Genomic DNA, 112,467 nt, shown 5'->3' with positions numbered 1-112,467 from the left:
CTTTGCAACAGAGCCACATGAGAGCGTCATCCTATCAAAAAAATACTACACCACACGCATGCACGTATACTTGTGCACAGGCTGTGTGTACCCGCACAGTCCTACACATACTGGATATCTGCCCGCCTTACTCACATTGATACAATGTACATAATCCTGTTTGTTTGAATCACCGTGCCATTTAAATATAACTAATCCACATAACAAAGTCAAATACAGCTTCATTATCTTTGTATTTGGGATACAGTATATGTACATCTTTCTTTCATAATATTATTACAGTATAGGGAAAAATGATGAATTAAAAAAGTGTATGTTATACCCAGGAAAAATGGAACATTCACTTCTCCTTTAAGAGTTTGTAAGGATTTTAAAATAGAGCTGGTGTTTGGCTTTGACTTTTTGAGAAATCTCAGTTGAAAAAATAAACATCAAATGGAAAAAAACCCAACAGAAAAATGTAGAGAGAGGGTCTGGAGTTAAGGTTTCTGTGTAAAACAAAGTCAAGAATGAACTGTCATGCTCAACAAATACAGGTACATGTCTGGTGTTTCAGTAACTCACATGTGACAATATTTATAGTATGAATAAATTAGGGTAATCCAAAACCAGTTCATAAAGCAAAAATCTTTAAAGGTTAAATATTAGGGCAGGAATTTGAAGGCCCAAACAAAAGTTTTATGACTGAAATCAGGGATAGCCAAACTATTATATATATATAATAAAATATAATATATATTATATTAAAGTATTTTGTAGCTTGAATTTCACCATTTTCAAAAAAAAGGGGGAAAAAAACATTTATTCAGAATTGTTTCTTTATCTGTAGAGAAGCTTTTGAAACCTGTCATATCAGCAGTGAGTAGCACAATAGGTCAAAACCAGGCAAACATCAGACCAACCCTGCAGAGAAAATGTTCACTTTTGAATAAAACAGTCTTTTATCTTTGTAATGTTGCACTGACAGAGGCTGTTGGCTCTCCTGTCAGTGTCCTCTGCGTTTTCTGTCTGTCAAGGAGGACGATGGCAGTAGGGGTTGTTTTGTTGACACATAGAGGACCTGGTTTCTGGAATGTTCTCGGCTGAATGTTTGGATCTTTGGGTCTTCTACGCAAGGCTTGGGGGGGGGGGGGGGGGGGGTTGGTTGTGAGCTGGAGGCACCACACTGTGCCTCTGAACTTCACTCAACCCCTTAAATTCCTCTTCCTGGGCAGGAAATTGAAATATTGTGCAGTATTGGCATGCTGATGGTCATCTATCACAGGGGCCTGCGAGGGGACGGGGGTAAGAGGAGACCCTCTGTAGATCAGAGATGGGCTGCTGGGCCTGGGTTCAAAGGTAAAAAAAAAAAAAGAAGGAGAGACCTGGGTGAGGAGAGAGGCTAGCGCTCTTGGCAGGAGTTGACTCTCTGACCCACTCCCATCACCCATCTCGCAGATCACCTCGGTGCGCCTATCCCAGCTCCTCATCAGACAAGAGCAATCAGTCTCCTCCAGGCACCCAGAATAGAAGTATGTGTGCCCTCATTATGACTCCTCTGAGTTATACTGAATGTGTGTCAAAGGACATTAAAGCAATGAGGGGCTTGAAGCCTATATACAACAGTGAGTAATGAAGCCCAAAATAGGCCGTGAGCTCGTTTTAAACCGAGTAAGAGCTGGGAATCAGAATTTAGCCAAATTAATCTTTTTTGATATTATTTTCATTTGACATCAACAGGTGTCCCAGGACTTCGTGATAAACTATAGCTGTCAGAGTGCTGTATGTGCGTTCTCATACTCTCATCGGTTGTAATGCATTGTATTTGTCAAAACCGCCAAAGTGACGATGCTGCCTTCATCGTTGCATAATCGTGGCCGTAAATGCGCACAGCGTACCAGGAAATGAAACTCGCCGGCGCATCACAGGGGGGTAGGATGATGTGGATGTGAGTGGTTATGTAAAAGTATAGGGCACAGTTGGAATGAGCCAGATGGGGGATGATGGTTGTCATTTTTTAAGACGAACGTGCTTCTCGTCCGCGTCTGGGAATTACGCTCCTGCATGACCTTGTGAACTTGCCTGCCGCGTGACCTCGAAAATTCCCTCTAACGGTTCCCCGAACACCCCTCCACATCCCTGGGCTCATTTGTACAGGCTATTACCCAGGCAGGAAGTGACATCAACGGGTCCAAACTAAAAATATGTCGCAGGACGGGCTGTCTAGGATGTCCAGGACCGGTGTTTGTAAAGGAGGATGCCTCGCACCGGCTCCACAAAAGTGATGCTCATTGAAGGATGCAGGAGAGCGCCACACAGGCGAGACAGACAGACGCACTGGAGGCTGAGTGAGTCGCCTGCTGACTGAGTCCTTTAATGCCGTCACTTTCATTCATGCAAGTTCAGATATGGTGCCATACTTTGCCCCTTTCTGAAGCCGGTGACGCAGCGCATAGCAGAGGCGATAAGACTTATTGTGTGAAGCAACGAATTGTGTCGGTGTCGCTCTTGTGAGACCGGGGCGAGAAGAGCGGTGCGATGGAACAGAAAACACCTCTGTTTTGGCTTGAATGGCAAGTGCAGGAGGGAGGAGAGAAATCCGTGCGGGCTTGGTCAGTGCGCTCTTGCGCATTTTGACAATAAACTGAGCAGATTGTTTGAAGACTGATTTTGTGATGATACCACCAATAAAAAAAAACAAAAAAACAAAAACAAGCAGTTGTGATGAAGTTTACCAAGTTGGATACGCTTGCTGTAGCTTTGTAAGCGTCCTCTCAACACATGAATGGCGTCTATTTTTATCCGTCCAGTGCGTGTGTGTGTCGTCCTCACCAGGGAGGCTCTGACAAACCCTGCCGTGCGTCCAGACGGAAAGTGCTGCAGTCACGTGGTGTCTGCTATTATCCACACTCACGTCAGGTATAGCCTGCTGTTATTTACAGGCAGTGTGAGGGAGGGTCTTCCTCAATTAAACATGAGATTTATGTAGTACTACTATAGAAATCTGTGATTAGAGTGAGTTTGTTAACGAAAAGTAAGAGGGAATAAAATATTTTTAAAAATCTAATAATAGGCAATTGATGAATTTGTATTTATTTAAATTTTGGGGGTAAACGTTAAATATTTTTGCCTATAATACTATCCCTGAATATCCAACTACGCTGCAGAAAAAGAAATGCTTTTATTGATAAGTGTACAGCATTGCACCACATTGCACAACCCAACATGTTACACTGCCTCTTGATAAAATAATTCCAGCTTAGGTGTCTCATCACAGGACAGCTGCCCGTCAAAGAGAGATGGACAGATGGACATAATTTTTTTGAAGATGATGAACGTGTTTGCATCACCTCACCACCTGCTGTCCTGACTGCCAGTGCTTAGCCTTGACGTGATATAGAGAGGTCATAGTTTGCCTCACAGACAATAATTATTTATGATATTACACAGACACAGCTTCAACTGTACTTAGGAATCAGTTCCTGTCAAATCATTATCATTGCTGCTTCTGGCCAATTGCAAGATGGCAGATGTTGCTTTTTTCTCCACATTTTCAAATCATTAGCTGAAATTTGAACTGTACTGAAACGTATTAATAGATGTTTCCATAGATACATTACTACTACTACCACTATGATAACTTTGCTACATTTCACTGACTGCACATTATTCCTGTCTGAATCTATAGTGGCAATTAAATATCTGTTTGTGCAGGCTGTGAGTGTGCAGTACTGTTACTTGGTTTCCCAACACGCTTGTGTGAAATTAGTGTGTAGTAGGGGCCACATGACACCTGGGCCTCTTGGCTTTTCACGCCAATGAATTGTCCTATTGTAAAGTAATAGTAAAGCTAAGTTGAAGATCTCATTCTGAAAGTCTGGACCAGTGAAGATCTTTAATTGGCTGTGAGTGAGTCCTCTGCTTTGTGGAATAATGTATGAGCTGTACAGTACTGCTACTACTGTATACGTTTGGCACGTGTGTGCAGCAGCCTATGGGATTACTGGTGTATACTATATAACTCACACTGCTGTTGCCTGCCTGTCTGGAGTGATAGCTTCATTATTCATGGTTGCGTGTAGACAGCAGTGCTTAATCTCTGGGTTGAATGGGGCAGCCTGTGACTCTGGAAGTAAATGCTTGTGCTCGGTCAGCCTTATCTGGCCCTCGCTGAGGAATGGAGGGGCACCAGGGAAGAGGGAGGACTGCTGCGCTGGGCCTCAGGGTGGCAACAGCAGCTAAATGCCCTGTCCTGTTGTGGCGTTTGAGGCCAGTTTGAGGCCAGGGGTAATTAGCCAGGCTGAACCGGGGACCAGGGTCATATATTCTTTGTGGTGAAAGGGTCTGGGCAGGGGGTCTATTGGCGCTCGACAGGTGCAGCAGGAGGAAGGCGTCAGGAGTTTAGGGAATCGAAACCAGAGATGAGGCCAAACGACAGTGTCTCTGGCCTCTGGGGTCAGATGCTCTCTTTCACCCCTGGAGGCTCTAAAGCACAGTGAGAGCCTCTTCCTGCCCTGACACTGTATCTTGTGTATGTATGTGCATTTGTGCATGTGCACATGGTTATCTTTGTGCATGCTCTGGCATGTGTGCTCAAGTGAATGTGTGTGCATATGAGGCGGTTACTGGTGTGTGACACCGGGGTGAGAGGAGCAGGGGGGCATGTTTTGAATTGTGGTAATGTCCTGTCTTACTTTATCTAGCTCACGCTCATACAAAGAACATTAGGAACATTTTTTGTTTAAACACCATGTGTCCACTAGTATTACACAACACTCTTTGAGGAGCTTTGATCACTCAGCTGTAACAGCAGTGGTTAAAAAAAAATAAAAAATTAAACTCTACCATCATGTGTTGTGACATGTTTTTAGTGCCAGGAGTTGTAGCATTGATTATGTTGTGTAATTAAGTTGCATAATAATCTGAAATATTATACACTGTATAGGGGACACACATTAGTCATTGTACTGGCCGTTAGAGGGAGGAAAAGCAGTGTTGCCGACCATGTCAAGTTTTTTTTCTTGCTTCCTGGCTGTTCTGCTTGAACTCAATAATCCTGGTTACAGCCATTACAAATCCTGCTGTCTTGACTTGAGACCCCAGACAGGAGACAGGCTCTGCAACTTGGTTTCATTTAGCATTCCTCTGGGCTTTACGGGCAGGTGTTTAACATTACTGGCAGGATATTTATTGGCAACTTTAAAGGCAACTTTTTTGCTTACCTCTCAATTAGGCACACACACATACAATGTGTGTACTGTAGATGCAAGCACACACTCGTGCACACACATACACACGCATAAAAACACATACAAGGACATTCCGCGCATGCGACAATCTAAGACTGACAGTATGGATGCTTAGCGGAGCATATTCTCACTTCTTTCTCCAACTCTGTCACACACTTAATGCTTTTTGAGGCGCAGATCCACATCCCTAGAATCCACCCTTGACCCGTGACCATCTTTATCTCTCTGTATGCACCACCCCTTCCCCTCCACCCATTATGCCAGGTCAGTGTATGATGTGGGGTAGAAATAGGGTTGGAGGCAGGATGGGATGTGTGGCCTGTAATTACCGAAGCTTAGCGGGGCCAGTGGCTGTGATGTGCAATTCTCAAATCAAGGTGCAGCCTGAAGACTCAGCCGGCCTGGCTGCTGCCCTCTGCTACTTGATTGCTGGCAGCTGGGTGAGCCATGTCAAGTGGCAGGCTGGGAAATGTGAAATCCCAGATAAAGCACAGAGCCCTAAAAAGCCATGAAGCTCCAGTAATGAGGAAAGTGATGGAGTTTAGGGTTTGGGCATGCTTAGCAGGCAGCAACAGCCAATGGTAACTCTTTCTACCTCTCCCTCTTCTTGGTGTATCTGTATGTGAGAAAGAGAGGGGAGGTGAAGGTGTTTGTATATTTGACTTTTCTAATCCTGGATTTATAAGGATCCACCAAACTCAACAATGCAGAAGCGGTAGGGAGGTCGGCACAGCTCTAGATATACCCAACCTAAATCCTCCTGGGTCACCCTCAGACATAAATCATAAACCTGCAGTACATCCTGCCTATGCTTCTCGTGTTTTCCCAGGACCAGCTCCTTTGAAAACCATGTTAAAACTGCTGCTCAAGAGCAGCTGAATAATTCCCAATATTAATGGCGGCAGTCCGATTTAGAATGATTCCGGAGCCGTTGTAGCAGTTAAACGCATTCCTAGTTTTGTGGAGGCCATTATTCCTGCTTCTTAATCACCCCCTCAGCTTTTATAACCTTCCCAAGCCTTAGTGTGTGGCTGGAGGGAACCACATGTGGGCAGAGACCAGGAAATAATGGCACTGCCAGGCCCTCCCCTTATCTAAACTAACCACCACTAACAACGCACAGGACACCAGTGCATATATAACGTGTTTGTAAGTATTTTAAGTGGATAATATTTTTGTCTCATGTTGAATATACATTTTCAAGGATGTTTTTTATATTCCATTATCATAGACATGTATGATTGTAGTAAACCTAAATGCTCAGTAAAAACAAATGCACTGCTCTTTTCAAGAAACGATACTCAAACAGGAGGAAATTGTACTTTTGTTGAGATCTTTTTTCAGCCAGAATTAATACACATTTGGTGCACTAATAAGTATTGACAGCTGCACAATGGTGTGTGAGTGCAATATACTACAGTGCACATATTAGGTGTAACAACAAAACATGTTACCCAGTGCCCATTGATGTGTCTTTATTAATTTTTGCACAACAATGGACGCCTAATGGCACAGATGCTGTATCTGGATTTGGCATCGCGGACAATATTTGTTGGTAGAATCAATTCTTTGTTGGTTTTGGTCTTTTTATAAGATTTGTTGACAATAAGAAAAGCATAGAATATCTTATCTTTTGATTCCTTTGATTTTTGCGAGATTTTACTTTGAATTGGACTTTTACATTTGTAGCAGCATGCTTCTGCTTTACTGAACAGCTCCCATAAATAAAAAAGTCAGCTACTCCTGATAAGACAGTAAAATATTGGTCTGTGAGCACTGAGATGAGAGTAAGGCCCCATGCATTAGAGAACAGGAGTGGGAAACAGGACCCAAAATGGGAAGATGGAGCAAAGTAGACCTCACTGTTTCCCTGCTTTCATCCATCACTCTCTCCTCACCTGCTCCCACACGTGTAGAGCTACAGAGAAGATGGATGATTAAGCTGCACAGATTTTTTTGGGGTGACAGGGTGGTTGTTCTGTGTGGATCCTCTGCTCAGCTCTTAGCTAACCACCTTTTTAAGGCAGTTAGCCATTAGCCTCTAGCTTGTTGACAGTATGTGTGAAGTGGCCTGTCTGGTTGATGGTTTAGTTACAGCTAACTGAAACACCTGGGTGCTCAGACACCAAACAGACCCACTGCACTGTGCTGGGTGACACGCTGTCACACCAGGCTTGATGGCATAATTTACCCAGGTCACAGCCATGCATACCGTTTAGCGGGGTGGGAATGGGCGGTGCATAGAGAGTCGCTGCTTGTTTACCCTGCGCCTGATGGCCCCCTGCCAGCAGCTACAGCAATTATCACCTTGGAGGAATGTGGGACTCTCGTGTTAAATTCCCTTTGACCCCCCTGTTGGAGGAGGTCGAGAGGTGGGCGCTCTCCCTAGGGGGGCCATGCAGTCAGTGGGTGTAGGGTTTAGTATTGTGTGTGTTTATATGTGTGTGTGTGGTGGTCCAGGGAGATTCTCCAGATCTCCATCCTTAGTCTTGTAACCAACCCACCATGCCTGCAGACCCCCAACATGACAAACAAGATTTGCATGGTGTGTTTACAATGTAAATTGGTTTCTAAAGGACTTCATTTCACTTAGAGAAGCACCAAAGGTGGTCTGGGATCATACATGACACACAGGTTTTATGTATGATAGAGGATTCTAGAAAAAAAAAAAAACTTATATAACTCTCAGATTTGCAAGTTCATTATGTGAAAAAACATTGTTTTGTACACAAGCTTTTAACAACTAGTTTTTGTATCACTATCACATTTAGGATGCCTCAATAAATTAGCCCAACCGCTGGCACACTTTGAAGACCTCAGCATTTGTGACTTTAATGTGTTTGTTTGTCTCAAGCTGTTTTTAGTACACAAGTGTAAATCACAACTTTACAAGTCAGTGTAGCGCACCATAAAGGGTGGCTGTTAATGTGCATGTGTGTGAGTAAGAAAGAATAAGAAAGAGAGAGAGAGAGAGGTTTCGACATAAGATGTGTATAATGTCTGATGTTCTTCACTGTTAGAAAGGAATTAAATGTGAACATACTGTATGACATGTTTGGGCACAGGCATGTACCCAGACACGCATCTTTTTTTCTCCTCCATCTTCCTGTGCCCCATATCAAATGTCTTCGTGACTGTGAAGAAAGTAGTTGGGAAAAAATAGTATCATATGTGCTGTAGGGAGCAAAGATACCATGGAAATCGATTGCCTATGGAATCACTATTTTCTGACCATGATTGATGCTCCGAGCTTATGCATTTTTATCTTCTCTTTTACAGGCTCTCTATCATGGCTGTCTGTAGAATGTGGTGCTGTCTGCTATCCAGTTATGGCTGAGGTAAGATACCAAAATCATGAGCTTGTCTGCTGCTTTAGATGACAGCGTTGACATAATATATTGGCACAGTTTATTGTGTAATATATTGCTGAAGGTACATTTTCTGCGTTGTAATAGCTTCAAAGTCAGTGAGGGGAAGTAAGAGTCTTCCTGAAATGTCTTGCTGATTTCAACCTCAGTTACCCCGGGACCAGCAACTGTGCTCTGTCCTGAGTTGTCTGCGTTAAGCTGTGCATTGATTAACTCCTACTTGAGGGCAGCCACCCTTGAAATGCGAGGGCCTTTACACGTTGTGACAAACCAAAGTATCCCCGCAGTGTCATCAGATCACCTCGCCACTTCCAATTAGCGGTCATCTTGGAACCCCTTTTTCACCTTGCTGAGCGGGACAGAAGAGCTGCAGCGGGCCAGATTAGCAGCCCTAGCCGTCTCCCAAAGGTCCAACGCTCTCATCATTTATTTATCCATGCACAAGCAGACAAAACAACACACACCCATCCCGTACCAGGACCAACAGCTGCCAGCTAGAAGAGGGTGTAGTAGTAGGAGTAAGGGTGGGGTTAGGTGCTAAAGAGAGGGACCACCTGAACCGACATGAGGTGCAACCAGCACATCATCCGCACCTTCTTGTCTGGAGTTGAACTTCTTCTGTGTTGTCATAGCAACATAATTTACTCTGCCAGAGGGGCTGTTCTTCTCTGTTTCAAATTGCACTGTAATGGTGGTGGTTGAAGGGAATGGGGGGTGGGGAGGGAGCGGGGGGCAGGGTGCACTTGACTGTACTCTGATAAGGGATTCTTTGAGGAGAAGGCTATGATGTACTGAACTTGAGAAAGCCTTTTGATCTCAGTTTGTATGCTAATGAATCTGGTCTTATGTATGCATTGTAAAGCTCTTTGCCTTTGTTTATTTAGATGGTTTTTATGTAGAGCCTTTATCCTTCAGACATTATTGTGTCATTTGCATTACCCTCATTCCAAAGATAATTGCAGCGGTTGCGAGGTTTCTTTTCATTTGCCTGTGTTGTGTGTGCTGGGGCAGACACAGCCAAACCTCCCTAACTGTGGCTTCTTGTCTTGTTTGATAGCCTGACTGTAAGTAAGCCCATCTCGCCTCGCAGACTTCTGTCTCCCTCAGCACACTTGCTGCCGCAGCACTCATCCACAGGCAACACACTCAGTTGCACGCGCTCTCGCATGACTACACAAATGCACAAACAGGACCTCAGCCTCAACTGGCTCACGCACACAAAACACACTCGCTTACTCACTCAGGAATTATCGTGGTAGTAAAACTACAGAGGAAGAGCGAGGGAGACAACAAGAGAGAAAGAGGGACTGAGATGGGGGGGGGGGCGATTGCCCCAACAGAAGTACTTTATCCCCAAGCGGTTTTTAAACACTGCCATGTCCGTGACCCAGTCGTGAGGACAAGCTATTGTTCTCCCCTGTAGCTGCTGTAGCAAGGCCAATGTGAGAAAATTAAAGTTGCAGTAGTTGCTTATTTAAAGTGAAAACTTTTTACTTTTTTACATGTCTATTGTACACATAAATTTTATATTAATAAGAAAAAAGTGTTGCAGGTGTGCTACTTCATTGTCTTTAGTTTTTGGGACTGGTTAAAGGCTGCACAGCTCAGCATCATGTCCTTTGAAGGATATGTTCTGGAGTGTGTTTTTCTGCTGCTCTCACTTTTTTCTCTCTCTGTCAGTACTTCCCCTACTCTTGCTGTGTGTTTGTGAGTGAATGTGTGTGTGTGTGCTCTCTCTGGTCCGCTGCTTTGGCACAAAAAGGAAGACCAGGCCGCCCCATTCTTTGTTTTGCTTCTTGTAGGAAACTAGCAGCAAATTGTGGCTCAATGAGGCGTTGCTGTTTTGTATGGTCTGATAAAGTGCAAACGAAACCGTCTGGGCTGCACTGGCCTGCTGCAGTGTTTTCCATTGTAGCTCGGCCTATGAATGTAGGTCTGTGTGATGCTTGGTTAGTGTTGAACATTAGGTGATGGGAGGAGGGGGGAGGATGTCTGAGGGTAGGGGCCATTCATACAGTTTTAAGATGTCACCCAGTGTTTTGAGCTCCTGTCCACTGTGTTTAATTGTGGCGGGGGATGATTAGAGCTCTGGTTTAAGACCAGAGGAGAGTTTTCTGTCTCGCTCGCTTTCAAGAGGTTTCAAAATCCCAATATTGTAGAGTTCTCAGATTGCGCCAACATGACACACTTGTCAAAGTGATCAGAGCAGGGCATATGTGTGTGGGTGTATTGATGTGCATGCGGGAAATATCCCAGTTTTTACTTCAATGCATTCATCCAACACCTGCAGTAACTACTTATGTTGGAAATGAAAGGAGTGACTCACAGAATATGCAATAATTTCATGAAGATTTTGTACTCCAAGAATTTTAGCAAGCCGAGCTGGAAGCAAACAAACTATGGTAACATGATCTTAAGAGTTTATTTGATCAACGGTTGAAACATTTCCAAGCACTGAAGTATGGAAATGTTGTTAAATAATGTGTACTTTTCAAGAAAAGAGTTGTGGATTGGATTATACACTCATGCTTACTTGCGCTTAACTTGTACTTGACTATTCTGTTATGATACTTACTTTTGTAAAAAAAGTGAATTTCTGAATAAAATAAATGTAAAAGTACATAGTTTTCCTGGAGCTGAAAGCACAGATGGGTCGCCATACCACAAATATAGAAAAGCTCATAATTTTTACGGGGGGTGGCTTCTGTGACTTGATTTAGTATATTTCAACACCACTGGGATGCACAGCGAACAAATTGCTGTGAAGGTTTTAAGATCAAGTTCATTGAGTCAAGCAAAACAAACACATGGCTTGGGAGATAGACAAAGAAGGAGGGTCTTGGGTGTGCCATGGCCCTTGTCTAAAGCGGTTATGAGGCCCACATGGGCGTTCTGCTCTCCAGAGGGTGTTGGGGTAATTATCTGCCAGGGTGCACGTGTGGGAGTGTGTGTGAGTGAGTGTGTTTCCGCGTTCATGTCAGCTAGGTGCACATGGGATTGAAGCGCTGGATGTTTCTGAGCATCCTGTCCTGCGTCCTGGTGCTGTGGCCCCAAACAGGATGAAATGCATATCCACTCAACCCTATATACTTCTTCACGCTTGTGTGATCTATATGTACCCTCCTAAACATACATTGACATATACAGTACACACACATCCATCTTTTCCTCACACCCCAGAGTTGAGAAAGAGAATCTGGGAGTCTCGGAGGAGGAGCGTGGCTGGGGTACGAGGCTGAGAAGCCATCTTTGACATGGGGCATGGGACCTGACGGCACAAAGCCCCATTCCCTGCTCTTCCATGTGGAAAATGGAAGGAGAGCAAGAGGAGGAGGGGAAGAGGGTTAAAAAAAAGAGGAGGAGGGAGCGACAATTAGTGGGATCTGCTAATCACCAGGGCAACACTCATTTAATTGACATGTGAAATTTGAATTCATCTAACAAGTCGATGGGCAGTACGACAATGGACCAGTCGTCTGAGGTCTGCTGGTGGAAGCCAAGGAGGGGAAGCGACAGCTGAGGGCTGAGGCCAAGGTCTTTGTTAGAAGTAGCAGTGTTGCTGTGAGTAGGAAGGTTGCCCATGAGGACATTATTATGGCTATTATGGCTTTGACTCTTTTGGATAAATAACTCCACAACTGCCCTTAGACATACACACACAACACACACATAACATAGCAAGGGTTGTTTATACATGTTCTCGTTTTTCTTTTCAGCAGAAGGCAGTGAGTAAACAACTATTTTTTTTATAGCACAATAAACCTGACCCTGATAATTCGAATAGCTTGGAAGAGAAAAAAAAACACAAAAGGAGGTGGGAAGGGAAAAAACTGCAGTCTGTCCATTCCTGCTTTTACAGAAATCAATAAGCTATTTAAGGTCATCAGAAAGCAGCCTCACTGTCATCCAGCTGCTGCAGGAAGTAAAAGTGTTCTCTTACTCCTTAGCTCTACTTTGTATTTAAGGCTAATAAGCAGTATGCACAACAAACAACAACATGTTGACCTTGTCAGTGCGTGTATGTTGCCATGCTGACATGTAGACATGTAGACAAGCACTAGTGTGCCTCAGCTACAGCCATTCCCATTTCAATATGTAGTCAGAACTACAGGAGGAATAAAAATGTTTTTGATCAGAAGTATTTTTTGAACACCTCACAAAAAATGTACTGACCCTTTAAGCTAGGCCCCTCCCACTTCAGGAAATGCTAACTAACAAATCTTTAAGCATATGAACTAAAGTGATATGTTTATCTCTAAATAGATAAATAATCATGGAGTGTAGGAGTGCAGTGTAGAATAGCAGTGTAGAATAGCATTTTCTCAAAATACATCCAACCTCCCCTCCACCTGTACCACATTTGGTACATTCCCCTAGGAACACCTCTATTAAAGGAGCCCCAGTAGGCTGGCCCTGGTTTGGTACTTCCTGGGTCTAAAACCGCATGGTCAAGTGTAGCATAGAGCACAGGTAAGAAAATCAAACACAAAGCTTTAGTGTTGAAATATCTCAAATCTGTGTGATTTGTCCTAAAAAAAAAAAACAATATATATTTATACAACAATACACAACAAATATGACTAATGTTGCTCTCAGAAGACCTCAAACAGCAGCCATTACCAAACAAAACAGCCACTTTAATGCATGTGCAAGTGGCTGTGGTGGCCAGGTGCAATCTCTTTTACTCGGATTAAAGGGGAAAGTGGACTTTCTTACAACCTGAGTCTTATTTTTTTGTTGCTTTGGCCATTTCTTCTCTCAGCGAAAATAGCATTGCACCCACCAAAGGTATTGTTGAGATCCTCGAGTATGGCAACATTGTAAAAAAGAAGTTGGAAACAGACCGAACAGTGAACAGACCACCCTCCATTTTAGGCACCCATGGTTTTCCTGTGCAATTATTAGTGCCATTTTGGGAGTTCTCTTTTTCAGTTTTACCTCCAAATAAAGTGGTTTAGTTAATCTGGCTGAACTGTTGGCTTGCATACAACTTGTCTGATCATCTGACCACTTCGCTGTGTTTCCAAATCCTAGCCATTACTTTGGTGAATACAGTGTTATCGTAACTGATAAATGTGATGGCCAAAACTCTAAAAGAAATTATCCCCAAGTTGTAGGAAAGCAAAACAGAATTTACCTTTTAGCAGAAACTAATGTTTCTTTTGTCCTAACAGACAGTGATTGCCTTCCCAGTGACCTCCCTGGTCTGAATGGAACAGACTGACACCTGCAGTCATGGATAGCATCAAACCAGCCGTCCATACCACTGGTGAGTCCACTTCAGACACTGTAACAGAGCGCACATCACAGAGCAATGATTCCAGTTTCCCCATTCCCTGTGGATTCATGCTTAGTCAACCCACCAAGCACTGCTAATCTGCCCGTTCTGTAAAATATCTTTGATTTGGGACATTTTGAATGACCTCCACATCAGTAGTGTACTTTCCAAATGTACTTTTGATCTATCACTCTGCTAACAGACAGTTCTATTGTCAGAGGTGACTTTGTAGAAGTGGCAGAGAGTCAGAGGAGACTCAGAATACTTCCAAGTCTTTCAGCCAGAGTGTAATCCTCTTCCTTTATCTCTCTGGCTGATCTGGGCCAAAGCGCTGTGTGTGAGAATGATTCAATGACTGCCTGCTTTTCTGTAGCTCTCGGTCACGTTTTCTCGTCTTCACTCCCTGTCTCGCTCTTGTTCTCCAATTCTCACCTGTACATCAGTCTGTTGCTCTGTCACTCTCTTGCAGAGTGACCTGCGCTCTTTCAGCGTCCGCCTCTTCTGTTTTGTGTGTGGGCAACAATGATCGCTGATAATGATGCTGCTCTCTTTTTATGATAGAAGATCATCTCTTTCACACACTCACACACAAACACACACACACACCAAACAGGCAACTTGGATTATGTCCAAGAATCACAGCTGGATTGGTGTGTGTGTCTGTGTGTCTGTGTGCATATGTGTGTGTTTCCAGGGGGGGTTGGGAAGTGGGCTTCATGTGGGGCATCTGATTGGCCCGCTGGCACAGGAGCCAGGCAAGATGCTGATTGGATAGATGTATGGAGGCTAGCGTGCAGGTTTCTGTGTGTGCCATGTAGCTTTGCCTCCCAGAGTGCTGGCCAATAGCTCCACATATTGGATGCATTGCAGATTAGAACCGGTGCAACTGTGTGCACATAAATGTGTGAGCGTCTGTGTGTGAGTTTGTGTGTCTATACAGCTCATCTGTGCAAGAGCATTTTTATCCCCTATGAACAAATCGGCACTGTCTCCACTCACTGAAGTGATCACGAAATGCATTTGCCTCTCCCAGACTAATCATTAATTATTAACGGCAGATTGGACTTGGCATCTCAGATCGATGCAGCGGCTACCCGCCATGAGACAGTTAAGACTGCTCTTAAATACATTTTCAAACAATCAAAATGTGAGAATTTATTTAAAATTGCTTATGATAAGGGCAGACAATTACTGCTCATCTACCTCAAAGCGAGCCGCCCAACCACCCATGCACAAATGGTACAAAAAGGTACAAACAGAAAAATAAGGATGTGGCAATAACTCAACAAAAATCTTGACAGGAGCAAAATGGACTTTTTACTAAAAGAATCCAGGTTTGGTGCAATCAGGTGTTAGCTCTTCACTTCTGTTCTCAATTTCCATTACCTTTTTACCCTGACAACAGAGAGGGGGAGAAATGAGGAAGAGAAGGCTGAGAGTGGAAAAAAGATGAGAGGGAAAGAATGCTGCACAGAACATAGAGAGGAAAGGAGACGTGGTGAAATCAGTAGCTTATACTCCTCTCTGTGACTGAGTTTGGCCTATTAGAGGCCCTGACTTGTCAACACCATCCATTGTAATTGATCTAAGTACAGGGCTAAACCACCAAGGCTGTCATACATGAAACACCACATGCGTAAAAAAAAAATAAACAAAATGTGACCATACACGCACACATACTGCCCATATGGACACGCAGAAACAGAATAACAGACACACATGCATATTCACACACACACACACACACACACACACACACACACACACACACACACACACACACACACACTAAAAACCATCCCACCATCAGCACGGCTGCACATGCCATGCGGTAGGACACACACACACATACGTGGCACTGCTCATTGAAAACATGGCAGCGCTGTCAACCCCCAGACGGCTCTCCTCTGCCCACCTGTCAAAAAAAATCGAGAGGAAAATTCACCTGGCTGGTATCTCAATCTTCTTCAGCGCTTAGCTTAGCTTAGACCAACCATCTGGCTCAGCAGCTCTGATTCCCTCTCTCCCTCTTTACCAACTCTCACTCTCTCTTAGTCTTTTTAAAGCACGTCAGCAGTTACCCGGCACAGCGGTCTTAGTAAGGCTGCTAACGTGGCTAAGTGTCCCTGGGCCTCTTAGTTAGTGGGTGCCGTGTTTCTTTATATATATATATATGTGTGTGTGTGCGCGTTCGTGTGTGTGCGCGTGTGCTTCACAGATGGCAACAGGAGGGGAGGGAGAGTTGGAGGGGGTGATGGAGAGAGCTGTCTGAGGCTCCAGCAGCTCTCATGTCTCTCAGGCAAGGCGGTCTGTCTGCGGGCATCTGCACTGGCAGCCCCCATCCCTCCCCTCCATGTGCCCCCCTCCCCTCTTTTCCGTCCACCGTCAACACGGCCACCTCACCATCCAGCGCCACGGCTTGGCAGCAATCCGCGGTGCAGAGCATTCCTTGAAAGATGATTCCCCTTGACCTCAGATGTGTCACTTCACCGCCAACCTTCTCTGTTTGCCTCAGCGGATGATTATGTTGATAAATGATAGGGGTAAATTATACATTGTGGGAGAGGAATAGGTTGTGGGGAGAGCGTGGCTAAAAGTTGCCCAGGGAGGGAGCACCCGTGTGAGAGCACATGCCTGCGTGCACATCTGCATATATGTGTGCACACATGGCCTCTTGTCTGTTGGGTTGTGTCTGCCTGGTTGTCAGAGAGTGATAGTCTTCGATTCAGAGCTGGTCTCAGGGTTTGTGTTGGCCTGTGAAACTTTGAAGATGATTAGATGAGTTGTGTTTGTAGTATGCCCTGCAAGATTGCTTCGGTCTTTCTGCTGCTAGCTTATTGATCACAGCGCAGCGAGTGGCAGCATTATATTTAACGACATGGCTCCTCAATAGGCAGATAGGTCAAGATACTCCTTTCGTCTGACATTTTTCTTTGAACTTGTAGTTTTAAGTATCTCTCACATTTTCTTACCCATTTGTACTTTTAGTCAGACAGAAAAGAAATTGCTTGATGTGGGGATTTCTACAGGAATCTAATGTAATATTTAGTGTTTTTTTTGTAGTTTGAATTCATGTTACGCCAGTGCACACAGTATATTTCTTTATGAAATTTTGTGAAAGTGTGACCTCTTTGTCTGCAGGTGGCACCTGCACAAAGACAAGAAAGGACTTGAATCCATTGCAGAATTTATCTGCTTTGCTATCTGCACAAAAAACACGAGTTATTCTTTTTTTTGTTTCAGCTGAGAGAGGAGGGGAGTAACTTTTGGTTCTGACAGGATTTCTGAATATATTAAAACATACTGTACACTGCTAAGCACAAATGCATTCACACAAGCAATAATTTATGCAGACATTCTCTTTGAGTAACACTGCTCTGATTGGCTTAGGCACTGCAGCGGCACAGCATGTACGGGCCGGCACAGTTGACACATCTGTTCCTGAGATTCATGGAGGTTTGGGCGCTGGAGGTGTTGGTATGCACTGATTAGCGCGAGGCTGTCTTTATCCAAACCGCCGGGTTTCCTACTGGGCTTCCATAAACTGTTTACTAAGGAGTCTGTTGCCATGGTTTTCAGCCATGTTCCAATCAGTCTCTCTCTCTTTTTTTGACCACTCAGCTTTATTTATTCCTCAAAAAAGCCCATGCCTTCTGCATCAACCAACTGTTGTGCCCCTCAGACCAATTGTTCTGCATCATGTATATACTGAATTTCATTCATCTGCAGGATAGGGGGCTTGGATGATGATTTAAGCCTGATTGGATGAGCTCTGGAGAGAGAGTCTTTACAAGCTGACACCTTTGGCTCATGGGTGGTTTTGAAACGGAGGCTTTGATGAAAGAAAGAGATCACTATCATAATAACCCAATAACTCTGTGTTCTATATGTGTGCAGTGGTTCTAGTTAGAAACACATGCTAGCCATAGTTTTTGATCTCTCTTGAAAACGACATTTTCAGAAAAACTTACCTTAATGACACCCCTGGGCAAGATACGATAAAAGTGAGATAAGATAACACCGTTTTTTAACAACATAAAATTACCTCTACTCTGATCCTGCATGTCCTTTCTCTCAGTCTTTCATCCTTTCAATTTCCCCCCTCTCTGTCTCTCTTCCTATTTTCCTCAGCTTTAATAACGAGAGAAAAACTCTTTCATAGATCTGACAAAACTAAAAGCAGCACAGACACGAAGCCGCTCCCGGAGGTCAGGTAACACCTGAAGAGTGGACTGATGCTTGGAGTTGTTGGTAGGGTCATGAGGTTTGTCTTGCTATAGGTTTCTAGGCTGCATCTTTAGTGTTTAATAGTCTTGTAAGCTGTTTATTTCGACCCTTTGCACTTCTCTTAACAGGAAGCCATATCCCTCAATTGGATTACAGCTAATTAAATACGACACACGTGTAGAGTCAACAGACAGAGGTGTTGAACACCCCCGTCCCCCTGCCTTTGTCTTGCCACTCCTCCTCCTCCTCCTCCTTTGAGTTGTTCTTTTAACTTAAACATTCTGCTGAAGTGTTATGAATTTTTAAACATTTACCCCACTTTTACTTATTCTCTCTGATGAGGAGGCTATATCATTTCTCTCTCCCTTTTTCTCTCTCTATTTCTGTGAAGACAGAACAGTTTGATTATTATTGATTATTTATGAACAAAATGAAAAATGTTGGTGGTGGATTGTGGATTTCAGATGATAAATGACTTGTCTTTTTTGCCATATAGAAATTAAATTAGACATAATATTGTTTCCTGATCTTACGGTGTGGTAGGGAAATGCACCAATACAAGATAATCCCAGCAACCTCACAATGCTGATCGTCAAGAAATAAGATGACCAACCTTCCTGTAAAACCATAACTTCTGACATTTTATTTACTGATTAAACCAATAAGATACAACATGTTTATTGGCAAGATTTAGAACTGTTTGTAAGATATTGTACTAGAGTCCATAGTTGATGTACAAATGTGAGAGTGGAATTGACCTTCTCACGTAACTCTCAACAAGAAAGCACAAAATGTTGAATTATTCCTTTAACCTAAATTTATATAATGATGCTGTATAAGAATTTTGCTTTTTGAAAACAGGCGTTTTACTTTTACATTACATCCATTCTACATTTTTAATTCCTCCTCTTAGATTAAATTATCTATTTTCAATCATTGGGGTCTTAGGTTTATTTTATTGACCGACTAAAACTGAATATCTTTTTTTCAGTAACCCCCCCCCCCCACCCTCCAAACCAGTCTTTCAATGGCCAGTTTGCGGTGACACAAGGTGACGTGTGACTGTTTGTGAAGTGTAAAGATAATCATTGGGCAATTAATGGATGCCAAAAGGGAACCATTAGTGACGTGTAAACTTGCGATACCTGCTCATGTGATGTGGGGGGCTCGGGAGGAGGAGAGCTTGGAAGAAAAACAAACCTGGAATTTAAATTGCACCATGCAAATGCAATGAATTGAGACATAAAGTTCATTGGTCCCTGAGGCATCTTTATGTTGATGACTGTATTTATCTGCTGGATGAGAGCAGCTGAAGACGTTGTCTTGTGTAAACTGTGATGCCAGCTGTTGCACTAACCTACTGTTTGTCTTGCATTTGGGTCTTCAAAATTTGCAAGGTCAAATGCATTATGCCTAAGGATAAAATACTGAGTTTATTTATAAGTGCAAGTTGTGCTAACATTGTTTTCCTGTGGAAGCCTTGCCTCTCCACCAACTTTCTTGCAGCTCACTTTCTCTATATTGCTTTCTAATAACATTCATGTCTCATTATTCAGTCAGTCACTCAGTCAGCCAACTCATGTGTTTACTGTTTTAACTCCTACGTCTCCCATCTTGCAAAAGGAGAGGAGAAAAAACTGACAGGAAAGAGGTGAAATGATGGACTTCAACAATCTGTTTTCCCTGGTAACAGGCAGCTGCCACTCCTTACTCTTTACCCTCCTGTGTGATAACACAGTTGTTGTGGTGGTTGTTGTTATTGCAGTTTGAATGTTCTAGATTTTTTTTTTTTTTTTTTGCCTGAATAGATGGAGGAAGTGAATGAGAGTGTGATCCAGCGATCACTAAGGGAAACCACAGGAACTTCAAGGATGCTGAAAGCTTAAAGTGTCTTATCATCCTTCCAAACCTCTCCATTGGGTTGGCTAGAAAACTATATGCGCACATGCACGAAAGCAGTCATGTGATTTCACAAACCTTCTCACGCATGCATACAAATAGAAACACACTCTCACAGACAAAGCCTTTGAAAGTCTCAAGAGAGTTGTTTTCTTTTTTTAAGTCTATAAATCTTTTTATTTCCATTGCTGTTTCACTGTGCTGCTTGTGTGTGTGTGTGTGTGTGTGTGTGTGTGTGTGTGTGTGTGTGTGTGTGTGTGTGTGTGTATGTGTGTATGTACACGTGCCTGTGTGCACATGCATGTATGTGTATTCCTCTATAATCAAAGGCATCTATTTTATGTTACTACTGCCCTACATATCAGTGCTGAGGTAGAGACCCATCAAGGGGAATGTTCTAATTAACAATGCTGCAATTCTCGCTGACATCTCTATCTCTGGCAATATCTCTTCAACTTCCAGCATCCTCACCTCAAAAGCATCCATTCAACAGGGAATGCACAAAAAACACACACACAGGCTTGTGTGTATTCTTTGCTGTGAGGAAAATACTAAACACTGATCTAGACAGGAGTCATTTTTGCTGCAAATAGGACACTAAGAGGGGGAGAGAAATGCAGGCAGGCAGGTTGCCACGAAGGGGAAATACACACAGATGGCCTTGACAGACTGACAGACAGAGGATGAGAAAAAAGTAGACTAACGAAGAGGCAGACACAAAGACACATACGCACAGGATGTATTTACATGTAGATACCTGCACAGCTGTGTGTTGTGACAAATCCTCACAGGATTTTGCTTCCACATGTATATGTACTTGAGGATTAGACCTGTTGGACCACTATTGGATTTTTATTCGATCTCTGCCAGTCACCATAATCCAGTTCTGATATGATGCCCTGGTTATCATGTTAATAATCTGCAACTGTATATTCTTTTGATTTCTATGAATTTTTAAATTATAGCCTCGCAATCAATTTTTGTCAGTTATAGAGCAAAATTCCCAAACATTTGCTGGTGGCAGCCTCTCAAATGTGTGAACTTGTTACTTTTTTGTGTTTTATGTCATTGTGAATTGAATGTTTTTTGCATTTTGAACTGTTGGAGAGACAAAACAAGCAATATGAGAAGAAACAGGAAATTCTGGAAAGTTTTTAAAAGCATTTTATTAACTAAACTAATCAGTCTCAGTCAGACTAATAATTGGTAGATTAATCAATAATGAAAATAGTCCTTATTCTTCATTTAAGAGTAAAAATCTATCTAGGACTGAAAATGTATATACTACTAATTTGTAATAACAAATACATTGTTAAAGAAATATAATGTGGCCCAAATTATTATTTTTTTTTTCAAATTGACATAATGAGAAAACATGAGCATGTTGGCCAAGTTGCAAATCTGTGTATCCACGAAATGTTCAGTGTCAGAGTATTTAATCTCTTTTCCCTACAATATCTGCTCGTAAGTAAGACATGATTAATATTTTTTATTGCTGTGTTTAGGAAGTCGAGGCATAAGGTTGGTAAAAGAATTGGTTTCATGTTAAATAAGTTAACAGTGACTTGAAGTACGGGACAGGACTTGTTGACATTATTGTAACTGGTGACTTAAAATATAGTCTTTGCGTAACCTTGAGCAAAGTGCCCTCCTTGCCTAAACTGAACCTATACACTGGACTCTTGATGTGAATGTTGGTCTTCAGTGTCAAGAATATTGGTGCTTATTTCACTGAGTCATCTTGCTATAAAACTCATAAGCCAAAGATAATTTCTTTGTCAAGTTTTAAATTTAGTCTTTTTTTCTGCCATAATGATCTAAATGCTGTTAAGGGTGTTGACTAGACCATTCCTAAAGGAGACGCCTTCAGATTGTCTGGCATAGATGTATATTTATTATTGGCACAAACCAGCGGCCTCCAGTAGCTTCAATGGAAAAGCACTGGTTTTACTTTCATCTATGATAACTAGCAGCACATAGATGCTGGTTGGTGGCAGCAGGCAGGCCCCTGCTTGTGGTGGCTGATGTTCTGTCAGGGTTGGGGGGATGCTGGGCTGGATCCTGCTGGGTCTTTTGTCACTCCTGCTAATTGAGTGATCCTGGTGACCCTGTCGTCGCTGCCTGGTAACACGTCAACAGGAGCTGGTGCTGCTGCCCTCCACTTAAAGTCATAACTAGGCGTCTAGCTCTATGATGGGTGGTGGTTGTATATTGATGGATGAAATGATGGAAGGATAGATGCTAGATAAAGGGATGATGTACTGGCTATAGCATAGTCAGGAAGCAAGGTTAAGTGCAGTTCAGTGGCTCAGCATTGATGCCGTTACCATTTCTGCTTTGTTTCCTTGCAGGGCTGACAGAGCTAGAATTGATTGAAATCACAGGCACTTTAAAGCACATTGAATAAAAGCCTGCGGCTATAAGAAAGTGTGGGTGGATGCATACAACAAGTCAAGGAAAAAATACTGTTTATTGTCCTTTTGAAGAATGTTTGCAGGTTTGCAGGCACAATGACGAGGATGAAGGGATGCCTAAACTGAACCTATACAGTTTAGGCATCCCTAAAGGGACTGTTAGACCATTTTGAAATTAGTATGCTACAAACATATGAGAATAACACTTGACAGATGCTCACAGGGTGATATCATGCCCCATCTTATGATTTTTCATTAAGTATGCTATAACAGCTGCACTTGTACATCTCACTCAGTGGCGACAGTCATAGCATGCCAAGTCTTTAAAAAAAAAAAAATCACTCATATTTCAATGCATGCCTTTGGAATCTCTTTTAGTGAACATGTGACACTTTTCAGATAAGTGTTTTTGTGTTAACAAAATGGAAATCTTAATTTTGCTAAGCTAATTATAGCTTGTAGCCCGTTGCTAAGCAACCTAATGACAGGAGACAGCAGGGAGTCAAGAATCTAACCTTTGGCTGGATAGAGCCAAGAGGTGACATTTGGATTTCCTTCATATCACCCTCTATTGATGCACTGCGTCCTGACTCTGGCTGTATTGCACTTTACACTTCAAATGGTATAAAGTGTGCTTTAAAGTAAATGTATTTTTTTTTTATAATAAGGAAGGAAAAACAGTTTAAACTCCAGTGAGAAAATCTAAAGCTTTCAATCAGTGTCAGGGAGCTTTAACACGGTGCTATTACGAAAATGACAGTTCTTATATATGGATGAGTCATTCTGCATTATTGAAATGTGCATTTATGTCATCACTGGCTTTACATTTCTCCTTCCAGGCCGTAAAACATGTGGTGTGTCAGAGAAATATATGCATCATAATTATTCCCATAATGCAAAATGGAAGATGACTATTGGGCAGAGTTATGAGCGTGAGGATCTTCTGTTGTTGCCTTATGGCATGGTCACATTATTGGATTAAATTCTGGAGCATTTCCATGCAGCAGTAACCACTGTGCAAGATTCTTTACCCTGAGTCTGTGTTGGATTATTACCACAATATTTAGAAACTGTCTCTTTTGTAGGGCTGGAGCATCAGTGCATATGTAAAGTATGTAAATAGAGAACTGTTACAGCTTAATTTACAGTCATGAGTGGATTGCTGTCTGACTTCAGTTAAAAAATACATGCACCGTATATGCATCACAGATCAACCAAAGACAAGGTCTGTATGCTCTGAAAATTTCTTTGTGGGTATCTGATTTTTTTCTTCCTAACAAGGGGGAGTATTTTGGGGGGGGGGGGATCCATGGCTCAGCGCCAAAATAGTTTTGAAGTATCTGTGAAAAGACTCCTCTTAATCCGTTTTATTTGCTCTGCTACCTCTGAACCATTTGTCCACGCAGAGCTCCCAAACCCTCCACTCCACCCAGCCATCTCAGGGATTTAGTGTGGTAGAGCAGAGGTGCAAGAGCCCACAGACAGTTAAAAAAAAAAAAAAAAAAGCCATCTGGCCAGGGGGGTGGGGGGGTTGTAGTGAGGTGGGGGTGTTGGGAGGTTTGGGGCAGAGGAGTCGTGCTGGGCAATCAAAATGACGGACAGCAGTGAGAAGTGTTTTGTGGGCTCCCACGTACATGCAAAGTAGACCGACTTGTGAGCTTTCACAGCTCCCTCTGGTCTTCAGGTAAACACTGACCAGCCTAAGGTATGCGTGGCCTTTCCCCACCTCCGTGTTTGTGTGTGTATTTTTGTTTGTGTATGGTAATAATGTGTTTGTTGGCCTGCTTGTGAGAGGAAAGAGTGGACTTTCTTGTGTTTACGTCCATGTCAGTGGCTCGTGTACTTGTGTGTTCTACAACAAATTCTGCCAGGTTTATTTCTGTAGTTTTTCTTCTTTTTTTGCCAAGGATAGTGTTTGCTGGTAGAAGATATTTGACCAGAGAAGTCAGGGTTAGCAGGTGAAATAAACAGCATCCATATTTCATGAACCATCAAAAAGACCCTTCTTGGATTCGACACAGACTCAGTTCTAAGGACACTGTGAAATGGGCGCACAATTGTTCCTCTTCGCTCTGAGCAAATATTATAATCCTATTCTCTTATGCTTTCCATCTTGCCCTCTCTCCCTAATGTTCACCCCAATGGCGGCCCCTTTCCCTGAGTGAAAACCCCTCCGAATGTGTGGAGGCTTCATTTTTCACTCTCCCTTTGGGGCTCTGTTGTCAGAGAGCAGCCCTTAGGAAGTCTTTATTTCTGCCAGGCAGGGCCTCTTGCGTTCCTCCACCCTCTCCCTCCGTTCTCATGGCTGTCCCCCCCACCTGCTGGGATCCTGATCCCAGCCGGGGCAGAGCTTCAGCGGGGGACAATTACCGCTGCTCCCCAGCTTTGATCATCTGACCACATGGAAGCATAACAGCTGACCACATGTTTCAACAGACAAGAAGAAGAAGTAAAGAGAGAAAAGAGGAAGAGTTAGAATAGGGTGAGAAGAAGAAAAGAAATCCCCTTTTCATTTAAGTTGAGCCCAAAGTTCCATTCCACTTTGGAAGCTTTACGGAGAGTTAGCCAGAATGGTCAGATCTGCGTTTCAGACAGTTTCCTTTGATGGTGATTATTTATTTGGATCAGGGCAACCATACTTATTACGGACTATGTCTGGCTACAGCCTCCAATAAAGTTCGGTTTCAATTTGCCACTCTCTCTTTTGTGAGTGCCGCGGAGAGAGAAAGAGAGAAGCAATTTGAGGCAGCCCTTGTAAAAAGTGAGTGCTAAGTCTGCTGGTATTGTCGGCCAAATTGTCACGAGGCCAACTGGGCTCTGCTGTCGTGTTCTGGGCACTGACTGGCTTTTTCTCAACCTAGGCCTCTGTTTCATTCAGACAGCTTCTCCCACAAAGTCAGAAGCTTTTCATGTGGCCTCGCAGGGGTTACCGTGGTAAACTGGCTCAGTCACAAAGTCACTGTCACATCCAGATCACAGATAATAAATAACACAGGTGAAATAGTTATTAAAATATTGAGGGCAGCTGTAGAAATATGTTGTTAATCAGCGAATAATTGAATCAGCTGCACTCAGAATATTAGTTACTGAAAAACTACAGTCAAAGTACTTGTTATTCTGAAAGTGTGTACACATATGGGTACATAAATGGGGTAGTGTTAGATACATACAGATAAAGAAGAGTGCTGGTCTAATGATTTATTTTGACAAAATCATTCTTATTTGGATGTCTAAGTCCCCTGTGCTGGGGGACATCTACCCACAGGATCTGGGCCAAGGGGGTTAGATGGAAACTGACAAGGCTGAGGGAGAGGGGAGGGTTTGCTTGCTTAGCTCGGGTTGTCAGGGATGGCCTCTTGGAGTGTCCCAATTGTGGAGGAGATCACTTTACCACATTAAGGGTGCCTCAAAAGAACCTCTTCAACAGCACTTTGGCCCAGCCTGGAAGAACAGGGCTTGTTTTGACTGGTCTGCCACCTTTTATTGTCACCGCTCTGCCGACCAACAGCTTGCTCCTGCCTCAGCTATATACTGCCACTGTGGCTCTATGAGAGACGCTCACACAACATATGCACGCACGCATGCGTGTGCCGAAAGCAGAGATGCAAATGTGTACGTACACACTCCAACATGCACTTGCGCGCGCACACACACTAACACAGACACACACGAAAACCCCAGGGCATACTGAAGAGGCTGAAAAGATTGGAATCGGCTTTGATGATAGCACCGGTCAAATAAAGCATATGAGCTCTATGTATGTAGTGGAGGGTGTGTGAGAGAGGGAGACCCACTTGTTACCTCTATCTGTGTCATGAACAAAAGAATCAAGAGTTCATGTATTATCAAATTTCTTGTGTCCTAAAATTTTCCCTCTGATGTGTTTGATAAATACATCCTACCACTGCAGAGCATTTGACATAATGTCCCTCAGCAGTGAGATCTGTCAACAAAACTAAATATTTGAAATACTGTCAGTGTGCACAAATCTGTAGCATTTAACTGTCTGTTAGTGAGCAGTAGCTATGACAAATTGTAGCTGTTAATGCATATTTGTATTTTTGATTAAGTGAAAATCGTCAGTTAAGTTTTTTGACTTGTGATGACAACTATTTGTAAAAAAAATTCTTTTGATCAGTGCATTTATGCAAGAAAAAAAATGAGTAGCATGAAAACTGCTCTGGCAGAGGCTGACACACACACACACACACACACACACACACACACACAAATCCACTGATATTTCTCAGACGCACTCTGTACTTCTGAATGAGAGAATCACTTAATTAAATGGCTGTTTATTAAATTGAAAAGACAGTTGTGATGAATGATTTCATTTACAGCTGTAATTAATATAGCTTGTCAGAATAAATCTACTCAATGCATTTTTTATTGCCTTTCAGTATACCATTATGAATTTTATTTTAGATTTGTTTTTTATTTATGTGAATTTTTTTTTTCATAGACACAAGCTTAAAAAATCAGGTACATGTTCTTGAATTTGTTTTACATCTTTCTAATCAAACAGAAAACATCATGTCTCCTCAGTTAATATTAGTTTGTAATGTTATTTAATTGCTTTAATTATATTAGATAAAATTCATTTTTAAAGTAGATATGATAGTTTGTTGTTCTGCTCGATGTATGTTTACATTTCCCCTTTTAAAATTAAAGTTAGTTTTTCTCCTAAGACAGGGTCACTTTATGATGTGGCCTCAACCATTTGTGTATCCTGCCTTACTTCATAATCATTTTTATCCGGCAGTTAAAAATAATTAACAAGTCATGCTCTTTTGTCGTCCACCATTTTAGGTCCTTGCTCTGGCAATGAAAGGCCTCTCCATCAACATGGTCACGTAATAGTGTCAGGATGCATTTTAAAGTGCAGTAATTCAGTGGTTTACACGGCCTCATAAAATACCGACATGCCCCGATAATGAGAAGCATGAATGGAAACTTGGAGTTCCCTGTGGCCCCTGTGTGTGTGTTTGAGTGAGTGGGGAAATGCATATAGTGGAAAGAAAGGAAGCAAGAAAGAAAGAAAGAACAAGAGCAAGAAAGAAAAGCCAAGAAGAAAGCAATATTTTTTTTCAAACCGCACAGCTGCTGTCTAGTATCCTGCTTCATAGAGGGGAAAAAAAGGATGACTTAAGAACTATACTCCTTAGATAGACACATGTGCTCCCAGAATGCACATAGCCTTGAGACTGGTATGTAAGTTCAGAGTGGCAGGATTGAGACTGAGGCGTCCCACGGTTTCCTCCTCTCTGAGTGATATCATATGGACAAGCAGCAAAGGTCACGGACAGCTCAAGCACATAACTCTTCATCTTCCAGCCTGCTCTGACACTCTTTATGGTGTCTTGACCTACTGACAGGCAGACTGTGTGTGTGTGTGTATGTGTGTGTGCGTGCTGGTGTCCACATATATGCAATGTACACAAATAGATGTAACTAAATCTCAATACGTGCGCGCAATGGGTGCAGAGGCTGTGTGTGTTCTTAAACACTTGTCTACATGTTTTTCTTCACCAGGTGATCAGTGTCAGGCATCTCGCGGAACGCGTCTTAATCTTACAGCCCCAACGTCTTGCTGTCACAGAATAAATCATGATGCTGCGTGGAGGTGGTGGCAGGCAGCGTGAGTCAGAGAAGCAGTCTGCTTGACTTCACACTCGCTGGGGATCTGGTAACTCAGCAGGTAGTCCGAGTACAGATTGAAACTAACTCTGCCTTTCTGTGCTCAACACATCCCGAGAGCTCTATTCAAGAGCATGACTGTTCCTTTATTGTAGAATAAATTGCAGGAGTCCTTTTTTATTGTGTACAGATGGGATAGGTTCAGGGTTGCTCAGCTCCCAGTCATTTTCTAACAAGGTGCGTGTGTGTCAAAGACTTGATGCAATTCAGATTTTACTGGAATAACCTGTGGGACTGTCGAGAAGGAGAACCAGGCACTGGTTATGCCAGTGATTTGTTAGTCTCAGATGGTAACCGGGCATTAGTAAGTTAAATCCTGGAATCAGCCTGCGACCTCTCAGTGAGGTTACCACCACAAGGGCTGTTTTTCATCTCCCTTGTGTTTTTTTTTTTAGCACTAACAAGATTGACTTACAGCAAATTTGCACTACTGTGTATGTCCTAGCCAGTGACTTACTAGCAGTTATTCATTCGCCAATAGTACCGGCACGAATGGGGATGTCTGATTTATATTAACAGCTCAGCAGTCACATCTGTGTTTATCAGGCAACAGCTTTGAACATGACTCAGCCAATCACAACTATCTGTTTTCTAATATCTTCTATTGCTGAGGTAGTGTGTAAATCAGTATTTCTGTTCTGCAGGCAGTTGCTGGGGCCACTGCCAATGAGTGTGTGAATTACACCCATGCATAAAGCTGTCCTTGTGTCCCGCTGGCCAAGAGCTACAGGGAAGCTGGAAATGATCGTAAATTAAGCAGCACTTGACTGAGGAAATCATACAAAATCTGGGATTGAAAGGAACATTTGGAATGATTACCGCAGACCACGTGAGAAGTTTCCCATAAAGCAAGGAGGGTTGACAGAGGTGGAGCACGGGGATGGTACTATATCAGAGCGCTAGACGACATAACAGACTGGTGAAGAGACGGAGGAGAGGTCAGATTTGGGATACGTCTGTCGTAGGAACAGTAGTCATGGTAAACATTTGTCCCAGCTGATGCCTGCCACAAGAGATGAATTATTCACTCACTTGTCAAATCAATAATGACCCGGTCTTTAGTGGCCTACTCTCCCCATGCCCTACTTATTGGTTTTGGGGGGAGAGGACACATCATTTTGACAAAAGCTTGTTATGTGCAGAAAAGATATTTTAGCGGTTTGCATTCATTGTAGTGGACATGTGGCCCCTCGCTGAGGTAAATTGGCTGTTATTTGTTGTCATTTTAAGAATTGTTTCTGGAAAATTGGAACTTTGGACAGAGTATTACAAAAAAAAGAAAGAAAGAAAGAAATCTGACTGAAGCTGGATTGAAGTGAGTACACATGATTAATATGGCAGTTTTGTTGAAATGGAATGTGGCAAATGGAGGTGGGGAGGGATGGTGGAGGTGGTGGGGGTTGAAGGGGATCCGGGGTGAGGGTGGGGGTGGGGAGTCTGGCAGGATGGGGGGCAGGGGGGGTGGGGGAGTGTTGCCATGGCTTTAAGGGCATGGGCATGTTTGGATGGCACGGCCCACCCCCTGCCCCTCCGTCTCTGTTCATGTGTCACTCACTGTCTCCCAGCCTGTAATTTTCCATCTACTGTAACAGTCTGGGCACATCGCCACCCAGGGAACTTTTAAAATAAATAAAGAATTCATTAAATAATTAGTATCTCCACAACAATCTCTTTTGTTCTGTCAATCTAAGAGCGCTCAAAAGTCACCCTGAGAGATGGCGAGAGAAAGAGGGTGAGGAAGTGAGAGGAAGGGAGGGAGAGGGGATGGGGGGAGGAGGGAGAGAAATTAGTGGAAAAATCAATTATAAAAAATTAAAAGCATTGAATTTTTTGAAATGCTTTTTACTTATCTGCCATTGATTACATCTAATTGGACCTCATTTCCTGAAAATGTAGAGTATGTGTTTATGTGCACGTGCGTGTCCCTGCAAGCATGTGTGTATGTGTGCGTGTTCGCCAGCTTGTGTGTTTGTGACATTTCCTAATGGCTGGGTGCATAGATGATAACCACTTGGCTTGGAGACAGACAGATATGAAAGGCTGTCACTCTGAGCAGAGACAGCTATAATGGCCCCATGGGTCTCTGTCTGTGCATCCGTATGCATCCGTGTGTGTGTGTGTGTGTGTGTGTGTGTGTGTGTGTGTGTGTGTGTATATGCGTATGTGTGTGTATTCATGAAAGGGTGATCATAGGGGCCCATACTTGGGGCCCAGCCATGCTTCCTAATCAAAACCCATCCACTCTCTGGGTGCTCGTACATCAGTGTGCTGGCTGTATGGTGTTTACATTGGGAGAGATGGAGCAGAACCACCTCTTTGTCCCCTCGGAGATTTGACATTGCCATCACCCCCTCTCCTCATCCCACCCTGCTGTATGTGAGGTTAGCAGCCTGGAACATCCTTGCATTTATTGACAGCTTGCACAGAGACTATACAGAATAATACAAACCTGTCATAAAAAGGACTTGTGCTTACAGGAAGTAACTTAATCACAAAGACTCCTTCAAGTTGGGTCATAACAGGTTGATTTTCAGATGATTTATCACATTAGCATCATGCCATCTGCGAAATAACAAGTCTGGCCATTAGGACTTTAATATTTAAGACTTCAAAGCTTTGAATCATCTGTGCACATACTGCAGGTTAATTGGTTACAGAATCCGGGGGCCAGTCACCAAAATCATACACAGACAAACTACACTAACAGAAAACTACAGGTTGAGGGTAACCAGCAGATTAGTTTCAGTAAACATATCAGATACAAGAGTTTCAGTGGTAAATACTGGCCATCTGCAAGCAGCTGAATGTGGTCCACCATTATGTTTGTCTTTGTCAGTTAATCCCAAGTTAAACACCCTTTCATGAAGTGTTTACATTATTTTGTTTACCCTCTGAAACACTGGATGCGTGTGGGTGCACGTGTGAATAGAAATGTACATGTCAAACCAAGCATGATTGGTCTGATAACTGAGGTGTCATCCTTTTCCAAACTTTAAAACTGTTGCGTTGACAGACTACACATGATAACCTCTGATGTATCAACCCCACATAGACACTACCTCTTCTTAAATGTTTCTATAACAAGTACCTTCAATGACTTTTAAAAAAAATCAGTTTGAAGAGCATTGTTACAAAACCAAAAAAAGGAATACACTAAAACCCCAGAACATATCAGCTTTTATGAAACATTGTGTATTTTCTGTAGTCTATTTATAATGAATGTTAAACATCACATCTTCCCACCCCAACAGATATGCAGTTTTGGAATGTCGCCCTTCAACACTTTTTGGGCACTTGTCGCTCCTGTCTTTTTTAATTTTGTGTATGGCACTACATGGAGTAGATGTTCCGTTTTTTTTTTTTTTCTGAAATTAATGGGGAATTAATGATTCCGTTATTCCCCCGCTGTGCGAGGAAGGAGGGGGTGGGGGGGTGGGTTTGGGATTCTTTTTTTAATCGCCCAACCTCTAGAAACTGATTGGAGCAGAAAAAATACGCCCAGTCCCCTTCTGCCAGGCCTCACAATGGAGGCGCTGATTTTTTTGATAGGGTTCTATGCTGTCAGGGGGCCAGCTGGAATTAGAAGTGGATTAATAATTTTAAACAAGGCTAAACCGCTTGGACTGTCTGTCTGTCTGCTCTTTCCAATGCTTAGCCAATGGTCCGTCTGCTCCCTGACCACATCAAAACAATCTAAAAACACTATATCTTCCTAATGAAGAGGGTTGGGTTTAGTTTATGGGCTTGAGAGTACATGAAAACATGCTTATTTAGACAGATTTCATGAAGTTGTGTGTCTGAGAATAAGCCAGGATTATCAATCATCACAACATTTTTACATCACCAGAACAACATCCTTTAAAAAAGCATTACTTGGACTTTACTATGAGTGTGTTTATGAGTAGGTGCTGTGTTTACCCAGTAGTTGATAAACTTTTTATTAATTTTCCACTGCTGTTCTCCTTTTCTGGTCTTGATTAATCTTGGACTGGCTTTTAGCATTTATTGTTGTTTTACTTAGTTTGCAGTGAACTATGTGGTAAATCCTAACACTAATCTACCTGGTCGCTGCATTTCCAAAACCTATTGGCACTGCTCCACCCTGCCTTGTTAATACATGTATTTATTTATTTTTTAAATTTGTGTTCTCCTTGTGTCAGTCGTGTGTGTTGATGTGGGGCAGGCATGTGGACTGAGCTGGTCCAGTGGCTGAAAAGTTAAGTTAAGACCACCAGAATGGTGACCCCAGTCAGAGGAAAGATTAGGTTTAGCACCAGTGGGAGTGGTAAATGGTGAGTCGCAGGGATTTGGGGGGCTATTTGGAATGATCTGAAAGCAGACGTTTTAGCAGCCGAATTTGGGTATAGTAAAGCCTGACAAATCAGGACCTGCTGGTAACATCTCTCACTGAACAGAACCATGTCTCGATAATCCCCATGTAATTTATGTGTGTGTTGGAGTACAAGTGTGTGTGTGTGTGTGTGTGTGTGTGTGTGTGTGTTACAAGGATGGACAGGGTTTGGGAGTGTGCGAATGTGCATGTGTGTGCCCTCACTGTGGACATGTATGTGGCACTGAGTGTCTTTGGAGGTATGATAGAGCAGAAAGAACACTCAGTAATAATATTTTTTCCAACTGGTCCCTCTCTGACTTAGCAGGCTGAGGGAGGAGGGTCCTAAAGGGCCCAAATGAGAGCCAGGAAAGACCAGACTTCACTGCACTGCACATTTTATGCCCATTTTACAAACTGCATTTTGGATCTAAATCCGTTGACACTGCTTTATCCAAACAGGACAAATACACCTACAAAAAGATAAAGTGCAGATCAAGACAGCAATAAAGTGGGGAAGAAAGAGGCTATAACATAAATCTATACTTTTTTTCCCTTTTAATTCAGTCATTATAAAAATGTTCTGTGAATGTAGCAGGGACATTAGCCCCCTTCTGAGCTATTATCCTAGCTGTCTGGTGTTGCAATTTCACACTCCACTGATTCCGACAAGCAGTGGAGAGTCTGCATGCCCCAGATTTCACCTTATTTAGGTAATACAGAAGAATCATTCCCAAGACAAGGTAAATTAAACTGGGTACTGGACTGGCACACTATTCAACAGAATATCAGAAAGAAAACACAGTGAGGGGAGAGCTGGGAGTATTTTTTTTTCCTCCCACCACATAAAGTTGACTGTAAAACGCTGGAAATGAAACTGAGCTCCACACAGATTTTACTCCACTTCATAAACCTGTAGAATATGACTTATTTTACCTACTGGAGATATGAAATATTCTGTTCTAAAATCAGCTCTCTCAACAAACTGCCAAGTAAGTTTGTTCCCTTATTTGTTCATATTCTGTTTTCTTTTTTGTTTATTTTTTTTAAAGGCCAAGTTCTTTATCTCGTCTCAAGGTGTGAACTTGGTCGTTGAAGGTTGAGCCAGTTCCCAATGTCACGTCTTATGATATCACCTTTTACAACAGCTTCCACCACCTTCATTTCTAATGCATGAACGACGGCATATTAAATGTAACTGACAGACAGGAGAAGTTATACATTATTTATGCTCCGCAGGAATGAAAACAAACTGCCTGCGTGGTAACGTTTCTCAGTATTAAACTGTATCCTGACCTGCACACAGCTTCAGTTACAACCTCCCACCCTTTTGTTTTATTCAGAAGAGAAATCCATCTAAATTGCATTATCTTTATTTGATTCTTTTTGCAGTTAGAGAATAAAAGCATCGTGTTTTAACGATCAAAACACTAAAGAGCACTCCTACATTATAACAGTTCATAGTAGACTAAATTATAAAACGCTGATATTTTTTGTCCCCCCAAAAAAGTCGAGTTAATTTCGTTTTTTGCTGACGCAGCTCGGTGATTATTTCACCCTTTGTGAACGTTTACTTTTAACAAAAAGGTTTTCCTCACTGTTGCACCGGTACTTTAAGAGTCCCCCCCTCCATAGAAATTGGTCCTGTTTTGATTGAACTCGGTTTCTTTGACTTCACTGCGCCCAAACCTTTCAAGGACAAGACAAGTGGGTCGTTAATAATTAGAAAGTGCGCACATTTTTTTTCTGTTATTTTGAGTTTTGCAAGACGGAGAGATGAAGGTTATTGAAGCTGGGAAAAATAGGCCTTGTAAGTTTCTCTATATGTCCTACAATTCTAATGTCCTAATTCTTTAAATGTGCTACAGCAAAACGCTAAATTAACAAGCATAAAAAATAAAGTCAACAGGATTTTATAAATCCTCTGATATAATAATAGTAAATTAATAATAATAATAATAATGATAAAATTAAAACTAATCCATTTCTGTCAACTTAATAATAGCAGTGTTAATTCTGCCAATGTTGTATTTTTAGTGTAATTAGTAAATATAGGAGAATTTTAATTGATAAATGTATTTACCATAGAAGTGAGGCAGAGAGGCACTGAAAAAATGAAGGGGAAATAGCTTATTTAGGGAGGGAAATAAAAGAAACAAAAGTTTTTGAAATGACTATTATTGTTATTAGAGCAACAAGTCAAACTTTCCCTTGACTTGGGACTTTATTGCGAGGACCGTGGGGAGAGGTTTTAGGTTTCACCGGCCCGCTGAGCTTCACTCCCTCCATCAGGAGAGAGAAATATGTCATCGGTCATCATAGCAGAGGATTTGGATAGAGTGTCTCAGAGATGCATATGAAAATATTTGGCTATGTAACTTTTTAACAATCAGGAGATTGGTTACAATCTCCAGAGGTCTTCTGAAGGAAAATGTGCAGTATATTAAGGAGAGATCTGCCAATCACATGCGGCCTTGCACAAACTGAAAGCTCACTCTCAGTCTTGCTGGATGTGTCTTCATGGTGTTATTTTAAAAACCAAAATTAAAACCCACTCTTTGGTGTTTTACATGACATACTCAGATAAATTGTAGCCCTGTTTAGAACTATATAGTGACTAAGAACTGCTTCAAATAGAATACACCACGCAGTTTTTGCAATGGTTGTGAGAAACAAAGTCCCTTCTCTTTTGTTACTGTCCCTCAGACCAGAATTGAAACAGGAAAAGCAATTATTGGTGAGATTGTCCCACAGGCATTGAAAAGCTATCAGCATGAGGGTTGGGATTGGCTTGGGGGACACCTATGGCCCCACGCATTATCCTGGCATGAGGTCGCTTTGGCAATCGCCTGCCAATTTCCACCAGCACCTGGCTTTCCCATCCCCCACTACCCCCTTCACCAGGCCCTCCTACCTGGTTCCTTGTTCTCCTCTTGCACCACCCCACCCTCCCTGCTCGCCTGTTATTGTCCCAGGATGGTGACCATTAAGAGAAAGGAAAAAAAAAATCTGTACTGTCCAGTGAGTATGGCAGAAGTTGAAGGTGTGCAATCACACTGTATTGTTTCTCATCATGATGGGATTGATTATTGTTGCTTCTAGGGGAGAAAATGCCTTAGACTCAGTACTGTTGCTGTAGTTGGAGACGGAGCCGTGAAAATACCCAAAGACCAAAAACCACAGAATAATAGTATGTCTAATGCTGTGAAAATATGAGCCGGCGGTGTATGGTTTGGACCAAAAGGCACAGTGGGAGAGTCGAGTCTAGATTAGTGGAAAAGTGGGAAGAAAATAACTGGTGCTATGTCTAACACTTTTTATTATGGCTGTTGAAAACCTGTATAACACAGCTGTTGAATATCACTCTCCTTTAGCAGCAGAACCCCCGCCACCCATGCACAAACCTGGTCCTTTCCTGCAAGGCCCAGTTGCCCAAACACATGTTATTACAGCAAGTTCACCTCTTGAGGCTGGGCTTACAAGAGCACAACAGAGGCCTGAGTGTTGCATATGGAAAATCCAGGCTGTGTTGTTGTTGTTGTTGTTGTGATGGATTTAGGCTTCTGTTTGCTATTATGTGTCATGCTTCCTCTCTTTGCTCATAGTCATCCTTGCAACAGTGCCTGTGGTTATGTAGCGCAGATGTTAACACACACACAAATATTTCTTAAGTGGTTCCAAGCCTTGGTTACCCCCCTGAAAGATGCTGCAAATGCACAAAGGAACACTTCTTGATTGCTTAATACGAAATTATTCTTTAGGATATTTTTTGTAATTCTTCGAATCATAAAAGAAAAGGGAAATTTTTGTGTTAAAAAATTAAAATTTCACATGTTCTTTCTTATTATTACATTTCACTGATGCTTGACATTAATTTTTAAGGTCAAAGTGACAAAACAGCTTCACCACCACTGATGTCCTCTGTAAAGCACATGTATAGACAAGTATTTGTTTTCCCCATATATATTATAAAGTGAAGATGCACAGGGAATAATTTTACTAAAATCCCCCTTGATTTTTACATTTATTTTACAATCTGATGAGCACCTGTTTTGCCAGAAGCCAGTCTGCAGCAGTGTTTTGCACAAGGCAGCACTTGGGAAAGTTTATCATGCATGCCTGGTGAAGAATATTTAGTTTCACAGAAGGTGCCAATATAGCACCATGTTAGTCTGAATCATAACAGGTCTGTTCATCTTTCAGAACTGTTAATCTTTCAGGAGATAATGACTCCAGTGAGAGGGAGGTTATCAACAGCCGGTAATGGTGAATCTGTCTACTGATTACATCTGAAGCGAGCATTAATACTAGGAAATGGAGGCAGTGGTGTGGAGGTAAATCAAAAGGTGGGTAAAGAATGACAGAGAATAATCATAAAACAAGCCAATCTATAGAAAGATCTATATTTGCAATAAAATATTTATGGCCTCTTGATTGAAAGGCACGCCATTGTTATCAGTGTGACACTATTTACCGTGATGTCTTCCATATATTTACCTCACAAAGATAATTGTCACTCTGTGAAGGTGAGTGAACTCTACTCCTAAAAGTAAAAAATAAAAATGAAAGAATAACAGCTGGTCAGCCCCCCGCCACCTGCCTGAATGGGGAGTCATAGAAATATAAAAACAACTCTAAGAGTAATTATCCATCATTGTTTCTTCCTCTCTGTTTCTGTGATGCCAGGAATCGCGCACGCACGTGCTGAGGCTGTGGTAGGATCAAGCGGATTGTTATTCATGGTGCTATCCCTGCCTCATGCATATCCATAACGGATTAAAGATTGCGCAAACATTATGCAACCAGAGCTCGCCTTTTTTGCGCGTTGAGTGGCATTTCTGGGACACAAATCGGAATTGTGCAAGAGATATAGGGCACTTTTGATTCTCGTTGTATTGTAGTAATGACATAGTTTTATTTTTGTGAAGGAGCGAATACTAAAGACGGTATATTTATTTACTGCTGTTCATTCATGCTATCTATCTATCTATCTATCTATCTGATAACGATATTAAAACACATATGCGTCTCTTACATTCCCTGGTGTTGCAGTAACTTTGCAGAGCTGGGAGCATTGCGCAAGCGCAAAAAGAGATACCGTGAATGAAGTCTTTAAATAATAGAAAGGCACTCTCCAATTCAAATTCATTTTCTCGAGAAAAAAGGGGACATTAACGAGCATTGTCCTCTTCATTTTGAAAGGGCGATGAATATGTGAGCGCTGCTTGTCCGTCCCCTCAGGGGAGAACCCGTCCTGCGAGGCGGAGGCTGTACCGTGACGAAGCAGCTCTCAGGTGAAAAGTTTGTTCAAAGTGCTGAATTAACGCCATTCACGCCTTCTGAAACAAATGCAGCTTTTTTGTTGACTTGGCAGGTGATATAAAAGCCAAACACACATTTGTGCTATGAGGGTTTAATTAAAGATTTAATTGCAGATGGTGATAGTTTAGGATACACATTGTTTAACAATTTAAACCTCAGCATTACACCCTGTCCAATAACCTGCAGTTCAGTGATTCATAAAACTAGTCTTCATCCGTCTGGAGGGTGGGGGCTTCTTGTTATTGCCCCGGTTTTGACGGGGGGGATCACTACCGCAGCGCTCAGGGCAGAGCAACGGGCCAATAAAAGGATGTCAATTGCTCATTTACCACCTTTCAAAAGTGTTGAAAATATATCTGTCAAAAGACAAACGCAAAGCACAATTGCCGAACATCTGCTTTGCTGAATGAGCGTTTGCCGGAGCCCTCACTCCGGGGACCTATTAGCGTTGATTCCTGCGCCTGCTCTGATAAGGAATTCATCAAGTTTCTGACACCCCGCCAGATGTTGGGGAATTAGCGCTGTCTCCTGTTGGACATCCCACTAATAGTTTGTCTTTGAGCCCATAGCATAATAGAAATATTATTTGAGAGGTGGGTGTTTTGTGTGTGTTGGGGGCTGTAACTGATGGCGAAAGGATGGCACCATTAACCATAAATCTAATGTTGTAGGCCCTTTGGTATTTTTTATTTATCATGCGCATTTGGCTGCTATCTGTGGCAGGAGCAGAGCAGGGACAGTGTGTTTAACAGATCTGTTAATCTATCAGACATTTAATCAGGCTTATGTAGAACTGCCTGAGCTGTAGTCACTGAATAACTTGGTGTCATTTTGTAATGTCTCAGAATTGGCAGGCCCACCACTTTCACTCACTTCCTCATCAGCAGAAATGCCTGCGGGCTACAGTATACAGTATGATTTGGTATGTAAATGTCTGTTAGGAGTCAATTGAAGAATAATTGAACTCAAAGACAAAGCCATTGTGTTAATCAGTTTGCATCACAAGAGCCATGAAACACGTTAAGGTATAAAGACACACCGTGGATTAAGGTACTTTGTCAATGCATATTCAAACACCCTGCTGGAGGTGAAATAAGCCTCGATAATTGGCGAGCATATTAACTTCCGCGCAAATGGAAGCCCTCGGTTAGGCAATTATCAGATGTATGTTAGCTCTTATGCAATGATTTGTTTATCAAGCCATGCCGCCCCCCCTCTCTTATGATGTTACAAATCCATCTCACTCCAATCTAATTGTCATGGTGACAAAATATTCCAGTTACCCGTACAGGCTTAATGTCTTGATTAAAGGAGCGACTGCCCTACATATCTCCAGTAATCCACTGTGTTAACTTGTTCCGTTGCTATATGTGGAAAGATAAAGCCTGCATTTCACACACATCGTCAGATGACTGGATTAATTCATGATGATTCAGTTTTGGTGGCTTCTTTGTCTATTGAAAAGGAGTGATGTGTTATGTGTGTGTGTGTGGGTGTGGGTGGAGGGGGGGTGAACACCCTGGTGTGTTGCAGACACAAGTTTTAGTCTTGTGCTGATGTGCAGGGGCTGTCCCTTTTTATCCAGAATGTCTCGAGCTTAGATCAAGGGCCACGTGCCCTTCTAAAGTGCCCTTGAGCAAGACTCTGCACCCTGCACAGCTTTAAACAGTGCCAAAAAAAAGCCTCAAACAGGCAGTCTTGCATGTGCAGATATAGCTTTTTTCACTCCTGCTTTTTAATTCACAGAGATATAGTCTGTGCATATGACGTCTAATAATTACTAAATTATTGATGGGTGATAAATTAGCCGCCGGGTTTTTTTTAAAAGATCATAGCCGTTGCGTGACAAAAGGCGTTGGGGACCTGCCTTGTGTCGGTTTATCCTCTTAGAGCGCACTCTCCCGCTTAGCCAGCAAATACTCTGTGCGACTGAGGAGACGGGGGAAGGTGAAGGGGTTGGGGTTGACCAATCAATCCGATATCAAACTTCAGCGGGCAGACACGAGCTAGGAGTACAACCCAACCCTGCTTTTTTTCCCCCTCATGCAGCCTCCGCTCCCTTCCTCCTCCTGATACTAGTTCAAGTAAGACCCCATAGGCAGAGAGAGAGAGATTATAGGCTACTGCACGCTGCCAGCAGTCAGCTGCCATCCTCCTGGTCCACACACCGCAGCTCAGTATAGCCCTCCATAAGATAACTGGAGATGAATGAACGCTAACGTCATTCAGAGCCAGTTGTAGCGTGCTGCAGATGGGGTATTGTTATGATACAGCCGCTAGTCTTTACACAACTGCATCCACGTGACCGTCACTGCTTTCTAATCCATTGAGAATCCACCAGAAAAGGAGGCTTTCAAGTTTTTTTTTTCTTCTTCTACTGGATTAAATCGCCTGCGCTGCTTTCTCATATAGGGCAAACTGATGACTTGTATTGGGCGTCAGCATTAAAGCGCATGCACGGGCAATAACATCGGGCTATTCCCGGTGGAGGATAAACATCCCTAAAAGTCAGAAAACCTATTGGCAGAGTTACACTTGACTCGCCCGGTTTAAGATGACAGTCATGACCTAAATCCACAGCAATCTGATGTAATAAGGGAAAACAGATGTGATCCATAAAGACGCCATTAAAAAAATAATTATCATATTTTGCCTTTTATTCCCTAAAGATGATCAGCGCGCTGCAGGTCAGAGCACTTTTCTGTGAAGCACATCCCAGACGCTTGCGTAAAAATGCAGCCTCCATGTGTGTGATGAGAGCCCGCCGTGTTTCGGAGAAAGCCGGGTCTCGGTTATTTGACGTCACGGTGTCTGAGAGGAGGAACTTGAAATGTGCGACTAGACGAGCCGAGGAGGAGGAGGAGGAGGATGGGGAGAAAAGGAGGGGGAGAGGAGAGGGGGTGAAAAGAAATGAAATCAAACGGAATGCAAGGGGTGCGCTTGCGCAAGAGTAAAAAAAAAAAAAAAAAAAAAAAAAACAGAATTTGAATCAATATTCCTGAAACTGTTTGTAGTTGAAGAATATTGGGGAGGGGAGGTTGGGGTGGAGAGTTTGAGAGCACCTTGTGGGGGGTGGCTGTAAAAACACTCCTCTGGTTTAGACTTGAATGGGAAGTAAAGCAGTAAAGTCTTCATTTTACAGCAGCCTTTCAAATAACACACTGTGCTCTTCTGTTGTTTTCCCTGCGTTTAACCAAATATCGTTTCCTAAAACTGGATAAATGTTGCTGTATAATATTAGAGATTTCAGGCCTGTGCATGAGCCCTTGTTGTGATTCAGGCTGATTTTTTTCGCCGTTTAAATGCTTATTATGGCGTCCATTGATGTGTGGTAACTCCTTTGGTTGTTTTTATGAAGCGGTTCCTTGTTAATCGGGTAGTGGGAGACGCTGAGGCAGCGCCACTTTTGGCAACGTATCCGACTCTGCTTTCACGGTCACACAGTGTCCTCAGTTGCCCGTCTTCCAGTCTGCACGTCAGGATTATTATTTGTAAGCGCTCAGTTTAGAAAAAACCGAAACAAAAAAAACTTTGCATGTGCAACTTTTTAGCCATGGACTGATGACCCACCTCCCCATCTAACCCCCCACCCCACCCACTCTGTGCCAAGAAGTGGTCCACTAACTTGCCCTCCCCACCCACCCTCCTCTTCAGTATTCACATTCACACGCGCACACACATACACACACACACACACACACACACACACACACACACACACACACACAGCCAAGATACTAAGATGGCGCCTTAATCAGTGTCAAGTTCAAGTGACTCCTACTAGTCTGATACAAACAGCATGGCAAACAGTGTCGACTATATGTGATAAGGATGCAGGGAGCAGGACAACACTGGTAAATAATAACAATCAACGTCGCAGTCTGGAAGTCGCTTTTCATAATGTTTTTTTTAATTTCAGTCAAAATTTCCGTTCACATTTCTTCATAAATAGTTGGTAAAACAAATAAACCAACATACAGTAGCCTAAAAAGTACAAGGAACCTTTGCCTCTGGTAGCTAAATAGGCTAACGCATAGGCCTGCTGTTGTAACATGGTTTGCCTCAATGTGGCACAGTGACACAGTTCATCAGTAAAACATTTTTGCTCTTCAGGAATAACTTGGAGTGTGACCCATTTCTCCCAGAAAGTGTTACAACATCACATTCTAGCTGTGTTTATACATCAGATATTTTTTTCTCTGACCTCTGGACATGGGGCAGAAAGGTGGTGGGAATAAGAAAAAGTATTTCTTTTAAATTAAGGTATAGAAAATAGCATATAAAACATATATTCCTTAAATTATTTAAATAAACTTATTTCATATATCACTGTCACGAGGTACCGTTTTTTACATTTTATTTTAAAAGTAGTGCTGGTGGTCTGAAATTGTTCTCATATGAGTACAATATACTTTGTGTATGCATAATATTTAATTCTTGAGAATAGGTTACAATGCAATGCTGTAACTCTTTTTTTTAACCACTGAACGTATTCTCCCCCCAAAAAACCCCACATAGACCTAGAATTCCTTCCACTAAATTTTGTTAAACACAAAAAATGTCATCTTGACAAGTTATTCACACAAAACAAGCAAATGTGTAATCAAACTGCTCTATATGCAACACCACAACAAATAACACGCTTAGTTTCACAGAAGAATTACATTTAAAACAATGCAAGCTGACAGACAAAAAACTTTTTTTATTTTTGAAGATACTGTGTTGTGACAGTTCCATTGTTGCCGATGCACACATTTAAACATACTTGCACAAAGACATTGCTGGAACTATAAAGACTGCCATACTGGCGCATATATTTTGGGTGCTTGACCCGAATTGGAAATACTCAAAATAACTGTCACCTTGATTTGGAAATCATGAACTTCGCACACTTCGTCTAAGACCTGTATAGGAGTGCAATAGGCTGATGGGTTCATTCCTCTTTTTTCCCCCCCAATACTGAGTTTATGCTACGAATTGACATCTATTTCTGATTCTATCAAAGTAAAATACACAAAAAGTTTAAATTTAACCGAAAATAAAGATATCAACAGAACCGTTTTATAGCTTCTCAGCTCAACTGAACTCAGTTCTACAAAGTCAAGGATTTACATGTCAATGGTCTCATAAACAAAAATAAAAGTGACGGAAATATCTGCATTATATATAGACAAATCCATAATATTCATATAGATGATTTCTTCGATCCAAATAAGACACATGTAGGCCTATTGGTTAAAAAGAAAAAAACAGAAGGATACAATCGCGATGTTGGAGCTTTAGAGTTTATCATTTGTTCAATGTTAAGCTGGTTATGACCAAAACTGTACAGTTCTTGTTAGAAAACATTTTCCATAAATATCATTTAAGTCTCAGAACTTATACCCATAATTAAATTACAAATTGATAAATATGGCATCATGGATATGTATTTACAACGGTATTAACAAAAGGCAACGTTATATTCAACGGTAACAATCGTAACCTAATACCACATTTCTCCACCTGAAAACGGACGTTGACAACAGATTCGACCCCATCAAACAAGGAAATACATTCACGAGTATAATATTTATTTATGATTTTTTTTTTCTGTGTTCAAGTTCATGACAAAGACTTTGGCACGTTTCTTAAGACTGTTTGAAGTTCCAACAATCAATTGAAGAGGCGACAATAGCGCGTCACCGTCATATAAAACAGCATGAAATAATCTTTCCTTTTTATTCTTTTTTTTAAATAAAAATTTGAGAAAATACATAAAATGAAAAATAAAACAATTTTTTTCTGAAATCTGTAAACTAAAAGATAAAAAAGAACATTTATTTATACTGAGAAAGTATTACGTTTATTTATTCGTGATTTTTTTTTATTTTTTATTTTTATTTGATTTCCTCAAAACTGCGGAATCAAAGTCAGATTTTCGTGATCCTGAGAACGGACGTGGCCTGCGTGGTGCTGGCTTTTGCTCTCATCTCCTCTTGTTGTTGTTGTTGTTGTTGTTGTCCCAATCCCATTTGTGTGTGTGTGTGTGTGTGTGTGTGTGTGTGTCTGACAGTGTGGGTGTGTGTGTGAGTGAAAGAGAGAGATTGAGTGTGTGTACGTGTGTGTGTGTGTGTGTGTGTGTGTGAAAAGTGAGCAGGAATAGTTTTTAAGGTTTTTATCCTCAACCCCGTGGTCCACATTGTTGAGAGGGTTTGTTCCTCTGACTTCAAACGTACCATTCATTAAAGTTGGGTGCCAGTCCTTCGCTGTGGCCGGACGTGTTTTGTACGGCTGACGGCGGTGTTTTTGTCGGGTCTTCGGTGCTGGCTGAGACCAGCACTGGCGGTGTGGACGACTCATATCCAGAGCTCGCTGCTGGAGACGATTCAGATCCTTGAGACTCATGTACCTGCAAAAAAAGGAGAATATGAGCAGTGAGTTATTGATACTGACGTATAATATTCATTCATGTCCTGATGGTGCATTTAAGGTAGCTTGACAGAAGGGAGATGAACTTAAATGCGGATTAACTCCGGATTTTATAGGGCAACTATAAGGTAACAGTAAACAAAAACACACAGCAAACTTGAAAACAGACACGCTAACTTCTATAACCTGAAAAAAACATGTCTGAAAATGTAGTTTCTCTTAAAGTAAATGATTTTAAAATATATCAATAGACAGAGATAATTGCAACGCTTCAGGCTACTTTTATCAAACAACGCTGTAAATCTAGCATCAAAGAAATTACAGACAAGTGAAATACTCACAACTCATCACTCCTGTATTTCAATTGTTTAATTAAACCAAGAGTGTAAGTGTCACTCGTGGACTAAACATCTTAAATGGTGTTTTTACGCAGTATGACAGTGCTATAACATCTTAAGAAATGCCTGAAGTTGTGATAGTCACTGTCTGTGGCAGAGGAGGAGGGGGTGGGGTGGAGTGAAGTGGAGTGTGTGTGTGTGTGTGTGTGTGTGTGTTAATGTGTTTAAGGAGTAATGAAGACGTTAATTACCTTCATGTGTTTCCTGAGAGAGCTGGGGTGTGTGTATGACTTGTCGCACACTTTGCAGATGTATGGCTTGTCTGATGTGTGCACATGCATGTGCTTTTTCCTGTCGCTGCTGTTGGCGAAGCGTCTGTCACAGCCATCAAATTCACACTTAAACGGCTTCTCACCTGCAGGATTAAATACACACCGTGAATCGCCCGCACAAAACACACACACACACACACACAGAGAACTCCCTATCGTAACACCACATGGTAAACTCAGAAGCCCGGAGATGTAAATTGTCTGCAGCCTATTATATAACACCGTAACCTACATTTTCGGGGCGACATGGATACAGCTCCACTACTACACACACTGCTCTGTCAGGCTTTATTTATTCAAGAGGCCTGCTCCTTCATGCTACTACTGGCCTGCTCCGTGCGTCTGCTCTTATATAGTAAACACTGAATCAACAGGGCATTTCTGCACTATGCAATAGCTGAGCAAGGGTGAGAATTAGTAACTCAACCACAAACTGAATAGCTGTAATTGTATATGACGTCCATGAAGCACAAGAGTCCCAAGTCTGCCTAAATATCCTCACGCTGCTAATGCACTTAAACTCTGACAAGTGAGGAAAGTATCTATCTTTGTGAATCACACACAACTTCTTAGCACAAAGGCAACAAGAATGAAAATGAGGTTCAACAACACACCAAAGTTGCTCAACAGGAGCACATCATATTTTCAGCATTATTGAGTCAACACTATTTTGTCACTGTGTTTCTATATAATACAGAAAACAGCACAAACAATTTGGTAACATACTTTGGGAACTGTTCAACATGCTAAATATGGGGCCAAGTTCTCAAATAGTTCTTATAAACAACAAAAACATGCACACAATGTCTAACACAGATCATGTGTTTTCGGGAGAGCCCCACTTTTTAAAAAAATGTTATTTCATGAACGCTCGTGCCGTGAGATTGTTGGTGCCTTACCTGTATGTGTTCTTTTGTGGATTTTCAAATTTTCCGATCTGGCGAATATTTTCCCACATCCGGGGAACGGGCATGGGAACGGTTTCTCGCCCGTGTGCACACGGATGTGGTTGACGAGTTTGTACTTGGCCTTAAAAGATTTCCCTTCTCTCGGGCAGTCCTCCCAGTAACAGACGTGGTTGCTCTGTTCGGGGCCGCCGACGTGCTCCATGGACACATGGGTGACCATCTCGTGCATGGTGCTGAAAGTCCTGTCGCAAGTCTTTTTGGGTCTGTTCATCTGGTTCTCATCTATCCATTTGCAGGATAATTCTTGTTTAATGGGTTGCCTCATGTATCTAAAGAAGGCCCCTGGACCGTGGTGTGTCGGCACATTCATCCCCATGTTCATGTTGATGGGGTGGTTGTAGTTGTGGAGCTGAGCCCCGTAGGGGTCCGTCCGAGGGCTTGCGACCGGACGGTAAGGATCAGGTCTTCCGAAAATGTCCCCGCGTAAGCCAAGATGCATTTGGCTGTTAACTACATGTCCGCTCGGTGAGGAGTGGCTCACCCCCTGGTCGTGAAGTCCTGGAAACAACAGATGTCCGGGGTTATCGGTGATCCCGGGCGGCCCGTGGAGGCTCCCCGCCGAAGCTGCAAAGATCCCATGCTGGGCGCTCGGCGCTGTGGACTCGCCAACACTCCGGTTCCGGAAGAGAAAGTCCCGTGTTGAATTGAACGCTCCCCCACCGTACGAGCCCACCTGCCCGCCGTGCGAGTGTCCCAGGGCAGCTGCATATCCACTGGCCTGCGGGGTGAAAGCTGATGTCTGGCTGGAGGCGATGTCGTGAGCCACGGGGCTGATTTTGAAAGCTGCGGAGTGGGAGGAATCGGTGAAGGGATTCAGTCCCAGACTCGGGTCTCTGTTCCCGATATCGTGGTGCCGCGGTGTCCCGAAACCCCCCACTCCTAACGATGCAAACTGCGGACCGCTGTCAAGAAGCATAGTCATGAGCTTGGAGCAAAACTTAGGAGACGGGAAGAAAACAGAAAACAAAATTAAAATCCAGTTTAGCGGAGCGCGCAAGCTGCAGACACCGCGCCGAGATTTACCACGTTTAGCGAGAAAATCCTAAAATAAAAAAACACAAACCAAGCCAAGCGGAGAAAAAATCCTATGCGTAAAAGAGTTGGGAGAAAAAAAACTCCCGTTGACTGCGATCCGTGAGAAAGAGGATCAAACTTCCCCCCCTTTCCAGGCGGATGATGTCCTTGGACTGATAAAGTCAATCACTCACTCCCAGAACATAAATGAACTCGGGAGGCAGTGCCACGGCAGCCAATCGGCGCTCGGCTACCCCTCCGACACGTGACCGTGAAGGAGGGTGTTAATTGGCTAGATTTCTGGTGATTGGCACCGTTTGGTATTGAAGATGGCAGGTCGTCTCAATTGGTTTCATTTGATTGGCTCTTACAGGCATTATTTTGCAGGTATAACCGAGCACTCTAGCGCAGATCCTGTACGTGTTGTATGTGGTGTGCCTTATGCAGCCGTACCTGATTTATGCACCTCAAGAAACTCCCAAACAGTTTTATAAATCAAAAAATATATAATCTGTGCAGGCTATAATACTTACTACATGTTTTTAACCAGATTCAAACTTAGTGGAGCACTTATGATGTTTTACAGAAACAGTATGAATGAAGTTATCCCGCATTATATCTATCAGTCTCCTACTTTATATATAGGTGACTTATCTGTGTTATCTGTCTCTTTTATGTGACTAGTTTGGCTCTTATTAACTGAAAAACTTGAATGTACTTGGCACAGTTCCAAAATGTGGCTTTCTTGAAGCCGCTTGAAAGGGGGAAGGGGGGGGGGGGGGGGGGGGGTATTTTTTCTTCGCAAAAGCTCTATAGGGTGTAAGACGGAGGAATAAAAGACAGAAAGAAAGATGGCAGTAATTGTAATATCCTGAGATTTTTTCGCTCAGCCAAAAATTCGTGCCATTGAGCAAGTTTCACAGGGGCTGCCGCTGACTCGCTGCAGGACACATAAAATCTGATCAAGTTCAGAGACGCGCTGAGTGCTTCAAGCGGCGCTTTTTAACTCCAAGCCTTTCACATCCTTTTCCCCCTCAATCTGTCCCAGGAAGGAGCTCACATTCTTTATTTTAGGGGATCTGGACTAAAAAAAAAAGAAAAGAAAAAAGAAAAAAAGAAAGGAAAAAAAAAAAAGAAAGAAAAAAAATTTCTTCAAATCAGTCCTTCATTCTGCTTTCGCCCTCATCCTCCCGCATTCACTCCCAGAACATTTCCTCGAGAAAGAGTTATAGATTGAAAAAGGTGAGTTTTCTGACTTATCCGTCGTCTTTCTGTGTTGGTAAGAAAGGGGCATGAGGTAGGCCTGTGTGTGAACTGCATGCTGTGGAAGTGTGTAAATCTACACTTTATTGCATTTAGCCCGTGGAGGTTGCATGGGATTTGGTTTTCTTGAAGTTAACATAGCCTGCTCAGTGCTTAGGCCTGTTACTCATATGGTAATTTAATTGTTGTAAGGACCTGTATACCTCTGTTTTTTATGGCTGTCGTGCACATTAGTACAACACTTGTGCTTTTTGTACATAACCTCAACACCTTATCTTGAAGCGAAAACGACGAATGAGATTCACTTCATCTCTTTTTCCTCTGGTGAGCTGCACCCCCCTCCTCCTCCTCTCTCTGTTTCTCTCTCTCTCTCTCTCTCTCTCTCTCCCCCCTATCCCTCTCTCCCTCTCTCTCACCACGAAGGCATAGCCTCTCACAGTTTACTCCCCCCTTCACTCTCACACACTCGTCTTCTCACACGGCACACAGCATGCGCGTGCACACACACACACACACACACACACAGTGTAGCATGAGCACACACACGCACACGTAGTTAACAAAGTTTGCCTTTGCAGTTTGCAATATGAGATTTATGGCGACCTTTGTGAACTTTCACAAGTGACAAGCAGCCTGTTAAGTTTCCTATATTCCCTCCATATTTTATTGGCTTGTTGAAACGTGAAGGCTCTTTACGCCACTTAGGGTTATGTGCCGTGTATTTGCAGCCATATTATCACTATGAAATAATTAAGTAACATGGTTTAGATGAGTCACAAATGTTTGCGAGCGACAGAGCAAGCAGCGTAGGCACTGAGCTCTTGCTGGGAAAAAGGGGAGCTGTCAACAACTAGGCCTAATGTAAAGCAACTGTTGCTTGAGAGTTAAATTTAAAACTACTGCAGGCCTCCTCTGGTATACTGGTATTTATTAAATGCTTTATTCAGTATATTTTTGCAAATGTAGAATTTAGCCATTGGGGGCTTCATTTTCTAATTATACGTCTTTCATCAGTATCAAAACAAATAAAAGTCAGGAATTGCAATAATAGGCTATTAGGTGATTTATTTTATTATTATTTTTTTTTCCTTTAAAAAAATTAATCCACGTGTTCTGGCCTGAAAGCAAGACTGCCTAGGCGCTTTAATAGTGTTTTTACTGGACAATAGAAAATGGGGAAACTTTAAAAGAGGGGGAAAGGCAGCTTTATGGACCTCTTATAGAGCTGCACTTTTGTTAAGCGTTTGTCTCATTCACAGCAGCCATTTTTTACCCAAATATTTTACACCGCTTCTCGAGCACGCCGCCCTCCGCTCGTTGACATTTTCACCTCTATTTTTTTGACATCTCAATTTAATTCAATTTTGGTACATTTTGGGCAGTTATACTTTGTAGTTTTGCACTCAGGAGATTTTATATATTTGTTTAAATTTTTATAGATGTTCATTTTAATTGCATAAAATCATTAGATGGATATCCATTTACTTAGGCCTGAATATTCTTGAATTCAAATGCCCGACACAGTTAAAATCTTTAATGATAATTTACACGTGGGCGTAATGGAAGGTGATAGATTATCGCAGGTTATTCTGCAGGACTGCAGTATGCATAATTTGATTATTTAGTTATCTCTGCCGGGATTACCTCATTGGGCGTTGGGATAGCCCATTGGTTATAATATAACCTTCCTCTGACTGAGCATGCGCGTTACCTTAAAATATCACAATATTGTAGTGTGCATACCTCTGTGACAGTAAGCCCATGCTGTTGGAAAAGAGCAGAACATAACCATCAGCCTAAATGGTAAACAACCCACATTTATACATTTATTCTAACTAGAGGTGTTAGTCAGCAGCTATAAAGGTTATTTCTGTACATAATTTGATAAATGACCTAGATGCATGATAATTATTTTTCTTATATAAACAAATTGGCCTATGGCAGGCCAATCATCTGTATTTTTTCTTACAGCAAAGTTTGGTAATTTCTTTTTTTTAGTCCATGTTGTCTGGCCTTTAGCCTATACTATGCTTGGCTGGCTCAGGCCGCTAGTGCTATAGACAAGTTTGTGGACTGGAAGTTAACTCAATAGTGACCAGACAAAAGTGAAATCTTCATCTCCCTAAGCCAATGGCAAAACCACAGCCCAGCATTACTTCCATTTATCAAATACCACTGTAAACGAATGCGTTTTGCGTATTTACATTTTAAACAGACAGAAAATGGTCAATGTATCCCAGCGGCACAGTTAAATGAAGGGTACAGTGATTCACTGTTTTCACCTAAATGACCATTGTGTTGAATGAACTTGCAGGTTTTTGCTGTGGTTTAATGTGGCATATCCCAACTCGCAGACCATGTCTGTGCCTTGATTAAATGAGAGAATGAATTGTTGTTTTCTGTGTGCTGCATGGGACGCATTCTCCATGACACCTTTCTCAGTTCTCTCACATTCTGCGTAGCCCACATCATAGTGTAAAGGCTCAAATTCTGGGTTGCATTCATACAATAACCCAGTAGATTTCATATAAATAAAACGATAACATAAAATATCATTTTGGCTCACACTTTTTTCAGTGAGAATACTGTTTATGCATGCAACATTTGCATCTACTTATTTCCAGAACGCTTTGTGTTTTCACAAGACAAATATTTACATTTTGCGCTATATTTTGAAATTCTTGCAGCCATATCAGATTAGATGTTAGTTTTCATTTCTCTGTAAGTGGAGCAGCTGATGATGACTAGGATTTTGTCACCATAGATACCAGAGTTTTATATGATGAATGACAATTTAACTGAATTGTAATTTGAAGTTTCACAGTGTGATGCTTGACTGTATATTGCATCGCTGTTGGGTATTTTTGTGCTGTGTGTTTTTGTTTTTTGTCTGTAATGGGAGAAACATGGTCCCAGAAATGTTTTGTCATTTCTTACTTGCTTCACTCAACTCAGGTTTATATTTGCATATAGTACAACAATAACTCCACAGATTGTTGTCTATATTTCATAAATTATATGGTCAGTTGGATCTTGAGTGACTGCTACAGTACTTGAAGTTTGCCTTCATATGGCTGATGGAGAGGGCTAATTGACTTCTTGCTGTGATTTACTGGAGCATCTGTCTGCAAATGGACTCATCCCAAACCTGTTAATTCATCTAAATTTCATAAAGTCATGGCAAGACTGCACTGCCATCCCTCATCAATTATAAAATCTCATCACACTCCATACTAATGCATGCAGTTGTTTAAACATACACACACATAAAATCACACATGGACATTCCTGTTTGTGCCACATATATGAACACACACTAACTTTGTGTCTCTCTCTCTCTCTCTCTCTCTCTCTCTCTCACACACACACACACACACACATATGCACAGACAGATTTGGATACCTGATGTAACAATTCTGTGCTCTCTATCCTTCTCTCCTCATTCTTTTTATTAACGTGTATTTATAAATCCTTGTGTAAATGTTTATGGCCTTTGTGCGAAAGATTATTTTAAAAAGAATTCTTCTAATTGCAGTCCCACATTAAAAAAATAAAATCTGATGAAGTTTCAGTCCAGCATACACCATGGCGTTACTCTGTATCTCTGCTCTTCTGACTGGCATTTGTGTTCTGTTTCATTTCATCTCTGCATAGCGCCTTTGTCATTAGTTCCATATTCACTGTACTGGGAAAGACTTGGACCTTATGGATGTAAAGCGTATTCCCTGACATGAATGTTTTGATTGTTGGGAGTGATATTTTGTGTGCAACAGTCACTAGGATTTTGTCTGGCCTGTCAAGCAACCAAAATAAATGACCGGACTGATAAAGCTGGAGGGTTGAGAGGGATTGCAGGATGTCAAAATGCTAAATTTTGCTACAGTATAGATATTGAGGCTGAAGTTGTATAAGCACTCCTGTAGCTTCCTAATTTAAAATGCTACATTGTTGATTATTTGGCATATTTAATCAAATTTAACAAAAAATACTGTAAGACATTATAGTAAGACGACAAAGTCCTCAGCTAAGTAAAAAAATACTCAAAGTGCATATTTACATGTCTTTGCCATTACTTTTATAATTTTACAGTTTTTCGCTGAAGCTAATCTTACCACTCCAACATTAATCCTTACAATTTTATTAAACTTATTTGGCAAATTTTAAACCCATAAATTTACTAATTAAATACTTACAGTCATTTAGCTCATTGTGTTATTACTTGACTTACATAGTGTATTGCAGAGAAATGAATAGAATTGTAATTTATGGAAAACTACTTATTAGACTAAAGTCTCATTAAGTTATGACCACATTAAGAGCCTATTGAACATATTAACAAATTTGGTTGTTATGAGCAATTAAATGATCTAAGTTCTTTAACAGTAGATTACAAAATATTAGCTGCAGTTGATAACTGTAGTTATCAAATAGGCCTATAGCGCAAACCTCACTTGCTATGACTCCATATATTGAAAATATGAGGCTAAACAAGCCTCATAGAATCAACGTGTTATATTAAATCATAAAAGTGCAGTTCTTCTAGATGGTCCTCTCTCTTGTTTTGCCTTTTTTTGCTGCAAATAAGAACCTGGAATCATTTGGGGGCGCAGGTCTGTCAGTGCTTTATGCTTTCTGAATGACAGATTGGAAACTTTCGCTTTATTGGCCTTCAGCCCTCAATCATTTTCGGAAATGCATCGGGTTAAAGGTTGACAAACATGAGCGTCCATTACAATCATGACAGAATTAGGCCGGTTCTGGGCCTGTCTACTATTTTGCGGCACTTAATGTCAAGTGGGCCCCCATGCTTTGTCTCTGCCTAGGATCCACTGCAGGTGACGTCAGCATAACAATGTGGAAAAGGATTTTTCCCCCTTTTTTTTTTTTTTTTTTTTTTTTAAATAAAAGTAGAAAATTCCGCCAGCTCTGGTCTTTGGAAATAAGGGGGGTTTCACCTTAAACCTATAAGCTGCAGTTCGGGGCCAGTGCCACGTTTTGTAGATTTAAATAAAAGCAACAGATAAAAGAATCTGGCTGAAGTGGTCCTGCTAGAGGAAAGTGCGCTGATAGAATCAGAGCCACGTCAAAGGCGAGAGAGACGTGCAGAAATATGTGCTGCACTTAAAGGAGCGTGGAGGGCTTGGAGCTGCTGTCCTCACAGCACCCCAAAGTAAGAAAGTTTATCTGAGTTTCCCTTTAACAGTGGAGCCCAACCACTGCTGTTTGTCACGTTTCACAATTTCCATTTTACATAACCAATTTTACGTCTGTGCTATCCTGAAAGACGCATGGTGCACTTTTGATGATTACTAATTTATTTAAGCTTAATGAGAGAGGATTCATGTATAGAATTGGTTAACATTGGGCTCAAAGGTAAAGTAGTACATCTTGTTCTGTAGTACTCCCCAGTGACGCTGCTGGGAAATCTGAAATAACTTTTTCCAATAAGATGATAATGAAATGTTGGTGTTCCGCTGCATTGTGTAGAACAAGGCTACTTGTTGCTATATCAAACTTTAGTTTTTCGTAGTACAAGAGAGCAACAGGTAATTTTGTACCTTCATGAAAATACATATATTTCAAGTGTAACGCGGCACTCTGATGGGGGCAGAGTAACCTTACGTAAAAAAGTACAGCCTTATACTTTGTGATCATGCGGGATAATGACACAAATGCATTACTAGTAGTTTTAAATAATTTCAAATAAGTGGTTTAATCGTTAGAGTTAGTTTTCTGTGACTTTCACTGTTTTCAAATGTGGCACTCCATTCTAAATGCAGGTCTTGACAATAATTGGCCTGGACACGCACTGGCCAGTCTCTGTATTATTCTTGCAGAGCAGGAGTGTGGGACATTTGCTTTGGCAAGAATTCCAGTGAAATAAAAGACGGTAGATAGGCTGTGATTGTCTTGTGTTTTGCTCATGTCTCGCGTTTAATCACTTGACTTTTGTCGGGTGATTAGTATTACACATTAACCTGTACATTTTCTCATACGCGCAGATTCAGATAAGGGAACTTGTAAGAAGGCGCCTGAAGTTAAAGAGGCAGCAATATTTGGGAGTATCGCGGCACATTTCAAAGCATTTTCTGTGCGATATTTGAAAACGGAGTCGTGCAGTGAACGCCTGCGTGTCCCTTTTAAAACAAGCCCAGCGCCTGTCAATCACAGCGCATTCCAACCAATCCCAAAGCTCCCTTTTTAAAAGCAGGTTTGCCTGCTGTGCTTTTATATTGCACCATGGCCTGTTTCGAAGCATTTTTACTACCACGGTTATTGCCACAAATCAAGAGGGCAAAGTGAACGGCATGGGACTCACACCAACTTTAACGAAATTGAGTCTGGTTCCTACTTCTGGGAAGTTCACGGCCAAGAATTTCACATGCAGATGATATACAACAAGGAAAATGGAAACAGAATTTCTAGGTGTATCCTGAGTGCTGAATTGGTTGATTTTGCAAACTCATAGCCAAACTCGTCACAACAAAACATGACAAGCCTTTCGAGGTTTAGTGGCTGCCCTCTCTCTTGCGTCAACCCCGGGGAGAGCAATACTGAACCCAGCGTGGTGCTGCCACCTTTGGCAGGAGAGCACATGGGACACCCCACTGGCAGTTCCTTAAAACTCTGCCCCTCGCACAATTTGCGAGACTACCCCGAGACGAGGTCCAGTGCATATGTTGACCATTCGGTTCCCAATTTTTCAGACTCTGGATACCCCAGCCACCGGTTAGAGCACAGCCCTAGGGGCATTATCATTGGAGCCAATCTTTCTGGAGCCGGCATGCCACCCGTCACTGATCAACTGGCATCAAGAGCTAACCAACATGGCGGGATTGGAAGGTATCGTGACTTTCCTGGCTGCAGAGACAACAGAAGTCATGCTTTTTTCACAAGTTATCAGGAGCAGGCCCACGCCTCCACCGACGCGTCCCGAGACCTCGGCAGCCAGATGATGCTGGGTTTACCTGGCGACCTCCTCACCCGGACTCACCCTTATGGCCAAGCCATCAGCCCCAAGGGAAACAGCCAGCAACTTGTCACACAATTCCTGGGTCTGTACAAACCCCTGAACATGGCAATTCAGCGTGGAGGAGGCGACGCTTTCCTCAGGTGCTCTAAACAAACAGTGAAGCACGAGCTGGTGTGCAAGTGGAGTGACGGCCAAGAGGGGGCTGGGAAGCTGCCCTGCTCCAGAGCCTTCGGGACCATGTATGAACTTGTCACCCATGTGACAGTGGAGCATGTCGGAGGACCAGAGCACTCTGAATATGTGTGTCACTGGGAGAATTGTGCGAGGGACAGGAAGCCTTTCAAAGCCAAATACAAGCTGGTCAACCACGTCAGAGTCCACACAGGGGAAAAGCCCTTTCCATGCCCCTTTCACGGCTGTGAGAAAGTCTTTGCAAGATCAGAAAATCTAAAGATCCACAAGAGGACTCACACAGGTTAGTTAATAACCAGAATGCAACATAGAATTAAATAACAACTGCAACAACAATAATAATAACAATGATAATAACAATTATAATAATAATACGTTCTGATTCTGAGGTTTAATTTTAATAAAATGTGGTCAGTATTTTCAACTTCACAAACTCCTTCATTAATATTGAGCAGTTTGCAGTGTTTATCCGTGTGAACGTATTTTTTTAATTTTCTCTTTCATTACTTAATTCATTGTGGAATTTTATAAACATAAACAAATTGTATAAACTTATTATTATTATTATTATTATTATTATTATTATTATTATTATTATTATTATTATTATTATATTTTTATTTTTTCAGGGTGCTGGTTCTATTCAGGCCTACATGATTAAAATGATAAATATTATGCAAAGCTTCTCGTGCTGCTTCTCACCGTCTCTCTGTGATTGCCTGGTTTTACAGGAGGGGGAAGAAAAAAAAAAAACATTTGTAGGCTCAATGCAGGAACCACAGATGAGTAGTAGCCTAGTAGTGAGCCTGTTACAAACGAGTACAGTCTGCAGGCCTAGTGGTTTGGGTGCCTCTCCCACTTCATTCAGTGAAATTATTAAATAAATGCCGGGACACCGGAGAGTTGTGACGTAGCCGTTACGCTGTCTCTGCCTCCCAGGGACTCATCTCCTGTGCTCAGAAACAGTAGCAGAGCACATCACACTCTGATGTGGTAGGAAATAAAAAAGGGTGAGTAAACGGTTGACCTCACTCAGCAAAAGGAAATAATTATTAGTGTAAAGAAAATGAATCACATTTCATACAGATAATTTATTTATGGCCTTATCCTCACTTTTGATAGGCCTTTTACTTGTCAGTGAAATGATGTCATATGTCATAAAATGGAGACTTTCCCTCTGCACGCCCTTGATATGAGCAGAGTAATATCCTCTCTAAAAAGGATTTCCTATACAATCTTCTTTTATACTTCTTTTCACACACATCAAGGGTTTGTAGTAGAAACGTGATCTCACAAGGTGTAATTATACTGAAATGTAGTTTTTAAATTGAAAATATAATTATCAAATGAAGAGTGGCCCTCAGAAAAAATGGCTTGCTGAATAAAATATTATTTATTAGGCTCCAGCCTTTTACTTGTGGTGTAAATTGTTTTACTAATGAAAGCAAAGAGTATAGAGACAGAGAAAGGGACGCTTAATGACATTTATTTCACAACTGCACATGCGTAGTGCGTTAATTAGACATAATTTATGACATTATTTTTTTATTTTTTATTTTTTTTGAAATTCCGAAAGACTGGTATTCATTAACATGCAGGCCTGTAAATGATAACAGAAACTATTTAAGTTTTATTTATGAGTCCAGCTCTTACTGATTTGCTCGCTACTACATCTCTGTGTGTGTGTGTGTGTGTTAATGTGTGTGCAGAAGGGACAGAAGCGCCGCAGCTGTAGGCAATTTTGTGCCAGAATATCAATTAGCATCTTGATAGCCATAATTCATGCTATGCATGATAACTCAATTTAAACAAATCTTTGCATTTGCTCTGGCAGGTTCATCAGAATCTAATGCATGTTTAACTGCAGCCTTGTTGATTCAGTCCGCAGATAAGCTGCCTCTCACTTGTTGCGATCAGGACTGCAGCAAAGTTTCAGCAACTAGTTTGAACTCTGTGTTTGAGTGACTTTTGCACATTAGAAATTATTTACTGTACAAATGCGACTTTTAAAAAACATTTATAGTCCAGGCTGATTTGGCCTGATAAGCGGCTCTGTGTTTGCAGAGTCACAGATTGGAAGCTGGAGATCAGACACTTTACAGTGTGGAGTGAAGCCTGGATGTGCATTTTGGGGTTTTAGGCTCACTTTTCAGATATCATTGTTAGGTATAAGGAGTGTACTTTTTGGACGTAGGCTACATTAGTAGCATTTTTGGCCAGGGAGAGCATGCACGGGCCTGTGAGCATATTCGTAACTCGCCGTCATTTCTCTTTTTGCACGTTTAGGTGAAAAACCTTTTAAATGTGAGTTCGAGGGCTGCAACCGGAGGTTTGCGAACAGCAGCGACAGAAAGAAGCACTCTCACGTGCACTCCAGCGATAAACCCTACATGTGCAAGGTCAGGGGCTGCGACAAGTGTTACACCCACCCAAGCTCCTTGCGAAAGCATATGAAGCTCCACTGCAGCAAGGCCCACGTCGCCAAAAGCGGCGACTCGCGTCCCGGCGACGGGGGTCACGCCGCCGCCGAGGCCAGGTCAACCAGAGTCCCGGATGGAACCCAGATCAGCCCCTCTCACCCCCCCACCTCGACTCACGACGTCCCCCTGTCCCCCTCAGAGAGTCGAGACCAGTCGACCCCGAGGTCACGTTTCCATCACACGTTTGACAGCAGTTTGGACTACTCCACACACAGGTCACAGCCCCTCCTGGACCCTTTGTTGCTGCAGAGAGGCAGCTACAGGTCCCAGTCCTCCCAGTATCCCTGCGGCCAGACAGGTCACACTTTTGCCCAGAGCTCAAGGACTTTCCCCTCCACTTCTCCCTTTCAGAAGAGTATTGTCAATGGATGGTACACATGCCACAGCGGCGTGGACTCCTTCCCACCAAAGCAATGTAATAACATCCCCTCCCTCTGAGTTCCTGTTGGGGACATATGTGGTCGACTTACACTTTTTTGGACCTATTTTTTCCATGTTATAACCTAAAAAGTTACAGCTGTATCTCTATTACTCTCTGTATTTTTGTGAATGTTGTATCAAATATTTTGTGACACGCCGAGTCATCCTATCGAAATCTTACATAGCGAAATGTGCCGAGCTTTATTTGTTGTTGTGAGGCCTTGTTTGGTTGGGTTTGGCTTGTAGCCTTGTAGCTACATCTCCCCTCAGTGGGATATAGGAACTTTTACAAAGTGTGTCTGCCTAATTGTTCGCTGTGTTGCATAAGTATTAAAGATATCTATCTCAAGTGAGACAAAAAATGACAAAGGGTTTTATGGAAATCTGCCTCTTGAGTCTTCTGAGTTTATAGGCTATTACTGGAAAGTAAAAGGAAAAGTCTTGCTGAATGTAACCCTAAGTGTAGGGGTCTTTGTTGAATGTAAACTAGCTGTAACGTATGTCGGGAAGTATAGAAACATTATTCATGTCTATGTATGTCGTAAGATGGAATAAATATCTGAAAGATCTTTCCTCACGTTGAATTAGACCCAATAAGCCTGCGTGATGGGCCTGAAGCATGATTTGTCTGTAATTATAATACTGCGAGGCTCAGTAGGTTTTTTCCTCCCCTTGATGAAGTTCTACTTTTTGCCCTCTTTCATTACACATTCGTATTCTTGTTTGTATTATATGTATATTTCACATTTCTGTGCAAAGTAAGACCAGTGTGTGAGCATAAACCACAGTGTTCGTGATACTATTAAAAACGTTTAATTAGCATACAGTTCTACTGTACATAAGCCTACTGTATAATTAATTATGTATTCTATATTTTATTAAAGTGTCTATATTCTCTTTGATCAGGCATGTGTGGTTAATCCCAATCGATGCATTTTCATATGTGAACTCAAAGTTCCCCCCCCCCCCCCTATTTTTTAATCTTAGAATTTCTAGTAGCCCACGCTATTTTTGCAGATTTGCAATTTTGCGCACACTAACGCACCGCCTGTAAACCTTTGGTGTTCTCTCATACAGGAGCAGTGTCCTGTGTTTTCAGTTGTCAGGGACTGACCCGGACCCGTATTTGTTTCAGTTGATTTGCTTGAGTTGAATCTCCTGTGGTCAGTCTACACAGCAAACAGCAAACGCTCCTCTCAGATTTGAGGTTTATTAACTGCGCCATGACTGCGCGTGTTTTTTGGGATACAGGTGTATTTGTCACAAGGTCACGCGCATTCTTTCTTTCAGTGAGGCACGTTCTCATATTTCTTTTTGTTTCCTCTTTCTGTCATTTTTGCTGATCTTATCTTATTAATTTGTATATTTTCACTCGATTTCAATCTCTGTTGTCTGTCTGCCACTCACTCACACGCACATACACACAGGTACGCGCGCGCGCACACACACCCTCAAAAGTCTTACCTTGAAGGTAAGCAAGCTGCAAACACCCCTATGACCACATTATCCTAAAAATATTATATTGTCCCAAAACTAATAACTAAACAGTATTATCCCTACCATGCTACAGACTGAACACTGTCATTTACCCTATAAAGGATTTACTTTTTCTAATTTTGAGCTCCTCACTTTGAGTCTTATTTAATAGATTTGCTTGATTTCACTGTTAAAAAATCGCAGTCCTCCTTGGAGATGACAGATACATGAGACGTTCTGTTTCACCTGGCCATTGATAAATGTTGAAAAAGTTGTTAGTTTTCCTTTTTAGGATGCATACACTGCTAACATTAAAATGTTTGCTTCATTTACCCAAGTTACAGTTTTGCTGACATACCATATTTGTCCATGTTTGCTTGGTTTTTGTATTTTGGAATGTAAATTTCAACAAACACCTCATTATTTTAGAGAAATGAACTGAGGAAATTTCTTTTTGAAGCCCGAGAGCTTGAATTCAGCTTCAGTACTAATACTGGTGCAGAGGCTAAACTCATCTGTAGTAAGTTATTATTGTCATACAGCTCATTCTTAGTTTAGACTCCCTGTTTCCTGTGTCAAAAATTTACACCTCTCCCTAACAATATTTCCTGCTTAAAAGGGAAAGTGATTGGAAACCATATGAAGTACAGTTAACAGGGCATTCAATGGTGCATGGCTAAAGATGACATACAAAGTGAGTATGTGTCCTCATCCTGCTCAGGAAAGTATATACTGCAGCAGCTCGGGTTATTGTGGCAGTCAGATGGGTCAGAATTATGATGAATAAGGTAATGAAAAAAACCCTCTGCTCCACTGCCTCTAGCAAAGCTTTATACTTTGTACCTGTACATATAGATGTCAGCATTTTATACCATTAAACATGCGAATGATGTCTGCCATTATATATACCAATTTACTTCACCTTATATCAAAAGGAATTCAGGTCAAAAGTGCACTAATTTTACATTTCTTTGAAATATATGCTTACAGTGACCTGACATTTGGCTAGCTGTAATAAGGATGTTCTTTATTCCAGAGAAAGGGGGTTGATGGAGGGGCAGTTGCCTGGATGGCCACAAAAATACATGGGGTGAAAGCTCCAAGACTGTTTTTCTGCCATTGTCAACCATATTAATACAGTTTAGGTTCCTTTAAAAGTTCAGAGGGCTTTGGTTGTGGTGCTGTTATTTGGATGTTACTTAAAAGACAAAATAGAAGCGGGATAGGCCTACTAAGCCGCTTATATTATTTTTGTTGCAGCATTTGTCCTCCTGCATTTATTAAATACAAAAACTGTTTTAATTCTCTGTCATATTTCTAAATGAAACATTCCAAGTAAGCATCTACATTTCATGTGCTTACAGTCTAATTGTTCTCGAGATGGTGCAAAGCTGTGATAAACTTGTTTACGAACACCCTGTGCTGGTTTAAAGTGTACATTGCACATGATACTCATGGGGATACATCTTTAGGGAGAGCTAGATATTTTGGATGATGTATTTTGCGAATCTCTCTTGAGTTTGACTGCAGTTAATTTACCTTTTTTAAAAATCTTTTCATTAGGCATCTTTCTGAAAATCGGCGACAAATTTCAGTATCTGGATTTCAATTTTAACGACAACCAATTTGAACATTTTTTTTCCAATTAGAAGTGTACCTGAAAAAGGTATCAGTGTCTTTCAGTTTGTGAAATACAATAATTTTCATGAAGTTGAATATTTTATGTAAGTGCTATGATATGGTCTATGATAGATCATTTAAAGTGGTTGATGTCAAATGTTTCAGTTGTGAAGTGCTTCTTTCTACAATTAAATTGAGGTGAACTGGGTTGGCTTTGATCAGTGCACTTTAATGATGAGATGACTGAAATTCATGAGATCAGTTTTTCTTGTGCTCGCAACCTTATCAATAGCTTGCTTTTGGTCTTCCTGTAGTAATCTCTAAACATTCTGTATTTCTTCCTCAGAGCTCATCTAAATCTCATCTAACCCCCAACTGTTGTGTGCTCTGCCACATTTTGCCCTTTTCTCCTCTATTTCTAAAAATAGTAAATCTCTCTCTCTAAAACACAACTGAGGTGATCAAACATAATTTTATGCTCAAAGAAGACTCAGTGTTTGTATATGGAAAACTGGTTTTCCATTTGATGTGTGAGGACATGTATAAAGCCAAAGGGTAATAATCTAAATTGTGAATTTCTCCAATTGCAGCGTGTAACCTTTTCGTCATATTTTCTGACCAAGCTGTGGTAATATTCCATAATCATTGAACCTTACCCCCCCCACCCACCACCCCCCCAGTAATCACAACTGATTAGACCTCCGCTTCCCAGTTTGCCACTTGTCCGCCGCCATCTTTACTCTTGCGCTCTCTGCCTAGCAACAAGCGCAGGCACCATTTTGGACAGGGTATACATCAGTTTAATGTAAATAAATCCATTTTACCCTGGGATCCATTGTCTTGCCATCTCACCCCCGCCTCGCCCCCCCGGGTCGCTGTTATGCCATACTTGGGTTGAGCCCCAGCTGTGTACCAGAGGGTGGGCTGCTTTGTCACACCAGGTCTTTGGTTTTATGCATCATCATAACCATGTATGACATCTTGCGTAACTTACATTGTGCAGCTCCCATATTTCTCCAAGTAAGGTTTAAGAACTGGACTTGGGCTGGAGAGGCTGTGTCAGCGTTGACTCCAACTGACCAAGTGTGATTTTAATTGGATCTCTGGCTTTTTCCCCACCCTCCCCAGGTCAAGCCAGTGGTGCTATTGCTCCCCAACTTGCTTGCTTTTTATCCCCCCCCCCTTTTTTTTTAACCAGGTCCTCTTGTTCCTCTGTCTCATCTATCTCTATCCCTGCAGCTCTTGGCTATCTTCACCCTCTATGGTTCCTTCATGATGGCCCCTAATCTCTGCCAGTGTAGTTCCATGGTAAGTATGTACTTTGCCAGATTCTCCCCCAGACGTGCATGGAACTTGACTCATATATCTGCTTTTTTTCTGTACACTGCCTCCTCTCCATGGAAAATTGCAACCTTACATGGTAAACTGGATGCAGCCGCACTGCTGCTTTAATTTTTTTCACATTTGTGTTCCACTTGGAGAATAGCTACTGAGTGGTCTGGTGTACAGGCGTCAGTGATGCTAACAGAGCATAATGAAGAGAGATTGATTTTAAAGGAGAAGATTGAACAATATATAATACAACTGTCAATAAGATGAAACAGTGGAGTGAAATGAATATGTAGCTGGTGTCACTTGTTCCTCTTAGTGAACATTAGTAATGTAATCTGTTTCATGTCTAAGCCTGTGTTAATTTGACAGCTTGACAATTAATAAGCTTTTAAAACACACCATCAGAAGCAGGGCTCTTATGTAAGACAATGCAATCATTGTAATTATATGCACATGTTTAGTGTGTTTACAAACCATAAAATAGTGAATACGAATGTAGAATCCCAGTGCTGTGCTCTTATGATTTAACCAGACTGATCCTTTAGATTTTTTCCCCATCTTCATCTGCACTGCAGTTTTCTGATTTCAGCGGTGCCAGCCCCCTGTGTAGTCCAGCCTGTACCAGGGCTTATTAAACTAGGCCCCTATTCACTCTTCCCAACGGTCGCTCCACTGTCAACTTAAGCCCAAGCCCCTGGAACACTCAGCTCTCTGACTATTGTTGCAGAATTCACCAAAAACCGAGTAATGCTGAACAGCCGATATGCAGCGGGATAGAGAGAAAGGCCCCGCCTATCCTCATATCTAATGCATATTTGTCTTTTGATGAATTGCAATTTGCCCCTGTGGATGGTTCTTAAAAAGATGTCTTTTTTTTTTCTTTTTTTTCATTTATTATCCATGCCTTACATAACAGATATTTTTGACAGTTTCTGATGAGCCAATTTCTGAGATATCATGGAGACTTTAATGGTCTCCTATGAGCTGCTAAGCTCAGGAGGTAACCATATGAATGACAATGATTATCTCATGCGCAGTATAAACAACAAACTGGAAGCAAAAGTTTTTAGATATACGGCCTGCAATATTTGTTGTGGCCTGTTGCAATGCAAAAGGAAAATAAATCATATTCTGCAAGTCCACATATTTCAAGATTCATACTTCCAAGGTTTTTTGGGAGTTAGAGTGGGTTGTATGGGGTGAGCAGACCTTTGAAGATCTTTCAACTTCTGCAAGCTCCAGGCCTATGAGATGCACTGCCACCCTTTTAAGGGAATGACCATAACTTTGGTCCCCTTGCTTCTAATCCCTCCTCCAGACCCTTGTCATCAGATATCAACCAGGCTGAGCCTTAATGTCCTCCACTCGCTGGCAAGGGCAGATGGTAGCTTTCATGTATGTGAAGAGTTAGATGAATATGCTTAAATCTGCACGTTGGAGTAGGAATTCACACCTTTATCTTCGACTGCGCTTCTTATCAGTTCTACAGTATATTATCTTTGAGGAATTATCAGTTACATTTTGCAGCTTCTGCTTAATGATTCACATTTTTCAGAATGCATTTGAAGTGTTTGTTAGAAAATGTTAAAAAGGCTTTGATCAGAATGCCTAAAGAGCACAGTGCCTTAGATTTTACAAAAACAGCGCAAAGAGACCCTAAGTGCCTGTTGTCTTTGCTGTCTCTCAAAACTATCACATTTCATTAGCAATAATTCAGTTCTGTTGTGAGATACAGCATTTGAATACTTTTTGTATGATTCCTCAAATCTCTGTTGTTTGAGGTTGAACTTAAAAAAGGGATCAGATTGATCATGGTCCAGGGTGTTTCAAAGCAGTGAGTAATCGCGAGTGTTTAATTTTATCTGTTGCAGTATGCATTGCAAGGCGGCTGTGTAATCAAGCCTGTGAACTCAACATCTGAAGGAGGGATTCTGTTTCTGATCACATCCCTATTGAAGTCCATCCATTCACTGAGCGCATATGTGTTGATGCGCTCAAGCTTGCGCTCCTTGGTATGTGCCCGTCAAATTAATATGTACTTGTCATGGTGCCGTATGTAGTTTTCAGCCAATGCCTACTGCTCGTAGCGGTGCCAGGGGCCCACGGGGCCACATTTTTGCAAGCTGTAAGTGAGGACGCATGGCGATCTCGCTGTTAACCTTCAACGTTACAAGAACACCCCAGGGCCTAACTCTACAATGATGGATGTAGGGTGGCAGGGGGTTAGAGGGCCCCCACACACAACTCAGGAATTCCCCTTGGGCCTTTTCAATTACAGTTAGACCAAGCTCCGCACTGTGATGATATGTTGCTTTAAGGCTGTGACATTAATAGGGGGGACAAATGTGATTTGGTGTGCTGTTGACCCTTAAGTGCATGAGACAGACAGGAGCACTCTCATGGCACAGAGGCAACAGGAGGAAGTGCAAGGTAACTTAATCTTGTTTTATTTATTTACAGTCATCAATAAAATAATCCAAACAGACTAAAGTGTCATTTAGGTCTCTCTGAAGTTAAAGAACTATTGATGGAAATAGTTTATCATTAGCCACAGGCTAAAGGGAGCACAAGGGGCATGAGAGAGAGTAATTAGCCACTAGTGCTGCTTTGAGGAGCCCAGGTAACGGATTTAAGAGCGGCAAAGGGAAAGTGATGGACTGTCCCTTCATCTTTTTGATGATCAATAAGGCTGCCTAACCTTGTATTGGATGTATACTATGATATGGTAATGGGATGTACAATGTGTGTGTATGTGTCTGCGTAGGTGTGTGTGAGAGCATTTGTGCACATTTAACATCAAAAACAGCCACAGCGATTTTTGTCCCAGGATCAGTGTTATGCCAGCATCACTTCTGACTTCAACCCTGTGAAGTTTGCATCTTTCCACAGATGACTTTCAAAAAGAACAAGGCAGAACTGACTGCATCTATTTCCGTCCACAGGGAATAATCCTGTGTTCTAGGTAGCTGCAAGAGGCAAGGGATCTAAAACGCCATCTCCTATGCAACAGCAGAATGTTTCATATAGTTCCTTCAGGTCCATTATTAAAGTGGAATGTGGCTGAGGTAATTAGCACTTGTCCTCAGCTCTGCTCCAGTATCTGCTCTAGTATCTGCTACATTATCTGCGTGGTTGCTGTTGAGAATGCCATAGCATTCTTTCTTTTATGTAATTGACCGAATTAGGCAATACATCTGTGCAACTGGGGTGTGTCTCAGAAATATTAATCTGAAACAAAAGGGAACATATTCCCTGGGAAATGCAAAGCCTTCAGTATAACAAACACAAAATCCCCTCCCTGCTTTGACAGATAATCAGGTCAATAACCAAACAAAATCAGATTTCTGGAAAGAACTGTGTTGTTAGTTCACTGCAGAAACAGTGACGTCCTTGTTTAAAATTGAAACGTATTATAATTATGCATTATTTTTACACATATTATCATTGTTATTATTATGAAACACATCGTTAACTATTCTCTGTACATCAACTGAATTCAGAATATTCCACATCTGATGGGCCATGAATACTGCCAAGGGGCCTGAGAGAAAGGGGGAAAAAAAGGGACACCACTCCCTCTCCAGCTTATTAACACACAGCTGTACTGTAAGTACCAAGTTGTGCTTTTTTTCCTGCATGTGTTTTGAAATGTTTTAGTTGCTTTTATCAACACATGAAGTAAAGATACCAGCCAGTTGCATAAAGGACACAGTAAATGGATCAGGAGCCAGTGTGGGCTGTTGGTAATCCACACATGTGAACAAGATGCCAGAGGCAATGTGAAGTCACTGACATAATTATCTAAACACATTTTATTACATATTCATCTCCATAATAAAACAGGCTTTACTGTTGTAAATGCTTCAGCCACAATATCATATCATATCATATCATATCATATCATATCCTGTTTTTGTTTTTTCTATTAGTTCCGTTTAATTTGTGGCCAGCCTGAGCAAAGATGGAGGCTAATAAATGTCTTTTATTGTCACCCAAGAAAGCCAGATGTTGGGGGTGGAGCAGTGGTGTGCGTGTGTGTGCGTCTCCTCCAAAGTTAAAATGAAACCTAGGCCACAGCAGCGTGGAGGACTGAAGTCCCCATGTATTCTAGCTCACAGATCACAGAAGTTATGAAAGACTGCTCTTTGATCATTTCCATTTCTAAAATAATTTCCTTTGAACATTTCAAGTCACTTGTGCTTTTATTTATAAAGCCTATTTAGACAATCAAGGAGTTGAAAATAATTAGGCTAGCATGCACACGAGTGTGGACATGTATTCCCTTTCAATCAGTTAAAACCAGCTCTGTTAATTAAAGTTCTGAGCTGTTACTCTGCCCAAATAATTTTCTTATTAGCGACTGCCTTCCTTAGATCTGTTGTCAGCAGAGCATATTTTCTTTTGGTTGCTCCTTTCTGTTTTTTTTTTTCTCAGAGAAATCCCACTGACCCATATAGTTGATCTCATTTTTGAAGCGTATAATATAGATTCCAAGTTAAGAGAACGGAGGCTCTATTATTAGTCCCATTTGAGGTGCACAGCCTCCTTCTAGGTGCTGCTGTGTGTTGCTGAATTCCCTGAGTGAAGGCATTACCATCTCATTTGGGTAAGGGTGAGATTACCTCACCAACCGAGCTGTTTCATCACAGAAAATGCAGGGGGAGCTGAGCTGTCGCTGCTGACTGTTTATACAGGCTGTTGAAGGTAGAGACATTCCAGATACATTTCACAAACATCACACATGACAACTTGTGATGCCACCTTACTGATGTTTCCCATGAAAGGTCTCTCACTAACAACAACATCCTATTGATCCTCAGCACCATTTTAACAACCTCCTCGCACTCCCTCACACATACACACCTGAGTGGGTATGGATTGAAAATGTTAGCAGTTAGCAGCTAGCTGTACACGACACAAGCCTTTTAGTGTGGTTGTCAATTAGACCCAGTCATTGTGGGATCGGCCCTAGAGGAGTCCTGCGCAGGGAGAGAGTGATGAAAATCAGCAGTGTAAATAACGGCTCATCCCTCAGTGCTGAATTAATATGCAATACTTACATTTTTGTGCTGATTAAAAGGCTGTGGCACGTGATGAGCTATCAAAACAAGAAATAAACTACCCAGATTAAAATTCTGCTTTTAATTGGATAGATGAAAGGAGCAATTAGTTGCAGTTGAGTTAAGTCCTTTTTTTCTAAGTCAGCTCGTCCTCATTTATTAGAAATAGGGAAAAATAATAATGCATTTTAACCATACTTCAGTTTTTCTCTACACTTTTTTTTCATCAAGGGGGGTTAAAAGACTTTATTCATACAGTGGCCACTTGTTGTATTGTAATTCAATTCATGTTCATTTTATGTTGACACTTCAGAAATGTGCACATTCAATTATATATTTATTTCTGAGACCACTGTTAAAGTTGGTGCTGTACTGGATTATACTAAGAGGTACTTCAAATTTTTTGTCCTTCCTAATTACATAAATGAGAGGGACAGAATATTAGAAACACCTTGCAGTCCATCTCAACAGTGTTACTGGTCAGGACTTCAGTACTACATGTAATTGAATTAACACCTCTATGACAGTGTCAAACAGAAACTGACAAGAACTGAAAAATACAAGCATCACAAAGTAGCCTTAATGGACACACAGCTGTATTGGTTTGCATTAGGTTTACAGGTGTACCTAATAAATTGGCTGCTGAGTGGATTTTTCTACCTTTTGTGAGAGTGGTTCTCCCTGTGGTTGTGGTGTAACAGAATGCTGTGGAGGCCAGATGGTCAAAAAATACTGCACCAACAAGGATGAGCACATACTACTCAGTTGCTAATTTATTAATCACATCTAGCTAAAACTAATGCAGTAGTGGTAGTAGTGCAACAGTAAGACTTCACATTAAGTCTCCCTATTTAGTACTTATAAGTGGTACATGAGCATTTTAATAAATAGTTTATAACACTATGTAAGTATATAAGGACATCATAAGTATTTAAGTACAGTATTTGTCAACAATTATAGCCTCCCCTACGAAGACATATTTTGTATTGTTTATACACCAGCCACCACTTATGGGAGCCGACAGAAGGAGTTATAGTTGTTGTTAAATACATTAATAAACACTTATATCTGATTACAAATACATTGCAGTGGGTTATAAGTCATCTGTGTCAAGTGTTACCAGTGCACCTTTACAGTCATGTTGATGGCTGTAGTTTGTGGTGCTGTTTAGGTGTTTCTAATTAATTTACTCTGGATATTAACGTGGTGGACAAAATATTAGAAACGCCTCTCAGTGTAAAGCAGTGCAACTCAACAGCACAACAAACTACAGAACGGCCTTAAAACTGAATCAACACATCCCTAAAACAGTTTTAACAAGTGAATATTATAATCTTCATGAGGGTGGGATTTATTGCAGCACTGTTTTATTAGACTGCATTAGTTTAGGTTAATAAACTGGCAAGTGAGTGTATAAGCTTTGCACAGTCTTTTGAAATAACATAAAGTGCAGGTTTAATGAGAAGTCCTCAGCTCCCAGAGATGTCTCACTTGTGCGATGCCAGTGGCACCATAGATAAACTGCCCACCATGTTTCTGTCTCTCCCTTTTATCCTTGCTGGTGGATACAAATAGAAACCTTCTCCCTACTTGTTGGCATCTATACCTGCTCAGTCTACATATGTTAGATCAATACTGTTTATTCTGTAGCTGTGAAGCATGTATTTTATAGATGTACATTTCAAACAGATGATGTGGTAGCTGTTGCACTCTGAAGGGCAGGGCTGTGCTGCTGTGTTAAAGGATATGTTTCCTGTTGTGGAAAGCGGGGCAAGATGACCACTAGTGTCATTCTGTTATTGCACCGACCTTACTCATCAATCAGAAATCAAAGCTTCGACAGTTGCCAACATTAAAGGGTTGCTGCTGGTGAGTCCTGTGCCAAGAGGCTTCTTTCTGCTGAGCATATTAATATACTGTAGGTCACAAGGAGGCCCATCACTGATCATGAAGGGGAAGATGGATACTCCTGAGCCATGCCAGGCATGACTCCAGTCAATATTCATACTGGAAAATACAGTCATCAAACACAGTGCAGTAATGGACCACTGAAATGATTGAAGTGGGATGGACTTTTTTTAAAAAAATTCACCCAGGCTTTTGCGGTTTTATGGAAACAGCATAAGACAGTGAAAAGTAAGACATGAGTTTAGTTGAAATATCAGTTTTTGCAATGATTCAACAGATAAAATAGTGTACACATACACATTGTTAAGTTTCCTTCTACATACAGGTTGTCTGTTGCAAAAGTAGAGCTTTACTTATCATTGGTAGACTATTTGTATGTTGCCTGCAGACAGGTTCTCACATTAAAAAAAAAAAAAAAAAAAAAAAAAAAAAAAAAATCCAATAAAAGTAACCAGGATGTCACAGCTGCCTGACTGTGTCATAAAGAAGGAAAAAAAAAAAAACTTTTAATCCTGATTCCACTCATCTGTGTTTAAGGTGTGTTCACTCTGTTTTTCTCCACCCCTTTTGGGATTTTGACTCAGGCAAGACGTCTGTTTATCTGAAACAACTGTAGAACTTCAACGGAGCCATTTTGGCATTCAGATTGTGTCTTTAAAATCTCAAGGAAGTCAGAGTTAACAATCAAGCTAACTGCTGTAACTCTCTTTGATCTGCTGCTCCAACCACACATTAATAATCACATTAAGTTGAATGTAATTTGCACCAAACAGTAGACATTGTTTACCTGTTACTTAATGTTTTTGCAGACACTTGAGTGGTGCTTCAACATTTCTAAATGTAGTCCATTTTGCAGTAACTTTAAGTATTATAAGTATTGTAAAACTGTGTGTAATTTAACGTGAAAATATAACGCATGCATAGTATGTGTATTAGATTTTGTCATTCAAAGATTATTACTTATAGCTGTTACAGTGTGACTGCCCATGCTGCTTATCAGAATTGAGCAAGCAAAATCCATTCATCCTGAAAATAACGTGCGCCAGAAAATCTACCGCAATACTGCTGCTTCACAGCATCACCAGTGACGAGCTCTGTTTTGCAAGGGGCGGCGTCTCTCAAAATTGAGATGGAGCCACATTAACAAATCCCCAGTTAGACAAAATATGTGCAACATAACATGCATGTTTCATGATGTCAGTGACAAGGCATTCTGAGCTGGCACCACGTCTCCAGCAATGTAGTTTATGCCTTTACTAGCATTTGGAGTATCTTAATTCTTGTGCAGAGACTGTGATTTAGTCTTTTTTGTGTGTACTGGGACATGTTTATGGGCTAATAGGCCTTTGTTAGTAGTACTCTATTTATTTAATACAATTGTAGTGTGAACAGAAGGAATAATAAACAGGCTGACTAAACATACGATTCTTCTTTTGGGCTGAGAAAACCCTGTGTAAGGACACAAAAGGGGGACGTTTCCACTGCGGAAAGTAAATTCTTTTGAAGTGGAACTAATCATCTGAGGGATGGTTCTCGTTGTCCTAACAACGCAGCTGAATTGGAATGAGCCTTCTTTTTTGTGGAAGATATGTTTTCTTTTTTTCATTCAGAACTGATGATGATAGTAGTTTCACGCCCTGTCCACCCACATTGTCCGTCCAAACTCCTTTGCAGATAAGTCTTTACTCGGAGACGCCGAACACACGGCGGGTGACTCTTGGACTGTGACGTCAGCCTCACTCCTCTGTCTCCCAGTCTTTACGCTTTATAATGCCGTTAGAATGAAAAGGGAATCTCACAGCAAATCCTCTCCAATAACAGTTCTTTCTTAGAGTGTGAAAAGATCAAGATTTTTAAACTACTCCTATATCATAATGTACCAATCACTCTTAAGATGATACTTCTTTAATGTTTAAAGTTTGGGTTGTTTTTAATGAAACAAGTTATATTAGTATATCTTGATGTTAATTAAAAAATATAGATGCATTTCAACAGTTCTGGAAGCAGACACATACATAAACATTTTACAACTAGATACTTTGATACATTTTCTTAATATAGACTTGGGACTAGGACAGAATCCAAAATCATCAAAATCATAAGTGGCTTTAATGCGCTTGTTTCTTTTTTTTTTCTATATTAGAATATCTCGAATACAGCAATTAAAGCTACTGTTAAAGAGCTATACAGAGATGTTTCTGTTTTATCTACATTTCTCCACTGAATGAATCAGGACTAGTGGATATTTCTCTCTTTATCTCTGCAATTTTTTTAAAGATATGCAGCTTTAAGTTGTATTAATTATTACTTCTCACAAATGTAGATCTATTGTGTTGTATTTATTTTTTCTCTCTATGTGCCTGAACATGGTTGAAGGTATAAAGGGCATTTTTTTCTTCTCTCATTGTGATTAACCTAAAGAAAAAGATTAATGACCTAAGGGAAAATAAAATGAAGGACCTTTTCACATTTTCATGCTTTGTACTCTGAATGTCAATCAAATGATATGGGTCTAAATGAAGTCTATGTAAAGCAAATTAAAGTATTCTCAATGAAGGTTTAGCCAGTCGTTAATAATAAATCAAGTTAACTTTTCTCCACATATATATCCATATTACTAGTTCTGTTAGGTAGTGAGAGGCTACATCAAAGTGAATGCAGGAGCTTGACTACAATGTTCTTCTTACAGAAGATAGTACATGTCATTTACAAAGCAAGTAAGCAATTATTGGCTGGAATCAAGAGGCCTTTGATTCACTGCGACAACTCCTTTGTCTAAAGCTGAGGGGATGTAACTGTGTGCTCCAGCTTGGTCTCCTCATTCGCCCTCAGGGGAATTGAAAAAGGTAACTTTGGCCGTCTGACCTCAGACTGAGAGAATTCCAATCTCTTACCGTTACTAAATCTTTATCTTCACATGGGCTGTATAGCTTCGCCTCTCTTGAGTTATAAACTGTCGGCCTTTCTGCTAGTCCTATAGTCATCCAGCCGTTTTATTGTCTCAGTGGGGGTACAGAGTTCAGGCAGCAGTCATCCCCAAAACAGAGGTGAACTGTTTAGGAAAGCTGTCTTGGCTACTGTGCTAACTTATCATTCCGACTTGTTGAGGCTTTGAGGGAGGACAAAACAAACACAGGGTGGATTCTTCATTGTAAACCAGCTGTAGATTTTAGTGCACAGATGGTTTGTCATGCAAGTAAACAAAAGCTCCTTTTGCAGGATTAAAACATTCACTTCTTTATCTCAAATAAACAGTTGATCTATAATTTGAAAGTTAAATTGTGTAAATTGGAATGAAAATGTTTGCATCAATTATCAATCTAATCTAAATGAATCCGAAATTAAGATTTAACCATCAGATGGCTCCAGAACTTGTGAGCCATATTTGTACCATTCATACTTTTTCATGGCTCTATCAAGCTTCCCTACTGTGTTTTCATGCCCATTATACATGCAAACTTCTGATGGCTACATAAGTCTGCATAATTCATACATTTTCTCATAGATGATTTATTAATTGTGATATTGCACTTTGCAGAGAATGACACCCAAAGAACAATAGGTTTCACATTTTTTAGTTTTTAAAATGGCAAAGTCCTGGGGAAAAAAATGTCTTGGATATTTCAAATTAAATCTTTTTTCTTTCTTTTTTTTAGCTTTCCCAAATAGCAGCCTGTTGGCGGTAAAGTCATGAATGTAGCCAGAGATTTGGCAAACAAATTAGACCCACTATGAGTCCGTGTTGATAACTATAGTGAAGTATTTGTATTAGTGAGAGGCAGGTGGCAGCCAAAAGAACAAAGTCGCTCTCAGTCAAAGAAGCACAGACTTGTACTCAGCAGTCATAAATCTACATGATGTTCAGTTAATGCAGGAGCCTCTCGCGTGCCAATTAAAGTGTATTTAGACTGCTGATGTGGGATTTGGCAGCAGTGTGTTCACAGTGATGTCACGTATAGGGGTGGATCTCTGGTTGCAGTGACAGGAGAAGACAACTGTGTCTCACTCAGCTGAAGACAATAACAGCAGGATTTCTCTTGACGTTTTTTTTTAATGGTGAAACAAATGTTTGGATGTCGAATCTGTTTCGTCTTGTCACTCTCTGCCTGCTGTACCCTGCATGTTCTCGGCTAAAGCCTCACTAGCACACACACTCACACACACTATTACTGACTGGAGCAGGTTAAGGCAGGACACAGCAGATAAGCTTGTGGCACACTTGAATGTAGGCAATTTTTAGTGCTTGTTGGTTGGGGGGAAAAAATCAGGCCTTTAGATGATACAAACTTAGAATCCTCAAGGAACCTCATTTCTTCTTTCTAGCTAAAAACTGCTTCTTTGAAAGCACACTGCATCCTAAACATGAATGAAGAAGGCTTATGTCCTAGAAATTCAAAATGGTTAGCGATAGCAGCGTCCAGGAAAACCTTTTCTTAACACAGTGATTAATCAGTCGTGTTGTATTATTTTCAGATTTTCCAAGTATCCCTCGGCTTGCAAGTATTTTTGTCATTTTTTACATGCCATGCGGTAGCTGGTTGCCATTGTCATCACGGCAGACTGGGAGCCGGGGAGAGGACGCCAGCGCTGTGCCAGTTGGCTCAAGTAGTGAAAACACAAGGCAGACACAGCACGATTCTAATCTTCATCGTTCCAGACATGAAGGTCACTTTTGTGGCGATTGCAGTTTTTACGCGTCCCATTAGCCACAAAACAGATTCCACATACTACATTATGTATGGATCTACACAACTACCTACAGAGGATTAAAACTCGTACTACTTTTTGTCATGTGTGTATTTAGCTGAGTTGAGCACAGGATTTGGTCCCCATACACTACTAAAATGTTGATTTTCCTCTTAAATTGAGGGGAAATAAATTGAGGTCAAGTTATTCATACGTGGTTATGTAACAGTGGGTGAGCCAGGGCCACTCCAGTGATCAAGTAAACAGGAATAGCACAAGTCTAATATTAGGATGTAAGCCACCATCAGAAATGGTACACAGATAATTGCATATCGTACTTGTACTATTTCTGCAGTGATTTTATTATTTTGCAGTCTTCCCAGAGTTGCATGACAACATCATACTGTATGCACAGATAGTAGGAGTTTGGATTCACAGCAGGCTCATAATGATCGTTTATTTAATGAGAACTATTCCCACGTTCTGTTAGTGCTACACTGCATTCACTGTAGTGTACAACAAATGAAAAGCCGAGTGTGTACCTTAACTTACTGTATAGTTTTCATGCAGCTCTGCAGCCTGTGGACCTATCCTCCTGGTGGTGCTTTGCTTGGTCAACAATAGTCCTGCAAATATCAGGGGCCAAGTCATTATCTTCCGCTCAGCAGGTGTAGACATTATTGGAGTGTTGAACTAATGATATGTAATGAGCTCTCTGTGACACATGTCTAGCCACCCTTACTACCATGGGGCCCATTAATAGATAACAGCGTCGTAATTAGTTTCGTTGGGAAGCCAAACCTAAGCTTATGAATATATCAAACTACGTTTAAGTTGTGTTTGTACACTGTGTGCTTTTTCACGTCCTGTGTGTTCCCGCACTGGGCAGAATAGTGTGTTAATCTTGCTTTTACCGTTGTTTAGTGAATTTAGTTTGTGCGATGCTTACATACTACAAAGCACTGATACTATGCATAGTACACACACTGCTGACAACTGCCCTCTCAAAGCGTGCACATTTACAATTGCCCAAATCTACTTTTCTTTTTTAAACAAACACCAAGAAAATTATTCCATGACTAACAGAGGGATGAATCATTATTTGTTGTGTTTTCAGTGTGCTCAGTAAATTGAAAGCCCAGGACACAAATACATGGCTGTCTTAAAAATTTATATTGGAAATGGTTTTGATGTTGTACCCCACTGCAAACACTTTCAGGCTTCTGCTGGTCTCCTAGCAACGGCAAACAAAGGCAGGACCCATCTCAAGTTTCCCGTGGAGCGGCCAGTCCGGCGTGCCTTTGATCTTGACTGGGAAAATAGCTGAGTGGGCACTACTCGCATTTGTCTTTCATTTACTCAACCACCCCCACCCCCCCGCCTCGCCTCGCCCCCCTCCCAAAATGTTCCCTGAAACAGCCAAATCTTCATCTGTCCCCAGCAACCAATACCCCTCCTGGATAATCAGCCATAGCAAAGGAAGTCAGTGAAGCACTGCAAAGTTTAGCTGAAATTGGACATTTTCGTTTTGGGGCATAGTTTCTACCTTTAGTAGGCTGTCATTTGTAGTTCCTCTGTGCAGGGAAATGAGTGTGTAAACCAAAATGGTATGCTATCCTTTGTTTCTATTGTTTCAAAGTAGTCTCACTGCAGAATTAATCAACCTGTGTCCCAGGACTTTAAACTAAAAGCCTTAATAAACACATAAAGTATTTATAAACCTGCCTTTAGAAGTGTTTTAAGCTGTATGAACTAAAACTGAAAATACTGTTTGTATTCCATAAAAATCCCAATGCCCACACAAACCTGGGCACACATTGAAGCTGATGTGGATTTTGAAAATCATGGGGCTACCGCAGAGCTCTACATTAAAAATCTATCCTGCACACAGGAAAGAAAAGATATTTAGAGCGCAATTCTTGGTGTTTAATAACACTTTCAAAGTAAGTCCCAGGAATCAAAATATAAATAACTCACTCATTCTATGCATAAACACGACCAAGGATAGATAGGGCAATGTATCTTAGGGCTATTGAATTTTATCTTACTCCAGTGCTCTGCTCTGCTTTCATCCAAAACGGCTCAGACAGCTCAGGAGATTAAACAAATTGAAGTGTTACACACTGTTTTGGTGTAATTTACTGTAATTGATGTTTCTATCTAGTGCCGAGGCCTTCTGAAGCAATTGCTTGTGTTTGTAGGAAGACATGCAGCCCAGTGGGGTGTATTGACTCAGGCTGTTGACTAATACTGCTCTATTGGCATGTTTTAATGCTCTCCCATTGTTTGACTAACAGACTCCTCTGTAAAGCTAAAAGCACACCTTGCACACTGCTTAAGATGAGGATCAGAGTATGTTTTATACTTTTTCTTTTTTAACTCTGATGCAATGACCTGGAAATAAGCAAATTTCCTTCTGGTGTGAATGTGTCAGTGTGGTGTTATCTAACCTGGTTCTGTGACTCTGCTCAACAAATTCTCACATCTGAGCTTCAAATTCTGTTCATGATGTTAGTGATGATTCATAGTTGTCATAACAAAAGTCACAAGTTACATTGTGCAGATTGACTGAATGAACTAACCTTGTGCGGCAGAACTACAGTGACTGATGGGGTTCTTGTGTTTAACAACCAAGTACTTACCAATGAGAGCAGCCTCATGCAAGTGTTTCAGTAGTGAAGTGGAAGCAGTATTCATATCCTTTACTTAAGTAAAGTATCAATAGAATAAAAGATGCTCCATTACAAGCTGAAGTTCTGCAATAAAACATTTTATTAGGTACGTAAGTACAAAAGAGTAAAAACAGTAAAATGTGCCTAAACTATATAGAGTAAAAGTACTTCTTGTGCAGAAAAATGGTCCCTGTTAAGTGGAGAAGTGTTTAAGAATGACTATATTTTATATTAATGGATGGTAAAAAGCACAGCAGTTTCCTCTGAAATGTTGTGGGATAGAAGTAAAATGTTTCACAAAATAGGAATAAGCAACATAGTAACTCAACCAGTGTAAATTGAACAAATATACATAGTTACTTTCCACCACTGCATATTCAGTATCATGTATCATACATGTAATACATATGCAAGCTTTCTGTGTGAAAAGGCAACCTGCTGCTGCTGGTCTAAACAACACATTTAAAAAGTGGGCAGGTAGTTACAGAAAGACAGTGAGGTAAATCGAGCTTCCTTCTTCAGATACATTGGCTTAGGGGGACATATAAGGGAATCTCATGCCACATAAGGCAAATCATGAGAGATAAGTGAATATTTCATATGGTGAAAAATTCCAGGTTGAAAATTGAGATGTATTTATATCTCAGTGACAAGCTAGCATGACGACCTTGAGCTAAGATTATTTAGTGAGACTATTGTCACCAAAGTGTAGAATAAATTTTTACACTCAAAACATTTAATGATGAGCATATTGTATTCCACATAGTTCACTCGCTCAAAGCTAGTTTGTTTTTGCTTCTCTACAGTGATACTTTTTCACAAAATGTCACCTGCAATCTAGCAGATATATAACATTTCTGTGAAGGTGCATGTAAACACATACGGTGCAATTAATCACAGTACTGCAAAATATTTTACATGACAGTGTTTTGTTAGCTATATTCTGTATGAATGCTATTTGTGTATTTTTCAGTGCTCTTTAGAGAGCAGAAAACCCATATTTCATCTGTTATACTGATGCTTGTTTGTGAGGAACACTCGTCCTAGCTGGATCCTATTTTGGTTTGTCAAAGCAATGCTTCAGAAAAGCAGGTTTTTACATTCCTTCAAGATCCTTTTATGGAAGCGACTAAGGTTTGGGTTGTTACATGTAAGAACTGTGAAAAAACCTGTCCCACCTCTGCCTTCTGCTGCCTGTATCCTCCCCTGTACGCACACACACACACACACACACCCCTAAGAAATCTTCCATTCATTACCTCACAAAATTTAATGGTATACAGTCACATTGCTCAGCACTAGATCTCCAGCAGAAAGGAACATTGTCACTGGCATGACACAGGATGATAAACAAAAGGTTGTGATGTATACAGAGACACTGAAGTGCTCAGATAAGCAGACCTTTACCTTTCAAGCAGCCTTGTGACCTGGAAAGGCCAGAAAAAGGTTTGCTTTTACCTCTCGCCTTCAAGAACTCTTTTCTAACTTAAAGGGTTCTTCTGGGAAGAAAAAAGAAGCATTTGAAGCAGATCGTTCTCTTGCTCTCTCTCTCTTTCTCTCTTTCTCTCTTTCTCCCCCCCCCCCCTCCCAAAAACCCATTGGAACCCATTTTAGCATATTTATTTATAGCATGTTTCTGATTCAGAATCCTGCGCAAAAAATACTGTTATAGCATCAAGTATCATCACATTACCCCTGACAAAAAATAAAGCATGTCTTCATGCTTGTCTGCACCAAACCCCACATAGAGTTGCACCCTTCTGATAACCGCATGTGCCATCTGACTCTGACAACAATGTTGGGGTGGAGAGTGTATTAATACCCCCCTGAGCCCTAAGCATGCACATTCACTGTCACCTTAATTCATCCCTTTATATGCGTACCAAATATAGGTGTCCTCAGAGGTACTTCACACTGGAACCATTTCAATATTTAGCCTTGCTTCAGCAAAAGGATATTTTTTATCTTAGTCTTTCTCTCTGAAAGTATCATTTCAACATTTGTTCAGTCAAATAAAATTGCCAATCTGCCAGCGTGCTTTCTTTTTTATGACTTGCAATTTTTATTTTATGATATAAACATCAGTCATACAACAGATGACACATGATAGTTTCCTTCAATTCTTCCAATTTGCTTTTGAATTTTGGGGGCTGAACATATAGTAGGCTTCTATGCAAGTCTTACTTTTAAGAGGATGTTAATATTGCCTGACTAATTTTAGAAACATGGGGTCCTGGAAATCCACTGTATGAGCAGTGCATAGTTACTGTTATGAAGTCTTCTCCAGAACATTTCCCTTACTGCACTAGCTGTGGAGTTTGCAGTGCTGCACATTAACATTCTTATAAATAATGTAGGTCAACAAATATACAGTATGTGCATACTGTACAAGATCATGATGTTTGCACATGAAAACGTCATCTTTCTTCAGTTTGCCTTCTCTTGTTAAATGTTGATATTTAACATTTTCTAAACATTTTTGTTTCAGTGTGACTTTCAGCCCCCAGCCCTGAGGGCAATCATACAAAGTATTACTGTTGTTTACTGCTGTTATTCTACTGTCTTTTTAATTTGTGTTGACATCACTTGAGGTTTTTTTTTTTTTTTTTTTTTTTTTTTTTTGGCCACAGACAAGCAAACAAGAAAACAGCAAATACGTTCTTGTTCTAGGTTAAAGCACTTCTGGGGCCCATGTGGACTTCCCCTCAAAATGGCTCTCTTTCTGAGACCTTTGCCTCCACCCAAATACAAATACAATGGAGGTGAATAAATTTTCATTTATGGTTCTACAAAAGTGTATACCAGAAATAATATTCCTCTTACATTGGATCATCCACAGACTTTTCTATGAACTTCTGACTACTTTATACTGGGAAATAGTCTCATATATGGATGGAGGCAGAAATCAGAGTTTGGATATCTCAAATTATCCAAACCCATCTGTGTGACTAGATACATGTAGAGGTAATCCACTCACCGTATTATAACGTGCTGTGTTTTGTCTATATCGCCAATCAAGACCTTCTTCTGGGTGAATCTGATTATTCCTTGTACAAATGATTTGCACAAGAAATGACCATGTTGTTAATGTGGTTAACAACCCTGCAGTCCAGTGAGCTACCTTTATGTTTCCACTCTAAGTCACACTATTACCAGACTGTAAGAGAACACAGTTTAATATTCATCTGTGAAAGAGGATGTTTCACTGTGGAGGTGTTTAAGAAGAATTTTGCTCATTTGACTGGTGCAAACCCACCTACACTTTTACATGAGAGAGGACCATAGAAGCAGCAGCTACAGTTTAACCTTTCAAATGGTTTGTCCTTAAACTTGAAGCCTGAGCACACTCAAAATGTTAATTTCAAGTTGGGAATATGACATGACATAAATCTGGAAAGAGCCTCTGATGGAAAACTGTTGGAAGCAAAAAATGCATCAGTAGATTTACTGAAACTGACATCAATCAGCATGTTTTAAATATGCCTTTAACATATGATCTGTTGGCTGTTGCTCATACCAAACTGAATATGTTAACACCAGCTCTCTGGGGATTTAGTATGCTGTTTATCGATGCAGTTTTCTGCATTTCTGGAGTTTTCTGGAATGTAGGCTTCTCCACCCACACAACAGGAGTACTATCACCAAGGTCTGTGGTATTTTTAACCTCCAATTTTTTTCACCTCCAGGGCACTGTTGTTAGAGTTCCTCGTTTTATTTTGAAAGGTTTCCACTGGAATCTCTGGGTACATAAAGAATGTGTAAAGCCTGGTCTGGGTTATTTAGAGTGATTCAAAGACACGTGACACCATCTCAATCTGTGTCAGCCTATATGCTATGTACACTTGGAAGAAGTCAGTGTCTGTTTGTGCCATATAGAATTATCACCTCTTAACTATATGACATTTCGGGAGAGAAAAAAACAATCATGGCACAGACGGAGTGGGGGTGGGGTGGCATTTGTCAGTGCTCTCATTGGGGTTCAAAAGTAGAATGTAAAATGTCTGTCTTTGTCTAATTCAACACGTTTTATTTTTGTAACTGAGAAATCTGTTCAGGGACCCCAACATTTTTTCCAACTGTCAGGGTGTCATTTGTCAGAAAAAAAAGTGAAACTGCATTCCCACCCCCAGTCCTTCTGCACGTTGTGAGGTTATAGCTGTTTCAAACACGCAAAGGTGGGGTGTGTGTATGGGATGCACACGTGGGCCGTCACGACCTGTCACCTCAAACACACACATACTTCATGGTCACCCCGCCCTGCAGAGAGCACTTTGGCTGATGTCCTGACTTCCTCTTTGACGCCACTACGCCCTATAGCCTCACCCACCATCAGCGAACGATGACTTTTAAGGGAGCCAAAGCCATTCGACTTGAGAGCATTGTCCCTCATGATTGAGATGTTAACCTTCAGGGCAGCCTCTTGCTCTTTAGCGTCTCATTTTTTTCCCTCCCCTCTTCTCCCTCTTCTCCTCCTCCCGCTCCTTCTTCTCCTTCTTCTTTTCCTTCTCCCCCTGGTTTCCCTGCACCAGCAGCCTGCACAGTGAGGCTGTCGAGCCATTAGCGAGTCCCAGCACTGATAATGAAGCCACAGAGGTGGTCTGAGCCAGTGTGGCGCAGAAGCTGGAGCACAGGAGGAAGGTAGATTAGGATAATTACCTGGCCGTGGGGGCACGATGAGGAAGATGTCTCACTTCCCGCGGGCCTCAATCGGCAAATGGGGCACAATATAATCAGGTGAGACACCCCTTTGCTCAAAAATGAAAGAAAAAAGAAAAAATGTAACAATTTGTTCCAATCATTTTTAATGATCAAAATGTGAAATTATGACATTTGATTTTGTTGTGATAGTGACTGCTCATCCTCTGTTTTCACAGGTGTCCCCCCACATCCCTCGCCTGTATGTATGTATGTGTTTATTTGTTGTTTACGTCACTGTGGTTTAGGTTTCTCACACATACTGTTAGTAAGTCCTAAATATCCACACTCACGGAGACTTTGAAGAGCCTATGAGGTCAGGTTTTAAATTGTGGTCTGCACCCACACCAGGCTTTCTCTCCCCACTCCTGTAAATCCATTTTCCACACAATGCATTTCAAATCAAAGCAGCGTCACCATAACATGCCTTAGGAAACATTAAGCCATAGTGCGTTACTTTCATGTATGATAGCATAGCCCCTGTATGCTTTGATGTGCTCACTTTTTTTTTTTAATGCTTTATTAATAATAACACACTGGCTTCTTCTTCCACCAACATCAGCTTCTGGTGTTCCTCTCTCTCCTCCTGAACTGCATCCCTCACTCCCTGCCATCATGCCTCAGCTCCCTCATCCCTCCCCAGCCCCTCATCCTTGTCCCGGGATTGGTCTGTTTGTGTTTGGGGGGGTGGGGTGGGGGGTGGTCGGGGGGAGCGAGATTAGTAGGGAATGACATGGGACTCGAGATGAAGAGAGTGACTAAGACCTATCAGAGGGCAGAGAGTGCCGAGCGCCGCATCACCATTGGTTGCTGCGGAAATCAGACACGTCTTCATTTCTTCCAGCCATCCTCTCCGAGTGCCCGGCTTTCATTTCCACACCCGGGGAGGGAAGCAGAAAGACGAAGGGGGGTAGGCGGGTGGGGTTGGGGCTCAGGATTTGAGTTACTGTTTGTGCATTTAAGAGTGCACGCACATGTGTGTTTGCTTGCATGTTGTGTGCTCAGAGATACAGAGGGATGAGCGTGTAGACACTGATAGCACTCACCTCCTCCAAAGCTGGCCAAAATACAAATGCCAGCAGCCTGCAGATTTCTAGTGTTGTTCTAGCTAAACACCTTCCCTGTGAATGGGATGCCTGATTCATAGACATGTAAAACCTTCTTAGGGTCCAGATTTCTCACCGATTTTTATCATCATCTCAGCTTTATCACGGATATTTTGAATCAGCATCACAGACAAAGTATCCCAAAGCACTACGGCAGCTGTTTAGTATTTGCTGAAATATTCTCTCTGCCAATTTCAAAGTAACGTCTGCAATTTACTGGATCACTTAGCAGCTCCCCACATTCACATGTGTGCACACACGCACACAAATGTCTGCTGATTTAATTTTCTGCTTTTGTGTTTTCTTTTTTGTTTGTGTTCCTTTTTGATGTTTCTTTCCACTTTCTCTTATGAGGCATTATTGAATCTTGGTTTTTGTTGTATTCTCATTTGAGCCCACTTCTGCAGCACAGTTTCCCAAGTCATTCAGCTGCAATCTGTGGTTGTTTTCTGTTAAAAACAGATATACTTAAGTAAATCATTTCTGTTTCTTTCTCAAAATGTGCTCTATGCAGCTACATTTCCAAAAGCTGTTCACTGACCTAGATGTATTTAATTTATCAGACATACCATGGTGGTGTGTATGCACACTCGCACCATTTATTTGGTGTTATGCAATGCTTTATGCACAGATTTGTCCGCATTTAGCAGTGGAAGTTCTTCCTAAAGTTTTCATGTGAAAAGCGTGTCTGTTGAGCTTGCTGTGCACCAGACTGTTGTCAGTATTCGCCTGCTTGTTAGGATGCAGCCAGTTGACTCTGGCTGTCTGAGCAGTGATATGACTCGGAGCAGTGGGGCTGGGCCCCAGCCGACTCTGCTGCCGTCCTCCTCGCCCATAATAGATCTGCGTGGTCTGCGGGCCCTTTTGGGGCAGCTGGCTCCCCTCCCCTGCCATCTCTGGCCGGATCGATTGCCGAGGCCATCCCAGCACCGAGACCAGGGGTCAGCTTCAAAGGCCTCCTGCCCACTTCCTGCCACCTGGTGTTCCATTTCGGACGAAGGGTACATTTCCTTTTCCATTCCCTCCACACTCTATTGCCCTTCTGCGAACAGGTTAAGGACGTGGAGTGTGTACAGCTCCTCCCTGTGATCTGCATCAGCCGCCTCCTCAGTCGCCCACACGGGGAGAGAGGGTGAGAGATCATCCCCATCCAAACAACCCCACAACCACACACCCATTTGATGTGAAGTCTGCTTTTGATTTTACTGTGGCCTAAGAATGCATAGCTTTCTACCTGGTCGTCATTTGGTCATTTTTACTTAGGTTACATTGTGATGTTCATGGACCGGCAGGTGTTGAGTGAACTTTAATCTCTAATCTAGACCTATATTTATACTGCATTCTCAACTCAGTGATTGGCAAAATAACCACATCAACTCAAAATGTTATTTGTTTGTAGGATATGTTTTAATTAGACATCATTCATATCATAATACAGAATGATGAAAAAAATAGCTTGTTTATAATTATAAACCATTAAATTAAGTGAACTTTTTGGCTCTCACTTGAAACATGTTTCATTATTAACTGATCATCAGATCTGCTATGGTATGAATCGCTCTCTCCCTTTCCCTGTTGGTCAAGTAACAAATGGCAGGACTATGGAACACACATTTTATCTCCATGAGAGCTGTCGGACAATTAGCTCCAAGAATACATATTAATCAATCGAGATTTTTGAATCTGTTTATTAAGCCCAGCCATTTTTCCCCCCTCCAATACATTAGCAGATCTCAGTATGTCCGCTACTCTTGTGAACAGGGATGAGAAGGAGATAGAGGGAGAGGAAATAAAGGTCTGATGAGTTTGGCAAAGAGAGGATGGAGGCTGAGACAGATGGCATGAAGTCTGCAGCACTCTGGCGTGGCTCGCCTGGTGCTAAAATCCTCCTCTCTCACATTCCAACAAATCCTACCAGGAGGCTGGGGAGTCTGTCACACCACTCCAAGGATCCACACGGGCTCTCTTCCCCCCCCCAACACACACACACACACCCCACACCCCCACCCCTCCTATCCTCTCCTCTGTCCACCCCCACCACCCTCCCCCAGCTGGGCCTTTGACCACTCTGTATCACATTCCTGCTTTTTTTTTTTTTTAAATCCTCACATATGTATACATTCACACATTAACATGTATAGAGGTGGGTCAGCTGGACCTTTACAGGCCTGGTAAGATAAGAAGCACCAGGGGGTGCAGATATGAAGAGACACCGTCTGACTGCTCTTATGGAACAGGAACCAAGGGGGCTTAATTGAGAGAGGTGGCCTTTACTTTCACTTCTGTGTAAAAAATCTTACTGGGCCAAATCATGAGGGGAAAGACTGTAGAATCCATTTATATCAGAGGAAGAAGACATAAGAAGCTTTTTGATTAGTTTCACCACAGCCCCTCATCAGTCCATGCTCTTGAACGGAAACACTGTAGCACTGTAGCTCAATCTCAATCCAAACATACACTGCTCAGACCCATATTTCAAGGCTCCCCGTAGGCCTTACAATCCAAAGTGGACAGTTAGTGTAACTGCGATTACGCACATAGCACAAGACCAACAACTGGATCACGGTCTCCACATGACTTCTTCATCTCCAAATGCTGTACTATTGATACCCTTTGAATTTCTGAAGCATGCTTTCTCTTGCCATCTCAAAGTGGTTCATCTATTAAGAACAATCTAATTTATTTTACACTGTGCTCACTCCCCATGTCTCTTCCTCGCTGTCTTTCTGCCTGCCTTCTGTTTGTTCTAATGAATGACTTCTGAGATGAGGTGCTGCTGTGAGGAGGTCATGGGGGGCTTCAGAATTACATTACTGTTAATGATAATAAAAAGAACAATCTGTGCTAAAACCTCTTGGATGTTTTCTCCTCTCTCCCCATATGGAATGAATATTTCATCTGCTATTGTTTTGAATATCTTTACATGTTTGAATTGAAGCCTGTGCAATTAAAATGCACAGATACCATGCTAAATATTGTTTTGTCTTTTTTATGCAAGCATTGCAGATTGACAAAAAAATAAAAAAATAAAAAGCCTGCTCTGATTAAAGGTATACAGTGGTGCGCCATCTGGGTTACAAAGTACGCCACCAAGCACAACATCAGGCACATCTTAGCTTCATGGTGCTGCATGAAAAAATATATTCCCTACGGTAACATTTTAAGTGCACAACGAATGCCAAGAACACTCAAAATGCAAACCCAACTTCTATCATTTGATGAGGGTTATGCAGGAGTTGAGCTTTACTGATGTGACTTCAACTTTTTACAGACAAAAGGTTAAAGAAGTTCTCAGCAGTCAGTCCAACTCTATTCAACTCTTATTAAAGCAATTAAATGGAATCCATTTTTAAAAATAAAGCAGTCAAAGCGTGTGTTTGATAGATGACAACTTTCTTTATGTTTACATGTAAGTTCAACACCAACCCTAACAAGCACAACATTTTTATAACTCAGTATAATGACAGTGGGAAAACTCCCATTGAAAACGCTTTAGAAAAAGTTTTGAGCCAAAAAACATGAATGTTTCACCACAACATGACACACCTAGAGGCTGCAGGTGACTATGAGCAAGTTTTATTGTGCTATGCAGATTTTCCACACCGTTGCAGGCCGTCATATCAGCATCCACTCCACACCAAAGTAGTTGCTGGAGTTGTTTACGTGAATCTGACATTCACAAGCAGATCGTCACTGACTTTCCCTCCCACCACCACCACAGAGATGGAGTTGCTGGCTGTCCTTCCCTACATGGCAGGGCAGCGCGGTCTCCCCAGGCTCATTGGCACTACAGCTGTCACCCGCAGGATGGGAAAGTGGCAGGGTCGATGGCTCCGCGGCATGGCTTCTGGCAGCGTCCCCTCCCTTCCTGGCCCGGTGAAAGGGCAGGGATGGGGAGCCCTGTCTCTCAGCGCATTGATCAAGGGCCAACCCTCCATTAGCCATCATCAGAGCTAAAGGTCAGCTAAGGCCAGCGGATGAGTCCTGAGTGCGCATCCTATGGAGTGACTCATTCTCGCACCCAGGGAGTGAGTCCTTGCCACTTTGGTTTGTGCTGCCCCCTACTCCTGGTGGCCACATGAGGATGTCCATACCTCTCAGAATAGTTACCCCCCTGCCTGATGGGTTGATGCATCCTGTGGGCTAAACTCACTCCAATATCCCCCTTTTTTGTTTGATGTCAACCACATTATACATTATTGTTGCTTTTAGAGATATTACTATCTCCTGCCAAATTAAAAGCGCTTTCCTTCTAATTTTCTCCAACAGAAATTGCTTAATAAATGAGCAGGCCCTGATTTGCACTGATGATCACACAACAACACAATTGCATCAAATTGCTCACCCAGAGATGGTGCACCACATTGTGCTCATCACTGAGTGACAACCACTGCCTGGTGTGGTTTACATTAATGCAGCCTGGCTGTGAAAAGGGGATAATTGTGGTGCTAAATGCTGTAGAGGCTGACAGGATCCATTTCTTGACTTGTCAAGGGCAGCAGTGATAGAGAGGGTTGCGCTGGGGTCTAAACACACAGAGGCAGATGAGCTTATTTGCACTAACATGCATGCACACATGTGGGCACATGTACACACACATAGGCAGACAAAATCAGCCACACTCCACATAGAGATGATTGTCTCTTGCCTCTGTCAGGTTCTGTGTGTTTTTTTTCTCCAGCCATGGAGACCTCATCCTGGGAAATTGAGCAATTTCTGATTGAAAACAGTGCCGGTAATTAGAGCACTCACTATTTGTAACCACTTGGCATTGCATTAGTATGCAAAGCTGGCAGCCAGCTTATCTTGGGGAAAACGTTTGTTTCCTTAATTGCCCTCTTAGGACAAATGTGAAGGGGGTGGGTGGGGAGGGAAGAGAGTAAAATGTTAACGTGCTGCAGTAAGAATGGAGCCTGGTGTGTTGAGGGGATGTGACTCCCTGAACACACGGGTTAAACTCCACTAATAGGCTGCATACAACACACATGGGCACACACACAGGCACAGAGTAACAGCGGAGCACTCATACACCCACATATGGGCACACACTTGCATTGGCACATGGGCACATGGAGGCACAGACAAAAAGACAACTATGATGAGCGCACACATTCCAGGACACACACAATTAGGCACAATTAACTCCATAGACATACTGTACACTGTAAAATTAGACATGTAAAAATAACTATTCACCTCACTAATGAATTAAATGGCCCTTTCTTTAAATAAAGAATCCATTAAGATGTAAAGCAGGGAATGAGCTTTCTTCAGCTCTCTTATGTAGTTTGATAAATATTGTTTCTCAAACATACAGCACATATCCCAGCATATACTCAGTTTCATCTGCTGATATCAAACTTTACATAAAGTTATTCATCATCTCTTGTCATCTATTGAATGTAAAACTTTCCCTACATTTCCTACAGCCTCATCTGTGTAGTCAAGAAAAGTTAAATCTGTAAATATCTCTCCCTGCATATTCCTGCATGGCCTCTGTCGTACTTCTCATGGTACTTCTCTTCTAGATGGGAGGCAGAGATGAGTCTATTTGCTGGGCATCTTTTCCATGTCACAGACGGATGGACATGAGGAGCTGAACCGGACCCTGGTGAGATGAAAACAAAAAATATTTCCACATTGAAATGTTACTTATTGGAATCAAAAGCAGGATACAATTTGATATTTTATTTCTTTCCTTTTTTGCACCAGTGACTCATGGGGCATTCTCCTTTAAAGTAGTTGCTGAATTACTGTGATTTCCCCTGATTATTAGACAGGAGCGTCTGTAACTCAGAGGATCAGATAGTAACATACTGTCCCTTTTACAAAACACAGAGGAAATGTGTAAATTAAAACTTTCTGCTACATACATATTTACATTTAATAACCATCTGTGCACATATGAAATCAGTTCACAATACTCAAAAAACTCTTCATACTTGTACATTTAGCTGGAAAATGACACAGGTTAACGAAAATAGATATTGTTGTTTTGTTGTTTCAAACCTTGCTCCAAAAAGTTAACTTTGGTGTGAAGCTTTATTCCTTCTAAAAAAAATACTAATAACGCAGCCATAAGGCACGTGGCTGGTATATCTGTCTGTTGAAGACAATTAGCCCTTCACTCAGCTCAAGGCGCGGGATATTTTTTTATATGTCTGTTCTGTAAAAAACATTTAATGAAATACACTAAACTGCGATGACCCGTTGGAACGTTTTCCTCTTTGAAGAGGTTATCACCACATGTTGAAACTCCTCTTTCGAAGTCTAATCCGCTCGCTCACAAACACACACACACACAAAGACTCAAAATCATTTCATATTAAGCAGAATCAAAGTCCGTCAGCGCGGCGATGTAAAGTCTAATAGAAGCAGGATTTTTTTAAGTCGACAATATTTGAGCGATAAAAAAAAACAAAACCTCTCCAAACGCCAATCATGTTAAATGTTTGTTTTATCGTCATTCTGACTTTAATACTAATAATGGTTGAACGGTCGAAAAGACAATTGTGTGCCACCGGAGATGGTGATTTTCTCTAAATCGAGATATGATAATTACAGTTTGGATGAATGGAAGGTAATTTACATGAATTAGGTTTTTCCTGTGTACAACAATGGGTCAGTGGTCATCTGCTAAAGCAACAAACACAGCAATACAAGAAGTTTTACAAAGTCTTTTGACGTCAAAATCAACTCTTCGGGTTATTTATTCTAAATAAACGCGTCAGTAGTGATGGGGGGGGGGAATAATAATAATCAGTTTTAACAACATGCAGCAGATCTTAATCAAAATAAGCAAAAAGCCCAAACTAGGTAGTTGAGTTAAGTCAGGCAGCTTTGGCAAAAACACTGTTACATATGAAAAAAGTTTTGAAGTCTAAACTTCAGCGCGTGCAGAATCAACAGAAACCTCGGTGCTACAGGTGGATGAATAATGATGAAAACATCACCCAGTCTGTGGGCCCATACAGGCCTTCTGATGTACTCTGGTTTCTTTGCTTCTCGTTAAAAAAAAATCCACATTAAAGCTATTTTCCAAATCAGCTGAGTAAAATGATAAAAGGGTCATGGTGTTTAGATTTGGCCTTGGACAATAATTGGTGTCCGATGAAATAAAGTTTCCTCTTTCTTCTCAGAGATGTGTTGCATTTCATATTCTCAACAAGGCTGCGAGAGAGAAGAAAGTTTTTTTTTTTTTTTTAAGAGAGAAACGTGTTGATAAAAGTTTGTGTTAAATAAAGATACAGAATCTGAGATAACGTCAAAAATATAAAAAACCAACCTGATGGGGATGAGAAACGAGTGGTCGTGAGCCGAACACATCCTCTTTTAAATCATTTGGACGGATGATATTAAGATGACTGATATTAAGATGAAATACGTCCTGGGGACGTTTTAATTAGCCACAGCTAATAAACCAGCCGTTAGAATTATTTGGCTTAATTGGTGCAAATGCTGGAGTATTAAGAAATATGTGCAAATGTTTATATTTACACCTTGAAATACGGCATGCGTGCACTCACATGCACACGCGGCGGGTGGGCTACGAGACTGTGTGTGTGTGTGTGTGTGTGTGTGTGTGTAGGTGTTGTGGAGGGTGTTCAACATTGCCACATTTCCTGATAAATTTCATATCACTCAAATCAATCGCTCTGTCCTGTGAATTATTTCTGATTCGATAATAAAATGTCTTCGTCGCTGACTGTGGGTTCTGTATAAATTCTGGGCTTCATGTGATGTGTTTAAGGCACCAAACCGGATGTGTTTCTGTTCTTCTTTGTAAACCAGAATGGAGGCTCCGACCTGAATTCAGTGTTTTTTTGCATTCGGCCAAACAAAAACCTGAGCTAACACAATGCTGAATGCTTGAAAAGGAATGCCCCCCTTTAGATCATCTCCGGCTGAAGGTTTTGGGAATGTAAGACTTCCTTAAAGTTGTGAGAGCCAAAATGGCTTTAGGAGAGCTGAATCGGTGTCCGTGTGTACACACCATGTCCAACAAAAGCAGGGGCTAATCCACCTAATTTACACAATGCACAGGGCCCTGTTTACATGGGATATAGGCTACCCTCTCAGGGCCTCCGTCTCATCTTCCATGCATCTCAGACTAGACAGAGGTACACATTTTTTCCTCCCTCTCACGTGCGGATAAAAGGCAATGTGAATGATCACTGATACAATCTGTAATAAAATCAAAGCACATAGTGATACACAGAGAAATAAACCTTATTCCATTAAAAAGAGCATCTTTCACTCATGACTTATTTTCACCTGTTTACATCCGTTTCATACAGCTACAGCGATCTAAGATTTAAGTGTCAGTTTTAGATTTTATCCAAGTATTTGGAAAAATCTGCTTCACAAAATGTGCAAAGTTTCCCTCAGTACAGTTATTAGACAGACTGGAATCGAATCAAGGCTTTTAATCCATGTATTTACACTTAAAATGACAAAATGGACAGTGACGAATATAATTAAAGTGACCATCAAATTATCACGCTTATTTTCAGGCCTCGTTATTACAACAAGTTAATTTACACAGTTCTCGAAACAAACACTTGAACACATCACACAGACAAAAACCAGAATTACCTTAAAAGATAGGCAGCATATAGTGCACGCTTATTGTTTGTGTTGGCAATGAGAGACATGCGAATTTTATCTGTTTTGTAGTGGGACTTTAAAGGCACCACTGACTGTAACCCAGTTGCCCAGTTTAATGTTAGATGCAGGCTACTCTAATATTAGCAGCTAATGCTGGATTAAATGTTTTTGTCTTATATAGGCTTCCTTTGCCTCCATATGTCAATTATGTTTAACAGAAGTTCGGCCCGAATTATTCTACACGTTTCTACAATGACTTTTACATAATTTTCCTAAAATGTAATAAAACTATATATCGAAATGTAGTCTATTATGCTATTTTTTCTGTGTGGTCTCGTGGGCCCATTTTAACAGGATTTTTATTCATATGTACAAAAAAAAGCACCAAGTAGTGTCTCAACTACAATGGAGTGAAATTTATTACGATTTAAAACATAGAATACATCTTACAGATACAGATTCCTTTTTGTTGCCCTTGAACGCATCCAAACACTATTCCAGCATCTAGCTATTAAACTGCCACGTACAGAGGAAAGATGTCAAATGTTACTTAAAAATAAATAAATAAATAAATCTCTTTTCTGTGCTGGAGCCATCATCATCAAACAGCTATTTCGACAGGCATAGCTTAAGTGAAAGCCTCTGTAGAACAATGTTAATGAAATCTAGATACTAAAGGGTTAACAGGACAGTTAAGGGAACGCTGAATAGAGCATTGTCTTATTTTATGTCTTTTCAGCTCAGTCGCCTATTGACTATTTAGGCAATAAATGAGGAGTTCTGGCAGCTGCGATGATTTTTTAATTACTATCATTACAGTCCTAGATACCCTGTTTATTCGACTTAGAGCCCTTTATATCTTTCCCGTCTGTAGGTGTGTTTTACTGTTTCCGTAATTGCATTTTTTCCAGAAGGGGTAGGTAATTACTTTGGCACAGGCAGGTAAATTCCGCTGCTAAATTGAAATATTCTGCTTTAATCCTCCACAAATCCCAATTCTCGGGACACGGAGATGTGAGCGGCGGCAGAGGAGTCATGTGGAGCTCCGGTTGCTTCTTCAGGTGAGCGTCGCGTCGCAGGGGGGCGGGAGGAATCTCCCTCTCGCCGTCATAAGCATAAAACAAGATTACTAGATCTTTATCCCCCCCACTCCACCCCACACCCCCACCCTCCCACCCCCTTCACGGAACTGCAACTTCACTATCTCCTGTTCAGATACGGGGATGTTGCATAATGAGCTGGAAATGAGTTGTTTTTTGGGGGTTATTTGGGATATTTTAAAGTTAAACGAATAAGTCATAAATAAACTTCCCTGCTTGTTTTCCAGGGGTTTCATGCCTTTAACAAAAGAGCAAGTGAGCTTGTTTATGTAAATGAATCAGGAGATGCATTATTAAATCTGTGCTTGATATCTTTGTTTTGCATGCTGCTTGAAGAAAAAAGACACTAACATTTACCAGATATTAAAAATAACATCTTTTTCCTCTTAGAAACAAAAAAATATATATAAATGACTGATCGCAACTAAAATGTAGATTCCATGTTTTTAAGTATAGTTTCCCTTACAGGAGTAAATACTGGCAGAAGTTTGTGCGTTGTGCTTGTCATGGTGCTGCCTGAATTTATCTTCCCTGTATCTTTAATTTGTAGTCACCAGGAATAAAAGGCTGAGACTCAGCTCTGGCAGCTCCCATGTCAGTCTTTGCAGGAGTGGGTGACAGAGAACAGCAGAGGCAGATAGCATGCTAAAATCGCATCACTAGAGACCCCACATCAAAGTAGACCAAACCTCATATTGAGTGAACTTTTAAGCCAGAAAGACTGTGTGACATCAGAGCACCTAAAATGTGACTGTCATGTTTTTTCAAACTTAGCTGAACACAGGCTCAAAGACTTGAGAAGTATTCAATGGCAAGCTCTGTTCAAACACGCACACCAAGATTAGCAAGTCTTTGTCTTACAGGAACCTCAAAGACCAATTAGATTGAGAGATGGGTGTGACGAATTTGTCAAAAATAAGATGATAGATATCGCTTTGGCAGTGAGCAAACATGGCTGGGGATTTCACTCAACTTGCAGTCATTGACAAGGCACTGTCAGAAAATGTGTCATCTTCAGCAGACCTGCCAGTTGACAAGGATGCAGCTTGGGATTGAGACTGATCAATTCCCAAACTGCCAGTGAGACATGGCTCTGATAGTGGCACTTTATTTTGTGAAGTGAAAAAGTGCCGTTTTCTTGGATATATTGTCAACTTTTTATTTGCATCACAAGTCTAGACTGTCCCAGGATACAGAAGTAAGAGAATGTGTGCAGCAAATTTTAGATGAAAAAAGAAAAACCCAGAGTGTCATATTTATCCGGGGTTTCACAACTTTAACAGCAGGGTTTTGACCTTCCCACATTTATGTTTGGACGTACTCGCGGAAGTGGCGTACGGTGCACATGTCTGGTTTTGTTGTTTAATGTACACCAATTCAACACGTCTAATACTTGAGCTCGTCTTCGGACACTGTTTCTAAAGTGAAATCCGATACTCAAAGCACTTTCCTCTTCAAAGTAGTCTCCTGTTGTGCTTTGTGACCACAATAGTGTCAATCTCATACTTTCAAAGCCTCATCTCCGTGTCAGCTTTGAGTAGCTGTCTATACATGTCTCCGAATAGAGTTGAGGCTTTGATGGCTGGTCTGAAAACAGTTGGGAACATTATGACAAAATCTAAAGTGGGAAAAAACAATTTCTACTGATGTGGCTGCGTGTGAAATTTGACCCATGATTTTTGAAATTGCTTTCATAAGCAAAAAATTGTGTTTGTTACAGCGGCTCACAAACATTAGTTTGTAGCCTCAAAAGCATCGTGGCAACTATAGGAAGGAAATTCCCTGTCAGCTGTAAATTACACATCAGAACTAGGACTCCTGAACATCTGGAGTGTAAAGTGATTGCAAAAGATATTATCTAAATCCACGGATAACAGCACACAAATCTGGCTCAGACTGCAGATTGAGCTACTTATGTTGTGTCATGTTTGTTATCAGTATATTGATTTGCCTCAATTAGTGCTGAAAAGATGAAAGATGAAAAGATGAATGAAATTTAATTAATTGTTTAAATCAACAAAAATACCAAACATTTGTTGGTGCCAGATGTTCATATTTGAATGTTTGCTGCTTTTCTTTGCTTGTATAATTTAAAATTGAATACTTTTAGGTTATGGACTGACAGAACAAGCAATTTGTAGATGACACCTTGGTATATACCAACTTGTGGAATAAACAATCAATCAATTAATGGAAAGAAAACAATAGATAAAATAAAAAGAAGCAGTAGTTGCAGCCCTACCCTATCTTGGTGATGTGTTAATACTCTATTTCTGTTTGAGAATTTCTTATTAAATGTCTACTACCATGGGTCATGCATTCTTGTTCTCATTGATATACTAGTCAAAGATATGAGAGTTGTGGACATGTTAGAGAGAAAAGCTCTTAGTGTTGTCCTAAACAAAAACCATTTGAAAAGCTGTGTTTGAAGCCATGCCAAATGATTGGGAATAATCAAATGACAATAATCAGATGAAAAGAGAAGCAATCTCAATAAACTTTGTCATTCAACCATTCAAGGTTCAATCATATCAGAGGTGTTTTGCATAACTATGAGACCCTGGTTCTAATCCTCAAAGGGTTTTGGGGCTACTTGGCTTTGCACTGTAGTCATTCAAGGTCGCAACCCGGTAGGAAATATGGGCTGCCATAGCAACACAAAGATGGCTTCTAAAGGCTTAGCATAATTCTTCCCTAATAGAAAAATAACAGCGGCAAATCCCGTCCTTAGTGAACTGGCTTATTTGACAGAGGCAGACTCCCACCTGTGAAGCACATAGTCACCACACCAATGCGCTTAAGACTACGATAAGATGAAAAAGAGCCCCATCTCTGGATGGGGATGGGCAGCCTAAGCCCAAGCCAAATTCTTTCTCTTCTCTGAAGCTGAAAACATCCCACAATGTGTCTCTGGCTAGCTTTAGGTTTCTTGAAGCTGGACAATATGAGCTGCCAAATGAATCATACTCTCTATATAGTACTTAACTTTGAACTGCTTAAGCCACTCTCTGAGAAAAAACCTTTGGTAGGGGAAGGTGGTTTATACAGGATCAAATCTCAACCAGCGAATTGTTTTTATCTTCTCTCCTGAAATTATTTTTTCAAGAAGAGCTGTTGAATGTTTGGAATATTTGTCCATATATCTGATAAATCCACATCACTTTTAATGTTTATAAGACGTTCTAGTGGTAGTAATATGGCACTAAGATGTTCTAAACCTGCCTAGTAACTGTCCTCTCCCCTTTCTGATTGTGATCACAAAATATGTGATCCCCCCCTCCCCTCTACCCCTCCTCTTTGTTGCCAGGTACCACAGAGATGGATTCTTGTCACTGTGTGAGTTGCATCAGGATGATGAGCGTCGGGGAGAGAATAAATTACCGCCACACTTTAGAGTGGGAGGCATGTAAGTATCAGCCGCTACAGCAGTGCATTGCTCTCTGCTTATGGAATCACTAATGAGGAGCGATACCCAGCGATGTTGCAGCCATGGTGATCGAGCTAAAATCAAAGGCTTTATGAAATCATTACTGTCAGAGCTAGCTACGAAAATCAAATGATTGCCCAACATGGATTTGTGTAAGAGGTATATGGTGCTGTTTTGTCACATGCAAAGGCTATGGTAGAGGGAGAAGTAGAGAGAGAGAGAGCTGTAGTTGAGGGATGGGACGCCTCCTCTGCTTTGCACCTGAGTCAGCCATTTTTAGTTTGTCTGGATTTCTGTTTATTCACTACATTCAACAGCTCGAGCCTCATTGTCTGGGCTCAGACGTTGCATCTCCCTGTCAGTATCCTGCTTGCAGATGCCAGCCACTTGTCTTATTCAGCTGCGTTTAAAGGATATTTCAGCCCGCCGGGATGAGTCCTGCTAACCCATTCCTGACTGTGTATAATCTCATCATTGTCAGCGATGTTTTTCTGTTTCATGGCATTCAAGAGCTCATAGTCACGATGACAGAGCAGAACTGAGAGGACGATTATCATTATATCATAATGTCCTTTCAGCTCAGGGCAGAAAAAAACAGATGTTTTTGCCTCTCTATTACCTAACTGCTATATCAATATAAAAAATCACTAAAAGATAAAATAATTCTTGGCTTAATATCTTAATTTCATTGAGGATAAATTCTCACTATCTTAACATCTGGTACTTGTGGTTCTGATAACCATAAGTGTGATGTATTAGTTCTCTAAAGGGACTTTTTGTCATGCAAATGAGAGTTTCACAGCTTTCTTTTCTTATCAGTTCATCTTTTTTGCTGGTGGGCAAATATGCAAAATTCATATATTAATATTCTATTCCTCCCATTATTTTGAGACATATTCCTTGTAATTTATTGCCATTAAAAACAATATCTTTTTCTTTGCCCTTTACACCTTGAAATTCTGCCATTGCTACCTTTGGCAATGAAAATCTCTTCATTTGATTCTGTGCATTCCTGAGGCTTGCCTATATTATGGAGTGATTCACAGTGGTGCCTTCATTTTAAATAGGCAATGACATTTGTAATGGCTATATGTGGGACTGAATCTATTTTATAGTGCAGCCTTCAGTGGCTAGGTGAATGGCAGAACAGAGTAATTAAATCAACACTGTATGGACGGAGTGTCCAAGGAAAGGCCAGACTCTCCTCCCCGAAGGGATTTCCTGCTGAACGTCGGCCTGTAAGCCTCCTGTTTCAGAGCCTTACGCAGAGCACCTTTCTACATCAAAGCTTGCTCAGCACCACGTCTCAAAGATTCACATCTCCAGGAAAGAATGGCCTCTGCTGAGATATGGACACCTCTGGCCTCATTTAACGCACGCCGTCCCCTCCCCCTCTCCAGGCCTGAATCCGAGGATAGAGTGGCTATCTGACGAGATCACACAGAGAGGTGCGGGAACTTAAAGGCAAAGAGTTACTGTGCATCCTACCAGGAGTCTCAAAAGGGTTCTATTAAAACACGTTCAATATGCCGGTCAGGGCTTTCAAAGTACTGCATACCCTCTAGCCCCGGCAAACTCAAAGGGCATCAGTGCACATTCAGTGAGGGGAATCTGGCCCCCATTAATTTAATGAGTCCAGGGTATTAGTATGCCATAGCCAGTTGTGAAGTCTCCCTTTTTCATCTCTGGTGGAGTTTTAAGGAAAGATCCACCAACTTGGGAGTGACAAAGGAGAGTGGGGAACGAGGTGCGCTCATCTAATCTGAGATCAATTTCTAGCTGTCAGTCCTCAGAGGGCAATTTCCAGTGGTTAAGATGTCTTTGTGCAAGCTGGAAATCCAGATAAAGAATGCAGAGTGGCACATTTACTGTCACCAGGAGAACTTTGCTGTCTCTCTATCATGATTGCATCCTCAGAAAACAGACACGAAACTTGTAAAAAATAATGGGCAGGGGATCGGTGCTTGGAGACATATTTGCATAACATATTTGGAAACATGCTGTGGTCATTATAGCGCCATGAGCTGTTCTCTTTTTTTTTCATTCAAATCTTGTCTACAGTCGCTTCACAGTTAATTAGCTTGGTAAACAGCAGTGTTGCTTTCTAAAGCTGTAACACCTGACTTAAAGAAGAACACACAGCCCGTCACTATGCAGCTGAGCTGATGCGCAACTGACAGTCACCTGTAAGAGATTACAGAGACAGTGGAGTTTGCCAGGGCCTGTCAACCAGGAAGTAGCAGCTGCTGGAGCTAATTAAAGGCATAGTAACGTGGTAACATATCCCAGCTCAGGGCCACATCAAACGCTCCTCCTCATGCCAGTTTGGAGTCTCATCTCTGGGATGTCAAGGCCCTCCGTGACCCACACCAGGAGCCATGCTGGGCCCCGGGCCTGACCCGAGAGCTGAGGGGTGAACCAAAGCGGGTCAGGATCACCGTGGGGTGCACCTGGACCAGACTTACCTGTGTCTGTGCATCTGCATACCAAAAATGCAGCTATGTGGCGGCGTGGGCTGCGGGTGCGTGGACTCTGACCTGCACAACAAAGAGAGAGAGAGAGAGCCAGGGTGAGAGGTCAGGAGGAGAGAGGAGGCTTAGGGAAAACACACGTAGGACGCATTGGCTAAACATGATCAGAGGGACGCATGTGGCTCAGCTGAGGTAGAACCAGATGCCCTCAGATGTCCTGATGAAACATAAGCCCAATGTAAACACGTCGCCTCAGTGTGGCTTGTGCTTAAGTTTATGCATAATTTAGCGATAAGCTTCAATTAAGATTTAATAATATGGTTTATCTGGTCATCTCTAGATGAAAAAATATACTTACATTTGCCCAGTTACAAATTAAAAAGCTGTCTCAGGCTGCAATCGCTCAAAATAACACTGAGCTCAACTGTAATGAGCTCTCTCGCTGAACAACAGTACCTGAAGCCCACTGAGGAAAGGTTGTTCCAGCCAATATTTATAGACATGTGATAAAAGAAAAGAGATAAAAGAACAGATAGTTGACTCTCTCCGGTCGGTCTGTTTCTTCTCAGAATCTGTATGTCAGTTGTAGAGCTTGTGTGCAAGTAACCAGAGAAACATATCCAAGCAAATCTCTCATGAAACTTCCGCTCAGATGCAGCAGCAGCGGTAATAAAACCAGATAAAGCCGTGGAAATAGTTTTAGTCTCATAATAGAAAATATTTTTGACCTGACCCAGATTCCTTCCCTTAATTATGAGTCCAAGCCTAAATGCTTCTGTGTAAATAAGCAGCAATTCTATTTTTGAATATTGCAGCAGTCCAAGCATCATTTTGCGTTTAAAATTTTCATAATTTCTTAAGCCAAATGTTTTCCTGTTTACTCACTTGAAGTCAACTTTGAAGATACATAACGGCATGACGGGGTTGATGAGCACAATCACATAGGTGACAGTTGCAGTACTGATTCAACATCGGATCTAAAAAGGAGTGTGGCAGAAGGGTGTGGGCGTTGTCTGTGTGCAGTGATCTGGCCCTGTTAGGTGGAATGCTCCGGGTGCTGTGTTGTGGCTCTCGGGGCCGGTCCTGCTGCCACATATCTAGGGAAGACATCTGCAGCACGGCACCATGGTGCGCCTCCCCAGGGGTGCAAGGGAGAGGAGGCCACACCACGTCGTAAGCACGCGGGCCACCTGAAGCAGGTTTCTGTCTCCACCTGCCACACAGAGCGCTGACACAACATCATGCAGGGCTGCATGTAGGCAGACCTGTCTGCAGGCATGTCACTGTCAGTAGAGACAGACACCAATTTGCCACAGTCTCGGGGAGGTGAACACAGCACATCTAACGTATGCAGAGAGCACGTTCAAAACTGCACCACCAAAATAGTTTTTTTTTTGGTCTCTTGTCAGCTAACACTTCACAATAGCAGTGAAAAATTCAGTCCAGCCTAGGTTGGATATTTTGCGTGCCTGCCGAGTAGTGGGCCTGAACAAAATGAGAAAAGCCCTTGACTGGATTTTCAGGGGCCTAATATTATTCTGCCACCCTGGGCAGCCCAGGTTCTCTTGTTGTGTAAAATAGAGTGAAGGCAACTTTCCGCTTCATGTCTTTATGGCTTCATGCTCTGAGTGACTGGCTGTGAGGGTCTGAGTGCTGTGTTCTTTCAGCAGTCGTCGTGTGGTCTCAATCTCTTTACATGTTTCACTGCCAGGCTCCTCTCTTACCAGGCCTCCCCAAACTGTGTAATCAGCAGATGTCTTTATAGAGCAGCCCACTGCCACGTGCACACCCTGCATTCTTTGCCAATTTCATTTTGGCAATATATAATCTTTTTTCTTTTAGATTATTATTATTCTCTCAAGCCCAGGAGCCATGTTGATTTGGTACTTAATGTGGCCCGAGGTTGCAAATACTGCTTCACTCAGCAGTTTGAATTCATATGCCTGAATGATATATCCCAAGTGTACTTAGGTTAGTCCGTTCTATATAACGCAGACCTGCTGATTTAAACAAACTGATGTAAAAAGAAATTCAACAGAATCCTTTGACCTTCATAAAGACGGAGTCAAGCCAACTGAGCAGGTTTCAGGCCTCACCATCCCAGAGCAGGAATATTTTCAGGGAAAGACACCAAAGATTCTACTCTTTTTAATATCATTGTGGGGACAAAACAAGGTCACCTGAATTACTTTATACACAAAGCAGGACACCTCCATAGCGAAACAACAAATTTATTATTCTATAATACCTGTCAGCAAACAGGTATTATAGAACAGTGAATCGACACATTTCCAGTGTGCTGTGTTAATTAGGACTTCAGGTTTTGTTAAGTCTGAGAACACCCTCATTACATCACATTGCTTTAAACTTATGATACAATATGTACGATAACGTGAAATTTATTAACAGTGAAATTAGTGATACTGAACTAAAATGATAAAAATAATACCTGATGTTGTAATACCTTATTTCCACTATGATGAAACAGACATCACAGTCACACACATACATGTAAAGAATAATTTTGGAGTACTTTGAGTATTTCCTTTTTATGCTATTCCATATTGTCAGTTTTACATTACGATATTTATCTGACGCTATAGCTTCAAGGTGCTTTTCATAATAATATTTTAAATGTTAAACACAAACGACCTACGATGAGTTTAAATACATTGTTAAGGATTCAGCTACCCAACAATATTTAAAGTAGTTAAAATTATCTCTACTGCAACCAGCTACAACATTAAAATGCTGCTTAAGTTTGAGTTATTATAATAATAAACCTAACATAGTAGGATACAGCAATACAACCCAGACAGGGGCTATTCTGCTGCCTTGCAAGTACTTCTACTTTTGATACTATAATATACAGTACAAATAGTACAATAGCAAACATACAAAACACTGCAGTAGATTAGATTTAAGATATACCATATATATCACACAGTATAGAATGTAGAGTTTCCCTCAGCAAAGATTCCCAATAATTAACAGTAAAACTAACTCTCTTTTTATCATTCAAGGGAACAAAGACAGCCCTGCCCTAATAGTAACCCATGACAGACATAGGACCAACATCCTCAGCCTCACTTATGGCAGACCTATGGAAAACCAGAATACCTATATACAGGAATATATTAACTACTAATAATATGAGACCAATGCAAAAAACATTACAAAGGTTATGAGGTTATAAAAAATGCTAACTAATGATTGTATAACATTACATAATACTCACGTGGCACACACCATCACAATGCTATGTCATACTCAGATATATATATCATATGTAAATAACAATTGTTTAAATATATTATATATATATTATGTAAGAACTACGTGAGGATGTTTCCATAGTCTTATGCAACCTACTTTCACAATATGCTAAGTGCATTTTGTTGCTAACACTTTGGTTCTTATACTTAAGTAAAGTTTTCAATGCAAGACATTAATTTTTAACAGGATTTCTACAGTGTGGTATCGCTCCTTTTATTTCAGTAATACTACTTCCACAACAGCCCATACGAAAGTTTGTAAAACTAACTTTTCCTCAACTGAACAACGCCCTGCAAGGAAACATCCCTGGATCCAAATTGGGCATGTGGCAACATGCGTTTCCACGACCATGAGCACCACCTGGGCACCATCAGGGCACCAACATGCCAGTGTTCTTTGTCTGTCACCGTTTTCAATATTGCTGCAGAAGGTGGCAGACTTGTTAAGGACTGGGTACTCGTGAATAGAGCTGTCAAAATTAGCAACGTTTCTGGTTTGTTTAAAAGGCAAAATGGGTCATGCGCCGAGGCAACAACTAGGACCCAAGAGGGATGCCATGATGTTCAGCGCTGAGAAATTATTCATTACTGTATGCTATCACATCAAGAAAATATTTTCAAATTTTTTCCTCATTACCATCTGAAGCAACCTGGCAGTTATGGGAAACTAATTATTTCACATAATTGTGTCATATTAAGTAAAATATAATAGTGTTGATACTTCTGTCACTTACTCCTTAATGTCTAACCTGACCTTTGATAGTGATCGTGTTAATGACAACTCCATGAATTCACTTTTTATTAATTGGCGATTTTGCTAGTGTAATGACATGGAGCTAGGGAGGTGTGTGTGTGTGTGTGTGTGTGTGTGTCCGTGTTTGTGTGTGTGTCATAAGTGGTGATGTTAGACTTGTGCACTTGGCAAGCATGGTTTTTCGCTCCATTTGGTGACAGATTGGGTTTAAATAACATTATATCTTCACAGTTGTGACTCACAAGCCTCAGCGTTACAAAGTCAGGGTGAGGTTTAGCACTTCAGATGAGGACGAAGGAGGACCAGGTCGCCTCACTTCGTCTTTTAGTTTATCACTTTCTGCTGGGCCTAATCTGGGAGTCAACGAACCAAGTCTTCAACACCGTTTTGCTGTTGTCAGTCTCCTCTAACAACAGCCATTCTTCTTCCTCACCCCTCCTCTAGTGTTAATACTGAAACTGCTTGCAACCCTTCTTCTGAAGTCACTTTGCTGACATGTCCAAAATGCTTTAAAAGTATAAACACAGTTAACAGGTAACATTTCAACTAAAAAAGGGTTTGCAAAAGTTGTGACAGTTACTGCAGGCCTGCTTTACTAGAAAATAGACACATTGATTGCGCCATGTTACATTGTAGCGTGCTAAGCACTACTGAATGCTTCTTAGCTACCATGCTAACAGCAGCACTACAGTTTTCAACATGACTTTGAATTTTTCAGCCGAGGTCATAGCGGGGTGCATCCCCTCACTGAGCCCCAGGTAGGAGGGCAGGGGGAGGGTTTTTTTTTTTTAAATAAGTATCGATGCTCCAGGCTCGAAAAGCTCCTCCAACATTAATGCTGCACCACCAGTATACGTTACTGTCGGCCCTGCCCCCCTCATCAGCCATGTTTGTTTTTGCTGGTGTTGTGCTATCAAAGGCTAACTGCTTTACAGCACCTCCTGGTGCTCCCCGGAAGGAAACTTTTCCTTTTGAATGCACAGATTTAAAGGTAATAACAGGAACCTGTTTTGCTATGTGTGAATTTTTTTTACAATATTGTTCTTTCATAAGTTGACAAAATGGTGTGAACGTGTAATGATGCTGCTGAGGGGATCCAGGATCTGTCTGGCTATGGGGCCTTTAGAATAAGATGTGAGAATTTGGACTGATGGATTCCTTATTGTGTCTTGTCCAAATATCGCCTACACACACACCACAGGTAACTTCCTACTCACTATTGCTGCCCTTTAACTTTGGCTAAAGCCTGACTGTATGGCAGATGCAGCATTAACTGTGACATGTCTTTTTTAAGCACTAAGTGTGGAGTACTTGTTGTCCAAGAAAGATACACTGGAGTGTGGCCTTATGCTCTAAAGCTTTGCTTACGCTCTGCTTTGGCGCACTTGTTCTGTCCTGAGCTGCCTGTCCTTCAAATCCAAGGCTTAGTATGAGGTGGGGCACAGAGGAGGGATAAGGGCTGTCACAGCTGCTGCTGGGGTGCACAGACCAGCAGCGCATAGAAACTTATAAAGACACACACTGGCAGGACCCCGCCGACCAAGTAGTGAGACGTCACCATAAACAAGCTGCAGGAAGTTGGCAGTCAACTTCCTGGTTATATAATGTTGACCCATTTTTACTGAAAGGAAGGTTGTATGTCCCTTTCAAGTGTACTGGACAAATCTAAATTCTGAAAAAAAAGTGTTGTTTGTTATTTCTACATTTTTAAATAAACATTAATATCACTCCACTGTTCCTCACATTTAGGTGCAATTTCACCTTTCTCCTTGCAGTGGCAATGGTAGAGGTCGTCTAGCATCGATGCTAGCTGCGATTATGTGTTTTTGAAAACATGAGCCAAGCTAGAGGTTACTAAATCTCCTCACTTTGTCAGTTGCACTCGCTCTTTCAAACTTGCATGTCAGAGTCCTTCAAAAAAGCTTCAGCTCCTGGAGTAAAATGTACACAGGTCACATATCATGTATGTCATCTTAGCAAATATTGAGTGACATGGAGCAGATATTCCCAAAACAAAAAGTGATGCATGGCAGCGCTCAGCTCAGACAAAAAGCTGTGATGTGATATGTCATGATGGCAGGACAGGTAATGCCATATATAACAAATTTCCATTCAAAATATACATCAGCAGTCAAAACAGAGTGCTGATAAATGACAAATAGATAGCTCAGATATGACTTCATGTCCTCAAATTTGAATGGAAATGTTATAAGGCGAGGGAAAGCAGAGACCAAAAAGTGTCAATCCATCAATATTCAGGTAAAAATGTAGGTTAAAATGACATGTAGTATTTATATTTCTAATAATTAGTCTCAGAAACAGTTGAATTATTTATTTACTTTACAAAATATATGTTGTTTTGATGAATTTAACTTATAAAATATTAAATGTTAGATTGTCTAAACTGTATATGTCAAAGAAAAAAAGCCTAAAGTCCACAAGCGGGAAAATCACTCATGGGCCTAAAATATAAGGGTGCTTTAATTTGACGGTGTGAAATTGGAGCGCCTTTGAAGAACATCCATAAAACCCTATCCCCTATTTATTTCTCATCAGTGGTGTGGCTCTGACATGTCTCTTTTGTACAATAGAATTGTGGTCGGGCTCATTTAGGGCACATTTAAAGAAATATGTGACCAGAACCTTCAGGTGAATCAATTTAACTCGACAAAATGAAAATGGGGCCTCTGTGATATATGCAGGCCTCCCACTACATTTAATGCATTCTCTGACAGATACTGACGCTGTGTTCACAATACTCTCAATCATCATCATCATCATCTTCATCATCATCATCTCTGTTTTCTATTTTCTGTGTATTCTGATTGGTAGCAAAAACAAACAAAATAAAACAACATAGTTCAGATTTGAAAAACTGAGACGTAAACAAAACACTGATCAGTTGCATAAACAAACTCTTTAACTAACTGTTGATAACTGTACTACCAAGGCTGTGTTTTCAGTTCACGTTTATCACTTTTACCGAAGCAACAATAGTGTAAAAATATTTATTTTGAAAATTTTAAATTTACAGTATTTTTGTTAGAACGAAATAAATTATCAAAAATAAATAGTGAAATGCCGAACTTTTAAGTTTTCGTTTAAGCAGTGTCCCATAACCGCTGATTTTATATGTGAATTTAAAGTAAGACAAATAATAATAAATGTGATGTTTTCACTTTTATTTTAAAGCTGGGGTTGTACAGAATGTGGTTTCATGAATTTCATTTTAGTTTTTGTAAAAAAAAATAAAAAATAAAAAATAAAAATTTTCAAAATCAATCATATTATGAAAAAATAGTTTTCTTCAATATACAGAAGTAAATTAAAAATACAAGACAAGTATTTTTAATTAATTAATTTAAAACATGCACAAAAATTAAAATGACCATATTAATAAGATAAGTAACAGGGCTCTTAAAAAAACATTATTACAAAAATTTATGCTAAATTAAAATACATTTGTATGACGTTACTGTCAGAATTAGCACAGGTACATTGAACTTAAAAACCTTAATATTTATTTTCTTATTTTATGCACATGTACGTGAACTTGGTTTTGACCTCCTGTAGATACCCAAATACTTTTTAATAAAGAGAAACAGTTATAAATGGACTTTATAGTTTTATCCTAATTTCAGCAGATGGAGAAAAGAAAGTTATCTGAGAATTTCTGAAAAGTTTTCCAGCTTATGTCAGACAAATATGGTATCTGCAAGAACAATTGGAAAGTAATTATGCACAGTTTGTATTAGTTTAGCTGTTTGTTTAAGAAGCCATCTGTTTATAAGTTTCTTTGTGATTCTTTTCAGTTGTTTTTACATTTGTGAAACTTCATGCGCAGCATCAAAAGACAATGAAATTCATTAGCTCTCTGTTTCAAGGTGGTATCTAATTGGCAGAAGATTCTTTTATTTCAAGTCTTTTTATTTCTTCAAGGAACATTGTCTGGAATGGGAGGCTCTCATCATAATCTAATAATATGCAATGATAAATAAGAAGCAGGGTTTTTTGATCAAAAACTGTGAGTCAAATCAGATGTTTCTCTTAGATTGAAATGTGAAACTTCTTTCAGTTTGCAGAATGAAAGGCCACCATCTGTTTTTCATATGTTCGTCTGTAGAGAGGACATTGAACTGTCAGCAGTGTCCCTCCTACTTATCAGGACACTTACACATCCCCACAACACAAATCTTCAATTCTTTACTCATCTTTTGTATTGTATTTACATCACTAGGTCAGCAATACTGAAAGAGCGAAGAATAAACATTTGCTTATTAATGGAAATGGAGTTCATAGCATTTGTTTTATTTAAACTAACTCCTTTAATGTCTAATGTTTTATTTTACAGGCAAAATCTGATTACAGTAGTGATAGAAAGTAATAGTTAAGATAAAATCCTCATTTTATTTTTTCCATTTCATTTGAAAGCTCTTTCTTTGTCTCTCTCTTTCTTTCTTTTTTCTTTGTTGTCAATCTGTCAAAGAAACTTTAAACATTATAGAGCATACTGTAAAACTCCCAACATATCCACCTCCATAATCTAAACTTTAAAATCTGAGATCAGTGGGAAAGTATACTGGGAGAGAAAGTTACCGATCTTATCCTTTAAATCTCGATTACAAAGAAAACTATCTCTCACATGATTTTCCAAAGTTAACCTAACGCATAGGGAGAGAAAAAAAAGGATAAAAATTTGAAGGCTTTCCCTGTGTCATACCATGAAGGCTTTCAACTGTAACGACTCAAACAGACTTTCATATGAAGCTGTCACATTTTACTCATCTCATAACTCACAATTCTGGCTGAAAATATTTACGTAGTCACTCATTTGAACGCTGAAGTCTGTTGAGGTATGCAGTGTGATTTTATTTACCCAGTTTATCTCTAAATGTGTTGTAAACAATGTCACACCAAGAAAACTAATTTACACAATTTAAAAGTCAATCTGAAACTGTAACGTAAGGAAACCTTTGAGAGAGTGAATTGCTTGTATAACACAGCACTTACTGTATATCGTAAAGTTAGCTTTAACAAACTGGAGAGAATGAGAAATTCTGAAATTTAAAGTGTTGTGCGTTTTGATGTTGCAAAAAGAAAGTCAACCCTGAACGTGCTGCTTTCATGCAGCATTCAAAGAGTATCAGCTCCATCTTCTTCCTTCCCTGTTAGCTTAGCAACAGCGGCCATTTTGTCTGCATTTACATTGGTCCAAGTGTCTTTCTCAGGTCATGCCACATTTCTTTGAAATTCTGCTCAGGAGATGGTAACGCCAATTTCTTTTGAAATTTTTGCAGGATCGAGTTCTCTTAATTTGTGCCTTTAACCAAGATATATGCTGGAAAATGTGGATTATATCAGACGTGCGCTGCGCATGTCCCAAGTAGTGCTGCTTTCATTTCCTGCTCAGAATGTACCAGACGGTGTTTAGTATTAACCACATAGCTGTCACACAAATGCACATGCATACAAGACACATTCATGTGCGTGCAGTGTGGGTGCACGTGCACACACACACACATAGAAGCACACATGCACACGCACATAAAATAGGATGATCCTTTCCTCAGAGTCTGCATCAACCACCCACTGCTCCCACCGCCACACTACGTAGACAACCAACCACAGGATGTATAAACCCAGCTGTCCAAAGGTCACCTTGGCTTGTTTACTTGACAGTGGCAGAGTGGACCACGGCCATCCACAACAGCTCATCTACCAACGTGCGTTCAGCCCTCAACTCTTACTGGATCACACCAGTCACGCTGGATTGGGGTAAGTAGCACAATCTGTACTTTTTATCCAAAGTCAGCTGCACCAAAGAGAAAAACCGTGATGGACAGACCTGCTGAAGACTGCTCTCTCTTATGTCTTTCAACTCTTTGAAAATCTGTAATTTACACACACGTCATCAATTAGTCATAGTTCTACCAATTAGCGTCTTCCTTTTCAACTTTGCCAGAATAATTCACTGGAAATCAATACATTTTTAATCTAGCGTTTCACAGTAGCAGTTGGCTTGGGCTACCAGGAGACTACTGTAAAGCACTTTCCTCCAACGCTTTTCTGAGCCTGAAACAGAAATGACCACACTGTATATGTTGGAGAAGGACAATTTCATACACAAGATCTTTTTTGAAATCACAGTATCTTTGTGAAACAGCAGCTGAAAACGTTCATGCAAATGCGCTAAAATCAAGGAAGTAAATGCAGTTTTAACAACTAAAACATGCTGATGTGTTCTCTGTCTCTGCATTTCAGAGGTTTATGGATCCGTTGTCTCTTCACAGGCCCGGAGCTGCCACTCCTCAACACTATGGCATGCTTACACGTACCAGGTGCTAACTCATCTGTACTGTATGTTGTTGCAGACAGCTCTGTACGTACACAAACACACACACACACATGCCCACTCAGACACTCACCTCTGCACTGGTGAAACACACCACTATGGAAACACTGAAGCTTCGTCTGATTCTGGTAAGGTCCAAAATGTCCACGTAATGGGCACAGAGGGGTAAAAAGAATGTCTGGGAGTGAGGCCCGGTAACTGGGCTTTCTGTGTTTCCAGAGAGCTGCCCTGACCACCCTGGTAAATATAGGAGAGCAAATCCTTTTCAGGTTGAGAGTATGACACGGGACTGCCACATAAATCAGTGCAGGCCCAGCCCGGCACAGGCTGGGAGCGCCATGGGAGTGGTAGGCGGCTCTACGGTGAGGTTTTTGGGGAAGGATTATGGATTGAGACGTACAGCTGGGAGGCTAAAGTTACACTTTTCATTACCACTTCGAGGGGGTCTTGGCTGCCTGGAAGCCAGTCAGATTTGTGAAGACCTCTTTCTCTCCCTGGAATGGTTGTAATTCTGCAGGCGCATTCCTCACCTGAGGATAATTGTTTTTGATATGGCAAAAACAATTTGGCGAAACGCAATGGGAAATGCTGTTTTTTCTTTTTTCTCTCTTTTTTTTGCCAATGGAAGAATGAAAAAAAAAATAAAGAAAAAGGAGAGGGCATTGTGAAAAGTCCTCATTCACCAAAAGACCAGAGTAAAGAGAGAGCAGTATGCCCCCTTCTGGCTCTTTTCTTCTCTCCCTCTTTTCTTCTCCTTTTTTCCCTGGCGTCTGGAGATGTGAAGAAATGTCTTTTGATCAGCTCTGACAGAGTCTGGGCCATGTGAAGAGGGTGGCTAGCGGGACTCTGCCAATCCATGCAAGGCAAAAATGTTCCTAATAAGAGAGTAATAAGCTAACGAGTGCTGGGTGTCTGTCTGATCCACATTCTGGGTAGTGTTTGTGCCAGCACACCCAGTGCCTTCTGACGTGTACCCAGTTCTCATCAGTCTTTGGACTGTTTGCCAGGTCACTGCATTTCACCTGGCCAGTCCCATATGCTTTCACCAATGGTGCAATAGTCTGAAATTCAGGAACCTCTTGGGCACAACAAAATGGAAAGTGGGAGTATTTCTATTTCTGATTTTACACACATTGCAGGATTGTCAATGTTCAGAATGTACAATATGTTTTGTATTTGCTTTGCTGAAAATATATATAGGGGTGGAAATATAAAGTGCAGGGTTGGTTTTTGAGCAAAGCAAATTTGTTTCACCTTGCCCACACAACATCAACTTGGGCTATTTCCACAACTGACTGCTTCCATTGTATGTGTGGGTTTGAAGTGGTCACATATCAAAGGGCTCTGTCTCTGCAGGGTGGATTCTCTGGTACTCTGTACAGCACAACAAGGAGATAGTTACCTCTCACAGCTTCTCACTGCAGCATCCCAGCCCAAATAAACACATCACCTCTACTGCAGGGGGAGGAGGACAACAGCACAGCTGCCAACCCCCTCTCTTTTTCCCTACCCAGCAGCAGCACCAGCCAAGTCCACAGTGCTGCAGGGCATCCCAGGCTTGAACAGGTGCTCTCTTGGTGGAGCTGGGCCTGGTCTTAGGCCCCATCTCTGGGCCTGTGCTAAGTGCTGGGATGTGTGAGGGCTGGTGAGCACAGGCTGGCCAGACTTTAATAGTGTGTTGGTGAGTCCTGGGCTCAGCGCTGGTAATTATGGTGGAGAGAAGGCGATTAGGCAGTGCTAAGCAGCCCAGCGAGGGGGACGGGCCCACGCCCAGCAGGGAGGGGAGTCCTGCCACGGGAGGGACCAATCAAGTGTAAAGCAGAGCGCAGACCCTGGGCCTTGGTTCAGTGGGAAAAGGCTTGGCCACTGGTTCAGAGCGCCGCAACTTTCACGGATTAGTAGAGACACTATTCTGAAGACTGAAAGGGGGAACACAGCACGGAGGCAGCATCAATGCATGCGTGCACGCACACAAACACACAGTCACACAGTCTCTCTCTTTCTTTTTCTCTCTCTCACTCATACACAAAACCCACCAACAGCTGGGAGGAGGGCTACAGCCATTGCCATATTACCATAGCAACGGCATATCTCACATTTGAGCCCAAATGAAGACACTTTGGGCTGCAACCGGGATATTTATTCTTCCAGTTAATGGAAGTATTTTAATAGTTTCTCTCCGTGCTTGTAGAGCGTTTCCCCCTGACTGAGTAAATGAATTGCAATTGGAGGTGCTTGGTGCATCAGACAAGCAGCTTGTCATTTTGTGAATTACAGGATCTCTACGCTGTGAATTTAACTTGCATATTTATGTGGCAAAGGGGGCTTCCATATCTGCTGTGAAGACTTTCAAATTTTGGTTAATCTTCATTACTTCCCTAGGTCCACTGTGGTATTCAGCGCAAACAAATGGATCACATTTGAGAGAAGCGGCACTTTCAAGTAAAGTGATTGCAGTTTGCTCAAATTAAACATTTTTCACCGTTCAATGCCTTTGGCAGGTCTGACAACTTTGAAGAATGAGCTTATGCTGTGCTCCACATGCATTAGATCCTTTTATCCATTTGGTTTTAAGTGTAATTCTTGAAAAGCAGATAAGAAACTGGAGAGCTGTTAAATGGTATGATTGGGTGCTGTATGAAAAAAAGAACTTGGTCATAATTAAATGATTCAAAATGACTAATTATTTAAAAAGATGAGTTTTAAGAAGCCATTTGGTATTGTGAAAAGTTTAGAAGTGGCGTAAACAGAAACAACACTATACAACAAACAAATTAAACAGAGCATTCCGAATAAATGTGTCGGCGGTGTAATGTGATGTAAAAACATACTGTATGCTGAGTTAGTTAAGTGAGTGTATTTGCAGTGAAAACACAAAGTGCAGCTATCACAGTAAACATCTGGCCTCGACTGGATAAATTGGAGGCTTCCATCAAGCATGACAGCGTCTTCAGTTTCGTTCGGCGTGCGCTTATTTTCGGCAACTGTTCTGGTTCAGTTTTGTCCTCATTTTGGGAAAGAGAGTAAACACGTAAATGGTGACGCTGATTTGTTTCTAGATGGGGTTGGAGTATGAGAGCTCAAGTCCTATTCTATTCTGTTTAATGGCGTCTCTTCCCCAGACAGCCTGTGTGTGTGTGTGTGTGTGTGTATGTGTGTATGTGCATGTGTATATATGTATGTGTGTGTGTGATTTAGCATTCTTTGAGATGAGTACGCCTGTATCCAGGGGCCTCTCCCCACCTCACCCAGCTCCCCTCACCCCACCCCATGCTTGCTTTGGGTACTATCATCCTGCAAAGCTCTCTCTCTCTCTCACTCTCTCTGACACACACAAACACACACACACACTTCCTGTCTCTCTCTTGGTTTCTCTCTCTCTCTCTGAGCATTGCTCATCATGCTTCAACTTTGAAGTCACAGCTTTCTCTTTCCCTTTTTTTGTCTCTGTGTGGCTTTGATGCACTAACATTCTGTGAATAGTTCCTCTAATGCCTGGATCTCTGTGCCTTATTCTTCCTCCTTTGGCAGTGTAGGAACGGTGAGTCTCTTGCCTTTGAAACAACGTCCATAAATTACAACTTGTCAAGTGTCATTTTCCTTGTTTACAGCCATTTTGGGCTCCCACTCCCTTATGTTCCTCTCTTGTGTTTCACATTTAATTGCACCAATAATGTTGGTGGTGTACACCAGCTCTGCACATGCAGCTTGTTGCCGCTAAGGGGGTGCGGAAACTATTAAAATATTTTCCAGGCTTTGCGAGTTTTA

The 112,467-nt window shown here is 41.3% G+C and overlaps 2 protein-coding genes and 2 long non-coding RNA genes across 4 annotated transcripts; 2 read left to right on the top strand and 2 right to left on the bottom strand.

The window, feature by feature from the left end:
- Window positions 1-41,654: 41,654 nt before the first annotated feature.
- On the bottom strand, window positions 41,655-47,367 carry zic3 (zic family member 3 heterotaxy 1 (odd-paired homolog, Drosophila)). The gene is made up of 3 exons (XM_018660349.2): window positions 45,747-47,367; window positions 44,767-44,930; window positions 41,655-44,157 (listed from the first exon to the last, which is right to left on the bottom strand). The coding sequence occupies exons 1-3, from the start codon at window positions 46,735-46,737 to the stop codon at window positions 43,975-43,977; spliced, it is 1,338 nt and encodes a 445-aa protein (XP_018515865.1). The 5' UTR covers window positions 46,738-47,367; the 3' UTR covers window positions 41,655-43,974.
- A 295-nt stretch (window positions 47,368-47,662) lies between these two features.
- On the top strand, window positions 47,663-81,892 carry LOC108872579 (uncharacterized). Its single transcript, XR_001959244.2, has 3 exons — window positions 47,663-48,071; window positions 81,442-81,646; window positions 81,787-81,892. It is a non-coding gene; the product is annotated as an uncharacterized LOC108872579 (long non-coding RNA).
- On the top strand, window positions 54,278-59,060 carry zic6 (zic family member 6). The gene is made up of 2 exons (XM_018660348.2): window positions 54,278-55,541; window positions 57,545-59,060. Exons 1-2 carry the CDS (start codon window positions 54,584-54,586, stop codon window positions 58,174-58,176), a joined length of 1,590 nt encoding a protein of 529 aa, XP_018515864.1. The 5' UTR covers window positions 54,278-54,583; the 3' UTR covers window positions 58,177-59,060.
- Window positions 81,893-88,237: 6,345 nt separating the features above from the next.
- LOC108872578 (uncharacterized) lies at window positions 88,238-109,446 on the bottom strand. Its single transcript, XR_001959243.2, has 3 exons — window positions 108,773-109,446; window positions 98,313-98,384; window positions 88,238-88,321 (listed from the first exon to the last, which is right to left on the bottom strand). It is a non-coding gene; the product is annotated as an uncharacterized LOC108872578 (long non-coding RNA).
- Between the last annotated feature and the right edge of the window lie 3,021 nt (window positions 109,447-112,467).

This window comes from Lates calcarifer, linkage group LG8 (assembly GCF_001640805.2).
Source record: "Lates calcarifer isolate ASB-BC8 linkage group LG8, TLL_Latcal_v3, whole genome shotgun sequence".
NCBI lineage: Eukaryota > Metazoa > Chordata > Actinopteri > Centropomidae > Lates > Lates calcarifer.
Note: the sequence above shows the minus strand (reverse complement) of the source record. Positions and strands in the feature narration are given on the sequence as shown.

Coding starts and splice junctions, on each gene's coding strand:
- zic3 (XM_018660349.2), bottom strand. CDS start 46,737: ATGACTATGCTTCTTGACAGCGGTCCGCAGTTTGCATCGTTAGGAGTG. Junction 44,931..45,746: donor CCACAAAAGAACACATACAG/GTAAGGCACCAA, acceptor TTAATCCTGCAG/GTGAGAAGCCGTTTAAGTGT. Junction 44,158..44,766: donor CTCTCAGGAAACACATGAAG/GTAATTAACGTC, acceptor CTTTTTTTGCAG/GTACATGAGTCTCAAGGATC.
- zic6 (XM_018660348.2), top strand. CDS start 54,584: ATGACAAGCCTTTCGAGGTTTAGTGGCTGCCCTCTCTCTTGCGTCAAC. Junction 55,542..57,544: donor CCACAAGAGGACTCACACAG/GTTAGTTAATAA, acceptor TTGCACGTTTAG/GTGAAAAACCTTTTAAATGT.